The sequence below is a fragment of the Zalophus californianus genome, chromosome 13 (assembly GCF_009762305.2).
Source record: "Zalophus californianus isolate mZalCal1 chromosome 13, mZalCal1.pri.v2, whole genome shotgun sequence".
Classification (NCBI taxonomy): Eukaryota; Metazoa; Chordata; class Mammalia; order Carnivora; family Otariidae; genus Zalophus; species Zalophus californianus.
The window spans coordinates 64,835,437-64,957,332 of record NC_045607.1 but is presented as its reverse complement, the minus strand read 5'-3'; the positions used below and the strand labels follow the sequence as shown (position 1 = coordinate 64,957,332).

Genomic DNA, 121,896 nt, shown 5'->3' with positions numbered 1-121,896 from the left:
CTAACACATAATTTATGTAAAATAAAGTGTATGCATTTTTTGAACAGTTTGATGAGTGACACTTATTCAGCTTTGTAAACACTACCATAACCTAAATATAGAACATTCCATCACACTAAAACATTCCCTGCTCTTCTATCCAGTGACTCCCAAACCCCACTCCTAGGCAACCAATGATGTGCTTTCTATCCCTCTATATTAGATGTCTTTTCTAGAATTTCATAGAAATGGGATCATACAGGTTCTTGTGCTTCGCTTCTTTTCCCAAAATAACCTTATTGAAATTTATCAATGTTGATACATCCATTAGTAGTACTTTCTATTGCTGAGTGCTATTCCATTGTAAGGTAATATCACTATTTACACAATTTATCTGTTGATGGATATTCTGGTTCTAATTTGGCGCCACTGTGAATAAAAACTCCTTGAACATCTTAATAAAATTCTTTAAAAAAACTTAAAAAAAATTTTTGGTACACTTTATGTTTCTTTGGGGGCAAATATCTAGAACTAAAATTGTAGGTATGATACTGTTAACTTTATAAGGAACTATCAAAGGGATTTGTAATACTATCACATTACAATTTTAATTTGCATTCCTTTATGACTAAAGCTTTGGACATCTTTTCTAGTATTTATTGGCTATCTATATATCTTCTTTTCTGAAATGCCTGTTTTAATCTTCTGTTTTGCCCATTTTAACTAGATTGTTTGTATTATTATTGCATTATAATTATTTTCCATTATTAATATTCTTTACATATTGTGGATGCAAGTACTCTGTTAGAGACATTTTCTTCTGTGTTTTTTCCATTTTCATAATAAAATCTTGAAAAGCACTTCAAAAATTCATAAACTTCAACTTACCTTTTTTGCTTTGCTATTCGGTCTCAAAGTAAAATTACATTTTCTTCTGTTTTCTAACAAATTTTATACTGTTAGCTATTTTGTTTATTCAAAATATTTCATTTTGAATCAAGTATTTAATTATGATGTAAACATAAAGGTATATTTAAAATACATGAATATCCAATTATTTTGTCACTGTTTTTGAAAATAGTTATCCTCTCCCATCAAATTACACTGGCACATTTATCAAAAATCCACTGAAAACTTTCAGTTTTAGCTCAGATAAGTAGAGAAAAGGAAAAAGCATTACTCCCATCCATAAAAGAAAATAGCTAGGCAGACTTTAAATTAACAAGTTTTTTGAATGGATCAGATATCTGAGACTGCAAGGTAAAAACTAACCCAGACTCTGGAGAGCTAGGTGGCTGCAGGGAGAAGCAAGGGCCCAAGCAGTTGCTTCACTGAGCCAGAGAATGACAAACGTCATATAAAATGACTCTAATGGAAAAGCTAGACAACATACAAGATTAGATAGGTTATTTCGCAGAGAGATGGAAAGTTTAATAAAATTTAAATGCTAAAAATAAAAAACACAGTCTCATAAATGGCTCTTCAGGATACTTGATACTGCTGAGAAAATAATCAGTGACATTAAAAATATGTGTGTGTGTATGCTTAAATATATATATTCTTTCATTTTATGTATTTTAATGTCCACAAGCTTAGTATTTACAAGTGTTTACAAGTTTATAGTCTTAAAAACATCTTTAAATGAAAATCTCCCTACCTGCTTAACTGACTGTACAATCATGTACTGTTTTATTTAAATTCAATTTAATTAACAAATCTGTATTATTAGTCTCAGAGGAAGAACTTAGTAATTCAACAGTTGCATACAACACCCAGTGCACAGTACTTCAAGTGCCCTCCTTAATGCCCATCATCCAGTTGCCCCATCCCCCCACCCACCTCCCTTCCAGCAACTCTGTTTGTTCCCTATATAGGGTTAAGAGTTTTTTATGGTTTGCCTCCCTCTTTGTTTTATTTTATTTTTCCTTCCCTTCCTCTATGTTCATCTTTTTCATTTCTTAAATTCCCCAAGGGAAATCATACAGTATTTGTCTTTCTCTGATTTATTTTGCTTAGTATAACATTCTCTGGTTCCATCCACATTGTTGCAAATGGCAAGATTTCATTCTTTTTGATGGCTGAGTAATATTCCATTGGGTATGTATGTGTATGTGTGTCTGTGTGTGTACACCATATCTTTATCCCTTCATCTGTTGATAGACATCTAGGCTCTTTCCATATTTTGGCATATGTTTTAAATGTATTGGTGACCCTGAGATACTATAAGAGTACATACAAAACATTGTTTGGCTTCTTTGAAAAGAAACTGTTTAGTAACAATAGCCTTTCCTATATACACATATCAGAAAGCAGCATGAGAAATGAAATGTAGTATGGGATTCTGACTTTTCAACTATTTCCTGTAACAGGTTTATTTGTTATTAATCTACATATGGTAAAATGTAGCTGGTGTCAGAACAGTTACTGAGCAAGGGGTAGATAATTCTATTATAATGATGTTGAGTTCCAGTACACATATAAATACCTGGTAAGTGGCATGCATGTATACAAACTCACATAGATAAAAAATAGAGAACTCAGAAAATATTCACATACATTCAGTGCTGTTCAGTTTATGCAATTTATTTCTTATTCTTTTAAACCACCTTATTTTAGTGAATGTCTACATTATCAGTATTGTTATGTTTGTTTTCATAATGCATATGAAACAACAGTCTTATGGAACAACTTCTAAGCAGGTGCTATTACTTACCTTTCTAAAATTGATAGATTCTCCCCCTGTAACACATTCTGAGAAAGATTAAAGTTTGATAACTTGTTGAAAACTTTCATACATTTACAATTCAATTATCAGATATTTAATGAAATATTATTTTTTTGGTAAAATATTTCCTACATATGTTGAAATGCTGAATTTCTTCCACTGATATTTACCTGACTGATGAGGAGGAGTTGTGGATAAAAACTATGGTCATTCAGGATATTGTCAGGGGTTTCTCCTGTGTCAGGTTTCTGATATATGCTGAGTTCAGATATCCACAGAAATCATATTCATAGGCTTTATTAGTTGAGGGTTGGTGAGTATATGTTAGTATAAAGTATACCCAAGCCTGTAGAAACTCAGTAGAGAAGAAGTTTATTTCCTTGCTGCAAAAAGGCGGTGTGCATGAAGGAGAAAACTCCATTCCAGTCACTCTTTACCCTGTTTCCTTGCATCTTGTATTCTCTCATCTTCAGTGCATGAGCCCCATGGTTTCACTGGGAGTAATCTCCACTCCATTCTGATAAGGGACAGGAGAAAAACTGAGCATTTAAGGAATGTATTAAATGAGACTGGTCATTGACCCCCACATCCTACTAGCCAGAGGTTATTAATATGACCCCATTCAGATGATACTGGTTGAGAAATTTGGACTAGGTGTGGCATAAGGGAAAAGAGTAAATGGTTATTGGTGAACAATTAATAGTCATTATATGGCATATGGGGATTACTTCTGTGTAAATCAAATTGAGGGCTGATTTGTAATAGAATTCCCCACATCCATTACTTCATTTTTCGTCTGTGTTGAAATACTCTGAGTTCTCTAACCTTTATGTATTTTCTGTTGTACTGAGAAAGCTGGCTTTTGGCTAAAGGTTATCAAACACTTATTACATTCTCAATTTTCTCATTGTATCATTTCTCTGATGATGAGTACATTTTGATAACTGACACAAAGTTTTCACATTTTTATTACATTCCCAGACCTTTTCTGCAGTGTGAGTTTTCTGAAGATTGAGTACAGAGTATTTCTCACATTATCTTTGTAACTTCTTTGCTGGGTGAGTTCTCTGATCCATAATGAGGACTGCACTCTGGATGCAAGACTGCCCACATAAAATATATTCCAAGAATTTCTCTCCTAAGTTCTCTGATGTTTGTGAAAGTATGTATCTTGCAGAGGAACTTGCAGTTGTTTATTCTATCCATAGGGTTCTCTTTCTCTTTTATATTGTGAGATTTGATTTCTGGCTCAAAGTTTTTCCATATTCTTTACATTCATATATTTAACTCCCTGTGTGAGCTTTCTGATGTTCTCTAAGGCTTGATTTCTGGCTGAAAGTTTTCCCACATTTATCACATTTATAGGGTTTCTCCCCTGTGTGAGTTCTCTGATGTACTCTGAGGTTTGACTTCTGGCTGAAAGCTTCTCCACAGTGATTACAATTATAGGGTTTCTCTCCTGTGTGAGTTCTCTGATGTTTTCTTAAGACTGACTTTTCACTGAAAGCTTTTCCACATTCATTACATTCATAGGGTTTCTCCCCTGTGTGAGTTCTCTGATGTCCTCTGAGATTTGATTTCTGCCTGAAAGTTTTTCCACACTCATCACATTTATAGGGTTTCTCCCCAGTGTGAGTTCTATGATGCACTCTGAGGTTTGACTTCTGGCTAAAAGCTTCCCCACAATGATTACATTTATAGGGTTTCTCCCCTGTGTGAATTCTATGATGTCCTCTAAGTTGTGATTTCTGACCAAAAGCTTTCCCACACTGATTGCATTTATAGGGCTTCTCCCCTGTGTGAGTTCTATGATGTTTTCTTAGACCCGACTTCAGTTTGAAAGCTTTCCCACATTCATCACATTTATATGGTCTTTCCCCTGTGTGAGTCCTCCGGTGATTTCTTAGGCCTGACATGTGGCTGAAAGATTTTCCACATTCATTACATTCAAAGGGTTTCTCCCCTGTGTGAGTTCTCTGATGTACTATGAGGATTGACTTATAGTTGAAAGATTTCCCACATTCATTACATTCATAGGGTTTCTCCCCTGTGTGAGTTCTCTGATGTATTCTTAGACCTGACTTTGCACTGAAAGCCTTCTCACAACCATCACATTTATAGGGTTTCTCTCCTGTGTGAGTTCTCTGATGTTTTCTTAGGCGTGACTTCTCACTGAAAGCTTTCCCACATGCATGACATTTGTAGGTTTTCTCCCCTGTGTGACTTTCCAGAGGCTGAATCAGGAATGAATTCATAGTACAGGATTTTCCACATTCATTACATTCAAAGGGTTTCACTGTTATGTGAGTTCTCTGATGTATGTTGAAAGCTGACTGGCAACCTGAGGTCTCTGTACATATGTCATAATCAGAGGATTTGTCTGTTGTGTGAGTTCTCTGATGCACTGGGAGGGCTGGATTATGGCTGAAATTCTTTCCATATTCCAAGGGTTTCACTCCTATATGAATTTTCTGATGTTCTCTAGTGTGTGATTTTTGGCTGAAAGGTTTCCCTTCTGTGTCAAATCTTTGAGTGATCCTACTGAAATTATTTTCAGTACATTGATATTCATTAAATTCATAATGACTCTTTTCCTCTGGATTTCCTCTGGACTCTTTTCCTCTGCTATGAGAGACTATAAGAGTTGATTTATCACATTGTTTTCCCCCAAATTTACTGAATTTATAAGATTTCACTTTTGGGTGGGTACTCCCAGATGTAATGAGGGCAGTCTTTTCAAGGAAAGCTTTTCCACATTCATTGTACTCAGAAGCTTGCTGCAAAGTCTGAACTGCCTGATGCTGAATGACTTTCTCTTTATGACTGAATGATTTCACATTTTTACTATAGACAAATGATTTCTCTCCACTATTAGTTCTGCCCTCCTTAATACTGAGGAGCCATTTCTCACATACAGTAAGCTCATGAGCCTTCTTTCTTGAATACTGACAGTGTGGAGTCAATGAGCTAAGATGCAGGTAAGTAGGCTCTGTAGTGTCAAATTTATAGGGCATTGTTCTTGCAGGTAAAATGTTTATGTCCAGATTACATGGTTTTTCTAAAATCTCTTCTGCTGTAGTCAATGATTTGTTGGTGAATAAAACTTGCCACAAATATTTGCCTTGGTTTTCTAGGCTCTTCTCTGAGAGTTGATTAGGTTGGGAGTCTTCTAAAAATGAGAAAATTAAAAATACTTTAAGATACTTAACACACTTCTTATGGAATGGGACTTATAGATATATGCCCTATTATGTATTTGATGTCTCAGTTTCCCAACAATAAAGTAATTCCAAGTTTTTGTAAAAAAAAAAAAAAGGTTTTTGTAGTAGCAAGAGAAGAAACTAGAAAAAGATATACATACGTATTTGGCATCTTAAAGTATAGTTTTCAAAACTGGTTAAAGAAGATATAAAGGAAAGGAACAATTGAGAATGGAGAATATATTCAAGGGAGTTGGATCTTGGGAACAGAAAAGACAGGAAAAAAGTAGTGAATGGGAAGAATTCAACAAAGATTATGGAACTAAGTAGATTAAAAGGCTTTCAAAGGATTTATCTGAGAGAGAATTTGCATTAGGGAAAAATATGAGTCTAGATTCTTAGTCAAATATAGATTAAAATGGCAGCATAATCATTAGACTATATGACTCCAGTTGGAGCTCCATTTTTTCCAGTCTACACAACAACACTAAAATTAATTTATAATGGTACCAACTTCCTCATGGTGAAAGAAAAAAATTCTATTTGCCATTCTTTAATTCTCTCTGTGGTATCATTCACAGAAACATAAGTGTATCAGTAAAAGTAAAAAAAAAATGATGGGGGCTAAAGTAATTTTTCCATCTATACTGGAGCCACTGCTCTATCCTGGTTCTGGTACCTTGGTATTATTGTTCAATAGTGAATATCTCTTGGTCATCAAACCTTAACTTTTCTCTTTTCAACTTGCTCATAATTTTCCCCAAACTAGTCTTGCTTGCCCAATCTTTGATTCTGTTTTTCAACATATCTAGTTTTGTTTTGTTTTTTTTTGACTGTGAAAACCTTAAGGATCATGTTTCAAACTGGCCCTAAAAACTATAAGTATCCTTTATATTTACTCACCATAAGTTTTTTTTTTTAAAGATTTTTGTTTATTTATTTGAGAGAGAGAGAATGAGAGATAGCACGAGAGGGAAGAAGGTCAGAGGGAGAAGCAGACTCCCTGCCGAGCAGGGAGTCCGATGCGGGACTCGATCCCGGGACTCCAGGATCATGACCTGAGCCAAAGGCAGTCGCTTAACCAACTGAGCCACCCAAGCGCCCCTCACCATAAGTTTCTTAAGCATAGGGGCGTGTGGGTGGCTCAGTCATTAAGTGTCTGCCTTTGGCTCAGGTCACGATCTCAGAGTCCTGGGATCAAGCCCTGCATTGGGCTCCCTGCTCCGCGGGAAGCCTGCTTCTCTCTCTCCCACTCCCCCTGCTTCTGTTCCTGCTCTCACTGTGTCTCTCTCTATCAAATAAATAAATAAAATCTTAAAAAAAAAAAGCTTAAAAAAAAAGTTATGCATATCTGTTATTGCCCTGCTACTACCCACACTCCTAGCAAAAACGTCAGGCCTATGCTAAAAATATTTGAAAGCCTTGAATACACTGACCTAGGTGCCAAGAGATGAAAGATTTAAGTGGTTCAGGGCAAATTTCACACTAACTGCATGTTCACTGTGTGTTCTAGCTACCATTCCACCAGTCCATAGTATTTTCTGCTCTAATCTTGCTATCAGTCCCCATTAAATGGTTCTTTTCCAGCAGTAACTTTATACTCACACTCTTTCCCTAAATTGTCCTCCATTCTAGTCTTAGGACTATATAAAATCTAGATGCCCTTCAGGTACAGCAAAGCTATCTTCATTAAACTTAACAGAAAGGCTTCTAATATCTTCTCACAAATTTAAGCAACATTTATTTTAAAATCTGAAAGTAGTACCATTCTGCCTGTATCATTCATTTCAACAAGGGATATATAGAGAGTGCCCATATTTGTGACTCATGATTTTTAAAGTAAATATCATAACCCAAATCAGGAGGCATCTTAAAATTGATGGCAAGCCAACAGTTAAATGGGCAGCATTTTCTCTTTCTTGGCTGTACTTAAAATACTGGTTCATCTTTTAATCAACAGTATCTATATTATATGAAATATATTTTATGTAGGTTTGCTCAGTTTTCCAAAATGAAACCCTCACTGTGATATTCTTTGCATCCTTCTGTAATACATCAGTGGTCCATAAAAAGCAGTGCGCTTCAGAATTACCTAGGGAGCTCTGCACATACAAGGGCTCAGATCGATTGCTGATCTACACCTGAGGATTCAAAAATCCTAAAAATTTGACTTGGGCATTAATTTATGAATAGTGTCTTCTGAATTAATCAATATGAAGTAGTTATCTCCATCTCGTTTTGAAATTAACCCAAAATGTTATTAAAAATACTTACCATATAATACATACCAAAGTAGAAGAATGAAACAAACCATTCTTTTGGGGGGAATCATAATCCAGGTGAGAAAAGGAGCTCATCTCATTCAATAACCGTATCTAGCACACTAACTGTATCTGGCACAGATATTTCACTATCTTTTGACACATCCATCAAATGACTTAAGAGTTTACAGAAGAGATAAAGTATAGGCTAAATATTCCAAGATGAGATTATAGTAGTAGGAACCTGTCCCCAAACTTATAATGAGTAATAGTGCTTTCTTTCCTTTTTCTGGCTGAGGTTAGCTATTTTATTTACTTTTATTTCAAGGACTACCTTTTGCCTTATAATTTATAACATTATAGTTTTTATTACATCTTTTATTTTTTGTTATTGTATATATAATATAAATATTATTTATTTTATTTTTATTACATCTTCCTTGCTTGTTAAAAAAAGTGCACTTGATCCGTGTTTTTCAAAGGTCAACTGGTCAAGGGGTGCTGACCACCCCCCATGGAGTTGGAAATCTGTGTATAACTTCTGACTTCCCAAAAACTTAACTACTAATAGCCTACTGTTGACCAGAGCCTTACAATAAGATAAACAGTTTTGATACACATATTTTGTAATTTACATGTATTATATATACTCTGTTTTTACAATAAAATAAGCTAGAGAAAGGAAAATGTTATTAAAAAAATAAAAGAAAATACACCTACAGTGTATTTTGTTTTGCAAAATGTTTAACACAGCAGGCCTGAGACTGTTACCCTTATTGTATTTATTGAAAAAAATCCATGTATAAGTAGATCTGTGCAGTTCAAACCTGTGCTGTTCAAGGGTCAACTGTATATGAGATTAAAAATTCTGCACTACTTTATCTACAGTCCAAAGGTTCTAATAGACATGTTTTTCAATAAAAACTTTTTCTGGATATTGTATAATTTTGATTTACCTTTTGATAAAATAGGTTTTTGAAAGATATATATATTCATCATTGATTTTAAGGTAGAGGGATTTTAACTTTTCTCATATTGTTTGCAATTTACAGTGTTATTGAACAATAATATCTCTACTTTGTGGAATTTATTGTTATCTAAAATACTTTTACATTATCTCAATGTTTGAAGGCCATTTAAAAGGAGGTTTATTCTTTGTTTTCAGAACAGAGTTTTGAAAGACACTTAAAGGTTTCATTTTATAAAACATGCTATTTATAATGTCTAGACCAGAAGTTGGGAAACTCTCTGTAAAAGGCCAGAGAGTAAATGTTTTGGGCTTTGCTGTTCATGCAGTCTCTGTTGCAATTATAGTTGACCCTTGAACAATGTGGGGATTAGGGGTGCCAACCCCCAACGCAATTGAAAATATGCATTATAATTTCTGAATTACCAAAAACTTAACTATTAAAAGCCTGCTGTTGAATGGAAACTATACTGATAACATAAAGTTGATGAACACATTTTGTATATTAAATGTGTTATATACTGTATTCTCTAAATAAAGTTAGCTACAGAAAAGAAAATCATAAGAAAAATACATTTATAGTACTGTACTTTTATTGAAAAAAATCCACATAGAAGAGAACCTGAGCAGTTAAAGCCTATGTTGTTTGCATAGTTCAAACCAATGTTACTCAACTCTGCCTTGTAGTGTGAATACATAAACAAATAAACATGGCTGTGTGTTCCAATAAATGTTTCTTTACCAAAAAAAGCAGCAGGCAGGATTTGACCTAGGGCTAGTTTTCTGAGCCTTATTCTAGACTCCACTGAGTCTGGTATGAAATCAGAGGGGCATATTAAGGTCTATATCTAATGTATACCTACTTCTCCTTATAACTCTTGCCAGTTTTTGTTTTATGATAATTTTGTTGTGATATTTTGTTGATAATTTATTTGGTACACTAATATTCAAAACTTTTATATGTTCTTTAAAAACTTTTTTAGCTTTATCAAAATGTCTTTTTTTTTAAATCTGTTTTTGCCATGAACTGATTCTTAAGTATTAGGTAAATAAATATTGAGTTTTAAAATGCCTTTGGCTTAACAATTCATGACCATATTTCAAACTTTATATATTACTTTTTAGGCATATCTCTTTGATACAATCTGATAGCATGTTATCTTAATAGGTGAATTTAATTCATTTACATTAGTTGATATGGCAGGTATGTTTACCTTACCATATATTATGTAGTATGTTTGCACAGCTTTTGTGCAAAATGTTTAACACAGCAGGCCTGAGACTGTTACCCTTAGATGGTTGACTTGCAAGATTAGCCCTTGGCTGGCATCTGTGAACTTAGATTTTGAGATGGTTCCCAAGAACCTAGTCTCTAATGAACCTTCCAGGTAGACAAAATTCACTGCTGGGGTCTTGGAAGCTCACACCTGGTTTCCTCTGGACTTTGTCCCTTTTCTCTTTGCTGATTTTGCTTTGTACCAATCATTTCACATTATAGATCTTAGCTATGAGTATGACTATATGCTGAGTAACAAAGAATCAATGAATGTGGTATTTGGTAGTTGTCCTGGGGACTCACTCTTTTTTTTTTTTATTTGAAGTATAGTTGACACATAATATTACTGGGGACTCTATACAACTTTATAAGAAACTTTTCTAGTAAGAGGTCTGTTATCTTTGCTCTATCACATGTATTTAACTTCTAATAATTAGGAAGGCTGCAGTTTGCTCCAGTAGTTATCCTTTCTTATTATGTAATTGCTTAATCATCTATATATTTAGATGACATCTAGTAACTTATTATTATATAATGAAAAATTATGGTTCCTTTCTCTTTTCTAATTTGCCTATTCTCAATTTTAGTAGCTTTATTAATTTTTCTTAGTTTTTATCTTTTTACTGTTAAGAATATGGAATTCATTATTTAACTTTTCAGCCTCAAATGGAATACTTAGTTCCCATCTTTGCAGCAATGTCGGCAATAGCCAAACTGTGGAAAAAGCCGAGATACCCTTCAACAGATGAATGGATAAAGAAGATGTGGTCCATATATACAATGGAATACTACTCAGCCATCAGAAAGGATGAATACCCAACTTTTACATCAACATGGATGGGACTGGAGGAGATTATGCTAAGTGAAATAAGTCAAGCAGAGAAAGTCAATTATCATATGGTTTCACTTATTTGTGGAACATAAGGAACAGCAGGGAGGACATTAGGAGAAGGAAGGGAAAAATGAAGGGGGGGAAATCGGAGGGAGAGATGAACCATGAGAGACCATGGCTTCTGAGAAACAAACGGAGGGTTCTAGAGGGGAGGGGGTGGGGGGATGGGTTAGCCTGGTGATGGGTATTAAAGAGGGCATGTACTGCATGGAGCACTGGGTGTTATACAAAAACAATGAATCATGGGGGCGCCTGGGTGGCTCAGTTGGTTAAGCGACTGCCTTCGGCTCAGGTCATGATCCGGGAGTCCCGGGATCGAGTCCCACATCGGGCTCCCTGCTCAGCACGGAGTCTGCTTCTCCCTCTGACCCTCTTCCCTCTCGTGCTCTCTGTCTCTCATTCTCTCTCTCTCTCAAATAAATAAATAAAATCTTTAAAACAAAACAAAACGAAACAATGAATCATGGATTACGACATCAAAAACTAATGATGTTGTATATAGTATGGTGACTAACATAACACAATAAAATTAAATTAAAACAAAAGATGAGAATATACTCATGCTTACAATCCCTTCCACATTTTATTAGATCTATTATTTTTATAATTTAAAATGTAAAAGCCTCTAAAAGGACAGTGCTGACAAACATTTTAAACTGCTCACTTCCAGCTGATCGCTTTGGTTTTGTTTTTGTTTTTTTTTAGCTGATCACTTTGGATCTAATTTTTTGGATGCCTTCTGCCAGTATTCAATAACTCACCTGGGGAGCTTTTTCTTAGTAATTCTTTCTTTAATAGCCATGGATCTTCTCCTTGTTCCAGTGTGAAGATCAGTTCTGGTTTTGTAAAGCAGTACCCTGTAAATGGGAAATAATTTGGCACTTGAGTTAGCTGCATATGTTTCACTGTTTCTGAATGTAAAGGAAGGTAGTTTCAAAAATGGCACATTCAGGGTGCTCACTACAACTTTTCTGGGAGGAGAGTGATCACAAAAAATATTTTCTAGTGCTTATAAAGGATCAATCTTCTGAAACCCCCAAATCACAAGCCTAAGTGATATTAAATTCCAAAATGCTCAACGTCTGTGTTTTAAAGAAGAGAATTCAGAAGGACTTTCCAAACTGGCCATAATAGACTAAAAGGAACTGATGTACTTCTCCATATCACACATCTAAAAAAGTGTACAAACTATATAAAATGGTTTTTAGACTGGTTGATTCCAGTCATTTCTGTCTGCAGTGCCAGGCACTGCAGACAGGAATACCTGACAATAGGAAATCAAATGAAGTGAGTCCTATGATTATCACATGTTGATACAAAATGAGCATAAACTTTAAAAAATTTTAAAGAGAAAAGAAGAGTTTTGAGCCCAAGTTAGGAAAACTGCCAGGGATACACAATCTTCACAAGCAAGAGAGTGGTCCAGAGAAGGAACATTTAGTGCAGGGTTATATATGTTCTTGACACAAAGAGTTACAAATCATCAAGATGAAGGACATTCCAGAAAATTACAGACTTTATCTTATGTTTTTATTATATGCAAGGCTGTATGACTTTAATCTTATGGGAACCAGGGAGAGATTTTTTGTTTTGTTTTTCTTACCTTTTGTTTGGAATGCTTTTATTTTTTCCTTTTTTTAAATTGAAGCAGATGTACAATGTGTGCTCGGGGCAGAAACAGAGCCAATGCTCTGTTTTGTCGAGTCATTTTAGTCTTAGTAAATGTTAAAGTATAGCTTCTCTGGGAGCCCAGGAACAGGGCCCACAAACATTAAAAGCTGAAAATTTCCCTTATCACACAACTTACTGCCAAGAAGAGTTTAACCCACAGAACAAAAGAAGCAAGAAAGCCTAGCTGACTCAGTAAGTTGAAGTAACATAACTGAATTTTAAGGAAGCCATGACAACTAGAATTGTTAAGGATGAAATACTAGAGAAGAAAAAGCTGTACTGATATGGAGTTTTAGAGATTTGCAGAAGAGTCTCCTAAGTACTAACTTATGCAAGTATGTAAGAAAAATACTCAAGGATGAGGAAAGACCAGTGAAAAAGAAGAGGCTGAAAAAATTATCAAAGCCTACACAGATGTAGGAAGCTTCTGTTGCCACCAGACAGGGTAGAAAAATCTCATACTTCATGGCCAACTGGGAAGAATACCAGAAGGATGTTTATTGCTTAATAGAAGAGTCAAATTAGTCCTAAAGCAAGCTCTGAATCTAACATAACACAGCTTAAAGCAATCCTTGAAATAATCAAATTAAGTCCAAATAACTACATACCAGAAAAGGCCTCAAAAGATTTAAAATAATACAACAAAACTAGTAGCTAACAATATATTATCAGTATTATCAGTGCTCAATAAGATAAATGTACTTTTGATCCCCTTTATCAATTTCATCGTTCCCCTCACCCGCCTCCACTCTGGCAACCACTAGTTTGTTTTCTGCATTTAAGAGTTTGTTATTTTTGTTTGCTCTTTTTTTTTTTTGTCTGTTCATTTGTTTTGTTTCTTAAATCCCAATATGAGTGAAATCATATGGTAATTATCTTTTTCTGATTGACTTATTTCACTTAACATTATACCCTCTAGGTCCATCCATGTAATTGCAAATGGCAAGATCTCATTCGATGAAGAGAAAATCTTAAGTAGCTAGAAAAAGGTGTAATATGTATAGAGGAACAAAGAATGCCTGCTTTTTGTCGGAAATTATATAAGCCACAAGACAATGAAGTGACAATTTTAAAGTACTGGAAGGAAAAAGTCAACCTATACTTCTATATTTAGCAAATATAAGACATTTTCAGACAAACAAAAGCTGAATTTATCACCAACTAACATATATTACAGAAGAAGCTAAAAACATTCTTCAGACAGAAAAAAATGCTATTAGGTGGAAATTTGGATTTATGCATAGAAATACAGAGCACCACAACCTGGAAATATAAATATAAAATATACTTTTCTCATTTTTAGAACTTTTAAAAAAATGGTAAATTATCTTTTAAAATAACAGCAACAATATACTGTAAGGTTTGTAACATATATATTATATATATGTATATGTATGTAAAATAGATGACAACAGCACAAAAGATAGAAGGTAAAAAATGGACAATTACAAAATTCTTATAAATGTAGTAAAAAAAATATTTGAAGGCAGATTGTGTTAAGTTAAAGATGTATGCTGTAAATGTTAAAGTAACCACATAACCACATGAGAGAGGCACAGCTATAAACCATGTACACAGATGTAATGAAATCATTAAAAATATAGTTAATCCAAAGAAAGCAGCAAAAGCAGAAAAATGGGAAAAAACAGACTGCAAAAATAGTACACAGTCATATATAGTTCATTTAATGTTAAACGTAAATTTCAATTAAAAGGCAGAAATTGACAGATTGGATATAAAAGCCAGATCCAAATATATGATGTCTACAGGAAATCCACATTAAAGACACAGGTAAGTTATAAATAAAAAGAACAAAAAAGATGCCAAGCAACCATAATAAATAGAAAGTGACTGTTAATATCAAAATAAAATTCAAAAGAAAGGAATATTATCTGGGATAAAGAGAAATACTGCACAATGATGAAGGGAATAATTCATCAAGAGGACAAAACAATCCTAAATATTTTTTCATCTTATGAAACTACTTCAAAATATATAAAGCATATCCTGTTAAAACTGGAAGAATAACCAAATCCACAATTACAGCTGGGCAGTAACAGCATTTGTCTCAATAACTGATAAAACAAGTAGATGAAAAGTAACTAAGGACAAAGAAAAATTGAACAGTATTATTAACATGACCTAATTCCCATCTATAGAAGACTGGTCCATGGTTAAAAAATATGACCCAACTATATCCTGTCCACAATAAGTTCATTTCATAAATATTGTTTAAACGGTTTTCCCTTATAAAAAGGTAAAGTTTTTCTCTTGTTGCCTTTAAGATCTTTTGTCTTTAGTTTTCTTAAGTTTGAAAGTCATGGGGGGCACCTGGGTGGCTCAGTTAAGCATCTGACTCTTGATTTTAGCTCAGGTCATGAAGTCAGAGTTGTGGGATCAAGTTCCGTGTCGGGATCCACACTCAGAGTGGAGTCTGCTGTTCCTCTCCCTCTGCTTCTCCCCCTGTGCTCCCACTCTCTCTTCTCTCTCTCTCAAATAAAGAAATAAAATCTTAAAAAAAGTCATGGAATTCATGGCATAGATTCCTTTGGTTTTAGTCTGTGTGGAGTTTGCCCAGCTTCTTCAATGTAGGCTTATGCCTTTTGCCAAATTTGGGAAATTTTCAGCCATTATTTCTTTGAATACTTTTCCACCTTTCCTTATGGGACTCCAAAGACAAAAATGTTAAATTTTGTTGCAGATCCATAGTCCCCTGAGATTCTGTTCATTTTTATTATCTATTTTATTTTCTGTAATAACAAATAAGCCATTATTATTGTTCTATATGAAGTTAAATGATTTTTTTCTCTGTCTTCTCCATTCTGCTGCTGTGCATATGCACTGAATTTTTTTAAAAATAAATTTTTTATTTTAGAATGTCTTTAAATTCACGGAAAAACTGCAAGGATAGGAAGGAAAATTCCTAAATATGCTGTACCCAATTTACCCTATTGTTAACATTACTAGAAGTTTTGTCACAACTAATAATATAATGTTGACAATTACTAAATAAAATCCATACTTTGATATTCAGATTTTCCCCTTAATCTCATTTCTCTGTTCCACAATTCCATCCAGGACACAACATTACACTTAGTTATCATGTCTCCTTAGACTCCTCTGGATTATGAGTGACTTGCCTTGGTTTTGATAACCTTGACATTTAGAAGACACTGCAGAAAGTCCTTCAGTGTGGGCTACTTGTCTGATGTGTTTTTGGGATAAAAATAGCAAAGAGACTGCTATCCTTATTCCTTATGCTATCAACATGACATAATTTTCTTTTCATTTAACTTTTAATTTAAATTCTAGTTAGTTAACATACAGTGCAATACTGCTTTCAAAAGTAGAATTCAGTGGTTCATCACTTACATACAACACCCAGCGTTCATCATAACAAGTGCCCAACTTAATACCCATCACCCATTTAGTCCAACCCCCACATATCTCCATCAACCCTCAGTTTGATCTCTATCGTTAAGAGTCTCTTATAGTTTGCTTCCCTCTTTTTACCCCTCCCATATGTTCATCTGTTTTGTTTTTCAAATTCCACATATGAGTGAACTCATATGTTATTTTGCCTTTCTCTGAATGACTTATTTCACTTAGCATAATGCACTCTAGCTCCATCCACAGCACTGCAAATAGCAAGATTTTTTTGTGTGTGGCTGAGTAATATTCCATTGTACATATATACCACATCTTTATCCACTCATCAGGTGATAAACATCTGGACTCTTTCCATAGTTTGGCTACTGTTGATAATGCTGCTATAAACAGCTTGATGCATGTGCCCTAGCAAATCACTATTTTTGTATCCTTTGGGTAAATACATAGTAGTGCAATTGCTGGATGGTAGGAAGTTCTTTTTTATTTATTATTTATTTGGAGTGAGAGAGCGAGAGAGAGAGAGAGAGCACAAGCAGGGGGAGGGGCAGAGGGAGAGAGAGAAGCAGATCCCCTGCTGAGCAGGAACCCTGACATGGGGCTCAATCCCAGGACCCTGGAATCATGACCTGAGCTGAAGGCAGACGCTTAACTCACTGAGCCACCCAGGTGCCCCTAATTTTAACTTTTTGAGGAACCTCCATACTGTTCTCCAGAGTGACTGCACCAGTTTGCATTCCTACCAACAGTCCAAGAGAGTTCCCCTTTCTCTGCATCCTCACCAACACCTGTTGTTTCTAGTGTTAATTTCAGCCATTCTGACTGGTTTGAGGTTGGCATCTCATTCTGGTTTTGATTTGTATTTCCCTGATGGTGAGTGATGTTGAGCATTTTTTCATGTGTCTGTTAGCCATCTGGATGTCTTCTTCGGAAAACTCTATTCATGTCTTCTGCCCATCTGTTAACTAGATTATTTGTTTTTTGGGTGTTGAATTTGATAAGTTCTTTATAGATTTTGGATACCAATCCTTTATCAATATGTTGTTTGCAAATATCTTCTCCCATTCTGTAGGATGCCTTTTAGTGTCTTTGATTGTTTCCTTTGCTGTGCAGAAGCTTTTGATCTTGATGAAATCCCAATAGTTCGTTTTTGCTTTTGTTTCCCTTGCCTCTAGCAACATGTTTAGTAAGAGGTTGCTCCAGCTGAGGTCAAAGTGGTAGCTGCCTGTGTTCTCTAAGATTTTGATGGTTTCCTGTCTCACATTTAGGTCCTTCATCCATCTTGAATTTATTTTTGTGTATGGTGTAAGAAAGTGGTCCAGGTTCATTCTCCATCAATATGACTTATCATTAATAATAACCCGGACGACCTGGCTGAAGTAGTATATGCCAGGGTTCTCCACTGTAAAGTTACCCCTCCCCCCAACCCCATGCATATTGCACTCTTTAGAAGGAAGTCACTAGGGACAGCCTGCTAAAGGGATAGGGAATTCTGCTCCACCTCCTTGAAGGTGGAGTAATTACATAATTTATTAGGAATTCTTCTGCTTGAAGATTTTTCTATTCTCTCTCATTTATTTACTTATTCAATCACTTACTCATATCAGGATGGACTAATGGGTATTTCATACTTTGGGTTATACATTAAGTTACATTAATGCCTAAATTGTGGCAGTTTTGGCTACAGGGAGCTTTTTCAGTTTGGCTCCTCTGTTCCTGATATACCCCCATCATTCAGGTTTTTGAGCATTTCCTTCTGTTCCCTGCACTTACCTTGTATGTTTCATGTCTCATCCTTAGAATCAGCCATTTCTCCAAGGAACTTTGGTTCCTTTATTGGAGAATTGTATTAACTACTAATACATCTATTTCAATTTCCAATTTCTGTATAATTTAGTTTTGGAAGATTATGTGTTTCTATGAATTTGTCCCTTTCATCAATTTGTTGGCATACAATTGCTCATAGTGTTCTCTTATAATTTATTCCTGTAAAATTGGTAGTACTGTCTCCACTTTCATTTCTAATATAATCTGAGTCCCTTCTTTTTTTCTGAATCTAGCTATGGCTTGGGAATTCTGTTGATCTTTTCAAAGATCAATTTTGGTTTCATTGGTTTTCTCTTCTTTCTATTCTTTATCATTTCTATTGTCTCGTTCCATCTGTTAGCTTTCAGTTTGCCCTCTTTTTCTGTAGCTCCTAGTGTAAAGTGAGGTTCTATTCGTGTGGGCTTTTTTTTTCTTTTAAAGATTTTATTTATTTGAGAGAGAGAGAGAGAGCACAAGAGCACGAGCAGGGGAAGGGGCAGAGGGAGAAGCAGACTCCCACTGAGCAGGGAGCCCAATGCAGGGCTAGATCCCAAGATCCCCAGATCATGACCTGAGCTGAAGGCAGATGCTTAACTGACAGCCACCCAGTTGCCCCTCTTTTTTCTTGTTATATATACCTTTTCTTGTTTAAGGTATAAGGTTTATAGCTAAACTTCCCATCTTAGTGTTACTGTTACCACATCCCATAAGTTTTTGTGTGCTGTTTTCATTTTCATTCTGTCAAGGTATTTTCTAATTTCCCTTGTGATTTTTTTCTTTGACTCATTGGTTGTTTAAAAATATGATGTTTATTTTCCATTTATTCATGACATTCATTTTCCTTCTGTTATTGATTCTTTAGTTTCATTAATTGTGATGGGAACAGATACTGCATATGATTTCAATCTTCTAAAAATGTATTAAGACTTGTTTTGGTCTAACCTGGAGAACAAACCATGTGCATATGAAAAATATGTAGTGTTCTGTAGTTGACTGGAGTCTTCTATACCATTGTTAGGTTCAATTGGCTTATGGTGTTTTTCAAGTTCCTTTTTTCTTTGGTTGGTCAACGCATTGTTGGAAGTGGAGTATTATTGCCATATAACTGTGTGTTTCTCCCTTCAATTATGTTCATGTTTGCATTTGGGCTCTGATGTTAGGTGCATATATGTTCACAGACGTTATGCCTTCTTGGTGAACTGACACTTTTAGCAATATATAATGTTCTTTTTCATCTCTTTTAACAGTTTCTTATAGTCTAGATATTAATATAGCCTCACCTCTTCTGGTTATTATTTGCATAGTATATCTTTTTCCATCTTTCATTTTCAATTTGTTTATGTCTTTAGCTCTAAATTGTCTCCTGCAGAGAGCACAGTTTGATCATTTGTAAAAAAAATTCATTCTGCCAATCTTACCTTTTTTTCATTTAAATACTAGTTAACATATAATGTATTAGTTTCAGGGGTAGAATTTAGTGATTCATCAGTTGCATGAAACACCCAGTGCTCACTACATCAAGTGCCCCCCTTTTTTTTAAGATCTTATTTATTTGTCAAAGGGATAGAGATAAGTAGAGAGAGCAAGCACAAGTAGGGGGAGTTGCAGGCAGAGAGAGAAGCAGGATTCCTGCTGAGCAAGGAGCCCGATGCAGGACTCAATCCCAGGACTCTGGGACCAAGACCTGAGCCGAAGGCAGATGCTTAACCAACTGAGCCACCCAGGCATCCCATCAAGTGCCCTTTTTAATGCCCATCACCAATTACCCTATCCCCCCACCTGCAACTCTGTTTGTTCCCTACAGTTAAGAGTCTCTTATAGTTTGCTTGTTTTTATTTTATTTTTCCTTCCCTTCCCCATATGTTCATCTATTTTGTTTCTTAAATTCCACATATGAGTGAAATCATATGGTATTTGTCTTTCTCTAATTGACTTATTTTGCTTAGCATAACACATAATAGTTCCATCCATGTCACTGCAAATGGCAAGATTTCATTGTTTTTGATGGCTGAGTAATATTCCACTACACACACACACAAATACACACACACACACACACACACACATCTTTATCATCTGTCAATGGACATCTGGGCTCTTTCCATATTTTGGCTATTGTGCACATTGCTACAATAAACACTGGAGTGCATGTGCCCCTTTGAATCACTATGTTTGTATCCTTTGGGTAAATACCTAGTACTGCAATTGCTGAGTCATAGGGTAGTTCTATTTTTAACTTTCTGAGGACCCTCCATACTGTTTTCCAGATTGGCTGGACCAGTTTGCATTCCCACCAACAGTGCAAGAGGGTTTCTCTTTCTCCATATCCTCACCAGCACCCACTCTTTCCTGAGTTGTTAATTTTAGCCATTCTGACTGGTGTGAAATGGTATCTCATTGTGGTTTTGAATTGTATTTCTCTGATGATGAGTGATGTTGAGCATTTTTTCATGTGTCTGTTAGCCATTTGCATGTCTTCTTGGAGAAATGTCTATTCGTGTCTTCTTCCCAGTTTTTGACTGGATTTTTAATTTTTTGGGTACTGAGTTTGATAAGTTCTTTATAGATTTTGGATACTAGCCCTTTATCTGATATGTCATTTACAAATATCTTCTCCCATTCCATAGGTTGCCTTTTAGTTTCTTTGTTTTCTTTGTTGTGCAGAAGTTTTTTGTCTTGATGAACTCCCAATAGTTCATTGTTGCTTTTGTTGTCCTTGCCTCTGGAGACATGTCTAGCAAGAACTTGCTGTGGCCGAGGCCAAAGAGGTTGATGCTTCTGCTCTCCTCTAGGATTTTGATGGATTCCTGCTTCACATTTAGGTCTTTCATCTACTTTGAATTTATTTTTGTGTATGGTGTAAGAAAGTGGTCCAGTTTCATTCTTCTGCATGTATTCATCCATTTTCCCCAATAACCATTTGTTGACAGGACTGTCTTTTTCCCATGGGATATTCTTGCCTCCTTTGTTGAACATTAACATTGTTTGACCATGTAGTTGCAGACTCATTTCTGAGTTCGCTGTCTGTTCTACTGATCTATGTGTCTATTTTTTTTTTTTTTTTTGGTCTGCCTATACCATACTGTTTTGATTACTACAGCTTTGTGTAATATAACATGAAATTTGGAATTGTTATACCTCCAATTTTGTTCTGCTTTTTCAACATCACATTGGCTATTTGAGGGCTTTTGTGGTTCCATATAAATTTTAGAATTGTTTCTTCCAGGTCTGTGAAAAATGCTGGTGTTATTTCGATAGGGATTGCATTGAATGTGTATAGGTAGCATAGACATTTTAACAATATTTGGTCTTCCAATCCATGAGCATGGAATGTTTTTCCATTTTTTTGTGTCTTCTTCAATTTCTTTCATAAGGATTCTGTAGTTTTCAGAGTACACTTCTTTATTAATAGGTACCTTATAGTTTTTGGTACATTGTAAATGGGATTGATTCCCTGACTTCCCTTTCTGCTGCTTCATTGTTGGTGTATAGAAATGTAACAGACTTCTGTATGTTGATTTTATAGACTGCGACTTTGCTGAATTCCTATATGAGTTTTAGCAATTTTTTGGTGGAGTCTTTTGGGTTTTTTACATAGAGTATCATGATGTCTGCAAAGAGTGAAAGTTTGACTTCTGTGCTGATCTGAATGCTTTTTATTTCTTTTTGTTGTCTGATTGCTGAGATTAGGACTTCTAGTACTATGTTGAACAAAAGTGGTGAGAGTGGACATCCCAGTTTTGTTCCTGCCCTTAAGGGAAAAGCTCCCAGTTTTTCCCCATTGAGGATGATATTAGTTGAAAGTTTTTTGTATATGGTCTTAATGATGCTGAAGTATGTTCCCTCTATCCTTATTTTGTTAAGAGTTTTTATCAAAAAGGATGCTGTATTTTGTCAAATGCCTTTCTGAACTGAGAGGATCACGTGGTTCTTATCCTTTCTTTTATTAGTGTGGTGTATCATGTTAATTGATTTGTGGATGTTGAACCACCCCTGTAGCCCAGGAATAAATCTCACTTGGTCTTGGTGAATAATCCTATTAATATACTATACTATACCATGTTCATCAGGGATATTGGTCTATAATTCTTTTTAGTGAGGTTTTTGTCTGGTTTTGGGATCAGGGTAATGCTGGCCTCATAGAGTAAGTTTGGAAGTTTTCCCTTCATATCTATTTTTTGGAAAAGTTTCAGAAGAATAGCTGTTAATTCTTCTTTAAATATTTGGTGGAATTCCCTGGGAAGCCATCCAGCTCTGGACAGTTGTTTGTTGGGAGATTTTTGATTACTGCTTTAATTTCCTTGCTGGTTATGTGTCTGTTCAGGTTTTCTATTTCTTCCTGTTTTAGTTTTGGTAGTTTATAGATTTCTAGGAATGCATCCGTTTCTTCCAGATTGCCTAATTTACTGGCATATAATTGCTCATAATATTCTCTTATAATCATATTTCTTTGGTGTTGGTTGTGATCTCTCCTCTTTCATTCATGATTTTATCTATTTGGGTCTCTCTCTTTTCTTTTTGATAAATCTGGCTAGGGGTTTATCAATTTCTGTTAATTCTTTCAAAGAATCAGCTCCTTGTGTCACTGATCTGTCCTACTGTTGTTTTTTTTTAAATTTCTGTATCATTGATTTCTGCTCTAATCTTTATTATTTCCCTTCTCCTGCTGGATTTAGGCTTTATTTGCTATTTTTCCAGCACATTTAGATGGAAGGTTAGGTCATGTATTTGAGATTTTTCTTGCTTCTTGAGCAAGGCCTGTATTGCTATATACTTTCCTCTTCAGACCACCTTTGATACATCCCAAAGAGTTTGGACTATTGTGTTTTCATTTTCATTTGCTTCCATGTATTTGTTAATTCTTCTTTAATTTCCTGGTTGACCTATTCATTCTTTAGTAGGATGTTCTTTAACCTCTCTGTATTTATGGTCCTTCCAAGTTTTTTATTGTGGTCGACCTCAAGTTTCATAGCACAGTGGTCAAAAAATGTGCATGGTATGCTCTCAATCTTTGTACCAGTTGAATCCTGATTTGGGACCCAGTATGTGATCTATTCTGGAGAATGTTCCATGTTCACTGGAAAAGAATGTGTATTCTGTTGCTTTAGGATGAAATGCTCTGAATATATCTGTTAAGTCCATCTGGTCCAGTGTGTCAAAGCCCTTGTTTCGTTGTTGATCTTCTGCTTAGACTATCTGTCCCTGGCTATGAGTGGGGTTTTAAGGTCCCCTAGTATTATTGCATTATTCTCAATGAATTTCTTTAAGTTTGTTATTAATTGATCTATATGTTTGGCTGTTCCCATGTTAGGGGCATAAATATTTACAATTGTTAGATATTCTTGTTCGATAGACCCCTTTATTATGATATAGTGTCCTTCATCTCTTATTATAGTCTTTGGTTTAAAATCTAGTTTGTCTGATATAAAGATGGCTACTCCAGCGTTGTTTCCATGTTCATTAGCATAATAAATGATTCTCCACCCCCTCACTTTCAATCTGGAGGTGCCTTTCCATCTAAAATAAGTCTCTTATAGACAGCATATTGATGGGTCTTTTTAAAAATCCATTCTGATAGCCTGTGTCTTGATTGGAGCATTCAGCCTATTTACATTCAGAGAAATTATTGAAAGAGATTAATTTAGTGCCATTGTATTACCTGTGAAGTCGCTGTTCCTGTAGATTGTCTCTTTCTAGTCTTTGTTACTTTTGGTCTCTCTTTCTGCTTAAAGGGTCCCCTTTAATATATCTTGCAGTGCTGGTTTAGTATTGATGAACTCCTTTAGTTTTTGTTTGTCTTGGAAATTCTTTCTCTCTCCTTCTAGTCTTAATGACAGACTTGCTGGATAAAGTATTCTTGGCTGCATATTTTCCCCATTTATCTGCTCTAAATTTTATTATTTCCTTCCTTCTGGGCTCAAGTCTTGTTTTTCTAGTTCACAGAGACATAAAGTTGTTTATTTGATGTTTTTTATTTTCTCATGTAGGCATTATTGCTATAAACTTCCCTCTTAGTACTGCCCTTGCTGCATCTTATAACTTTTAGCATGTTGTGTTTTTGCTTTTGCTTGATTCAAGATAGTTTTTACATTACTTTTTCATTTCTTCTTGAACCAATATTTATTCAACTCTGTGTTTAGTTTCCACATCTTTTTAATTTTCCTATTTTCTTGCTGTTGATTTACAGTTCAGAATGAATTCAGTCTTCCAAAATTTGTTAAGATTTGTTTTTTTACCTAATGTGATTATACTGGAGAATAATGTGTGTGCTTGAGAATTATGTTTGCCTCTGATGGATGGAAGGTTCTATATATGTCTGTTATATCCAATTAGTCTATAATGTTGTTCAAACCAGCTGTTTATTAATTTTTATGTCTAGATTTTCTTTCCATTATTTTAAGTGGAGTACTGAAGTTACCTACTTTTTATTGCTGTTAGCTTCTCTGTTGAGATCTATTTAGGTATAGCTTGGAGATATTCCAAGTTCAGCTCCAGGTCATCACAATAAAATGAATACTGTATTAGAGCAAGTCAAATGAATTTTTTGGTTTCACAATGCATTTGCTATGCTTACATTATACAGTAGTCTATTAAGTGTGCAATAGCATTATGCTAAAGAAACAATGTACATACATATAAAAGAACATTGCAGCTACAAAATTCTAACCATCATCTGAGCTTTCAGAAAGTTGTAATCACAACAGTTTATAGCAAATATTATAATAATGAAAAGTTTTAAAAATGTTAATTCCTGTACAGTTAATATACAGGGTTATATTAATTTCAGGAGTACAATATAATGTTTCACCAATCTGTCCATTGCTCAATGTTCATCAAGACAAGTGTACTCTATTCCCCTTCACCTATTTCACCTATAGCCCCACCCACCACCCCTCTCCTAACCATTAGTTTGTTCTCTATAGTTGAGAGTCTGTTTTTTTGTTTCTCTTATTTTGTTGTTCATTTATTTTTTCTTCAATTCCACATATTAGTGATATCTGTATTTGTCCTTTTCTTTTCCTTTTTTTTAAGATTTTATTTATTTATTTGACAGAGAGAGACACAGCGAGAGAGGGAACACAAGTGGGGGAGTGGGAGAGGTAGAAGCAGGCTTCCCGCAGAGCAGGGAGCCCAATGCAGGGCTTGATCCCAGGACCCTGGGATCATGACCTGAGCTGAAGGCAGATGCTTAACGACTGAGCCACCCAGATGCCCTGTATTTGTCCTTTTCTTACTTATTTCTCTTATTAGCATCATATTCCAGTTCCATCTGTGTGTTGCAAATGGCAGGATTTCATTCTTTTTTATAGCCAAGTAATATTCCACTGTATGTATATACCACAACCTCTTCTATTTATGGACACTTGGAGTGCATGTATCCTTTGAATTAGTGTTTTTGTATTTGGTGGGTAAATACCCAGTAGTTTGATTACTGGATCATAGGGTGGTTCTATTTTTAACTTTGTAAGAAACCTCCATACTGTTTTCCACAGTGGCTGTACCAGTTTGCATTCCCACCCATGGTGCACGAGCATTTCTTTTTCTCCATATCCTTGCCAACGCTTGTTGTATCTTGTGTTTTGTATTTTAGCCATTCTGACATCTCATTGTGTTTTTGATTTGCATTTCCCTGATGATCAGTCATGTTGAGCATCTTTTCATGTGTCTGTGTGCTATCTGGATGTCTTCTTTGGAGAAATGTCTGTTCATGTCTTCAGCCCACTTTTAATTGGATTATTTGTTTTTTGGGGTGTTGAGTTTTGTAAAGTTCTTTATAGATTTTGGAGACTAACCCTTTATCAGATCTATCATTTGCAAATACCTTCTCCCATTCAGTAGGTTGCCTTTTAGTTTTGTTGACTGTTTCCTTTGCTGTGCAGAACTTTTTATTTTGATGTAGTCCCAATAGTTTATTTCTGCTTTTATTTTCCTTGTCTCAGGAGACCCATCTGGAAAGATGTTGCTATGGCCGATGTCAAAGAAATTACTGCCTATGTTCTCTTCCAGGATTTTTATGGTTTCAGGTCTCACATTTAGGTCCTTAATCCATCTTGAGTATTATTGTGTATGGTGAAAGAAAGTGGTCCAGTTTCATTCTTTTGCACATGGCCGTCTAGTTTTCTCAGCACCATTTGTTGAAGAGACTGTCTTTTTCCCACTGCATGTTCTTGCCTTCATTGAACATTAATTGACCATGTAGTTGTGGGTTCATTTCTGGGCTCAATGTTCTCTTCTATTGATCTATGTGTCTATTTTTGTGCCTGTACCATACTGTTTTGATTACTACAGCATCATATAATATAACTTGAAATCTGGAATTGGGATATCTCCAGTTTTGTTCTACTTTTTCAAAACTGCTTTGGCTATTTGGGGTCTTTTGTGGTTCCACACAAACTTTAGGATAATTCTAGTTCTGTGAAAAATGCTTGGTGTTTTGGTAGGGATAACATTAAATCTGTAGATTGTTTTGGGTAGTATGTATATTTTATTTTTTTTTGTATGTATATTTTAACAGTATTTTTTTTTCAATCCATGTGCATGGAGTATCTTTGCATTTGTGTCGTCTTCAATTTCCTTCATAAATGTTTTATAGTTTTCATAGTACAGGTCTTTTCATGTCCATGGTTAAGTTTATGCCTAGGTATTTTATTCTTTTTGGTGCAATTGTAAATGGGACTGTTTTCTTGATTTCTCTTTCTGCTACTTCATTATTAGGGTATAGAAATATTAATTTAGTATCCTGCCAACTTGCCATATTCATTTATCAGTTTTAGTAGTTGTTTGGTTGGAGTGTTTTGGGTTTTCGATATATAGAGCCAGGTAATCTGCAAATAGTGAAAGTTTTACTTCTTCCTTACCAATTTGGATGCCTCTTATTCCTTTTCCTTGCTTGATGCTGTGGCTAAGAGTTCAGCAGTATGTTGAATAAAAGCAGTGAGAGTGGACATTCTTGTCTTGTTCCTAACCTTGGGAGAAAAGCTCTTGGTTTTTCCCCATCGAGAATGTTAGCTGTGGGTGTTTCATATATGGCCTTTATTATTTTGAGGTATGTTCCCTCTAAATCTACTTTGTTAAGAGTTTTTATCACGAATGGATGTTGTACTTTGTCAAACGCTTTTTCTGCATCTATTGAAATGATCCTATAGTTTTTGTCCTTTCTCTTATTGATGTGATGTATCACGTTGATTTGTGAATACTGAACCACCCTTGAAACCCAGGAATAAATCCCACTTGATTGTGGTGGATGATTTTTTTTAATGTATTATTTGATTTGGCTTGCTAATATTTTGTTGAGGTTTTTTTGAATCTATATCCTTCAGATCTTAATTTCTCTTTTTTTTGTGGAGTCTTTATCTGGTTTTGGTATCAGGGCAAATGCTGGCCCTTGGAATGAATTTGGAAGTTTTTCTTCCACTTCTACTTTTTTGGGGGGCTATAGTTTGAAAAGAATAGGTATTAACTCTTATTTAAATGTTTGGTAGAATTCACCTGTGAAGCCATCTGGTCCTGGACTTTTGTTTTTTCAGAATTGATTACTGATTCAATTTCATTGCTTGATAATAGGTCTGCCCAAATTTTGTGTTTCTTCCTGCTTAAGTTTTGGGAGGTTATGTTTCTAGGAATTTATCCATTTCTTCTAGGTTGTGCAATTTGTTGGCATATAATTTTCCTAATCTCTATAATCCTTTGTATTTCTGTGGTGTTGGTTGTATTTCTCCTCTTTCATGTCTGATTTTGTTTATTTCAGTTCTCTCTCTTTTGAGGAGTCTGTCTAAAAGGCTTATCAATTTTGTTAATCTTTTCAAAGAACCAGCTCTGGGTTTTATTGATCTGTTCTACTGTTTTTTTAGTTTCTATTAAGTTTATTTCTGTGTTAATATTTATGATTTCCTTCCTTTTATGGTTTGGGGTTTCGTTTGTTCTTTTTCTAGCTCCTTTAGATGTAAGGGTAGTTTTTTGAGATTTTCCTTGCTTCCTGAGGTGGGCCTGTATTGTTATAAACTTACCTCTCAGAACCACTTTTGGTGCATCCTGAAGATTTTGGACCATTGTATTTTCATTTTCATTTGTCTCCATGTATTTTCTTGTTTTCCTCCTTGATTTCTTGGTTGACACACTCATTGTTTAGTAGCATGTCACTTAACTTCCATGTATCTTTGCTCTTTCCAGATTCTTCTGTTTGATTTTCATAGCATTATGATCAGAAAAGATGCATGGTATGACTTCAGTCTTTTTTAATTTGTTGAGACTTGTTTTACATCCTAGTATGTGATCTATTCTGGAGAATGTTTCATGTGCGCTTGAAAAGAATGTGTATTCTGCTGTTTTAGGGTGGAATGTCCTGAATATATCTGTAAGATCTATCTGGCTAATGTGTCATTCAAAGCCACTTGTTGATTTTCTGTTTGATCTAGCCATTGATGTAACTGGGGTGTTAAAGTCCCCTAATATTGTTGTATTACTACACCAATTATTTTCTTTATGTTTATTATTATGTGCTTTATGTATTTGGGTGCTTCTGTGTTGGATTCATAAATATTGTTATATCTTCTAATTGGGTTGTTCCCTTTATAATTACATAATGTCCTTTGTGTCCTGTTATAGTCTGTTTTAAAATCTTATTTGTCAGGACACCTGGGTGGCTCAGTCGGTTAAGCGTCTGCCTTCGGCTCAAGTCATGATCCCAGGGTCCTGGGATTAAATCCCGCATTGGGCTCCTTGCTCAGCAGGGAGCCTGCTTCCCCCTCTGCCTGCTGCTCCCCCTGTGTGTTCTCTCTGACAAGTAAATAAAATCTTAAAAAAGAAATCTCTTTTGTCACTGGTTACCAGAATGGATGTGGGTGAAGGGATGGGTTAAATAGGTGATGGGGTTTAGGGAGTGCACTTGTTGTGATGAGCACCAGGTGTTGTATGGAAGTGCTAAATCACTATATTGTACACCTGAAACTAATATTCTGTATATTAACTGGAATTTAAATAAAAGCTAAAAAAAATAGAGTAGTATATATTGACTATCCATGTATTAAATAAATAAATCTATTTGTCCAAATAAGCATTGCTACCTCAGTTTTCTTTTCATATGTTTGCATGATAAATACTTCTCCATCCCTTCACTTTCCATCTACATGTGTCTTTAGTTTTCTTTTTTAAAGATTTTATTTGACAGAGAGAGAGAGTGTGTGAGGACAATGCAGCATGAATGCACAAGCAGTGGGAGTGGCAGGCAGAGGGAGAGGGAGAAGCAAGCTACCTGCAGGGAGCCCAATGCGGGGCTCAACCCCAGGACCCTGGGATCATGACCTGAGACAAAGGTAGCCACCCAGGTGCCCCGTCTTTAGTTCTGAAATAAGTCTCTTGTAGGCAGCGTATAGATGGGTTTTGCTTTTTTCTGCCTTCTGTCAACCTATATCTTTGATTGGAGCATTTAGTCCATTTACATTCAGTGTAATTATTGAGAGGTATGTATTTATTGCCATTTTGTTGCTTCTTTTATGGTTGTTTTTGTTCTCTGTTCCTTCCTTCTCTTGCTCTCTTCTCTCACTGCTTGTCAGCTTTCTTTAGTGCTATATTGGGATTCCTTGCTCTTTATTTTTTGCATATTTGTTACTGATTTCTGCTTTGTGGTTACCATTCAGTTCATATATAACATCCTTTGTATATAGCAGTCTATATTAAGTTGATGTTTACTTATGTTTGAACCCATTCTTTACCACCCCCCCCATATTTTTTTAAATATTAAAGTCTCTCTACTTGTTGTGGGCAGGGTCTAGTTCCTGTATATGGTGTCATGCATTACCTCCTTTTATTTTGTGAGTCCCCTGACTAATGTTTTTAGGTACACTTATTTTTATGGCTCTTGTACTTAATTTTCTTACTCCTACTTATGGTCTTTTTTCTTTTTAAAAATTTTATTTATTCATTTGAGACACAGAGATACAGAGAGAGGGAGCATGAACAGGGAGAGAGGCAGAGGGAGAGGGAGAGGCAGAAGCAGACTCCCTGCTGAACCAGGAGCCCGATGCGGGGCTTGATCCCAGGACCCCAGGATCATGACCTGAGCCGAAGGCAGATGCTTAACCATCTGAGCCACCCAGGTGCCCCTGTGGTCTTCCCCCCCCCCCCCACTCAAAGAGTCTCCTTTAACATTTCTTGCAGCACTGGTTATTCATCATGAATTCTTTCAACTTTCATTTGTTTTAGAAAGTCTCTATTTCTTTGTCTATTCTGAATGATAGCCTTACTGATAGAGTATTCTTGGCTGCAGGTTTTTTCTTTTCAGCCCTTTGAATATATCATGCCAGTCCCTGTGGCCTATAAAATTTCTGCTGAAAACCCAGCTAATAACCTTATGGGGTTTCCCTTGTATGTAACTGTTTTCTTTACTCTTACTGCTTTTAAAATTCTCTCCTTACCACTACTTTTTGCCACTTTAATTACTGTATATCTTGGTGTGCACCTCCTTGGGTTGCTTTTGTTCAAGGCTCTCAGTGTCTCTGAGACCTGGATTTCTGTTTCCTTCCCAGATTTGGGAAGTTTTTAGCTATTATTTCTTCAAAATTTCTGCCTCCTTTTCTCTCTTCTTCTTCTGGGATCCATATAATGGGAGTGTTAGTATGCTTAAAGGTGTTGCTAAGTTCCCTAAATCTATTTTCATTTCGTGTTAGTTTTTTCTCTTACCTGTTCAGCTTTATTGCTTTCCTCCAGGTTGCTGATCCATTCTTCTGCCTCCTCTAATCTACTATTCATTCCATCTAGTGATTTTTAATTTCATTTATTGAGTTCATTGATTGGTTCTTTTGTATATTTTCTATCTCTTTGTTAAGGTAGCCCTTAGGTTCTCCATTCTTTTATCAAATCTTTTGAGTAATTTTATGAACATTAATTTCTCTAGCAGGCATACTAATTATCTTCATTTTGCTTATGTCTCTTGCTGTGATTTTGTCCTATTCTCTCATTTAGGACATATGCCTCTGTGTCCTCATTTTGCCTAACTTTCTGTGTCTGTTTCTATGTGTTAGGAAAGTCAGCTGCATTTCCTGCCCTTACAAGTAGTTGCCTTATGAAGAAGAGATTCCGTAGTGCCCCGCAGTGAAGTGTCCCCTGGTCACCAGAACTCCAGAGGTGTCTCCTATGTGTCTTCCTTGTGCTTTCTTTTGTGGCTGAGGCACTTTTTCCTTCAGTACAGTTGTCTTCAAAGTCTCTCTACTTGTTGTGGGCAGGGTTTAGTTCCTGTGATGATAGTGGTCACTTTGGGGCTGCCTTGGGCTTGATGAGTCAGACCAGGTATTTGCCAGATGCAGTAGCACTGAAGTGCAGGGCACTTTCCCTGTTTTGTCCCCTGAAAAGTTTTCCTTGGTGGGTGGGACCTGCAGTCAGACCAGGTGTCTGCCCCCAGCCCCCTGCTGGGGCCATTGTCTGACTGCAGTATGTGGTTATCGTTCTCTCTCCCTGTTGCTGTCCGTTGTTGTGGCTGCTTGCACTCTGCCAGCCTTGTCACAGTGCTTTGGATGGGCTCTAGCCAAGTATATTGGAGGGGGTGGATCCACGGAAGCACAGAGGGTGAAGGCTGAAGGTGGGATGCACAGTGTTAACAAAAGGTTTGGGAGGGTCCTCTGTGGGAAGAGAGCTGGTGCTGAGGCCTCGCTGGAGGTGGCAAGTCCACAGGGGAACGGGAGTAGGGTGGGCACTGTTAGCAAGTTAGGTAGCGCATACTGCCACTGTGCTGGTTCCTACATGTTGCTATGCTGAGGGGTCGGGGAGGGAAATGGTGCTTGCCAACTCCTTTATTCCTGGAGAAGTCTGAATGATCCCTGACCCACCAGCATACGATCTAAGATTAGCAAACAAATCTCCATCCGATATTCCCTAGGCCATTTTCAAACCTCTACTCCTATGCTATATCACTGCAGGGCTGTTGGGGGGAGGGGACTCAGTTTCCTCTCATCCCCTGCTCTCCCAGAGGTTAGGCCATTGATTTTTAATGTTTCAGGTGTTAAGTCCCACTGATTGTAAGAACTCAGGAAATCTGGCCCCTCTGGTTTTCAAAGCCAAATGTTACAGGGATATATTTTTCCTGTATGGCCTCCCCAGTGTGAGAGTCTGTTTCTCTCCATACCCTTGGAGAGAGGCATCCTTCTCTTCCTATAGGCAGTCCCATGGGCCATTTAGCTCCAGACTGTATCTTTGGCCTTCTTCACTCTTCAATATGGCCTCTTCTCCACCTTTAGTTGTGGAGTTTCTTCTGCCAGTCTTCAGCTTGTTTTCTGGCTTATTTACACTGATGTGAGCATTATCTCATAACCATGGGCTGCGGTGAGCTTAGGGTGTTGGGATTAATGTAGAGTATGAAATCATCCATAATACGTGGCTTGCTAAAATGTAACATGGAGGCCACTGGGGGCGATGGAAGGTTTCAGAGAAGGGCATAGGCCTCTGGAATGCTGAGGCCTGCGCAACCACTCTGCCGTAGGAATGCTGCGGGGAGTTGCTTTCCCCAAAGCTTTCTTAGTGCGAACAGCTGCCCTGTGATCTAAGAGATGTATGCATTGTCTCCTAAAGCTATGTTTAGCAGAACTCGTAGAACAAGTGATCAGCACATTGTATCTTTATTATAATCAGATTCTTCTACTTTCTGTAAGACCCCTTGCCACACATCACTTGCTTGAGAAACAGAGTAATGAAGATTTATGGTTATCCTGAAGTACGAGTAAAGGTGAGAAGAAAGAAGAGCAAAGGGTCTTCGTCTCTGAGTGTTGACCCCCTTGCCTTCTCCTCTCTTTCACAGCAAAGTCTGGAGTAACCTCTCATCCATCACTGGCCATTCCCGGCATTAGGGTCCCCCTAACTATGCCATCTTCCTGGGAAGTCCTAATGAAAACGTTTGAAATATTTTGAGAATTACCAAAATGTGATACAGAAAGTGAGCAAATGCTGTTGAAAAAATGGCACCAACAGACTTGCTCAGTGCAGATTTGCCACCAGTCTTCAATTTAGGCAAGAAGTAATATCTGTAAAGTGCAATAAAGCAAAGCACAATAAAATGAGGTATACCTGTATATGCATATGTGTGTGCATATATACACACATACTCTGATGTTAGGTGTGTATATGATTGTTATATCTTCCTGTAGAATTGATCCTTTTATCATTGTATAATGACCTTTGTTTCCATACAGTTTTTTACTTTATGTCTATTTTGTTGATTTTAAGTATAGCCACTGTGCTTTCTTTTGGTTACTATTTACATTAAATATCTTTCTCCATCCATTCTCTTTCAGTCTATATGTGTCTTATTTTTTTCAAAGATTTTCTTTATTTGACAGAGAGAGAGTGAGACAGCGAGAGAGCTAGAGAGAGCATATGCACACAAGCAGAGAGAGCACATCTCCTACAAAAGTAGGAGAGGGAGAAGCAGGACTCAATCCCAGGACCCCGGGCTCATGACCTAAGCCAAAGGCAGACGCTTTATTGACTGAGCCACCCAGGCACCTGGTCTCTATGTGTCTTTAAATCTAAAATGAGGGGCGCCTGGGTGGCTCAGTCGTTAAGCCTCTGCCTTGGGCTCAGGTCATGATCCCAGGGTCCTGGGATCGAGCCCCGCATCGGGCTCCCTGCTCCGTGGGAAGCCTGCTCCTCTCCCTCCCACCCCCCTGCTTGTGTTCTTTCTCTCACTCTGTCAAATAAATAAAATCTTTAAAATAAATAAATAAATAAATAAATAATAAAAATCTAAAATGAGTTGCTTGTAGACAACGTATCTCTAGATCCCGTTTTTTAATTCATTCAGGTATCCTATGCCTTTTAATCTGCTTACATTTATTTTTGGAAGGTGAGGACGTATGCCATGCTATTAATCATTTTCTATTTTGCAGCTTTTTGTCTTTTTCTTCTTGTCTTAACATCAATTATTTAAAGATTTTTTATGTTATTTTGCTTTGATTCTATCTTTGGTGTATCTATTAGTGTTTTGTTTGAAGTTACCTTGACTATTGCAAAAATGTCTTATAGTTATAACCATCTATTTTAATAACAGCTTAATAACATAAAAATTCTGTAGTTTTACTCTTTTCCTATTTCATATTCTTGTAGTCAGAGTTCTTTTTATATTATGTATCTATTAACAAATTTTTATATTAGTAAAAAGTAATTTACATACCACTATTACAGTGTTACATTATTCTATATTGCCTATTTATTTTTATTAATGAGATTTATGCTGTCATATGCTTTTGTATTTTCATTTTGATTTGAAGAACTCCTCTGGTTAAGCATTTCTTGTAAGGCAGGTCTAGTGGTAACAAACTCCCTTGGTTTTTGTGTGGGAAAGACTTTACCTCTTCTCCATTTGTAAAGAATAATTTTGTCAGGTATAGTATTCTTTTGGAAGGCTTTTTCTTTTAGTGTTTTGAATATTATCATCCCAGTGTCTCCTATCCTGCAAGGTTCCTGCTGAGAAATCTAATAGTCTAATGTGGGTTACCTTCTATTTGATGAGTCACTTTTCGCTTGCTGTTTTCAAAAATCTGTGACTTTTGATAATTTGATAATAATGTGCCTTGGTGTGCTCTTATTTAAGCTGATCTTATTTAAGTCCTTGGAGATTCGTGAATCTGGATGTCCATTTCCCTCCCTAGATTTGAGAACTTTTTAGCCATGATTTCTTTAAATAAACTTTATGCTCTTTTCTCTTTTCCTGAGACTCTGAAAATGTGTACTGATTCTTTTGGTGGTGTCCCATAACTCTTGAAGGTGTTCTTCATTCTTTTTCATTGCTTTTTCTCCTCTGACTAATTTCAAATGACCTACCTTCAGATTTACAGATTATTTCTTCTTGATGAAATCTGCTGTTGACTCTATTAAATTCATTGTGTTGTTCAACCCCAGAATTTGCTTTTCTTTTAGTATTTTTAGGATTTCTATCTCTTTGTTGAACTTATTTTGTTCATGAAATGTTTTCCAGGTTTCACTGAGCTTTCTGTGTTCTTTTGTAGCTTACTGATCTTCCTTAAAACAATTATTCTTAGTTCCTTGACAGACAATTTGTAGATCTGCATATCTTTGCGGTCAGTTACTGTAAATTTATTCTTTTCTTTTGGTAGTGTCATGTTTTCTTTTCTTTTTTTTTTCCTGTTCCTTGTAGTTTTGTGCTGATGTCCTTTGTAGGAGCATTCACTTCTTTTAAACTTTACAGACTGGATTCAGTAAAGCCCTTTACCTAAGGGTGGGCATGAGGGGGCTAGTTGGGTCCAGTGTGGCAGTCCCAACCCTGTAGGGGCAACATGGTGTGGACTTCAGGCAGCTCCAACAGCTGAAGTCAGCATTGGGGGTTGCTGGCAGTGAAGGCTGCAGGTGTCTACAGCAGCAGCAAAGGCTGCTGGGGTCCTTGGTGGCAAAGGCTGCTGGACTTTCCCTGGTCTCCTCTGCCCCAGAGATGGATGTCATGGCCAAGAGGTTCTCTTTTGGTGCCAGGGTGCAGGCACACAGAATGACAGCACCAAAGTCCAGGACTCAAGCATGTTCATGGTGTTGCCAGGGTGCCATGGCTCCAGCCCCAAAGGGAACATAGTAGTGTCTCCTGCTCCAGAGGGTCATAGTACCATGGCCTCCAGGCAGCTCTATCAGCTAGGGTAACCATAGGCAAAGACTATAGGTGTCCTCATTAGAGAAAGTTGCAAGATGTCTTGTGACAGTGAGCACTGTTAGGGTCCTTGGTAACAAAGGCTGCAGGGGTCCTTCTACTCTTCTTTTCTCCCAACAAAGGAATGCAGCTGAGGGAATTCCTCTTGGCACTTTTTTCTATGATTACATTCTCATGACTTATTTATTTTATAAATGGAAGTTTGTACCCTTTAACTCCCATCACATATTGCAAGTTTCCATACCTCCTGCTACTAGCAACCACCAATCTGTTCTCTGTATCTATGAGCTTGGTTTTTGTTTGTTTTTAGATTCCACATATGAGTGAGATCATATGCTGTTTGGCTTTGTCTGAATTATTTTACTTAGCATAACGCCCTCAAGGTCATGTCACAATGGCAAAATTTCATTCCTTTTTAGGGCTGAATAATACTCCATGGTAAACAAGTAAATAAATACAAATAAACATAAATGTAAATACATTTTTTTAATCCATTCACCTGTCAATGGACACTTGGGTTATCTCCATTATCTTGGCTATTGTAAAGCTACAGTGAACATGGGGGTGAATATATCTCTTTGAATTAGTATTTTCATTTTCTTCAGATAAATACTCAGAAATGGAACTGCTGGATCATATGGTAGTTCTATTTTTAATTTTAATACTGTTTTCCATAGTGATTGTACCAATTTCCATTCCCATCAATAGTGTAGAAGGATTTTCTTTTCTTCACTTCCTCACCAACATTGTTATTTCCTGTTCTTTTGATAATAGCCATTCTAACAAGTGTGAGGTGATATCTCATTGTAGTTTTGATTTAAATTTCCTCAATGATTAACAGATGTTGAGCACCTTTTGATGTACTTGTTGGCCATCCAAATGTCCTCTTTGGAAAAATATCTATTCAGATGTTCTGCCCATATTTTAAAAGAACTGTGTGGTTTTTGCTGTTGAGTTATAGTTCTTTATAGATATATGGTTTTTCAAGTATTTTCTCCCGTTCAGTAGGTTGCTTTTTTTTTTCATTTTGTCGATGGTTTCTTTGTTCTCCAGAAGCTTATGTTTTATGTAGTCCTACTTGATTTTTGCTTTTGTTGCTTGTGCTTTTGATGTAGAATCCAAAAAAAAAAAAAAAATCATCACCAAGATCAATGTCAAAGAGCTTGCTGCCTTTGTTTTCTTCTAGGAGTTTTATGGTTTCAGGTCTTACACTGACATTTTTAATGCATTATGAGTTAATTTTTGTGTATGGTATAAGATAATGGTTGTTTCATTCTTTTGCACATGGCTGTCCAGTTTTCCTGACACCTATTTAAGAGACTGTCCTTTCTCTATTGGATTCTTGGCTCCTCTGTCATAAGTTAATTGACCATATATGCATGGGTTTATTTCTGGGCTATTTCATTGATCTGTGTGTCTGTTTTTATGCCAATACCATATTATTGTTATTACCACAGCTTGGTAATATAGTTTGAAATCAGGGGGTGCGATGCCTCCAGCTTTGTTCTTTCTCAAGATTGCTTTGGCCATTTGGGGTCTTTTGTGGTTCCATACCAATTTTAGAATTGTTTCTTCTAGTTACTTGATAGTGACTGCACTGAATCTACAGACTACTTTGGGTAGTATGGGCTATTTAACAATATTAATTCTTCCACTCCATGAGCACAGAATACCTTTCCATTTATTTCTCTTCAATTTTTTCATCAATGTCTTTTTGTTGTCAGTGTACAGTGTGTTTTTCACCTCCTTGGTTAAATTTATTCCTAGGTAGTTTATTTATTTATTTTTTATTGTAACTGGGATTTTTTTTTTCTTCTGATAATTTGTGTAGAGAAACACAACAGATTTCTACATAGTGATTTTTATATTCTGCAGCTTTACTGAATTGATGTACTAGTTTTTTCCATAGAGTTTTTAGGCTTTTCTATGTATAGTTTCATGTCATCTGCAAATAGTGACAGTTTTACTTCTTCCTTACCAATTTGGATGCTTTTTATTTCTTCTTCTTCTAGCCTAATTGTTGTAGCTAGGACTTCCAATAGGATGTTAAGTAAAAATGGTGAGAGTGGGCATCCTTATTCCTAATCTTAGAGGAAAAACTTTTAGCTTTTTACCATTCAGTATGATGTTAGCTGTGGACTTGTCATATGTGGCCTTCATTATGTTTAGATACATTCCCTCTGTACCCATTTTGTTGAGAACTTTTATTATAAGTGGATGTTGAATTTTGTCAGATGCTTTTTCTGCATATTAATATAATCATATGATTTTTATCCTTTATTTTGTTAATGTGGTGTATTTACTGATTGATTTGCAGATGTTGAACCATCCCCATCCTTGCATCTCTGGAATAAACTCCACTTGATCGTGCTATGTGATTTTTCACTGTATTGTTGAGTTCAGTTTACTAACATTTTGTTGAGGACTTTGCAGATGAAAATCAAGGATATTGGCCTCTAATTTTCCTTCTTGTGGTGTTCTTGTCTGGTTTTGGTATTAGAGTAATGCTGGTCTCATAAAATGAGTTTGTAAGTGTTCCCCCCACTCTTCACATTGTTTAATTGGATTTTTTTTAACACTGAATTTTATGAGTTTATAATGAGTTCTTTGTCATAACGCAACATATTTTAAGAAAAAAAGAAGAAGATAACAGGAGAGGAAGAAAAGGGGAGTATGTCAGAGGGGGAGACAAACCATGAGAGATGATGGACTCTGAAAAACAAACTGAGGGTTCTAGAGGGGATGGGTTAGCCTGGTGATGGGTATTGAGGAGGGCACGTTCTGCATGGAGCACTGGGTGTTATGAACAAACAATGAATCATGGAACACTGCACCAAAAAACTAATGATGTAATATATGGTGATTAACATAACAACAAAAAATTAAAAAAAAATAATGAGTTCTTTGTCAAATGTATGATTTGCACATTTTCATACTAATCTGTGACTTCTCATCCTCTGTATAAGGTTTTTTGCTGAGTCTACATTTTTAATTTTGATGAAGTCCAATTTATCAGTTTTGTTGTTATATCTAAGAATGCTTCATCAAGTTTTTGGTCCAAAGGTTTTCTCCAAATTTTAATTTAAATTTATGGAGCATTTTGAGTGAATTTTTGTATAGTGAAGTTTGAGTTTTTCTTTTTCTTTCTTTCTTTCTCTTTTCTTTTTTTTTTTTTGCCTTGTGGATATCCATTTGCTCTGTACCATTATCTTTCTTCCACTGAATTGTCTTTTCCTTTGTCAAAAATCAGTTGGCTGTATTTTCAAGGGACAATTTCTGTGTTCTTTAAAAATCAGGTAGTGATGCTTCCCACATTATACTTCTTGTTGAACGTTGTTTTATCTGTTCTAGTTACTTTGGCTTTGCATATAAATTTGGAATAATGCTGTTTTTTTTTTTTTTTAATCTTGCTTGGTCTAACATTTACATTTAATGTATCAGTTACCAATTTTGTAAGAGTTAATATCCTTACTGTGTTGCAATCCAGAAACAAACTCTACAGGCTTATTGAGAACTTTGATTTTTTTAATCAGGGTTTTGTAGTTTTCAGCATAAAAGTCCTGTTCGAGTTTTGTTCAATGAAACCTTAGTATTTCATTATTTTGAGTGATGGTAAATGGCATTGTATTTTACTTTGTTTTCTTATCAATTGCTAGTTTATAGAATATTTTTATATGTTCTTTTATGCAGGGACCTTGATGAACTTTCTTGGGAGTGGTGAGAGCAGACATATTTGCCTTGTTTCCAATCTTAGAGAGAAAGCATCCAGTCTTTTACCAGATGATATTATTTAGCAGGAAGTCTTTTACAGACATTCTTCATCAGCTGGAGGAAGCTCTCCTCTATTTCTAGTTTTCAGAGAGTACTTCTTATGAATGGATGTTGAATTTTGTCAAAAACATTTTTTGTATGTACTGCTGTAATTCTGTGCTTCCTCTTTACCCATTAATGTGGTAGACAACACTGACTGATTTTTGAACAGTGAATCAGCCTCGCATACTTGGAATAAACCTTACTTGGTCATATCACATAATCCTTTTTATTTATTGCTAAATTCCATTTGCTAATATTTTAAAAGTAGTTTTATATCTCTGTTCATGAGAGAAACTGTCCTGTAGTTTTGTACTGTCTTTGTCTTAGTATTCACATCAGGATAATGCTGACCTCATAAAATTAGTTTGAAATTATTCTCTCCTTTTCTATTTTCTGGAAGAGACTGTGTGGAAATTGTGTTTAATTTTCTTTAAATGTTTGGTAGAATTCTCTAGCAAAAACATCCTGTTCTGGAGATTTTTTTTCTGTGTGTTTAAATTACAAAATCAATTTCTTTATTGGTTATAGGACTATTTAAATTATCATTGTTGGGTTCATTGTGGTATTTTTGCTTTCCTACCAATTAGTCCATTTTATCTAACTTGTCAGATTTAGGTGTATAGAATTCTCTACAATATTCTCTAATATCATTTTGGTGTCTGTGAGTGCTGTGTTTTTTATATCCTTGTTTTATTTGTCATATTGATCATTTGTCTTCTTTTCTCTCATTCACTGTTACTAGAGGTTTGTCAGTTTTATTGTTCTTTTCATCCAGCCTCTTCTATCACTGGTTTTTCTTTATTGTTTTTGTTTCCAATTTCACTGATTTCCACTGAGTTTTCCTTCTGCTGAAGCTGAGTTTCTTGTGCTCTTTTATACTTTCTTAATGTGAGATTATATACACTACTGATTTGAGACATTTTCTCTTTTCTAATGTAAACATTTAGTGCTACAAATTTCTCTCAGCACTCCTTTAGCTTGTACAAATTGTGTATCAAGTCACTAAAACAAATCCTTAATTTGTATCTTCTAGTGTATCTCCTTCTTTGATAGATTACAGTATGTGATCTTAAAGAAATATAATTAAAACATAACTATTTACTTAATACTCACTATTTGGTAGACAACTATGCAATTCTCCAACTATTTAATTGCACAGGCTTTAATTTTCCTAAGATAGTATGAACACTCAGCCAAGTACTCGACTAAGTACTAGAAAAGTAATTATGAACAAAAACAGAATGTCTACTTTCAGGAAGCTCAGCATTCTTGGGGCAAATTAAAATTAAATTACAGAAACAAATGTAGCTCTGCAAATTTGATAAGCATCAGGAAGCAAAAACATACAATATAATATTTCTAACAGTAGTACTTGACTTCAGGGAGCTCAATAAAACCTTTCCACAAAAAAATGTGTGCTATTTGTTCAAGCTGGGTGGGGAGGGGTTCACTGGATTATTTACTATTTTTATAAAAGTTTTCAAACTCAAAGAAAAAGAAATGTTAAAATGAGGCTTGAGGAAATCTTTAAAGCAAGTGTAGGAATAACTGAAATAAGGAAATATGAGCATTCCAAACAGAGAAAAGAACAAGTACCAAGATTCTTGTAAGAAAAGAAGACAGCACCAGGTCCTAAAAACAGATAGTAAGGCTGCAACAAAAAAAGCAAGAGGGCACATGGTACAAGATGTGGCAGAGAATCAGAATATATTTTCTTGAAGCCATATTCTGAAGTTTTTAAGCAATCAATAGCCAGTGAGTGTTCTAAGTAAAATAGTAATACAATCACATCTATTTTTAAGAAATATAAATTTGGGGCACTATAATATTTTCAGATGCATTAGCTTTTACCCAACAATCTCATCTCTAAGAATTTATCTTAAAGCTATACCTGCACAGGTACAAAATAATATATGCACAAGATTATTCATTACAGCATTGCCAGTAATAACAGTAAAATATAAAAACCCAAATGTTCATCATTGACTAGTTAATAAACTTGGGTTGCATCTACCCACAAGTGAAGACCATGCATCCATAATATAGATAAGAGCTAACACACAGGTAATGAGTAATCAGCATAATGTCAAAAAGAGAGAAGCAGAATAGTGTGTACAGAAAGCTCTCTTTTGAGTAAGAAAGGAAGAGAATCAGGAATTATGTAATTACTTATATTTGCAAAAAGGAAACACTGGAAGAAAAATCAGAAAGCAATAAAAGTAGGACAGGAGGGAAATGAATGGAGGGGACAAGAATGGAAATGAGACTTTGAATATACCTTTTAATACAGTTTGGGTGTCTGAACTATATAAATATTTTCTGTATTTAAAAAATCACACTAAATTTAAAGGCAATTCTTAAGTGTGAAAATTTCTGAGGCTGATGGTTCCAGATAAGGTTAGACATACTTCACTCTGTCCCTCCCCTTAAATCCATCTAAAATCCTAGACATCATATATAAAGCAAACATATGAAGACAGTACTACTTTGGACAGTAGAACAAAGGAAAGAGATTGGCTAATGATCTCAGAACTCAAGAAAGAACACCCGGTTTCCTGAGTTTTATATTACCTAACACATTTAAATTCAATACTGGATAAAACCAACACAGACAATCCAATCTGTGCAAGCCAATGTGCACAGAAAAAAAAAATCTCAGTAAAGACTGCTTTCTCTAGACAAGTAAAAGGTAAAAGGAAAGGGGCAATCTAGAGAGAAAATTTTAGACAACTGCTTTACTTCAGCTGTATCCATGAAAAAAAATTGATGTCTGCCTCTATCAGTAAAGACTGACCTCTGCCACCATTCTGCAGTAACAAAGTACCCCTCTACCTTTTCAGTGGGGTGATGTCAGAGGAGAACTAGTAGAGAGTCAAGACTTCACCACTGATGAGCAGGAAAAACTGGCCCCAATCCCTAACTCATGGTGTTGACAGAAGCTAAGTGGAAAGCCTGGACTCCAAACCTCACCCAGCAGTCTTCTCTCTCTAGCTGCCATGATGTCACAGGAAGTGTACTAAAACTGAAGGCTAAAAAGATCCAGAATCTCATAATGCCTAAAATGTCCAGGATACAATTAAAATAATAACAATAGCAATCTTTGAGATTTTATATATATATATATACACACACACACATATATATATGTATACACACACATATATATATATTGGAGGTTTTTTTTTTTTAAGATTTTATTTACTTATTTGACAGAGAGAAATACAGCGAGAGAGGGTACACAAGCAGGGGGAATGGGAGAGAGAGAAGCAGGCTTCCCGCTGAGCAGGGAGCCCAATGAGGGGCTCGATCCCAGGACCCCGGGATCATGACCTGAGCCGAAGGCAGACGCCCAACCGACTGAGCCACCCAGGCACCCCATGAGGTTATTATAGCACATGAATAAGTTAATGACAGCATTAGGAGAAGGGATGGCAAGGGCCACAGGAATACTCTAAGATATGTGCACTATATGTTAAGTGGTATGGTTATGGAGTTGTAGAATGGACATAGATTACTTAAAAATATATAATGTCAATAGCAAGCAACCACAAAAAGATTTTAAAAGTATAAATAATACATCAAGAGAAGGAATAAAATGGATTCAAATAAAATGTTCTTGGAAGGAAAGAAGGCAAAAAGAAAAAAGGAATTGGTGGGGAAACCAAAGAACAAATTCAATGAATAGAAAGTTATAAAAATTTAATCTAACTACATCAATTAGTCACCAAACTATTTGGTGTAAAAACACCAAATAAAAGAGATTGTTAGATACGATTAAAAAACAGGTAGAGGGAACTCTACGCTGACTATAAGAAACACACTTTATATGCAAAGACTCAGAAAGGTTAAAAAGTAAGAGATGTAGAAAAATATACCATGCTAATACTTACCAAAGAAAGAAAATTGAACTGTATTAACTTCAGAGAAAGTACACTTCAAAACATGGAAGATTACCAAACATCACACACATTACCAGGACATTACCTACTGATAAAGGGGTCTACTCTCTAAAAGGACATAACAATTCTAAGTATTTATTCACCTAAAAACAGAGCTTGAAAATGTTTATGAGGCAAAAAACTGATAAAACCGAGAAAAGAAATAGACAAAACTCACTGTTAGATTTGGAGCCTTAAATTCCACTCTCTCAGCATTGATAGATCAGGAAGGCAGATAGTTACTAAGGATATAGATGACTTGAACATCACTAGCAACCAACTTGGATCTATTCACATATATTAAAGCTATTCCAACAACAGAAGTATACACATTTGCTTGAAGTATACATGAAACATTCACCAAAATAGAACACATTCTAGGTCAAAAACCATATTTTAACAAATTTAAATGTGTAGACATTTAAAAAAATATGTACTCATATTACAGAAGTAGATAAGAAATCAAGTACAGTAAGATAGCCAGAGTATTCCCAAATATTTGGAAATTAACCAACATACTTCCAAAAAATGCATCAAATAAATCACAAGAGAAATTCTGAAAATATTTTAAATGAAAATAAATTTGTGTAATGCAGTTAAGCAATACACAAAGAACACTTTATAGCATTAAGTGCATGTAATAGAAAAGAAGAAAGATCTTAAATTAGTAACCTAAGATTTCTTTCTTTTTTTTTTTGGATCAGGTTCCTTTTTTCTTTTCATTTTTTCTCCCTCTCTTTTTGGAATAAGGCTTATAGTTTTTCTCACTGTCTGCCTAGGTATTTTTGTTGGTGTTATTGTTCCATTTACTTTTCTCTTTTTTAGAACCAGGATTTTTTTTTTTTTTACTCTCTTTTCCTTTTTTTTTTTTCAGGTGTTTTTCAACAAACAAATCAAAGCACATCTAGATGAAGGTCCAAACACTCCCCACTGCAAGCAGAAGGAACACTGCAGGGCAAGTGAGAAAGAACAGCCAAAATACAACAGCAGAGTGCACACAGCATACACCAGGAAACACTTCCTGAAGTGCCAGGCCCTAGACAGTGTATGATCTCTTCTTAATATAGCATTACTCTGAGGTGCAGGAAACATAACACACTTTCATAACACGTACAAGATAAAACTTAGCCAAAATGACAAGATGGAGGAATTCTCCTCAAAAGAAAGGTCAGGAAGACATCACAGCCAGAAACTTGCTCAAAGCAGATATAAGCAATATATCTGAACAAGTATTTAGATCAACAGTCATAAGACTACTAGCTGGACTTGAAAAAAGCATAGAAGACACCAGAGAAACCCTGACTGCAGAGATAAAAGACCTAAAAACTAGCCAAGCAGAAATAAAAGATGCTATAACTGAGATGCAAAACAGACTGGATAAAATCACTACAAGGACTGACGTAGCAGAGGAGGAAATAGGTGATAAAGAAGATAAAATTATGGAAATAATGAAGCGGAAAAGAAGAGGGAAAGAAAACTATTAGATCATGAAGGAAGACAGAGAATTAAGAGATTCCATAAAGTGAAATAATATCTGTATTGCAGGAGTCCCAGAGGAAGAAAGCGGGGAAAAAGAGGCAGATGGTTTATTTGAACAAATTATAGCTGAGAAGTTCCCTAATCTGGGGAAGGAAGGAGGCATTCAAATCCAAGAGGTACAGGGAACCCCCCTCAAAATCAACAAAAACAGGTCAACACTACAACATATCATAGTGAAATTTGGAAAATACAAAGATAAAGAGAGACTTCTGAAAGATGCTCAGGAGAAAAAGTCCTTAACCTACAAGGGTAGACACAAAGGCTGGCAGCAGACCAATCCACAGAGACCTGGCAGGCCAGAAAGTAGTAGAATGATATATCCAACGTGCTAAATGGGAACAATATGCAGCCAAGAATATATCCAGTAAGGCTGTCATTATAGAATAGAAGGAGAGATAAAGTTTCCAGGACAAACAAAAACTAAAGGAGTTCAACACTAAACCAGCCCTGTAAGAAATATTAAAGGGGACACTTTGAGCAGAAAAAGAGACCAAAAGTAACAAAGACTAGAAAGGAACAGAAACAATCTACAGGAACAGTGACTTTACAGGTACTGCAATGGCACTAAATTCATCTCTTTCAATAATTTCTCTGAATGTAAATGGGCCGAAAACGCCAATCAAAAGACAAAGGGTACCAGAATGGATTAAAAAAAAAAAAAAAAAAGACCCATCGATATGCTGTCTACAAGAGACTCACTTTGGACCCAAAGACACCTGCACATTGAAAGTGAGGGGGTGGAGAATCATTTATCATGCTAATGGACATGGAAACAATGCTGGAGTAGCCATCCTCATATCAGACAAACTAGAGATTTTAAACCAAAGACTGTAATAAGAGATGAAGAAGGACACTATATTATAATAAAGGGGTCTATCGAACAAGAATATCTAACAGTTGTAAATATCTATGCCCCTAACATAGGAACAGCCAAACATATAGATCAATTAATAACAAACTTAAAGAAACTCATTGATAATAATGCAGTAACTAGGGGACCTTAACACCCCACTCAAAGCTAGGGACAGATCATCTAAGCAGAAGATCAACAAGGAAACAGGGGCTTTGAATGACACACTGGACCAGATGGACTTAACAGATATATTCAGAGCATTTCATCCTAAAGCAACAGAAACACATTCTTTTCCAGTGAACATGGAACATTTTCTAGAATAGATCACATACTGGGTCACAAATCAGGATTCAAGTGGTACAAAAAGATTGAGAGCATAACATGCACATTTTTGGACCACACTGCTATAAAACTTGAGGTCAACCACAAGAAAAAACTTGGAAGGACCATAAATACATGGAGATTAAAGAACATTCTACTAAAGAATGAATGGGTCAATCAGGAAATTGAAGGAGTATTAAAAAAATACATGGAAGGAAATGAAAATGAAAATACACAGTCCAAATCCATTGGGATGCAGCAAAGGTGGTCCAAAGAGGGAAGTATATAGCAATACAGGCCTTACTCAAGAAGCAAGAAAAGTCTCAAATACACGATCTAACCTTACACCTAAAGATGCTGGAAAAATAACAGCAAATAAAGCCTAAATCCAGCAGGAGAAGGGAAATAATAAAGACCAGAGCAGAAATCAATGATACAGAAATAAGAAAAAAAAAAAGTAGAACAAATCAATGAAACAAGGAGCTGGTCCTTTGAAAGAATTAACAAAAACTGATAAACCCCTAGCCAGACTTACCAAAAAGAAGAGAGAGAGACCCAAAAGGATAAAATCATGAATGAAAAAGGAGAGATCACAACCAACAACAATGAAATATTGTAAGAGAATATTATGAGCAATTATATGCCAACAAATTAGGTAATCTGGAAGAAATGGATACATTCCTAGAAACATATAAACTATCAAAACTGAAACAGGAAGGAATAGAAAACCTGAACAGACACATAACCATGAAGGAAACTGAAGCAGTAATAAAAAAAGAATCTCAACAAACAAATGTCCAGAGCCGAATGGCTACCCAGGGAAATTCTACAAACATTTAAAGAAGAATACCTATTCTTTTGAAGCTGTTCCAAAAAATAGCAATGGAAGGAAAAGGTCCAAACAACCTCTATGAGGACAGCATTACATTGATCCCAAAACCAGACAAAGACCCACTAAAAAGAAGAATTACAGACTGATATCCCTGGTGAATGCAAAAATTCTCCACAAGATACTAGCTAATCAGAACTAACAGTACATTAAAAGGATTATTCACCATGACCAGGTGGGATTTATTCCTGGGCTACAAGGGTGGCTCAACATCTGCAAATCAATGTAATATACCACATTAATAAAAGAAAGGATAAGAACCATATGATCCTCTCAATAGATGCAGAAAAAGACATTTGACAAAATACTGCATCCTTTCTTGATAAAAACTCTCAACAAAGTAGGGATAGAAGGAACATATGTCAACATCATAAAGGCCATTATACACAATGGGAAAAAAACTAAGAGCTTTTCTCCTAAGGTCAGGAACACGAAAGGGATGTCCACCATTGCCACTGTTGTTCAACATAGTACTGGAAGTCCTAGCCTCAGCAATCAGACAGCAAAAAGAAATAAAGGCATCCAAATCTACAAAGAAGTCAAATTTTCATTCTTCACAGATGACATGACACTATGTAGAAAAGCCAAAAGACTCCACCAAAAAACTGCTAGAACTGAGAGGAATTCAACAAAGTTGCAGAATATAAAATCAATGTACATAAGTCTGTTGTATTTCTGTAGAAAGAGAAATCAAGAAATTGATCCCATTTACAACTGCATCAAAAATCATAAGATACCTAGGAATAAACCTAACCAGAGAGATAAAAGATCTGTACTCTGAAAACTATAGAATACTTATGACAGAAATTGAGGAAGACACAAAGAAATGGAAAAACATTCCATGCTCATGGACTGGAAGACCAAATGTTAAGATGTCTATGCTACCCAAAGCAATCTACACAGTCAATGCAATCCCTATCAAAAGAATACCAGCATTTTTCATAAAGCTAAAACAAACAATTCTGAAACTTATATGGAACCACAAAAGACCTCAGATAGCCTAAGCAATGTTGATAAAGCAGAACAAAACAGGAGGCATCACAATTCCAGACTTCAAGCTATATTATAAATCTGTGATCATCAAGACAGTATGGTACTGACAGAAAAACAGACACACAGATCAATGGAACAGAAGAGAGAACCCAGAAATGACCTTCAACTCTATGGTCAACTAATCTTTTACAGAGCAGGAAGGAATATCCAATGGAAAAAAAGACAGGCTCTTCAACAAATGGTGTTGGGAAAACTGGACAGCAACATGCAGAAGAATGAAACTGGACCACTTTCTTAACCATACACACAAATAAATTCAAAATGAATGAAAGACCCAAATGTGAGATAGGAATCCATCAAAATCCTAGACGAGAACACAGGCAGCAACCTCTTTGACCTCAGCACCAGACGCTGCTTGCTAGACACATCTACAGAAAAAGGGAAACAAAAGCAAAAATGAACTATTGGAACTTCATCAATATAAAAAGCTTCCGCACAGCAAAGAAAACAGTCGACAAAACTAAAAGGCAACCTACAGAATGGGAGAAGATATCTGCAAAGGTCTTATGAGATACAGGGCTAGTATCCAAAACCTACAAAGAACTTATCAAACTCAACACCCAAAAACCAAAATATCCCATCAAGAAATGTGCAGAGGATATGAACAGACATTTCTCCAAAGAAGACATATAAATGGTAACAGACACATGAAAAAATGCTCAACATCACTTGGCATCAGGGTAATACAAATCAAAACCACAATGAGATACCTCCTCACATTGGTCAGAATGGCTAAAAATAACAACTCAGGAAACAACAGATGTTGGTGAGGATGCAGAGAAAAGGGAACCCTCTTACACTGTTGGTGGAAATGCAAACTGGTGCAGCCAATCTGGAAAACAGTATGAAGGTTCCTCAAACAGTTAAAAACAGAGCTATCCTATGACCCAGAAATTGCATTACTAGGTATTTATCATAAAAATACAAAAATAGTGATTCAAAGGGGCACATGCACCCTAATGTTTATAGCAGCAATGTCCACAATAGTCAAAATATGAAAGAGCCCAGATATCCACCAACTGATGAATAGATAAAGAAGATGTGGCATATATATACAATGGAATATTACTTAGCCATCAAAAAGAAATCTTGCCATTTGCCATGATATGGATGCACCAGAGTGCATTTTGCTAAGTGAAATAAGTCAGTCAGAGAAAGACAAATACTATATGATTTCACTCACATGCGGAATTTAAGAAACAAAACAGACGAACATTAAGGGAAGGACGGGAAAAATAAAGTAAGACAAAAACAGAGGGAGACAAACCATAAGAGACTCTTAACTCTAGGGAACAAACAGGGTTTCTAGAGGGGGGTGGGTGTGGGGGTAACTGGGTAATGGGCATTAAGGAGGGCACTTGATATAATGAGCACTGGTTGTCATATGAACTGATGAATCACTAAATTCTACCCCTGAAACTAAACTAAAATAAACTAAGATAAAGTAAAATGAAATAAAATAATATTTTTACAATAAAAAAATTAAGGCTAGAGCAGAAATAAATGTCATGGAGAAGATAATAGAAAAATCAGCAAAACTAACATTTGGTATTTTGAAAAAATAAAGTGAACAAACACTTTGGCTAGACTAAAAAAGAAACAACTCAAGTAAAATAAAAAATGAAAAGAGGAGATATTATAATAGATTCCTTAGAAATAAAAAGGATCCAAAAAAAATAAAAAGGATCATGAAGGATTAATATGAACTATGTAAACAAACTGATCAATGTAGAAGAAATGGATAAATTCCTAGAAATCTACAGCCTATTACCCTGAATCAAGATGAAAGAAAAAGCCTAAACAGACCTATGACAAATAAGGAGATTGAATCATTAATCAAAAATCTGACAGAGAAAAGCCCAGGGTCCAGAAGGCTAAGCGGCAGAATTCTACCAGACATTTAAATATCAATCCTTCTTCAAGTCTTTCAAACAATGGAACAAAGAACATTTCCAAACTCATTTTATGAGGTCACCATTGCCTTGATTCTAAAATCAGAGGATGACATCACAAGAAAAGAAAACTATAAGCTAATATCCCTGATGAACATAGATTAAAAAATTCTCAAAAGATTAGCAAACTGAATTTAACAGCACATTTAAAAGGATCATTATATGAATAAGTAGGATTTATCCCTGGATGCAAGGTTCTTTACATGCAAATCAATCTGTGATACACCACATAAAGAAATGAAAGAAATAAAAACACGTGGTCATATCAAAAGACAGAGAAAATCATTTCACAAAGCTCAACATTCATTCATAATTAAAATTCTCAACAAAAGAGATCTAGAAGTACACTTCCTCAATACAATAAAGGCATATATGAAAAGCCCACAGTAAACATCATAATCAATGGGGGAATACTGAAGGCTCTAAGATCCAGACAAGGCAATGATATCCATTCTCACCAATTCTATTCAACACAGTATTGGAAATCCTACCTAGTACAATTAGACAAGAAAAAGAAATAAAATGCATCTAAACCTGAAGGGAAGAAGTAAAATTATGTTTGCAGATCACACGATTCTCTTATGTAGAAAACCCTAGACAAAAAAAAAAAATCTGTTAAAACTAATAAATTTAGTAAAGTTGGAGGATATCAAATCAACATGGTTTCTATATACTAACAATGAATTATCTGAAAAGAAAATTTAAAACCACTTAGAAATAATAAACTTAACCAAGGAGCTGAAAGACTTGTATACTAAATATTATAAAACATTGACAAAAAATTAAAGAAGATACAGATGAATGGAAAGACATTCCATGTTCATGGATTGAGGAATTAATAGTTTAAAATGTCCACACTACCCAAAGTGATCTACAGATTCAATGCAATTCCTATCCAAATACCAATGGTATTCTTTACAGAAGTAGAAAAAAAAAATCCTAAAATTCATATGTAACCACAAAGACCCTGGATAGCCAAAGCAATCTTGAGAAAGAACAATGCCAGAGGCATCACACTTCTGGACTTCAAAATATATTACAAAAAGCTATAGTAATGAAAACAGTATGGTATTGGCATAAAAACAGGCATATAGACCAATGGATTAGTACAGAGGCCCAGAAATATATCATACATCTATAGTTAACTGGACTTAAACAATGGTGCCAAGAATACACAATGGAAATAGAACAGTTTCTTCAATAAATGGTATTGGGAAAATTGCATATCCATATACAGAAAAATGAAATTGGACTGTTACCTCAAACTACACACAAAAATAAACTTAAAATGTATTGAAGACTTAAACATAAGATCTGAAAATCATAAAACTCCTAGAAGAAAACATAAGAGACAAAGCTGATTAACATCAGTGTTGGCAATGGTCTATTAGATATGATACCAAAAGCACAAGCAATGAAAGAAAATTAGACAACTGAGACTACATCAAACTAAAAAGCCTCTAGAGAGCAAAGGAACAAAAGAGTGCAAAGGCAACCTATGGGAGAAAATATTCAAAAATTATAATAAGGAGTAAATACCCAAAATATATAAAGAAGTCACACAGCTCAATAGCAGAAAAGCAAATAATCAGATTAAAATAATGGGCAAAGGATCTGACATATCTCAAAAGAAGCCATACAAATAAACAAGTATATGAAAGTGTGCTCCACATCACTAAACATTAGGGAAATGCAAATCAAAACCAATAAGATATCACCTCACACCTGTTAGAAAATGAGGTATCACTTCACACTGTTAGAAAATGGTGATTATCAAAAAGACAGAAGATAACACATGCTGGATGTGGAGAAAACATAACCCTTGGGCACTATTGGTGGGGATGTAAACTGGGGCAGCCATTATGGAAGACAATATGGTGGTTCCTCAAAAAAGCTAAAAATAGAACTATCCCGGGGAGCCTGGCTGGTTCAGTCAGAGAGCATGTGACTTGATTTTGGGGTTGTAAATTCAAGTCCCACGCTGGGTGTAGAGATTACTTAAAAATAAAATCATAAAACAAAAATCGAACTACCCTATAATTCAGCAATTCCGTTTCTGGGTGTATGTCCAAAGGAAATGAAATCCAGGATCTCAAAGAGATATCTGCACTCCCATGTTCTTTGCCACTTTATTCACAATAGCCAAGACACAATCTGTCTGTTGATGGATAAATGATTAAAGTTGTGTACACACACACACACACACACACAGGAACATTACTCAGCCAAAAAAGGGGAAGAAAATCCTGACATCTGCATCTGCCCCAACATGAATAAACCTTGATGGCATTATGCTAAATGAAATAAACAAGATAAAGAAAGGCAAATATTGATCTCAGTGGATCTAAAACAGTCAAACTCATAGAAAAAAAATAGAATGGTGCTTGCCAGGGGCCGGGGAGATGGGGAACGGGTAGATGTTGGTCAAGGGGTACAAAGTTCAGTTATGCGAGTGAGCTCCGGAGCTAGGGAGAGAAAAGATGTCGGAGGAGTAGGGGACTCTATTCCAACTGGTCCCTGGAACTGAGCTGGATATCTACCAGACCAGTCTCAGCACCCACGAAATCAGTCTGAAATGTAAGAAGATCTGGATCTCTACAAACAGAATATCGCAGTGGTTGGTTTCGAGGTACAAAGCAGGGAGCCGTGATTCTGCGGGCAGATATCAGAGGATTAATGGCAGCGGGAGGGAGCTTGGCCCTGGGGATCCTACACCGCCGGTGAGCGACAGCCTCATGCGCTGGGGACGGGGCACAGACTCGCAGACTGGTAGCGGCAGGGAAAGAACTTTAGGGCAGCCCCCCAGGAGGGAAACCCGCAGCGGGGGGTTGCACGTGTGAACTAGGAGTGGCTGGCGGTTTTATAAGCACAGAGGGCAGAGACGTGGCAGGACTGGGAGCGCTGCGGAGGGGCACACAACCCAGGACACTGCAGTTTATGCTTCACAGACAGAAACGGAGATAGTGTGGCCTGGAGAGCCCACTGAAGAACAGACTGCCATCTCTCTGCTCTGAGGCAGAGGGTTGGAAACGGTCTCTTCTGCTCTGACTCTCGGAAGAGACCTGGAAAGCCACCAGAGAACAAAAACCCAAAAAGCTGGTTCCCAATGAGCTCATTCCCCGCCACAGGGGGGCAGGGCAACTTTGCCCAAACAGGGTTGCCTGAGTAACAGTGCGGCAGGCCCCTCCCCCAGAAGACAGGCTGGGAAAACAAGAGGCCAGCAACCATAAGGTCCTAGAAAACAGGTGCATCTTGCTTGAGTTCTGGTCAATAATTTGGACTCTATACATTCCCTCAACCACCTATCAACAGAATGACTAGGAGGAGGAACCCCCCAAATAGAAAAGACTCAGAGATTATGATTTATGCAGCAGATTTACAAATGGATGCAGATATAACCAAGATGTCGGAGATGGAATTCAGGCCAGCAATTGTGAAGACAATAGTTAGAATGGAGAAATCAATTAATGGCAACATAGAGTCTCTAAGGGCAGAAATGAAAGCTGAATTGGCAGAACTTAAAAATGCTATCAATGAGATCCAATCTAATCTAGATAATCTAACAGCTAGGGTAAGTGAGGCAGAAGAACGAATAAGTGACCTGGAAGACAATTTAGTAAATAAAAAGGGAAAAGAGGAGGACAGGGAAAAACAACTCAGAATCCATGAAAAGAGAATCAGAGAAATAAGTGACACCATGAAGCATTCCAATGTCAGAATAATTGGAATCCCGGAGGGAGTGGAGAGAGAAGACTAGAAGATAGAAGATTTGGACAAATCGTAGCTGAGAACCTCCCTAATCTGGGGAATAAAACAAACATTCACGTCCTACAGGCAGAGAGGACCCCTCCCAAGATCAAGGAAAACAGGCCAACACCCTGGAATATAATATTAAAACTCACAAATCTTAGAACCAAGGAAACCATCTTCAGGGCAGTGAGGTGGAAGAGATTCCTTACGTACAGAGGGAGGAACATCAGAATAATGTCAGACCTGTCCACAGAGACCTGGCAAGCCAGAAAGCCCTGGCAAGACATATTCAGGGTACTAAACAGGAAAAACATGCAGCCAAGAACACTTTATCCAGCAAGGCTATCATTTAGAATGGATGGAGAGATGCAGAGCTTCCAAGACCGGCAGAAACTGAAAGAATATGTGACCACTAAGCCAGCCCTGCAAGAAATATTAAGGGGGGTTCTATAAAAGGAGAAAGACCCCAAGAGTGATATACAACAGAAATTTACAGGGACAATCTATAAAAACGTCTTCACAGGCAACATGATGACAATTAATTCATATCTTTCAATAATCACTCTCAATGTGAATGGCCTAAATGCTCCCATAAAACAGCACAGGGTTGCAGATTGGATAAAAAGACAGGACCCATCCACATGCTGCCTACAAGAGACTCATTTTGAACCTAAAGATACATCCAGACTGAAAGTGAAGGGATGGAGATCCATCTTCCATGCCAGCGGACCTCAAAAGAAAGCTGGGGTAGCAATTCTTATATCAGACAAATTAGATTTTAAACTAAAGTTTGTAGTTAGAGACACAGAAGGACACTATATCATTCTTAAAGGGTCTATCCAACAAGAAGATCTAACAATTGTAAATATCTATGCTCCCAGCATGGGAGCAGCCATCTACATAAGCCAACTGTTAACCAAAATAAAGAGTCATATTGATAACAATATGTTAATTGTAGGAGACCTCAATACTCCACTCTCAGCAACGGACAGATCATCTAAGCAGAAAATCAACAAGTAAACAAGAGCTCTGAGTGATACACTGGACCAGACGGACCTCATAGATATATACAGAACATTCCACCCTAAAACAACAGAATACTCAGTCTTCTCGAGCACACATGGAACTTTCTCCAGAATATTCCACATACTAGGTCACAAATCAGGTCTCAACCGATACCAAAAGATTGAGATTATTCCCTAAATATTCTCAGGCCACACTGCTTTAAAACTGGAACTCAATAACAAGACAAAATTTGGCAGAAATTCAAACACTTGGAAGCTAAAGACCACTCTGCTCAAGAATGTTTGGGTCAACCAGGAAATCAAAGAACTTAAACAATTCATGGAAATTAATGAGAATGAAAACACATTGGTCCAAAACCTATGGGATACTGCAAAGGCGGTCCTAAGGGGGAAATACATAGCCATCCAAGCCTCACTCAAAAAAACAGAAAAATCTCTAATTCACCAACTAACTCTACACCTTAAAGAACTAGAGAAAAAGAAACAAACAGTGCTAAGCCACGCATTAGAAGAGAAATAATTAAGATTAGAGCAGAGATCAATGAATTAGAAATCAGAAACACAGTAGATCAGATCAATGAAACTAGAAGCTGGTTCTTTGAAAGAATTAATAAGATCGATAAACCACTGGCCAGACTTATCCAAAAGAAAAGAGAAAGGACCCAAATTAATAAAATTATCAATGAAAGAGGAGAGATCACGACTAACACCAAGGAAACAGAAACAATTATTAGAAATTATTATCAACAACTATATGCCACTAAACCGAGCAATCTTGATGAAATGGATGCCTCCCTGGAAACCTATAAGCTGCCAAGACTGAAACAGGAAGAAATTGACAACCTGAATAGGCCAATAACCAGTAACGAGACTGAAGCAGTGATCAAAAACCTCCCAAAAAACAAGAGTCCAGGGCCTGATGGATTCCCCGGGGAATTCTACCAAACATTCAAAGAAGAAATAATACCTATTCTACCGAAGCTGTTTCAAAAAATAGAAACAGAAGGAAAACTTCCAAACTCATTCTATGAGGCCAGCATTACCTTAATCCCCAAACCAGGCAAAGACCCCATCAGAAAGGAGAATTTCAGACCAATATCCCTGATGAAGATGGATTCCAAAATCCTCAACAAAATCCTAGCTAATAGGATCCAACAATACATTATAAGGATCATCCACCATGACCAAGTGGGATTTATCCTCGGGATGCAAGTGTGGTTCAACATTCACAAATCAATCAATGTGATAGAACACATTAATAGGAGGAGGGAGAAGAACCATATGGTCCTCTCGATGCAGAAAAAGCATTTGACAAAAGACAGCATCCTTTCCTGATTAAAACTCTTCAGAGTATAGGGATAGAGGGAACATTCCTCAAGTTCATAAAATCCATCTATGAAACACCCCCAACGAATATCATCCTCAATGGGGAAAAGCTGAGAGCCTTTTCTTCAAGATCAGGAACATGTCAAGGATGCCCACTCTCGCCACTATTGTTCAACATAGTACTAGAAGTCCTAGCAACAGCAATCAGACAACAAAAAGAAATAAAAGTATTCAAATTGGCAAAGAAGAAGTCAAACTCTTTTCGCAGATGACATGATACTTTATGTGGAAAACACAAAAGACTCCACCCCCAAATTACTAGACCTCATACAGCAATTCAGTAATGTGGCAGGATACAAAATCAATGCACAGAAATCAGTTGCTTTCTTATATATTAACAACGCAACGGTAGAAAGAGAAATTAGAGAAAACGATCCCATTTACAATAGCACCAAAAACCACAAGATACCTTGGAATAAACCTACCCAAAGAGGTAAAGGATCTATACTCTAGGAACTACAACACACTCATGAAAGAAATTGAAGACACAAAAAGATGGAAAAATATTCCATGCTCATGGATCGGAAGAATAAACATTGTTAAAATGTCTATGCTGCCCAGAGCAATTTATACCTTCAATGTCATCCCGATCAAAATTCCAATGACATTTTTCAAAGCGCTGGAACAAACAATCCTAAAAATGTATGGAACCAGAAAAGACTCCGAATCACCAAGGAAATGCTGAAAAAGAAAAACAAAGCTGGGACATCATGTTGCCCGATTTCAAGCTATATTACAAAGCTGTGATCACCAAGACAGTATGGTACTGGCACAAAAACAGACATATAGACCAATGGAACAGAATAGAGAACCCAGATATGGACCTTCAACTCTATGGTCAAATAATGTTTGACAAAGTAGGAAAAAATATGCAATGGAAAAAAGTCTCTTCAATAAATGGTGCTGGGAAAATTGAACAGCCACATGCAGAAGAATGAAACTCGACCATTCTCTAACACCATACACAACGATAAAGTCAAAATGGATTAAAGACCTCAATGTTAGACAGGAATCCATCAAAATCCTAGAGGAGAACATAGGCAGTAACCTCTTTGACATCGGTCACAGCAACTTCTTTCAAGATACATCTCCAAAAGCTAGTGAAACAAAAGCAAAAATGAACTTTTGGGACTTCATCAAGATAAAAAGCTTCTGCGTAGCAAAGGAAACAGTCAATAAAACAAAGAGGCAACCCACAGAATGGAAGAAGATATTTGCAAATGACACTACAGATAAAGGGCTGGTATCCAAAATCTATAAAGAACTTCTCAAACTCAACACCCAAAAAACAATCAAGTCAAAAAGTGGGCATAAGATATGAAAAGACACTTCCCTGAAGAAGACATACAAATGGCTAACAGACATATGAAAAAATGTTCATCGTCATTAGCCATCAGGGAAATTCAAATCAAAACCACACTGAGATACCACCTTACACCAGTTACAATGGCAAAAATGGACAGGGAAAAAAACAACAAATGTTGGAGGGGTTGTGGAGAAAGGGGAACCCTCTTACATTGTTGGTGGGAATGCAAGTGGGTACAGCCACTTTGGAAAACAGTGTGGATGTACCTCAAAAATTTAAAAATAGAGCTACCCTATGACCCAGCAATTGCACTACTGGGTATTTACCCCAAAGACACAGATGTAGTAAAAAGAAGGGCCATATGCACCCCAATGTTCATAGCAGCAATGTCTGCAATAGCCAAACTGTGGAAAGAGCCAAGATGCCCTTCAACAGATGAATGGAAAAAGAAGATGTGGTCCATATATACAATGGAATACTACTCAGCCATCAGAAAGGATGAATACCCAACTTTCGCATCAACATGGATGGGACTGGAGGAGATTATGCTAAGTGAAGTAAGTCAAGCAGAGAAAGTCAATGATCATCTGGTTTCACTTCTCTGTGGAACATGGGGAACAGCATGGAGGACGTTAGGAGAAGGAAGGGAAAAATGAAGCGGGGGGACATCAGAGAGAGAGAGAGATGAACCATGAGAGACTATGGACTCTGAGAAACAAACAGGGTTTGTGGTGGGGAGGGGGATTGGTTAGCCCAGTGATGGGTTTTAAGGAGGGCACGTACTGCACGGAGCACCGGGTGTTACATGTAAACAATGGATCATGGATCAACACATCAAAAACTAATGATGTATTGTATGGTGACTAAGATAACATAATAAACTTAAAAAAAAAGTTCAGTTATGCAAGAGGAATAAGTTATGAAGATCTAACATACAGCAATCTGAGTAGAGTTAATAATACTATATTGTTTACTAGAAATTTGCCAAGAGGCAAATTTTAAGTGTTCTCACCACAAAGAAAACAAAGGTAACTAGGCCAGGTCATGGATATGTTAATTAGCTTGATTGTGGCAAGTGCCTCACCATGTGTACATATATCAAAATATCAAGTTGTACAGCTACAATATATAATTTTAATTTGTCATTATATATCAGTAAAGATGGAATAAATGCACAAAAGCCATAAAGAGACACTTTTCCAAGGATACACAGATGGCACAGGAGCATTAGAAATATTTAACATCATTAGCCATTAAGGAAATGCAAATTAAGACCATGATGAGCTACCACTATATACCCATTACAACCAGTATTACAAATACTAGGAAAAATAGGGAGTAAGTGGATTTCTCATACACTGCTGGTGCAAATGGAAAATGGTGCAGCCATTTGGAAAAACAGTTTGGCAGTTTCTTAAAGAGTGAAACGTATACTTACCATACAACCCCAATCATACTCCTAGGCATTTATCCCAGAGAATAATAATTTACGTTCATACAAAAACTTTGACATGAATGTTCATAGCAGCTTTATTTATAATAGCCCCTAATTAGAAACAACCAAAATGTCTTTCAACAGGTGAATGGCTAAATAAATGTTATATTCACACAGCGGAATACTAGGTAAAACAAAGAGTGGATTAGTGGTTGGCAGAGATTAGGGATAGAGTGGGAGAGGGGATGGGTACGATTATAAAGAGGTAGCATGAAAGAAATCTTTGGGGCGATAAGACAGTTCTATATCTTAATTGTTGTGGTGATTAGAGAGATCTCCACATGAGATAAAGTGGTGTAGAGCTATTCATACACACTGTACCAATGTCTATTTACTGGCATTGATATATTACAGTTATGCAAGATATAAGCATTGGGGGAAACTTTTGAAGAATAAAACTGCGTCAATTACCATCATTAAAAAGTTTCTTCCAAAGTATACGTAAAATAATAATAATTGGAAAACATTTTCTTCTTAAAAGGGCAAGACAAAGATAGAGGAAAAAAGCTTGCAAAATATATATTAGACAAAGGTCCGAACTTCTGAGAAGATGGAAAACCCGAAAAAACTAAACTAAAAAAATGGAGCTGAAAATGTGATCACTCCATTAAAGGAGGTTATTACTGGTAAAAAAAAAAAAAAAAAGCCCATGAAAAGAGGTTCCAAATTGTTAATCATCAGGGAAATACAAATTAAAACACCATAAGATATAACTAGGTCCTAACTAGAATGGTTAAAAATAATAAGACTTATCAACCCAAATGTTGGTAACCAGAGAGCAATGAGAACCCTCAGACATTGCGCACAGGCATGAAAAATAGTAGAGCCAACTTAGAAACATTTGGCAGTTTCTTATCAAGTTACATATAAACTTACCAGAAGACCCAGCAAACCCACTCCTAGATATTTACACAAGGGAAATGAAAACATGTTGATACAAAGACTTGTATAAATGTTCATAGCAGTTTTATTCATAATAGCCCCAAACTGGAAGAAAGCCCATGGATCTATCAACTGAAAGGATGAGACACACACATCCATGAGTCTCAAAAGCATTTATGCTAAGTGAAAGAAGCCAGACAAAAGAGAGTATATACTTTATGGTTCTGTTTATACAAAATTTGAGAAAAGGCAAAGTGCTTGCATTACAAAGCATATCAGTGAAATAGAGAGTTAGGGATGGAGGTAGGGGACTCACCACAAAGGGGTACAAGAATCTTTTAGGGGTGACGGAAACATTCCAAATTACGAGTTTGATGATGAAAATCTACTACATAATTTTTCAAAACTCACTGACTTATATACTGAAAAGTCCTGAGTTTTATTTTCTGTTAAACACACCTCAACAAAAGTGATTAACATTTTAAAAAGAAAACAGAAAAACCAGAATATGCAGTCAAGACAGTCATACGGTAAGGTCTGCTCACCCACTGAGACGAGGTGGCTATAGTTCTCCAGCATCACATCTCTGTACAGAGTCCTCTGAGCAGAGTCCATCTGCCGCCACTCCTCCTGGGTGAACTCCACAGTCACATCCTTGAATGACACTGATGCCTGCAACAGCACAATTCTGATCAATCTGAGGGCCAGAATCAGGGACATGGAAACAATTTTTGGAAACTAAGTCTTACTATGTTTACCAGTTAGAGTTTAAAAAAAAATGCTATAAAGGATGACTATCATGGCCCTAACTCTGTCTTATACTTTGGGGATAGGCACACAATTAGTTAAAAAAAAAAAAAATTCTCATGCTCTGATTTATTTATATTTATTTTTAATTTATACACATATATTGTCAATATAATGAGAACACTTAGTGCCTTATTTTTTAAGGTAAAGTTATTATAAATAGGATTCCTGTATACATTTCCCATACACCAACAGATTATGCTGAACACTTGGTACAGTATACACATATCAATCTGGAGATCTCTGCTGGGGTAATAGAGAACTAATGAAGAGATACATGTAAGACTAGGGAAGTATTTACACACCACCAGATTCATATTTCAGGAGCAATGCTTTAGAACAGGATTTCTTCAACTTGGCACTACTAACACTGTGGAGCAGATAATGCTATTTTTGTGAAAGACTGTCCTGTGTATTTTAGGATATATATATCAATATCTCTGTCTTCTACTGATTAGATGCCAGCAACATCCCAGTTGTGACAATCAAAAATACCTCCAAATATTGCCAAATGTCTCCTGGGGAGCAAAATCATCTCTAGTTAGGAACCATTGCTCTGTATAAAAGGTGGACAATATCTTAAGCAGCCAGACAAAATACCCAATTTAAGAAATGGCTTATACTAAAGCAAAGATAAACAATGGGAAATTAATCCTTATAGGAAACAAAATCTGCTCATTATTTTCCTGTGTGCCTATATACAGAGATGCTGCATAAGCAACTGGGTAAATATGGATGCCATATGCAGAGATTAGAAGAATTAAGTACAAGTCAGAGGTTGGGTCATTGTGAGGTGGATGTTCTTCGTTTGCACTCAAAATACCTGTAGAAAATATAGATGGAATTATTTATTTCATTGTTGGTTGCATGACTTTGGTACAGACAGAGGTCTAAAATGAAAATAAGGAATTAGGAGATATCAGTCATTAAGATGGTTAACTGAAGTCATCAGAAAAAAAGGGATGGCTCAAAAAGGACAGAGAAACAGGAGAGAAAAGGACCAAGTAGAGAATTCAAGGGAATAGCAAAATTTCAGGCAGGTAGAAAAAGAAAGGCCATGAAGACTGAGAAAGAATTCTGAAATGGTAGAAAGAAAAATTGGAAAGATTAGAGTAGGGGAAATTAAGAGGAAGAAGAATTAAAAGCATGATTCCTCTAGTTCAAGGGAATAGATTGAGCATACACATTTACCTCCCTGCCTTTAAAAACACACTCAGGTAAAATACGAAACCTACTATAAAATATGACAAAAGAGGAATACAGAGAAACATCCCAGCAGAAGGCCCCAAAATTTGAACAAATTCTGGAAGACAGAGGGTAAGATAGTATTAGATAAGCAAAACATGAGAATGTTGGCCACACTTTAATACAAACATAGATGTGGGCAGAAGGAGCAGGGAAGTGATGAAAGTCTAAAAAGACATCCAACCTTAAACTGAACAGGACCTAGAACCAAGTGTGTAATAGAAAGAATGAGTAACACAGTAAATTTCCTATTTGAACACAAGTGACATCATTCAAATGCGAGAGAAAAGTCTGGACACAAAAATGTCACAGGGTAACTAGATGGCCACCTGGGAAAAGACTGGTTCTTGTACCACAGAGCAGGATAAAAATTAAAATGTATTCAAAATCTAACTGTAAAAAACAAAATCAAATTTCAGAAGACTACACAGAACAATTATTTTACATTAGAGTGGGAAATGCCCAATTATGACTGAAAATCCAGGAACATTAATGAAAAAACTCCTAGATTTGACATAAAAATCAAATGCTTTGGGGTGCCTGGGTGGCTCAGTCAGTTAAGTGTCTGTTTTCGGCTCAGGTCGTGATCCCAGCATCTTGGGATCGAGCCTGACTGAGCTCCCTGCTCAGTGGGGAGCCTGCTTTTTCCTCTCCCTCTGCCCCTCCCTGCTGCTCGTGCACACTCACTCTCTCACTCTCTTACACATGCTGTCTCTCTCTCTCAAATAAATAAATAAAATCTTTAAAAAAAATCAAATGCCTTTATGACCAAAAAAAAAAAAAAAAAATCACAAGCCAGGCAAAATTACAAAAACCTTTAGGGAAACTGTGCAATGTATATCACAGAGAAAGGGCTAGAATGTTATAGTGGATACAGTAATTAAAATCAGTACATCAATAGGAAAACAGGTAAGGGATGAACAGTTCAACAAAAAAAGAAATATAGATTAATTACAAACAAAAAAGGATGTTCCACACCTCACTCATGAGAAAAGCTTATAAAACTAAACTGAGATTAATCACATTGGTAAAAATTCAAAATTTGACAGCATGCTCTATTTGCAAGGTTGTAGAAAAGAAACACACACTCTTCAGATTGCTGGCTCTACCTTATATTACATCCAGAGTTTGACCACTTCAAAGCAACCAACACAATTATGATCATAATTTCTTGCTAGGATTATAGAAACAGACTCCAATATTGTTCCTGCTTCTAGTCTAGGGTCTATCTTCAGACAGTCGACAGCGTTATTCTTAAAAACTGTAGTCAAAACTATCCTTTTGTGTCAAACCCCAAATCCTCGAAACCCTCCATATAACCTAAGTGAATGGAGAGAGATACTGTATTCATTAACTGGAAGACTCAATATGATCAAGATGTTAATTCCTCCCAAGTTGATCTCTACATTATAGATTCTATGGATTCAGTGCAATCAAAATCAAAATCTCAGCAGGCTTTTTTGAGACAGGAAGATGTTCAAAACTTTCTATAAAGAAGCAAAGGACCTAGAATATCCAAAACAATCTAAAAAAAGAACAAAGGTGGAAGACTCACATTACCTGATTTCAAGTTACTGTAAAGAGACACTCATCAAGATAGTGTCTGGTATTAGCAAACGGATTAACACCAGTCATCAGAAGTGAACAGAGTCCAGAAACAGACCCTACATGCATTACTAATTGGTTTCCCACGGAGATGCCAATGCAATTAATAGACAAAGTATATTTTTGTCAACAAATGGTGCTGCCAGGTGGGTAGGTAAAGGTAGAGAGCCCAAATATGACAAGTATATGTCCCTCAATTCCCAATAGAGACCACTGCCTGCACAGAATATTAAGACCCTCAAACCCTGAAATTCTAGGTTTCAGACTGGGCCAACTAGAACATATTTTGTCCTTTTCAGATTAGCAGCCTTTATGCTAAAATAAACCTTAAAAGCTGATCAAAAAAGGAATTACTGTTATAACATATAAAGACTTTGAAATCCTAAGATAATGCTATTAACAAATTCATGAAAATACATTTAAAAATGTAAATAAAATGAACAATTTTCTATGAAAATGTAATATCAAAAGTTATAGTAAGAAAAATATAGGGGTGCCTGGGTGGCTCAGTCAATTAAGAATCCGAGTCTTGATTTTTGGCTCAGGTTATGATCTTAGTGTCATGGGATCAAGCTCTGCATCAAGCTCTGTGCTCTGCAGGTACTCTGCTTGAGATTCTCTCTCTCCCTCTCCATTTGCCCCTCCCCCCATGCTTTCTTTCTCTCTCTGTCAAATAAATAAATCTGAAAATAAAAGAAAAAAATACAAATCCAATATAGGCTTATGACTAATAAGTTAACAACCAGACTCTTCACGCTAAAGTCTTCTATATGTAAATTTCACAAAAATCCTCATGTAATACAATTTTCTCATCTAAATTGCTAGAAAAGGAGCAGAAAAGTTCTCCATTTACTTTCATAAAACTATGACCATGATACCATACTTGGACAGAGAAACAAGAAAGTATAGTCTAATCCAACTTCTGGATACAGAAATATAAACCCTGAATACAGTATTAGCAAAAGGCCTGAAGAAAATCTGTAAGAAGCAACTTACCACACTTATTAGCAACTAGGGTGTATACAGGAATTCAAGTTAATATTAGAAAATATGTCACACTGTTTACAGTATTCACAGATGAAAGGATGAAAGGAAATAAGCTCTAGTTTTATTCTCTTGTGTATGGACACAAGAGACAATCAATAATTCAATGCACCTTCATGACTAACATGAAATCTTAGCAACCTGGTACATGGAGGGAACCTAACCCTACTCTAAGAAAGGTTACCTACCAAAAGCTGAAAGAAAACATCACAGCTGATAGTCAAACTGTATATTTTTGCTCAAGACTGATGTTTCTAATTGTTCTTTTCCATGTAATCCATGGATCCTTCTAAACCTCATAAATCCATTACAATACTAAGTGGGGAAAAAATGAAGAGCTCACCTGAGGAGTATTCATTTTCCGTGACTCTTGGGAGAGTGTAGAGAACTGTGGTTGAGCTGAGGGGACAGAAAGAAGACAGGGGTCACGAGATCTGGCCTATCTTACAGCTCCTACACTCACCTCCCCAAATCTCAGCACCCCAGTGTTGGATCATCCACCCTCCTCATAGGCATGGGACCCTCTGGACCTTGAAAAGGAATGAGAAGGAGCATTTACAGGCAGCACCACCTGTCTGGTGTGACTCTGAAATGATCATGGGCTTAAATCTGCAGTTTTTTACAGAGCGAACATAAAATTTTCTTGACTGATTTAACAATAATGCATGTGTCCTTGTGACTAACACAAAGCAACAGATTAGTTGAATTAGAGTACGCCAAAGGATGAGACACTATTCTTTCGGTAAAATTACCTTAGCAGACAAACGCTCAGCAATCATCATTTACATATTTTTCTCAGTAATATTATTTACTCCCCCCCCCAGTATAGAAATCCATGGGAAACCTAGTAAAAGAGATGGGATGCTTCAAGACAGGAATTTTTAATTGTTTTAGCGGTGACGTATTTTTCAAAAGGCTCCTTTGATAAGATGCTTTTGGTGACTTACCTGGAAGAGAGGAGGCTCCACTCTTTTCCTCCTAACTCTCTCACAAACTGGGTTTTACCAAACAAGTCATTGAACCTTTCTGGTTCACTGAAGCTTTCGAAAGAGAAGTAGATGACCTTGGAAAACACTTCCCTTCTCAGCATTCTGGAATCCTGTGAGGTCAGGATAATGTCACTAGTGTCACATGTGGGGATGGAGAGGTGGGACAGCACTGCAACATCTATAGAGTGGGGGCCACTTAGGAGGAGTGGGGACAGAATTTCCTCCCTCTGCTTGGTTATCCCCTACCACAAACCTTGCTGTCACAAGCTCTCCAAGAAGTGGCCTTTCCTGAGCAGCCTGCCCCTGGACCACCCCAGCTCACTTCACTCTTCTCAAGGCTGGCCCCAACCCGCGTCACACAGTGTGGTTTATCACTAAGTCTAGCTTATTCTGGGTAAGGGGATCAGGAACTGCTTCTGCCCGCAAATCTAGGATCTGCTCCTTTCTGGGCCCTTCTGTCTCTTCTCTAAAGCTCTGGAGAGAGGTCTAAGGTCAGAGGGGTGCTCTCTTCCAGGTAAGACTCCTATTCACAGAGGTCCCCTGCTTCCTACCTCACAGGGGTTTACTTTGTTTCAAGGCAATTGGGACATGGACCTAAAAATTCATTTTAGGGGCAAAACCAAGAGTCTTGGAATTTATTATAATATCACACTTAAAAGACAGCCTGACAACACAGAAGGGACCTGAAGACACACTAAAAATACCAGAGTAAATTTGATATACGGTCGGATTCCATCTACATTGACCTTCCCTTATATCCTTGGGGATTTGGGGACAGGCCACTTTGCTAAGTGCTGTGAACGCTGCAATGCTGGTTTCAGGCAGGGGTGATATTTAGACAATGCCTGAGACTGGAAGCAAAGCACACTTGCCCTTGAATCCAAACTCCCTCACTGCTAGCTTGTGACCTGGGCACATCATTCCACCAACCTGAACCTGGGTTGTTTTTCAATTTTTGTTTATTTTTTATTTGTTTTAAGTGGTTGTAAGGTTATGTTAAACCATCGAATGAAAACAACAGTGTCTTCTAACTATAAGAGCAGTTGTCATTTACGCAGGGCATAATGCCCGGCACTTGCCTAAATACTTTACAAGTGATGACCTAGATCTAAGTTTCAAAACAACCCCATGGAACAGTCATATTAATATAATTTTGAGATGAGAAACCCGACTCTTACCCAGGTTCCTTCTATCGCCTCTGCTGGAATTTACCCGGGCCTTTTCTGGCTCCCGAGCTCAGGCTCACGGTCACCATCAGCGTTTTAAACGCACTTTGCCTCCCGCCGCCACTAAGTCGGGCTGCAGGAGTGTCCAACCACACTGTCCCTACACACCCAGGACCGCACCGAGCCGCTACTCAAGTCCAAGCTCAGCCTCACCTGCGCGCCCGGCGCCAGAGAGCCGGGGTTCTCCTCCTACCTCCCCCCACACCCCCACCGGCCTTCTGTCGGTCGAGGGCTGGCCGGGGCGCCTACCAGGGTATCCCAAAGACTTCCTGCTCCCGTCCTTACACACAAGCGCGCCCCTCCCATAGAGAGCTCCCCTGCACTCTCACCCCAGGTGCGCATCCTTTACTTTCGAGTAGAGTAGACCCGAGGGCTCTCAAACAGCTTCCCTGCAGTCCAGAAAAGACGAATGAGGAGGCGGAGCTACGGCTGCCCTTGCGCAAAAGGAGCCCCGAATTCCTTTCCCAGAGTGCCACGCGGCGAAGCTCAGAATACAGGACTACATTTCCCGTAGACCTCCGCGGCCACTTTTCATGTCGCTCTTTTGGCGTTTCCGTGTTTTAGAGAGCTAGAGGCTGCTGGTTTTTGTTTTGTTTTTTGTTTTTAAGATGTTTTATTTATTTATTTGACACAGAGAGAGAGACAGAGACAGAGACAGACAGAGAGCAAGCACCAGCAGGGGGAATGGCAGGCAGCGGAGAAGCAGGCTCTCTGCTGGGCAAGGAGCCCCATGAGGAACTCAATCCCAGGACCTCGGGATTATGACCTGAGCCAAAGGCAGCACCTTAACCGACTGAGCCACCCAGGTGCCCTAGAGGCTGCTGTTCTTAAAACTCTCCCGCCCAGGTTCTCTCCGGGCCGGAAGAGATTAAGGGTGAAATTTGAACTCTCCTGCAAAATGCAAAGGGTGCTCCTCTATTGGCTCTCTATTGAAATAGCATTTCCCCTCTTAGGTTATTTGGAGACAATGGGAAAGCTTGAATACGGATCGGATATTGAAAATACTAAAATTACGGTTACTTAGGTGAAGTGTGAAAAAAACTGAAGTTATGCAGGAAAAATGATTTTGTAAAAAAAAAAAAAGGCATGACGACTGAGGTATTTAGGATTGAAATGATAAAGCTATAAAATTATAATCATAATTTTTCAACCTGAGATTTCCACCCTGTCCCTTTACAGCCACCGGACCCACCGACCCCTGAGCTCTGACCTGGTGCCCTTGGAGCCCAGTGTGGAGCTTCTACTGGGGGTCAAGACAGGTGCTGTAGGTGTGGATGTATATGGGATGTTTCTTGATGAATTATCTTTTTCAATAAATTTTTATGTTAGTTATCTTGGATTTCCATGTGCATACCAACAAGTTTGCTTGTTTTTTGCTGACATTTATAATTCTTTGTCATTCTCTAAGGAATTACAAATAAAAGCACAAAATGGGTCAAACTATATTAAATCAATCATAATTGACTTTAACATAAAGATCACTAATGGAGGAAAAGTAGTCATTACATATGTTCATTTAAGAAACATTTATTGAAAACCTGCTGTGCAAGAGATATTTTAGATGCTGGGTTAGAAATATCAGATAAAAGATCAAATTCCCTATCCCCATGGACTTTATGATCAGAGTCGTTTTGTGGACCTCTTAGGATCCCCTCAAGAAGCAGGTGTCAATTGTCAAGAAACAAAAGGACCCTGAAGAGAGTCTAATAAATAGGGCTCTAAAAACATGGGTAGGGTTGGTAAATCATCTTATAACTCATGATGATAAGGAGGCATTATCACCACCAGGCTCACAGTGAATATAGGTAATGTTACCAGAACCTGGCAGAAAAAGCTACCCTTATGAGAGCAGTGGCCTTAGGAAGAGAAACATAATGGCCATTAATTACATGGCTCCGCACAAAGAGCCAAAGGAATAAATACCCAAACCTCACTTGTACTCTTCCCTCTAATGTCCTATCCTCAGTTAAGTGTTTATAAACCTCATTTAATACCTGTTCTTAGAATTCCATCCACATATATCTCCTCCAGACCTTTTTTGTCATCAAATTTCCAGTCTTATTCTTGTCTATCCCCCTACTATTCAACAACTCATTGAACTATTGGACATGAATCAACACAAAACTCAAGACATGTCTCTTCTTCACAAAGTGAACAATTAAATAAAACTCCTCAAAACTCTGCCCACTGGGAGGATTTCTTTTCCACACATTTCAGAACCACCCCTAAGTGAGACTGCAATTGCAGCATCCATAACTTCCCATGATGACACTATACACTGAAGATGCGAGTTGAAGGAGATTCGACTGGCTTCCTTGGAGACTTTTGGAGAATGATTAATTGTATATACTGATGACTAAGTGTGAGGGATTTTGTCAAAGGGACCCAGTCTGCCCTTCAGTCAAAGCCTCCTGTCTTTAAAGTAGGATATACCAAGGACTGGAAAGAGGATCTGAAGCCCTGTTATAATGACGTGTTAATTTTCTGCCCATGAGACCCAGAATTTCATATATAGATATACATCTTAAGAAGTATTGTAGGAGGGTATCCATCTACTTCATTTTGATGGACTTCACGATCAAAGAGCCACCACTGCAGATCCCTTCAGGTCACTAAAAAAGATGAGTGCACATGAGAATGACTCAGAGAATTTTAAAAAAATATTTGTCAGGATCCCATTAGAGAAACACAAACATATCTCAAATATAGAGTAGGATGGGTTCCAGACTACCACAATAAAGTGAATATTGCACTAAAATGAATCAAATGAAATTTTTTGGTTTCCCAATGCATATAATAGTTATACTTATACTATATTGTTGTTTACTAAGTGTGCAATAGCATCATGTGTTAAAAACAATGTCATGTCTTAGTTAAAAGTACTTTATTGATAAAAGATTTGTCCTCTGAGCTTTTAGCAACTCATAATCACTGATCACAGATCACCATAACAAATATAATAATAAACTTTGAAATATTGTGAAAATTACCAAAAGGTGACCCAGAAACATGAAATGAGCAGGTGATGTCAGAAAAACGGTGTCAATAGACTTGCTTGATTGTGCTTTTGCACTTTTTACAACTTGAAACCTTCAATTTGTAAACTGATTTATGACAAATTAAAACCTTCAATTTGTAAAGAAAAAACCACCACAATATCTGCAAAGCAAAATAAAATGAAGTGCAATACCTACTGGGTATTTACTACAAAGATACAAAGGTAGGGATCCGAAGGGGTACGTGCACCCCAATGTTTATAGCAGCAATGTCCACAATAGCCAAACTGTGGAAAGAGCCAAGATGTCCATTGACAGATGAGTGGATAAAGAAGATGTGGTATATATACACAATGGGATATTATGCAGCCATCAAAAGGAATGAGATCTTGCCATTTGCAATGACGTGGTTGGAACTGGAGGGTGTTATGCTGAGTGAAATAAGTCAATCAGAGAAAGACATGTATCATATGACCTCACTGATATGAGGAATTCTTAATCTCAGGAAACAAACTGAGGGTTGCTCGAGTGGTGGGGGGTGGGCGGGATGGGGTGGCTGGATGATAGACATTGGGGAGGGTATGTGCTATAGTGAGCACTGTGAATTGTGCAAGACTGTTGAATCACAGATCTGTACCTCTGAAACAAATAATACAATATATGTTAAGGAAAAAAAAGCAGGAGGGGAAGAATGAAGGGGAGTAAATCGGAGGGGGAGATGAACCATGAGAGATGATGGACTCTGAAAAACAAACTGAGGGTTCTAGAGGGGAGGGGGTGGGGGGATGGGTTAGCCTGGTGATGGGTATTAAAGAGGGCACGTTCTGCGTGGAGCACTGGGTGTTATACACAAACAATGAATCATGGAAGACTACATCAGAAACTAATGATGTAATGTATGGTGATTAACATAACAATAAAAAATTTTAAGAAAAAAAATGAAGTGCAATACAATGAGTTATGTCTATATATATTTCATTGGTATAAAATGCACCATGGGCTGCTCCTGAGCCCACAGTGAGTATACTTGTATTGATAAATTTGGCCCTGTCCAAACATAATTCATCCTTCTTGGCCTAATATTCTAAGGATCCACCCACATATATGCTATCTAGTTTCAGCTTGTACTATTGAGCAAGATCTTGAGTTGTGTGTGTGTGTGTGTGTGTGTGTGTGTGTGTGTTTTAATTTCTGGATTAGCCTTGCAATTTCCCTTCTGAGCATAGCTGGTTTTTTATTCCCATTATGGGCCTTGAGTCAGCAAGGGAGGCTGTATAGGGAAAGCCTGAAGACAGTGTGCATTCTTTTTGAGTGATAAATTGTATTAGGATCATCCCTTAGGATTTAGAGAGAAATAGAGGACAGCCACCGTCAGAAGTAAGTTAACCCTCACTTCTTTTTCTCAGCTCCTCCCAAGCAGTGGTTTTTAGTATACCTTAAAAGTCTTACAGTTGCAGAGAGTGTGCCAATTACAATGAAACCTGAACTGCCTTGTAAGCCTCAAAAGCCTAATATACCTTTAATGCCTAGTTGTACACCAACGGCAAAGTGTGCAGAACAGAAAATAGCTATTCTGACCAACTGCTAGTAGATGTTTGACCATATCCTTCTTTTCTGATAATTATTTTATAGAATATTTAGGACGTATTGTCTCTCTTGAAGGTATTCTTGTATTCAAACCTATCTGAATGAGTACTTGAATAAATTCCATCTATTGAGAGCCCAAATATATTAGATCATTTTTAAAAGTTTTCAGACACCTCCATCTGGGAACTCTCCCCCTTGATTTCTGTAACTATAGATTTGTTTTGTCTTCTCTAGAGTTTCAAGCAAAAGGAATCACATAGTGATACTCTTTTGTGGTGGCTTTTTTTAAAAATTCAGGGTAATAATTTAGAAATTCATCTTACAGTTGAATTCTAGCAATGCAGAAACAGAGACACACAGGGAGACACAACTGCTTATGAGATCAAGGGGTACTCAAGGTGCCCAAATGTTCAGGCTATATCTGAATCCAAGGACATGTACTCCTTCCAGTTTTCTGGTTCCTAGACTTTCCCAATAAATGTCTCACATCTCATCTAAAATACTTTCTCAAATTGTGGGTCCAATAGTTATCATGATTTTTTGAAGAAATAGTGGCCCCAAACTCCCCAAATTTGTTAAAAATATTAATTTACAACTTTCTTCATTGGCGCTGCCTGCAGTGGTGGCAGCCATCTGTTACTGGGCATCATGGCTACCCTCAGAACTCTGGTGAAGCCCAAGATAGTTAAAAAGAGAACCAAGAAGTTCATCTGGCACCAGTCAGACCGCTATGTCAAAATTAAGCACAACTGGCGGAAACCCAGAGGCATTGACAATAGGGTGCACAGAAGATTCAAGGGCCAGAACTTGATGTCCAACATTGGTTACAGGAGCAACAAGAAAACAGCACATGTTGCCCAGTGGCTTCCAGAAGTTCCTAGTCCACAACGTCAAGGAGCTTGAAGTGCTGCTGATGTGCAACAAATCTTACTGTGCAGAGATTGCTCACAATGTTTCCTCCAAGAACCACAAAGTTATTGTGGAAAGAGCAGCCCAGCTGGCAATCACAGTCACCAATCCCAACGCCAGGTTGCACAGCGAAGAAAATGAATAGACAGCTTGTTGTGCACGTCATATTTGTGTTAATAAAACCATAAAACTAGCATAAAAATATTAATTCACACATCTAAGAAGCTTAATGAAACACAAGTAGGATAAATTCGAAGAGATTTATACCTAGACACATTATAGTTGAAGTGTTAAAAGCCACACGCAAAGAGAAAATCTTAAAAGAAGCAAGAGAAAAACAATTTTTAAAAAAGATTTTATTTATTTATTTGAGAAAGAGAGCATGAGCAGGGGGAGGTGCAGAGGGAGAAGGAGAAGCATGCTCCCCACTGAGTGGGGAGCCAGATACGGTCTCAATCCCAGGACCCTGAAATCATGATCTGAGCTGAAGGCAGATGCGTAACTGACTGAGCAACCCAGACACCCTGAGAAAAATAATTTAATATGTACAAGAGAGCATCAATATAAATAATGTCTAACTTGCCATCAGAGAAAATGGACCCTAAAAGGCAATGGAACAATATATTCAAAATGCTGAAAGAAAAAATGGCTAATGAAGAATTTTTTTTCCAGTGAAACTATCTACCAGTTATAAAGGTAAAATAAGGAAATTCCAAAATTTAAAAAGACTGAGAGGACTCTTTGATATCAGAACTGATTTATCACAAATACTAAAGAAAATTCTTTGGAATCTGGAAAGGAATGACAATGGTAGCTCAAATTAACTGGAGAAAATATAGAGTGTAGAAGTAATAAATATCCATGTTAAAAATAAAATAATCTAAATACATTTTCATGTTTCTTCTGTTAATTTTTTTAAAAAACATAACTTTGTGTAAAGAAATAATTATAACACTGTAACATTGATTTTGTAATATACAGATGTAATATATATGAAAATAATAGCACAAGAGGGGAAAAGAATGGAGTTATGTTAGAGAAAACATTTTCTGTTTCATGGGAATCAAGTTAACATTAATTTGAAGTAAACTGTGGTGAGTTAAGATGCATATTGGAATTTCTAGAGCAGACACTAGGAAAATAGTTTACAAATATAGTAAAAAATAATCAAAAAAGGAATTAAAATGATATACTAAAAGATTTATTTAACACAAAAGAAGTTAGTAGAGGAAGAACAGAGGAACAAAGAAGGCTAAAGACAGAAAACAAAATAGCAAAATGGCAACTGTAACTCTGTACCTGTTAATAACTGCATTAAATATGCATGGGCCAAAAAACCTAATTAGAAATCAGAGAATGGCAAAATATATAATAAAGCAAGACCAAATGTAACAATCTACAGAGGACACACCTTGGATTCAAAGACAAATAGGTTGAAATCAGAAGAATGCAAAGAGGAGAGGAGGGAAGATGACAGAAGAGTAGGAGACCCTCATTTCATCTGGTCCCTTGAATTCAGCTAGATATCTATCAAATCATCCTGAACACCTGCAAATTCAACCTTAGATCGTTTTTTTTTTAAAGATATAGACCCATTTCTACCTCTACATCTATTCACACACACTTTTACTAAAGTTGAATAATGTGGTATATGCTCTTCTGTGTGCATTTTCTTTCTTTCTTTTAAAAATTAACATATAATGTATTATTTGCTTTAGGGGTACAGGTTCAACCCTAGATCTAAAAAAAGAATTGCTGCAATTCTACAAATAGAAAAGCAAACACTTTGTGCAAGTTGGCATGGAAAGCCTTCAGGGAACAAGAGCCACATAGAGCAACCCGAAGCAGCTTACACTGAGTCCGGGCCCCTGGCGAGGGGTGGTGCAACTCCACCCAGGCAAAGACACCTGAGAATCCGTGCAACAGGCCCTTCCCCCAAAAGACTGGCAGGAATGTCAGGCTAATACCAAATTTATGGAACACATAGAACTGAAAAACTCCTGCACTAGGGGAAAATAGTATATAGAATATGATCAACGTTTTTTCTCATGATTCTTTAGTCTTTCATTTAATTTTTTTCTTTTTTTTCTTCCTTTTCAACTAGTTTCTTATTTTTATCAACTCCTTATTTAGAGTCTTTTTTGTATTTTCTTTTTTACATTTATATTTTATAGATATATTATTCATTTTTGGCTTCCTTTCACTATATTCAAATTTATTTTTGTATATCTATAAGTTTTTCTTTCTTTACAATTTTGGGATTTAGTGTCCTCTAACAAACAGACCAAAATACACCCAGGACCAAGTCGATCACACTGTTTTGTCCACCTGGGAGATTATATTCTCTCCCCCCACCCCTTTTTCCTTTTCTTTTTTGGTTTCTGATTTCTTCAGATTATTCTAGTGTGTATTTTGCTGGGGTCGTGGTTGATATTTTTGATTTTGTTCTCTCATTCATTTATTCTTCTCTAGACAAAGTTACTAGAAGGAGAAATTCACAAAAAAGAAAGACCAATAGGTAATACTTTCTGCCATAGATTTAATCAATATGCATATAAGTAAAATGTCAGGGATAGATTTCAGAATAATGATTATAAAGATACTAGCTGGGCTTGAAAAAAGCATAAAAGACACTAGAGAATGCCTTAGTGTAGAAATGAAATCTAATCAGGCCAAAATTAAAAATGCTCTGAGATGCAGTCTATATTGGATGATCTAACAGCTAGGGTAAATGAGGCAGAAGAGAGAATAATGACACAGAAGACAAGTTGATGGAAAGGAAGGAAGCTGAGGAAAAGAGAAAAACAACGGACATGAGGGGAAGCTTGAGAAATCAACAATACCATAAAGTGAAACAATATTGGAATAACTGGAGTCCCAGAGGAAAAAGAAAGAGAGAGGGACAGAAGGTATATTTGAGCAAATCATAGCTGATAACTTCTCTAATCTGGAGAAGGACACAGGCATTTAAGTCCAGGAGGCCCAGAGAACCCCCCTCAAAAAATAAAAGAAAAAATAGGTCAACACCTGACATATAGTAGTGAAACTTGCAGATTTCAGAGATAAAGAGAAAATTCTGAAAGAGATCCTTAACCTACAAGGGTAGGAACATTAGGGTAGCAGCAGACCTATCCACAGACACCTGGCAGGCCAGAAGGGCTGGCATTCAGGGTACTAAATGAGAAAAACATGCAGCCAACAATACTTTATCCAGCAGGGCTATCACTCAGAACAGAAGGAGAGATAAAGAGCTTCCAAGACAAACAGAAACTAAAAGAATTTGTGATAACCAAACTAGCCCTGCAAGAAATATTAAGGGGATACTGTAAGCGAAGGGAGACCCCAAGAGTAACAGACCAGAAAAACACAGAGACAATATACAGAAACAGGGACTGTACAGACAATACAATGACACTAAATTCATATCTTTCAATAGATATGCTGGGAGGGAGGAGCAAGATGGCAGAGGAGTAGGAGACCTGGATTTCGTCTGGTCCCAGGAATTCAGCTGGATAGGGATCAAACCATTCTGAACACCCATGAACTCAACAGGAGATCGAAAAAAAGAATACCAACAACTCTCTGAACAGAAAAGCAACCACTTTCTGGAAGGTAGGACGTGCAGAGAAGTGAATCTGAGGCAATATTCGGAGGATAGACAGTGGTGGAGGGGGCCTCTGTCAGCCACTTCTGGCAAGTGATAGAACCGCGGAGCACAAAATCAGAAGCTTTAGAAGTCGGCTCCACTGAGGGACGTCGCTCCAGTGGCTAAGCCGGGGGGTGGAACCCTCGTGGGACAGTGTGGTCTCAGGACCCTCGGGGTCACAGGAAGACTGGGGGTGCCTGAGTGCAGCAGAGCTCCTGGATATCAGAGTGGGGAAGCCGGCTGCAGAGATGGAGCCTAGGAGAGGGCTCTCAGCTCGGGGTGGCCATAAACAGTGATCTGGGGCACAGTCAGGCCACTGCTCCTTCAGCAGGGACCCAGCAGAGCTGGGGAGACTCCCCTTCCTCCCCTGGGGGGAGCGTCATGGGAGCGCACTGCAGGGATCTGCTGGGTTTGGAGACTCCACACGGGGTCAGGTGCCCGAGATAGAAATGCTCAGTCACAGGCCAGGTGAGCACGGAGAGCAGCCGGAGACTGGGGAGACGGGAGTGATTGACTGCTTTTCTCTGGGGGCGCACTGAGGAGTGGGGCCCTGAGTTCTCGGCTCCTCTGGGGCGGAGATTAGGAGGCTGCCATTTTCACTCTCGTCCTCCAAAGCTGTACAGAATGTTTGCAGGGAACAAAAGCTCCTGAGAGCAAACCGGAGCACATTACACAGCCCGGACCAGCAAGGGCAGGGCAATTCCTACTCGGGGGAAGACATTTGGGAACCACGGCAACAGGCCCCACCCCCAGAAGATCAGCAAGAACAGCCAACCAAGACCAAGTTTACTGATCAATGAGAACAGCAGAACTCGAGCGCTAGGGGAATACTGCACATAGAATCCATGGCTTTTTTACAATTATTCTTAGGTCTTTCAAAGTTAATTTTTTTAACTTTTTTTTTGAATTTTTCTTTTTCCCTTTTTCAACCAACATCTTATCAATCCCCTTTTTTTAAAAAAAAATCTTTTTTATTTTTCATTTTTAGAGTCATACTCTATCCCTTCATAGTAGTTACCCTTATTTTTGGTGTAAGTTGTTCTCTTCTTAAAATTTTGGGATACAGTTTCTTCTAACAGATTAAAATATACCCTAAATCTCTAGTGTATGGCTTTGTTCTAGTCTCCTGCCTGATCACATTCTCTCCCCCCCTTTTTTTTAAAATCCTCTTCTTTCTTTTTTCAACCAGCTTCTTATCTTATCAATTCCTTTTATAAAATCTTTTATAATTTTCATCTTTACAGTCATATTCCAACCCTTCATCGTATTAAACCTTATTTTTGTACATAAAGAAGTTTTTCTTTCTTTAAAATTTTGGGAGGCACTTTCTTCTAACAGACCAAAATATGCCCAAAATCTAGTGTGTGGCACTGATCTATGCACCAACCTGATCATATTTGATCATATTCTGTTTTTTTCCTCTTGTTTTGTTTTTGTTTATCTTTTTCTTTTCTTTTTTTCCTTTTCTTTGTTTCCCTTTCCTTTCTGCTGGTTTCAGGTCTTTTCTGATATGTTTAGTGTTTATTTTCTGGGGACGTTGTTACCCTGTTAGCATTTTGTTCTCATTCATCTATTCTCCTCTGGACAAAATGACAAGATGGAAAAAATAACCTCAACAAAAAGAACAAGAGGCAGTACCGACTGTCAGGACCTAATCAACACGGACATTAGTGAGATGTCAGAACTCGAGTTCAGAATCAAGATTTTAAAGATACTAGCTGGGCTTGAAAAAAACATGGAAGTTATTAGAGAAACGCTTTCTGGAGAAATAAAGGAACTAAAATCTAACCAAGTAGAAATCAAAAAGACTATGAATAAGGTGCTATCAAAAACAGAGGCTCTAACTGCTAGGATAAATGAGGGAGAAGAGAGAATTAGTGATATAGAAGACCAAAAGATGGAAAATGAAGAAGCTGAGAAAAAGAGAGAAACAACTAATGGATCACGAGGGCAGAATTCGAGAGATAAGCAATATGATAAGATGAAACAACATTAGAATAATTGGGATCCCAGAAGAAGAAGAAAGAGAGAGAGGGGCAGAAGGTATATTGGAGCAAATTATAGCAGAAAACTTCCCTAATTTGGGGAAGGAAACAGGCATCAAAATCCAGGAGGCACAGAGAACCTCTCTCAAAATCAATAAAAATAGGTCAACACCTTGACATCTAATAGTAAAAGTTACAAGTCTCAGAGACAAAGAGAAAATCCTGAAAGCAGCTCGGGAGAAGAGATCTGAAACCTACAATGGTAGAAAGATTAGATTAACAACAGACATATCCACAGAGACCTGGCAGGCCAGAAAGGACTGGCATGATATCTTCAGAGCACTAAATGAGAAAAATATGCAGCCAAGAATACTATATCCAGCTAGGCTGTCATTGAAAATAGAAGGAGAGATAAAAAGCTTCCAGGACAAACAACAACTAAAGGAATTTGCAAACATGAAACCATCCTACAAGAAATATTGAAAGGGGTCCTCTAAGCAAAGAGAGAGCCTAAAAGTAACATAGACCAGAAAGGAACACAGACAATATACAGTAACAGATACCTTACAGGCAATACAATGGCACTAAATTAATACCTTTCAATACTCACCCTGAATGTAAATGGGCTAAATGCCCCGAATCAAAAGACAGGCTATCAGATTGCATAAAAAAACAAGACCCATCGATATGTTGTCTGCAAGAGACTCATTTTAGACCCAAAGACACCCCCACATTGAAAGTGAGGGGGTGGAAAACGCTTTACTGTGCTAATGGACACCAAAAGAAACCTGGGGTGGCAATCCTTATATCAGGCAATTTAGATTTTAAACCAAAGACTGTAATAAGAGATGAGGAAGGATACTATATCCTACTTAAAGGGTCTATCCAACAAGAAGATCTAACAATTGTAAATATCTATGCCCCTAACATGGGAGCAGCCAGTTATATAAACCAATTAAAAACGAAAGCAAAGAAACACATCGACAACAATACAATAATAGTGGGGGACTTTAACACCCCACTCACTGAAATAGATCCTCTAAGCAAAAGATCGACAAAGAAATAAAGACTTTAAATGACACACTGGATCAAATGGACTTCACAGATATATTCAGAACATTCCATCCCAAAGCAACAGAATACACATTCTTCTCTAGTGCCAATGGAACATTCTCCAGAATAGATCACATCCTAGGTCACAAATCAGGTCTCAACTGGTATCAAAAGATTGGGATCATTCCCTGCATATTTTCAGACCACAGTGCTTTGAAACTAGAACTCAACCACAAGAGGAAAGTCGGAAAGAACTCAAATACATGGAGGCTAAAGAGCATCCTACTAAAGAATGAATGGGTCAACCAGGAAATTAAAGAAGAATTTAACAAATTCATGGAAACAAATGAAAATGAAAGCACAACTGTTCAAAATCTTTGGGATGCAGCAAAGACAGTCCCAAAGGAAAGTATAGAGCAATACAAGCCTTTCTCAAAACACAAGAAAGTTCTCAAATACACAACCTAACCCTACACCTAAAGGGGCTAGAGAAAAAACAGCAAATAAAACCTAAACCAAGCAGGAGAAGAGAAATAAAGATCAGAGCAGAAGTCAATGAAATAGAAACCAAAAGAACAGTAGAACAGATCAACGAAATAGGAGCTGGTTCTTTGAAAGAATTAACAAGATTGAGAAACCCCTGGCCAGACTTCTCAAAAAGAAAAGAGAAATGACCCAAATAAATAAAATCATGAATGAAAGAGGAGAGATCACAACCGACACCAAAGAAATACAAACAATTATAAGAACATATTATGATCAACTCTATGCCAGCAAATTAGATAATCTGGAAGAAATAGATGCATTCCTAGAGATGTACCAACTACCAAAACTGAACCAGGAAGAAATAGAAAACCTGAACAGACCTATAACCATTAAGGAAATTGAAGCAGTAATCAAAAATCTCCCAAAAAACAAGAAGCCAGGGCCAGATGGCTTCCCAGGGGAATTCTACCAAACATCTCAAGAAGAATTAATACCTATTCATCTGAAACTGTTCCAAAATATAGAAATGGAAGGAAAACTTCCAAACTCGTTTTATGAGGCCACCCTTACCTTGAACTCAAAACCAAAGACACCAATGAAAAGGAGAATTACAGACCAATATCTTTGATGAACATGGACACAAAAAATCTCACCAATATACTAGACAATAGGATCCAACAGTACATTAAAAGGATTATTCACCTCGACCAAGGGCTGCAAGGTTGGTTCAACAAATCAATCAATGTGATACAATACATTAATAAAAGAAAGAACAAGAACCATATGATCTTCTCAATAGATGCGAAAAAAGCATTTGACAAAGTACAGCATCCCTTCTTGATCAAAACTCTTCAGAGTATAGGCATAGAGGGTACATACCTCAATATCATAAAAGCCATCTGTGAAAAACCCACAGTGAATATCATTCTCAATGTGGAAGAACTGAGAGCTTTCCCCCTAAGGTCAGGAACACGGCAGGGATGTCCACTATCACCACTGCTATTCAAAATAGTATTAGAAGTCCTAGCTTCAGCAATCAGACAACAAAAAGAAATAAAAGGTATCCAATCGGCAAAGAAGTCAAACTCTCACTCTTTGCAGATAACATGATACTTTATGTGGAAAACCCAAAAGCCTCTCTACCCCAAAACTGCTAGAACTCATACAGGAATTCAGTAAAATGGCAGGATATAAAATCAATGCACAGAAATCAGTGGCATTCCTATACACCAACAACAACACAGAAGAAAGAGAAATTAAGGAGTCGATTCCTTTTACAATTGCACCCAAAACCATAAGATACCTAGGAATAAATCTAACCAAAGAGGCAAAGAATCTGTACTCAGAAAACTATAAAATACTCAGGAAAGAAATTGAGGGAGACACAAAGAAATGGAAAAACGTTCCATGCTTATGGATTGGAAGAACAAATATTGTGAAGATGTCAATGCTACCTAGAGCAGTCTACACATTCAATGCAATCCCTATCAAAATACCATCCACTTTTTTCAAAGAAATGGAACAAATAAGCCTAAAATTTGTATGGAACCAGAAAAGACCCAGAAGCCAGAGGAATGTTGAAAAAGAAAAGCAAAGCTGGTGGCATCACAATTCTGGACTTCAAGCTCTATTACAAAGCTGTCATCATCAAGACAGTATGGTACTGGCACAAAAACAGAAACATAGATCAATGGAACAGATTCAAGAGCCCAGAAGTGGACCCTCAACTCTATGGTCAACTCATCTTCGTCAAAGCAGGAAAGAATGTGCAGTGGAAAGACAGTCTCTTCAACAAATGGTGTTGGGCAAATTGGACAACCACATGCAGAAGAATGAAACTGGACCATTTCCTTACACCACACAAAAAAATAGACTCCAAATGGTTGAAAGACCTCAATGTGAGACAGGAGTCCATCAAAATCCTAAAGGAGAACATAGGCAGCAACCTCTTTGACCTCAACCGCAGCAACTTCTTCCTAGAAACATCATCAAAGGCAAGGGAAGCAAGGGCAAAAATGAACTATTGGGACTTCATCAAGATAAAAAGCTTTTGCACAGCAAAAGAAGCAGTCAACAAAACAGAATGGGAGAAAATATTTGCAAATGACATATCAGATAAAGGGCTAGTATCCAAAATCTATAAAGAACCTATCAAACTCAACCCCCAAAGAACAAATAATCCAATCAAGAAATGGCCAAAAGACATGAACAGACATTTTTCCAAAGAAGACATCCAAATGGCCAACAGACGCATGAAAAATTCCTCAACATCGCTCGGCATCAGGGAAATCCAAATGAAAACTTCAATGAGATACCACCTCACACCAGTCAGAATGGCTAAAATTAACAAGTCAGGAAATGACGGATGTTGGTGGGGATGCGGAGAAAGGGGCACTCTCCTGCACTGTTTTTGGGAATGGAAGCTGGTGCAGCCACTCTGGAAAACAGTATGGAGGTTCCTCAAACAGTTGAAAATAGAGCTACCATATGATCCAGCAATTGCACTACCGGGTATTTACCCCAAAGATACAAATGTAGGGATCCGAAGGGGTACGTGCACCCCAATGTTTATAGCAGCAATGTCCACAATAGCCAAACTGTGGAAAGAGCCAAGATGTCCATCGACAGATGAATGGATAAAGAAGAAGTGGTGTTTATATACACACACACACACACACACACACACACACACACACACACACACACACAATGGAATATTATGCAACCATCAAAAGGAATGAAATCTTGCCATTTGCAATGACGTGGATGGAACTGGAGGGTGTTATGCTGAGTGAAATAAGTCAATCAGAGAAAGACATGTATCATATGACCTCACTGTTATGAGGAATTCTCAATCTCAGGAAACAAACTGAGGGTTGCTCGAGTGGTGGGGGTTGGGAGGGATGGGGTGGCTGGGTGATAGACATTGGGGAGGGTATGTGCTATGGTGAGCACTGTGAATTGTACAAGACTGATGAATCACGGATCTGTACTTCTGAAACAAATAATGCGATATATGTTAAGAAAAAAAAAGAAGAAGATAGCAGGAGGGGAAGAATGAAGGGGAGTAAGTCAGAGGGGGAGACGATCCATTAGAGACGATGGACTCTGAAAAACAAACTGAGGGTTCTAGAGGGGAGGGGGGGTGGGGGGATGGGTTAGCCTGGTGATGGGTATTAAAGAGGGCACATTCTGCATGGAGCACTGGGTGTTAAGCACAAACAAGGAATCATGGAACACTACATCAAAAACTAATGATGTAATGTATGGTGATTAACATAACAATAAAAAAATTATAAAAAAAAAATAACTTGACTGGGGCGCCTAAGTGGCTCAGTCAGTGAAGTGTCTTCCAAGGTTCTGGGATCAAGCCAGTTGTGGAGCTCCCTGTTTGGCAGGGAGTCTGCTTATCCCTCTCCTTTGCCCCTCCCCCTCTGCTCATGCTCTCTCTCTCACCCTCTCTCTCTCTCAAATAAATAAATAAAGTCTTAAAAAAGTGACCATATGTGTAAGAATTTATTTCTGGACTCTTAATTCTATTCTCTATGTGTCCTTATGCCAGTACCACAGTGTTGTAATTCCTGGAGCTTTATAGTAAGTTTTAAATTAGAAGGGGTAAGTACTCCAACTTTTTATCTTCTTTTTCAAGATCATTTTGGCTATCTGGGGTCCTTTGAGATTCCATATGAACTTTAGGATGTGTTTTTCCATTTCCGCAAAAAAAAAAAGTGCTGCTGGGATTTTGATAGTTTGCATTGAATCTGTCATTTTTGGTAGTATTGTCATCTTAATAATATTAGATTTTCCAGTCTGTGAACACATGTCTTTCCACTTATTTTTGTCTTTTTAAATTTCTTTCAGCAATGTTTTGCAGTTTTCAGTGTACAAGTCTTTTGCCTCCTTGGTTAAATTTATTCCTAAGTGTTTTATCTATTTTCTGATGCTGTGCAAATGGAATAGTTTTTTTAGGTTTTTTTTTTTAATTTTTCATTGTTTTAGTGTATATAAGTGCAACTGATTTTTGGATCTTAATTTGGATCCTGAAACTTTCCCGAATTGATTTATTAGCAACTTTCCTGAATTAGTTGCATTTGTGTGTGCATGTGTAATGTTTGGGGTTTTCTACATATAAGATCATATAATCTGCAAAGATGATTTTACGTCTTCCAATACAACCTGGATGCCTTTTAAAAATTCTTTTCCTTCCCTAATTGCTCTGTAATAGAAGTTCCAATACTATATTGAAAAAAATGGTGAAAGGAGCCACCTTTGTCTTGTTCCTGATCCTGGGGGAAATTTTTTAAATCTTTAACCATTGAGAATATTATTTGTGGGTTTTTCATTTATGCCTTTTATCATGTTGAAGAAGATGCCTATGATTCCTATTGCATTGAATGTTTTTATCATGAAACTTCATTGAATTTTTTCAAATGCCTTTTCTGCATTATATGAGATGATCATATGTTCCCCCCTCATTCTATAAATTTTTTAAAGATTTTATTTATTTATTTGAGAGAGAGAGAGAGCACAGCAGGGGAAGGGGCAGAGGGAGAAGGAGAAGCAGCCTCCCCGCTGAGCAGGGAGCCCCATGGGGGACTTGATCCTAGGACTCCATCCCAAGAACCCTAGGATCATGACCTGAGTCAAAGGCAGACACTTAACGGCCTGAGCCACACAGGTACCCCCCCATTCTATTAATGTGCTGTATTACATTGATCAACTTTTATGTATTGAATCATCCATGTAATCCAGGAATAAAACTCACTTGGTCATGGTGTATAGATTTTTTTATTATGTATTTTTTTAATTATGTTATGTTAATCACCATACATTACATCATTAGTTTTTGATGTAGTGTTCCATGATTCATTGTTTGCGTATAACACCCAGTGCTCCATACAATATGTGCCCTCTTTAATACCCACCACCAGGCTAACCTATCCCCCACCCCCCTTCCCTCTAGAACCCTCAGCTTGTTTCTCAGAGTCCATAATCTTTTTAATATGGTGTTGGGTTGGGTTTGCTAGTATTTGTTGTGGATTTTTGCATCTATATTCATAGGGAATATTGGTTTGTTGTTTATTTTTTCTTATAGTATCTTTATCTGGCTTTTGTATCAGGACAAATTGGCCACATAGGATGGAGTTAGGAAGTGTTCCCTCTTCTTCAAATTTTTAGGAAGAATTTAAGAAGGACTAATGTTAATTCTTTAAAAAATTTTTTTTAACCAGTGAAGGTATCTGGTCCTGGGCTTTTTCATTGTTGGTAGAATTTGATGACTTATTCAATCTCCTTACTAGTTACAGGTATATTTAGATTTTCTATCTTTTCATGAATCAGTTTTGGTAGATTTTGTATTTCTAGGAATTTGTCTACTTTTTTCTAAGTTTGTGGGTGTAGAATTGTTCATTGTTCCCTCAGTCATTCTAGCTTAAGTTCTGTCAATTTTGTTGATCTTTTCAAAGAACAACAACTGGTTTTGTTGATTATCTCTATTGTTTTCCTATTCTCTATTTTATCTATCTCTGTTTTAATATTTATTATTTCCTTCCTTCTTCTAGCTTTGGGTTTCATTTGTTTCGCCCCCCTTTTTTTTTTTTTGGTGTTGTTCCTTCACATGCAATGTTAACTTATTGATTTGAGATCTGTATTCCTTTTCTGATGTATGCATTTACAACTATAACTTTTTAAAAATTCCAGTATAGTTAACATACTTCAGGAATACAACATCGTGATTCAACAATTCTATACATTACTCAGTGCTCACTGAGATGATTGTAGTCTTAATCCTCTTCATCTCTTTCACTCATCACTCCACCTTCCTCCCCTCTGCTAACCATCACTTTGTTCTCTATAGTTAAGAGTTCAGCTTTTTCGGTTTTTTTTTTCATTATTGCTGATTTGTTTTGTTTCTGAAATTCTGCATATGGGAGTGAAATCATGTGGTATTTGTTTTTTTCTGACTGGCTTATTGTGCTTAGCATTATATTCTCTAACTCCAACCATGTTGTTGCAAATGGCAAAATTTTATTCTTTTTATGGCTGAGTAATATTCATTATATATATATATATTTCACATCTTCTTTATCTATTCATCTATCAGTGGAAAGTTGGGCTGCCTCCATACTTTGGCTATTGTAAATAATGCTGCACTAAACATAGCATTGTATATATCTTTTCAAATTAGTATTTTTGTATTCTTTGGGTAAATACCCACAATGTGATTACTGGATCGTAGAGTAGTTCTATTTTTAATTTTTTGAGGACCTCCATACTGTTTTCACAGTGGCTGCATCAGTTGCAATTCCCACCAACAGTGTATGAGGGTTCTGTTTTCTCCATATCCACACCAACATTTGATGTTTCTTCTGTTGTTGATTTTAGCCATTCTGACAGGTGTGAGGTAGTATCTCACTGTAGTTTTGATTTGCATTTCCCTGATAATGAGTGATATTGAGTGTCTTTTCATGTGTCTGTTGGTCATCTGGATGTCTTCTTCGGAAAAATGTCTGTTATGTATTCTGCCCATTTTAAAATAAGATTATTTTGAGGGGTGTTGAGTTGTATAAGTTCTTTATATATTTTGGATACTAAGCCTTTATCAGATATGTCATTTGCAAATATCTCCTCCCACTTAATAGGTTGTCTTTTAGTTTTGTTGACTGTTTTCTTTGCTGTGCAGAAGGGTTTTATTTTGATGTAGTCCCAACAGTTTATTTTTGCTTTTATTTCCTTTGCCTTGGGAGACATATGTAAAAAAATGTTGTTATGGCAGAGTCAGAGAAAATACTGCCTGTGTTCTCTTCTAGAATTTTTATGGTTTCAGGTCTCACATTTAGATACTTAATGCATTTTGAGTTTATTTTTGTGTATGATGTAAGAAAGTGATACATTTTCATTTTTTCTGCATGTAACTGTCCAGTTTTTTCAACACCATTTGTTGAAGAGACTCTTTTTTCCATTGCATAGTCTTATCTCCTTTGTCAAAGATTAATTGACCATATAGTTGTGTCTTTATTTCTGAGCTCTTTATTTTGTTCTATGGATCTATGTGTTTATTTTTATGCCAGTACATTTTTGTGTTTTGATTACTATAGCTTTGTAGTATAACTTGAAATCTGGGATTGTGATATCTCCAATTTTCTTCTTTTTCAAGAGTTCTTTGGCTATTCAGAGTCTTTTCTGATTTCATACAGATTTTAGGATTATTTGTTCTGGTTCTGTGAAAAATGTTGCTGTATTTTGATAGGGATTGCATTAAGTCCATAGATTGTATTGAGTAGTATGGCATTGTAACATTTCCCCTTCGAAACCATGAGCATGGACTATCTTTCCATTTGTTTGTGTTATCTTTAGTTTCCTTCATCAGTGTTTTATAGTTTTCAGAATACAGGGTTGTTTGTTTGTTTGTTTGTTTTTGCTTTTTTTGTTACAGGTTTTATTTAAATTCTAGTTAGTTAACATATAGTTTAATATTAGAGTCAGGAGTAGAATTTAGTGTTTCATCATTTACATATAATACCCAATGTTCATCACAACAAGAGTCCTCCTTAATACCCATTATCCGTTTAGCCTATCCACCAGCCCATCTTCCTTCCAACAACCCTCAGCTTGTTTTCTATTGTTAAGAGTCTCTTTTATGATTTTTCCTCCCTCTCTTTTTTTTTCTTCCCCTATGTTCATCTGTTTTGTTTCTTAAATTCCACACGAGTGAAATCATATGGTATTTGTCTTTCTCTGACTGACTTATTTTGCTTAACATAATACACTCTAGCTCTATCCATGTCATTGAAAATAGCAAGATTTCATTCTTTTGGATGGCTGAGTAATATTCCATTGTATATGCATACCACAACTTCTTTGTTTGTTCAGCATTGATGTATGTACATTTGGGCTCTTTCCATAATTTGGCTATTGTTGATAATGCTGTTATAAGTATCAGGGTGCATGTGTCCCTTTGAATCAATATTTTTGTATCCTTTGGATAAATACCTGGTAGTGAAATTGCTGGGTCATATGGTAGTTCTATTTTTTAACTTTTTGAGGAACTTCCATACTATTTTCCAGAGTGGCTGCACCAGTTTGCATTCCCACCAATAGTGTAAGAGGGTTCCTCTTTCCCCACATCTTCCTCACACCTGTTATTTCCTGTGTTGTTAATTTTAGTTATTCTAACAGGTGAAATGAAAATGAAAACATGACAGTCCAAAACCTGTGGGACACAGCAAAAGTGCTCATAAGAGGGAAGTATATAGCAATGCAGACCTACCTAAAGAAGCAAGAAAAATCTCAAATACACAACCAAACCTTACACCTAAAGGAGCTAGAAAAATACCCCAACAAATGAAAGCTAAAACCAGTAGAAGAAGGTAAACAATAAAGACTAGAGGAGAAATAAATGATATATAAACAAACAAACAAAAAACAGTAGAAGAGATCAATGAAAACTAGAAGCTGGTTCTCTGAAAGAATTAATAAAATTGATAAACCCCTGGCCAGACTTATCAAAAAGAAAAGAGAAAGGACCCAAATAAATAAAATCATGAATGAGAGAGGAGAGATCACAGCCAACACCACAGAAATACAAATAATCATGAGAATGTCATGAAAAATTATATGCCAACAAACTGGACAATCTGTAAGAAATGGATAAATGCCTAGAAGCATAGAAACTATCAAAACTTCAACAGGAAGAAATAGAAAATTTGAAGAGATCCATAATCAGTAAAGAAATTGAATCAGTAGACAAAAATCTCCCAACAAAAGTCTGGAGCCAGATGACTTCACAGGGGAATTCTACCAGACATTTAAAGAAGAGTTAATACCCGTTCTTCTTAAACTACTTCAAAAAATAGAAATGGAAGAAAAACTTCCAAACTCATTCTATAAGACCAGCATTACCTTGATCCCCAAACCAGGCAAAGACCTTACTAAAAAGGAGAATTACAGGCCAATATCCTTGACTAATATGGATGCAAAAATTCTCAGCAAAATACTAGCAAACCTCGGCCACAGCAACTTCTTGTTAGACATGTCATCAAAGGCAAGGGAACAAAAGCAAAAATGAACTATTGGGACTTCATCAAGATAAAAAGTTTTTGCACAGTAAAGGAAATAGTCAACAAAACTAAAAGGTAACCTATGGAATGGGAGAAGATATTTGCAAATGACATGTCAGATATAGGGATGATATCCAAGATGTATAAAGAACTTCTCAAACTCAACACCCAAAAAACAAATAATCCAGTCAAGAAATAGGCAGAAGACATGAACAAACACTTCTCCAAAGAAGACATAGAAATGACCAACAGACATATGAAAAAATGCTCAACATCACTCAGGATCAGAAAAATACGAATCAAAAGCACAATGAGATATCACCTCACACCAGTCAGAATGGCTAAAATTAACAAGTCAGGAAATGACAGAGTTGGTAAGGATGTGGAGAAAGGGGAACCCTCCTACACTATTGGTTGGGAATGCAAGCTGGTGCAGCCACTTGAAAAACGGTATGGAGGTTCATCAAAAAGTTGAAAATAGAGCTACCCCACAATGCAGCAATTGCACTACTGGGTATTTACCCCAAAGATACAAATGTAGTGATCTGAAGGGGCACCTGCACCCCAATGTTTATAGCAGCAATGTCCACAATAGCCAAACCATGGAAAGGGCCCAGATGTCCATCAACAGATGAATGGATAAAGATGTGGTGTATATATATATATATATACAATGGAATATTACACAGCCATCCAAAAAAAGAAATCTTGCCATTTACAATGACATGGATGGAACTAGAGGATATTATGCTAAGTGAAATTAAGTGAATCAGAGAAAGACAATTATCATATAATTTCACTGTTATGTGGAATTTAAGAAACAAGGCAGAAGATCATAGGGGAAGAGAGGAAAAAGTGAAACAAGACAAAACCAGAGAGGGAGACAAACCATAAGAGACGCTTAATCATAGAAAACAAACAGTGTTGCTGGAGGGGAAGGGGGTGGAAGGATGGGGTAACTGGGTGATGGACATTGGGGAGGGTATGTGTTATATTGAGCACTGGGTATTATATAATACTGATGAATTGCAGACCTGTACTCCTGAAACAAATAATACATTATATGTTAATTAATTGAATTTAAAAAAATGCTGCAATGTCTTGGGGGGGAAGAATATAAAAAAGGAAGGGGTGGTATATATATACAATGGAATATTACTCAGTCATTAGAAAGAATGAAATCTTGCCATTTGCAATAATATGGATTGAACTACAGGGTATTATGCTAAGTGAAATAAGTCAGAGAAAGATAAATACCATAAGATTTCATTCACATGTGGAATTTAAGGAACAAAACAAATGAACATAGGGGAAGGGAGGGAAAAATAAAATAAGACAAAAACAGGGAGGGAAACAAACCATAGAAGACTCTGAACTATAGGAGACAAACTGAGGGTGGCTGAAGGGGAGGTGAGTGGAGGGATGGGGTAACAAGATGATGGGCATTAAGGAGGTCACTTGATGTAGTGAGCACTGGGTGTTATATGTTACTGATGAATCACTAAATTCTACCTCTGAAACTAATAATATGCTATATGTTAATTAAATTGAATTTAAATAAAAAATTTAAAAATACTAGCAAATAGAATCCAACAGATCTTTCAACTTCTGGGTTAAGTTTATTCCCAAGTATTTTATTCTTTTGGTGCAAGTGTAAATGGGAAATATTTTTTAAAATTTCTGTTTCTATCTCACTATTGGTGTAGAGAAATGCAAAAGATTTCTGTACATTGATATTGTGTCCTGCAACCATACTGATAACCGAATTTATCAATTCTAGTTGTTTTTCTGGTGAGGTCTTCAGGGTTTCTATATATGGTCACATGTCATCTGCAAATAGTGAAATTTTACTTCTTTACCATTTTGGATGACTTTTATTTCTTTTTCTTGTCTGGATGCCATGGCTAGGGCTTTCAGTACTATGTCGAATTAAAGTGATGAGAGTGGACATCCTTGTCTTGTTCCTGACCTCAGGGGAAAAGCTATCAGTTTTTCCCCATTGAGTGATATTAGTTTTGGGCTTTTCATATATGGCCTTTATTATATTGAGATATGTTTCCTCTAAACCTGCTTTGTTGAGGGTTTTTATCATGAATGGATGTTGTACTTTCTCAAATACCTTTTCTACATCTATTGGAAATGATCATATTTTTTTTATCCTCTTGTTGATGTGATATCATTTTGATTGATTTGTGAATATTGAACCACACTTGCATCCTGGGAATAAATCCCACTTGCTCACAGTGAATGATTTTTTAAAATGTATTGTTGGATTTGGTTTGTTAGTATTTTGTTGGGGATTTTTGCATCTATGTTCCTCAGAGATATTAGCCTTTAGTACTCTCTTTTTTGTGTGTGTGTGGTGTCTTTATCTCATTCTGGTATCAAAGGTAATGATGGCTTCATAGAATGGATGCTTTCCTTCCACTTTTATTTTTTTGGAATAGTTTGAGAAGCTTGAAATTGAGAAGTTGAGAAGTTTTGAAATAGTTCTTCAAATGTGTTTTAGAATTCACCTGTGAAGTCATCTGATTCTGGACTACTGTTTGTTAGTTTTCTGATTACTGAGTAAGTTTCACTGCTGATAATTGGTCTGTTAATATTTTCTATTTCTTCCTGCTTCAGTTTTGGGACATTATACATTTCTAGGAATTAGTCCATTTCTTCTAGGTTGTTCAATTTGTTGGCATAGAAATTTTCTTAAAATTCTCTTATAATCCTTTGTATTTCTGTGGTGATTGTTACTTCTTTTATTTCTGATTTTGTTTATTTGAGTCCTTTCTATCTCTTTTTCTTTCTCTTTATCTCTTTTTGGATGAGTCTGGCTAAAGGTTTATCAATTTTGTCGATCTTTTCTAAGAACCAGCTCCCGATTTCATTATTCTGTTCTAGTGTTTGTTTGTTTTTAGTTTCTATTTCATATTTCTGATTTAATCTTTATTATTGCTTTCCTTCTTTTGGTTTTTGGTTTTGTTTGTTCTTTTTCTAGCTCCCTTAGGTTTAAGGTTAGGTTGTTTGCAATTTTTCTTGCTTATGGAGGTAGGCCTGTACTGTAAAAATGTCCCTCTTAGAACTGCTTTTGCTGCATCCCAGAGGTTTTTGACTGTTGTGTTTTCATTTGCATTTGTCTCCATGTATTTTTTTTCCCTTGATTTCTTTCTGACCCATTCACTGTTTAGTAGCATGTTATTCAATCTCCCTGTATTTATACTCTTTCCAGGTTTTGTTCTTGCAGTTGATTTCTAGTTTTATAGCATTATTGTTAAAAAGATGCATGGTATAAGTTTGATATTTTTGAATGTGCAGGCTTGTTTTGTGGACTAATATGCAATCTATTCTTGAGAATGTTCCACGTGCACTTGAAAAGAATCTGTATTCTACTGTTTGAGGGTGGAATGTTCTGAATATATCTATTAGATCAATCTGGTCTAATGTATCATTCAATGCTACTATTTCCTTTTTTATTTTCTATTTGGTTGATCTATCCTTTGATGTAAGTGTGGTGTTAATGTCCTCTACTATTGTTGTGTTACATCAGTTACTTCCTTTATGTTTTTTTTTTTTTTACATTGGTTCTATATATTTTGAGAAACACTTAAGTACACAAAGGAAGCATACAATGTTAAGGAGATGGCGTGAACAATATTGGTGGCTTGTCTAATGGAAAATCCAATGTCCTTTCAGGAAACTGAAGATACTCAAAAGTTGTTCCCCAATTTCTATTAACAACCCTCTAAAAATGAACATTTTCATTTGATACAAATATACAAATTTAAAATAAGTGTGTGGTTCAGAATGGCCTACTATTGTCAGATTGCTTATATGCCAGAACATATACAGTCAATAAAAAAATACCAGAGAGGTGGGAACAAAAGGCTCTCTGGATCTGAACAGCAAAAATGAATTTCACTTCAATAGGTAGTGATTCGTGGAGAAAGTGACATCCCTGGGAACCAGTAGCACTAAACGATGGCAGGTCACAAATCTGGTGATGGGGCATAAGATGTATAGTAAGGCCCATTTTCCCTGGCATCATATTCAAGGACAAAAGGAGGAAAGTCAGTCTGTTCTGGTGATACAACAAAGTCAGTCTCTTCTGGTGATATGGCAGAGAATAGCTGGTGGAGGCTGTCCACATAGTGGATTTTGTCCTTCAGTCCTGAGACAGAAAAGGTGGTAAAATTCTTTGAATTTATCCAGCTTGGAGTTTGTTCACCTTGTAGAATCATATCTTTCAGTAAATTTGGGGAAAATTTTACCATTATTTCTTAAAATAATCTTGCTGCCCATTTCTGTCTCTTTTTCTGGGATTACTGTATTTTATATGATTGTTTATTTGATGGTGTCTCACAAGTCCCTTAGTCTCAACACACTTTTTTTCATTCTTTTTTCTTTCTGTCAACAATTTCAACCATCCTACCTTCCATATCATGGATTCTTTCTTCTGTCTGCTCAAATTTGCTGTTGAATCCTCTAATGAATTTTTCATTTCAGTTATTACTTTACAGCTCCAGAATTTCTGTTTATAATTTCTCATTGTTGATTCTCATTTGTTCTTCCATAATTTCCCTGATTTCTTTTAGTTTTTTGTCCATGCTTTCCTTTAGCTCTTTGGGAATATTTAAGACAGTTGTTTTAAAGTTTTTGTCTAGTAAGTCCAATGTCTAGGCATCCCAGGGACAGTTTCTATCAATTTATTTTGTTCCTTTGAAGGGGCTTCCCTGACTCTTTGCATGCACTGTAATTGTTTTGTCAAAAATTGTTTATTTGACTATTATAACATGGTAACTCTGGAATTCAGATTTTCACCTTTTCTCAGGGTTTGGTGTTTATTTTTTGATTGTTGAAGACTGTAGCACTCCATTTTTTGAGACTTTTTTTTTTTTTGCAAAAACTGTTCTTTCCTGTGTGTGATCACTGAAGTCTCTATTCCTTTAGCTCAGGTTTAGCTAATTTTTTAAAAAATATTTTATTTATTTATTTATTTATTTATTTATTTATTTATTTTAGAGAGAGAAGGATAGAGGGAGGGAGAGAGCAGAGGGAGGGGCAAAGGGAGAGAATCTTCAAGCAGACTCCCTACCAAGTGTGGAGCCCTATGTGGGGCTTGATCCCACAATCCATGAGATCACGACCTGAACTGAAACCAAGAGTTGGATGCTCACCAAACTGAGCCACACAGGTGCATCTGTTTACATAATGTTTTAATGAAGATTTCCTTGAATACCATGAACTGCCCTAGGCTTGGCAAATTGGCTTTAAGTTAGAGCAGTCCTTCAACCCTTAGCTAAGTTTGCTCTGAACCTAGGGATCAACCTAAGGTGAAAGCTTAAAGTTTTCATAGGTCTTTCTTGGCATGCATGTGGTTTTCTAAATTACTTTGTATACATGCCTGCTTCTGAATGTCCTAATTTCTCAAATAGCTCACTTTAGCTTCTCTAGACCTTAAATGGCCTGTTATATATTTCCACTTGTAATCTCTTGCCCCAGACATCTGTGGGTCTTGTAGTTATTAACAGCAGTGCCTACCAATTATCTGCCCAAGTTTCAAGTTATATGAAATAGACAAGTGCCTTGTATCTGCCCGGTTAAAACAAGTATGCACAATAACTTGCAAGTAAGGTCTGCTTTGCTCCCTGGTTCAAGGAAAGGAACTGGACACTGGGCTGCTGCTGCTGCTTCAACACCTAAACCACCATCATGCCCCAAAGGGGTTAGGGAAAGGATGAGTAGAAATGTCACAAAGCTTTCCTATTAGTTTGAAGATGATTTTTCTGTTCAGATGTTTGCTTGATTGCTATAAACTTTTGACTATTTGGGGGGTTGTCTGGGTGGCACAGTCGGTTGAATGTCTGACTTGGTTTTGGCTCAGGTAGTGATCTCAGGGTCATGAGACTGAGCCTGTGTTGGGCTGTGTGCTCAGTGTGGAGTCTGCTAAAATTTCTCTCTCCCTCTCCCTCTGCCTTTCCCCTCTGCATGCTCACTCGCTCTCTAAAATAAATAAATAAATCTAAAAAAAATTCTAAAAAATACCAAAACAAAACCAAAAACCTTTGACTATTTTCTGCAGTTATGACAAAGTTGGTTCAGACAGTCTCTGCTTGTTTTTTGTTTTTTTGTTTTTTTTTTCAGTAGTTCTGTGGGGAAACAAGAGCTTGGAGTTTCCTATTCCACAATTGTGCTTAAGTATCTGAGTAAAGAGATTTTTAATTTAATGTAAAAGTTTTTAGATAATCAGATTTTAGTTTTGTTCACATTATTTTCAATTTCTAGTTTTATTGAACTGAGATATTTCTACTTTGTGGAATTTATTGAAAATTTTTTTGGTTCCAATGTACTTTTATATTTTCTGAATGTATCACCAGCATTGGTTTTTTCTTTATTTTTAGAGTACACAGTTTGAAAGACATATCTAGATACTTATTAGATTCACTTTTTAAATAGCCTATATATATATTTTAGAGTAGATTTTCTTAAATTTGTCACTATTAACATTTAGGACCAGATGACTCTTGGTTGGTGTGTGCGTATGAGGTAATGGAGGTTGTCCTGTGCATTGTAGGATATTTAGCAGCATCCCTAGCTTCTGCATGAAATAGTAGTAGTATCATCCCTCAGTTGTGACAACCAAAAATGTCTCCAGACATTGCTAAATGTCTTGTGGTGGGCAAAATCACCCTCTGTTGAAGCCACTGTTCTAGAGTATGGAATAACAAACTTTTTTTTTTTTTTTTTTGTAGAAGACCAGATAATAAATATTTTAGACTTTGTAGGCAATATGGTCCTATCACTAGACAACTATACCTTTGTAGTGTAAAGGCAGTGGTTAACAATACATAAAAGAACTGAAGTGGCTGAGTTCCAAAAATCTTAATTTATAAAAACAGGTGTCAGGTTGGATTTGGCTCAAGGGCTATAATTTGCCAAACTTTGTTCTAGAACTTCAGTTGTTCTCTACTATATTTGGTATAAAACCAGAGAGTATATTAAGGTTTATTATATATAATTTGTTTCCCTTTCTCCTTATATCTCTTACAATTTTTGTTTTATGGATCCTGATAATGTATTTGATACACAATCCCCTCAAAATGGTCTTTTAAAAACATCATTTGAGTGCTCTTTTGATTTTTTTTAAAGATCTTATTTATTTATCTGAGAGAGAGAGAGAATGAGAGAGAGAACACGAGCAGGGTAAGGGGCAGAGGGAGAAGCAGTCTCCCTGCTCAGCAAGGAGCCTGACAGGGGGCTCAATCCCAGGATCCCAGGATCATGACCTGAGCTGAAGGCCAATTCTTAACCAACTGAGCTACCCAGGTACTGATCTTTTTCTGATTTAATATTATTTTGCCTGAATTTACCCTGCAGCAGCTAGGTAAACCTGAATTATCTGTATTTTTATTGGCTTACAAATTTATTATTTTTCATTTCAAAGTTTCTACATTATTTTGGGGGTATATCTATTTTTTTTTACAACCTAAAAGCATTTAATAGGTAACTTTAACTTCTTTAACTTCTTGATGTAGCAGATATATTTGTTTTACTTTATGTTGAGTTATGCCATAAAAAAAGTAAAAAAAAAATTTAGTAATAGTTCTGTTTTTATTGTTCCATTGATTTTTCTTTTACTAATTAGGAATGTTGTCTTTTTGCTTTACTAGGTACATTTGTAATTACAAACTTGTGTATTTTATCTTTATTTACTTAGTATTGAATAATTCCATATTACTGAACCAATGATAAAATTAATGTTTTTTTCTTTCTAACCACCCTTTAATCCCCAATTTTACTGCCTTTTAAAATATTTCTATTTTTATCATTTTACCATTAAATACAACCTATAACTTGATTTGTCAGTTGTAAATGATATAGTGGGCTCCCAGCTTTTAAAGATCAGAAAATCAATATATTTACATTGCATTGGTTATGTTACACTTTCACCTTCCATATTATATTGGATCTATTCTTTGTAAATTTCCAAAGATAAAGGTCTTTAAAAATTCCCATCTGTAAATCACTTTGGATTTAATATCTCCTGGATACCTTCTGCTAGTACTCAATAACTCACCTGAGTGGCTCCTATTTAGAGATTTTTCCTCTAATAATCATGGATTTTCTCTTTCCTCCAATTTGAAGATCACATCTGGTTCTCTAACACAATACTCTATAAGCAGAAAATAATTAGGATTTGGATGAGCTGCATGGGCTTCAGTAATTCTGAATGTAAAGGAAGGTACAGCTTCAGGAGCTGCATATTGATGGTGTTCATCTGAGCTGCTCATTTTTGAGGAGGTGACAAAAGAATGAATCTCCTTAAATCCCTGAATCTCAGGACCAAATAATATCAAATTTTAAAAATGGCCCAGGTGTGTTGGGTTTTATAAAAGGGACCACATAGAGACTTCCACTTCACTTCACATGTCAAAAAAAGTAGAAAACCATACAAAATTGGACAACGTGAGTGCAAGACAGGAACTCTTAGGAAACTCTTAGGAAAAAGGAAACAAGTTGTGAACCCTCTTTTCACCAGAGTTTGGAAAATTTCTATGCCACAGCATAGTAAAGGGAAACCAAAAAAAGTCTGGCAGCCTCAGTAGGTTGAGACAGTGTTAGGAGTTTAGAATGCTGAGGAAATTAGAATTTGCTAGACAGGGTGCCTGATGGCTCCGTCGGTTAAGTGACTGCCTTTGGCTCAGGTCATGATCCTGGAGTTCCAGAACTGAGTCCCCCATTGGGCTTCCTGCTCACTGGGGAGGCTGCTTCTCCCTCTGACCCTCTCCCCCTCATGCTCTCTCTCTCTCTCGAATAAATAAATAAAATCTTTAAAAAAAAAATTTGCCAGACAAAATACTGGAGAGGAGAGAGCGGTACTGAGAGCCATGAGATCTGCAGAAAGGTCTTTGTAAGTCTTTGGCTGAATATGGACTTGTGAATGCATGTCAGAAAACTACTCAACGTTGGGGAAAGAACTGCTGCTGGGAAGGAGTAGAGTGGAAAGTCACCAAAGTATACACAGAAAAGGGAAGTTTGTTATCCCACCAGCCAGAGTAGAAAGATCTCTAAATTCACAGAGGATTCAGTATAATAACGTGAAAGATTCTACATTGGTACAGGAGCAAAATTAGCTCTAAACTAGATACTCTAGGTGCTCTAGGTGTTCTGAATACAACAAAACAAAGCTTAAAAGCAGAACTTGAAAAGATAAAACTAATTTCAAATAACTTAATTTTACTCCAAAGCCCCAGAATATTTTAAAATACCAAAATATATAGCACCCAACAATGTAAAATCCACAACTAGCATCCAATAAAAAATTACGAAGTATGCAAAGAAGAAGGCACATATGATCTTTTTAACCAGGAGAAAATCTAGTCAATAGAAATAGAACAGGATATGACACATATGATAAATGTAGCAATCATGAACAAACAGGACTGCATTCTGAGGCAGTGACATGGCCAGGTCTCCTCACTCACTGGGATGAAGTTGCTGTAGTTCTCTAGGATTACATGTCTGTACAGGGTTCTCTGAGCAGGGCCCAGGTGCTTCCACTCCTCCCCAGTGAACTCCACAGTCACATCCTCAAATGACAGTGCTGCCTGTAACAGCACATTTCTGATCAATCCTATGTGTTTAGAAACTGGTGACATGGAAAATACCTTTGAAAACTAATATAATGTTTACTGTTGAGAGTTTAAAACAAAATATTATAAAATAATGAATAAAATATAAAATGTTATTAAAGCCCTAACTCTGTCTTATACTCTGGGGTATCATACAATTAGTACAAATATTATTCTCATGCCTTAATTCATTTGTATATATTTCTAAAATACATAAAGATGCTAAGAGTTAATATACTACTGATAAAACTTGGTATCTTTTTAAAGATAAAGTCATTATAAATAGGCTTCCTGTAATCATTTCCTGTATACCTGTGACTCATCATGAGCACCCTGTAGGATACACACACCCTCACTCCAAGTCCTCTGCTGGAGTAATGGGGAATCAATAAAGAGATACATTTAAGGAGGTAGTACTCAGAATTTCACAAGCACATATTTATATTCATTTGCATTTCAAAAGCACATATTTATATTCAAATGATTCCCAACAGAGGTACCAAGGCAATTCAATGGAGAAACTATATACTTCTCAACAAATGGCGCTGTAACTTTCAAACATATATAAGGAAAAAGAAAGTGAAATGCTTGTGATCATATTAGCCAAATATTTCTTATATAAGACAAAAAAGTATAAGTCATTGTTATGGACTGAATTGTGTCCCCTACGTATGTCGAAGCCCTAACCCTCAATGTGACTCTATTTGGAACTAGGGACTATAAGAAGGTAATTAAGGGGGGGTGCATGGGTGGCTCAGATAGTTAAGTGTCTGCCTTCGGCTCAGGTCATGATCCCAGGGTCCTGGGATTGAGCCCCACATCGGGCTCCTGGCTCAGCGGGGAGTCTGCTTCTACCTCTCCCTCTGCCTCTCCCCCTGCTCATGCTCCCTCTCTCTCTCTGTATCTCTGTCTCAAATGAATAAATAAAATCTTAAAAAAAAGGAAGGTAATTAAGGTTAAATGAGGTAATAAAGGTGGGGTCCTGATCTGATAGAACTGGTGGCCTTATAAGAACAGGAAGAGGCACCAGAGAACTCTCTTTCTTTCTGTGTGTACACAGAGGAAAGGCCACGTGAGGACACAGTGAGAAGGTGGCCCTCTCTAAGCCAGGAAGAGAAGTCACACCAGAAACCAACATTGATCATATCTTGTCCTTGGACTTCTGTTGTTTAACCTACCTGGTCTGTGGTATTTTGTTATGGCAGCCCGAGTAGACTAATATACTCATAAAAGAAAAATAGTTTAAAGACTACAAAAACTGATAAATATAAAACTTCTGCTCTTTTTTTCTTTAAGATTTTATTTAAATTCCAGTTAGTTAATATAGTGTAATATTAGTTTCAGGTGTACAAATTAGTGGTTCAACACTTACATACAACACCTGGTGCTCATCACCAGCACTGCACTCCTTAATCTCCATCACGTATTTCATCCATAACCCCACCCACGTCCCCTCTGGTAACCATCAGTTTGTTTTCTATAGTTAAGAGCCTGTTTCTTGGGGTGCCTGGGTGGCTAGGTCATTAAGCATCTGCCTTTGGCTCAGGTCGTGGTTCCAGGATCCTGGGACCGAGCCCCGCATCGGGCTCTCTGCTCGGCAGGAAGCCTGCTTCTCCCTCTCCCACTCCCTCTGCTTGTGTTCCCTCTCTCGCTGTGTCTCTCTCTGTCAAATAAATAAATAAAAATTTAAAAAAAAGAGTCTGTTTCTTGGTTTCCCTCTGTTTCTTTTTTCCCTATGGTCTTTTTTTAAAAATTTTTTATTGTTATGTTAATCACCATACATTACATCATTAGTTTTTGATGTAGGGTTCCATGATTCATTGTTTGTGCATAACACCCAGTGCTCCACGCAGAACATGCCCTCTTTAATACCCATCACCAGGCTAACCCATCTCCCCACCCCCTCCCCTCTAGAACCCTCAGTTTGTTTTTCAGAGTCCATCGTCTTTCATGGTTCGTCTCCCCCTCCGACTTACTCCCCTTCATTCTTCCCCTCCTGCTATCTTCTTCTTCTTTTTTTTTTCTTAACATATATTGCATTATTTGTTTCAGAAGTACAGACCTGTGATTCAACAGTCTTGCACAATTCACAGCGCTCACCATAGCACATACCCTCCCCAACGTCTATCACCCAGCCACCCCGTCCCTCCCACCCCCCGACCACTTCAGCAACACTCAGTTTGTTTCCTGAGATTAAGAATTCCTCATATCAGTGAGGTCATATGATACATGTCTTTCTCTGATTGACTTATTTCACTCAGCATAACACCCTCCAGTTCCATCCACGTCGTTGCAAATGGCAAGATCTCATTCCTTTTGATGGCTGCATAATATCTCATTGTGTATATATACCACATCTTCTTTATCCATTCATCTGTCAATGGACATCTTGGCTCTTTCCACAGTTTGGCTATTGTGGACATTGCTGCTATAAACGTTGGGGTGCAGGTGCCCCTCCGGATCACTACATTTGTATCTTTGGGGTAAATACCCAGCAGTGCAATTGCTGGATCATATGGTAGCTCTATTTTCAAATGTTTGAGGAACCTCCATACTGTTTTCCAGAGTGGTTGCACCAGCTTGCATTCCTACCAACAGTGTAGGAGGGTTCCCCTTTCTCCGCATCCCCGCCAAGATCTGTCATTTCCTGACTTGTTAATTTTAGCCATTCTGACTGGTGTGAGGTGGTATCTCATTGAGGTTTTGATTTGGATTTCCCTGATGCCAAGCGATGTTGAGCACTTTTTCATGTGTCTGTTGACCATTTGGATATCTTCTTTGGAAAAATGTCTGTTCATGTCTTCTGCCCATTTCTTGATTGGATTATTTGTTCTTTGGGTGTTGAGTTTGATAAGTTCTTTATAGATTTTGGATAATAGCCCCTTATCTGATATGTTGTTTGCAAATATTTTCTCCCATTCTGTTGGTTGTCTTTTGGTTTTGTGGACTGTTTCTTCTGCTGTGCAAAAGCTTTTTATCTTGATGAGATCCCTATAGTTCATTTTTGCCCTTGCTTCCCTTGCCTTTGGCGATGTTTCTAGGAAGAAATTGCGGCGGCTGAGGTTGAAGAGGTTGCTGCTTGTGTTCTCCTTTAGGATTTTGATGGACTCCTGTCTCACATTGAGGTCTTTCAGCCATTGGGAGTCTATTTTTGTGTGTGGTGTAAGGAAATGGTTCAGTTTCATTCTTCTGCATGTGGCTGTCCAATTTTCCCAACACGATTTGTTGAAGAGACTGTCTTTTTTCCATCGGACATTCTTTCCTGCTTTGTCAAAGATGAGTTGACCATAGAGTTGAGGGTCCATTTCTGGGGTCTCTATTCTGTTCCATTGATCTATGTGTCTGTTTTTGTGCCACTACCATACTGTCTTGATGATGACAGCTTTGTAATAGAGCTGGAAGTCCGGAATTGTGATGCCGTCAGCTTTGCTTTTCTTTTTCAATATTCCTCTGGCTAATTTGGGGTCTCTTCTGGTTCCATACAAATTTTAGGATTATTTGTTCCATTTCTTTGAAAAAAGTGGATGGTATTTTGATGGGGATTGCATTGAATGTGTAGAGTGCTCTAGGTAGCATTGACATCTTCACAATGTTTGTTCTTCCAATCCATGAGCATGGAACGTTTTTCCATTTCTTTGTGTCTCCCTCAATTTCTTTCATGAGTATTTTATAGTTTTCTGAGTACAGATCCTTTGCCTCTTTGGTTAAATTTTTTCCTAGGTATCTTATGGTTTGGGGTGCAATTGTGAATGGGATCGACTCCTTGATTTGTCTCTCTTCTGTCTTGTTGGTGGTGTATAGGAATGCCACTGATTTCTGTGCATTGATTTTATATCCTGCTACTTTACTGAATTCCTGTATGAGTTCTAGCAGTTTTGGGGTGGAGTCTTTTGGGTTTTCCACATACAGTATCATATCATCTGCAAAGAGTGAGAGTTCGACTTCCTCTTTGCCGATTTGGATGCCTTTGATTTCTTTTTGTTGTCTGATTACTGTGGCTAGGACTTCTAATACTATTTTGAAAAGCAGGGGTGATAGTGGACATCCCTGCCGCGTTCCTGACCTTAGGGGAAAAGCTCTCAGTTTTTCCCCATTGAGAATGATATTCGCTGTAGGTTTTTCATAGATGGCTTTTATGATATTGAGGTATGTACCTTCTATCCCTATACTCTGAAGAGTTTTGATCAAGAAAGGATGCTGTACTTTGTCAAATGCTTTTTCTGCATCTATTGAGAGGATCATATGATTCTTGTTCTTTCTGTTAATGTATTGTATCACGTTGATTGATTTGTGGATGTTGAACCAACCTTGAAACCCAGGGATAAATCTCACTTGGTCATGGGGAATAATCCTTTGAATGTACTGTTGGATCCTATTGGCTAGTATTTTGGTGAGAATTTTTGCATCCATGTTCATCAAGGATATTGGTCTGTAATTCTTTTTGATGGGGTCTTTGTCTGGTTTTGGGATCAAGGTAATGGTGGCCTCATAAAATGAGTTTGGAAGTTTTCCTTCCATTTCTATTTTTTGGAACAGTTTCAGGAGAATAGGTATTAATTCTTCTTTAAATGTCTGATAGAATTTCCCTGGGAAGCCATCTGGCCCTGGGCTTTTGTTTCCTGGGAGATTTTTGATGACTGCTTCCATTTCCTTAGTGGTTATAGGTCTGTTCAGGTTTTCTATTTCTTCCTGGTTCAATTTTGGTAGTTTATACATCTCTAGGAATGCATCCATTTCTTCTAGGTTATCTAATTTGCTGGCATAGAGTTGCTCATAATATGTTCTTATAATTGCTTGTATTTCTTTGGTGTTGGTTGTGATCTCTCCTCTTTCATTCATGATTTTGTTGATTTGGGTCATTTCTCTTTTCTTTTGATAAGTCTGGCCAGGGCTTTATCAATCTTCTTAATTCTTTCAAAGAACCAGCTCCTAGTTTTGTTGATCTGTTCTTCTGTTCTTTTGGTTTCTACTTCATTGATTTGTGCTCTGATCTTTATTATTTCTCTTCTCCTGCTGGGTTTAGGCTTTATTTGCTGTTTTTTCTCTAGCTCCTTTAGGTGTAGGGTTAGGTTGTGTAATTGAGACCTTTCTTTTTTCTTGAGAAAGGCTTGTATTGCTATATACTTTCCTCTCAGGACTGCCTTTGCTGTATCCCAAAGATTTTGGACAGTTGTGTTTTCATTTTCATTGGTTTCCATGAATTTTTTTAATTCTTCTTTAATTTCCTGGTTGACCCATTCATTCTTTAGTAGGATGCTCTTTAGCCTCCATGTATTTGAGTTATTTCCAGCTTTCCTCTTGTGATTGAGTTCTAGTTTCAAAGCATTGTGGTCTGAAAATATGCAGGGAATAATCCCAATCTTTTGGTACTGGTTGAGACCTGATTTGTGACTTAGGATGTGATCAATTCTGGAGAATGTTCCATGGGCACTAGAGAAGAATGTGTATTCCATTGCTTTGGGATGGAATGTTCTGAATATGTCTGTGAAGTCCATTTGGTCCAGTGTTTCATTTAAAGTCTTTATTTCCTTGTTGATCTTTTGCTTAGATGATCTGTCCATTTCAGTCAGGGGGGTGTTAAAGTCCCCCACTATTATTGTATTGTTGTCAATGTGTTTCTTTGCTTTTGTTATTAATTGCCTTATATAATTGGCTGCTCCCATGTTAGGGGCATAGATATTTACAATTGTTAGATCTTCTTGTTGGATAGACCCTTTAAATAGGATATAGTGTCCTTCTTCATCTCTTATTACAGTCTTTGTTTTAAAATCTAATTTGTCTGATATAAGGATTGCCACCCCAGCTTTCTTTTGGTGTCCATTAGCATGGTAAATGGTTTTCCACCCCCTCACTTTCAATGTGGGGGTGTCTTTGGGTCTAAAATGAGTCTCTTGCAGACAGCATATCGATGGGTCTTGTTTTTTAATCCAATCTGATAGCCTGTGTCTTTTGATTGGGGCATTTAGCCCATTTACATTCAGGGTAACTATTGAAAGATATTAATTTAGTGCCATTGTATTGCCTGTAAGGTGACTGTTACTGTGTATTGTCTGTGTTCCTTTCTGGTCTATGCTGCTTTTAGGCTCTGTCTTTGCTTAGAGGATCCCTTTCAATATTCCTTGTAGGGATGGTTTCGTGTTTGCAAATTCCTCTAGTTTTTGTTTGTCCTGGAAGCTTTTTATCTCTCCTTCTATTTTCAGTGACAGCCTAGCTGGATATAGTATTCTTTTTTTTTTTTTAAAGATTTTATTTATTCATTTGAGACAAACAGATACAGAGAGAGAGAGAGCATGAGCAGGGAGAGAGGCAGAGGGACAGGGAGAAGCAGACTCCCCGCTGAGCAGGGAGCCTGATGCGGGGCTCGATCCCAGGACGCTGGGATCATGACCTGAGCCGAAGGCAGTGGCTTAACCGACTGAGCCACCCAGGCGCCCCTGGATATAGTATTCTTGGCTGCATATTTTTCTCCTTTAGTTCTCTGAAGATATCATGCCAGTCCTTTCTGGCCTGCCAGGTCTCTGTGGATAGGTCTGTTGCCAATCTAATGTTTCTACCATTGTAGGTTACATATCTCTTCTCCCGAGCTGCTTTCAGGATTTTCTCTTTGTCTCTGAGACTCGTAAGTTTTACTATTAGATGTTTGGGGTTGACCTATTTTTATTGATTTTGAGAGGGGTTCTCTGTGCCTCCTGGATTTTGATGCCTGTTTCCTTCCCCAAATTAGGGAAGTTTTCTGCTATAATTTGCTCCAATATACCTTCTGCCCCTCTCTCTCTTTCTTCTTCTTCTGGGATCCCAATTATTCTAATGTTGTTTCATCTTATCGTATCGCTTATCTCTCGAATTCTGCCCTCGTGATCCTGTAGTTGTTTCTCTCTCTTTTTCTCAGCCTCTTTATTTTCCATCATTTGGTCTTCTATATTGCTGATTCTCTTCTGCCTCATTTATCCTAGCAGTTAGTGCCCCCATTTTTTATTGCACCTCATTAATAGCCTTTTTGATTTCGACTTGGTTAGATTTTAATTCTTGTAGTTCTTCAGAAAACCTTTCTCTAATAACTTGCACGCTTTTTCAAGCCCAGCTAGTATCTTTGAAGTCATGATTCTGAACTCTAGGTCTGACATCGTACTAATGTCCGTATTGAGTAGGTCCCTGATAGATGGTACTACCTCTTGTTCTTTTTGCTGAGGTGATTTTTTTCATCTTGTCATTTTGTCCAGAGGAGAAGAGATGAATGAGAGAACACAATGCTAACAGGTTAACAATGTCCCCAGCAAATATACTGTATACAAATCAGAAAAGACCTGAAACCAGGGGAAAAGAAAGGAAAAGAAAGAAAAAAGAAAAAGATAAAAACAAACAAAAACAGAACAAAACAAAAAAAACAGAATATGATCAAATATGATCAGGCTAGTGGATAGATCAGTGCCACACACTAGATTTTGGGCATATTTTGGTCTATTAGAAGAAAGTGCCTCCTAAAATTTTAAAGGACGAAAGACTTATATATGTACAAAATAAGGGTTGATACAATGAAGGGATGGAAGATGACTGTAAAGATGAAAATTATGAAAGGTTTTATAAAAGGAATTGATAAGATAAGAAGTTGTTTGAAAAAAAAGAAGATTTAAAAAAAAGAAAAGAAAAAAAAAGGGAGAGAGTGTGATCAGGCAGGAGACTAGAACAAAGCCATAGACTAGTGATTTAGGGTATATTTTGATCTGTTAGAAGAAACTGTATCTCAAAATTTTAAAGAGAGAACAACTTATATATATATGCCAAAAATAAGGGTAACTACTATGAAGGGATAAAATATGACTCTAAAAATGAAAAATAAAAAATGGTTTTTTTTAAAAAGGAATTGATAAGATGTTGGTTGAAAAAGGGAAAAAGAAAAATTCAAACAAAAAAACAGTTAAAAAAATTAACTTTGAAAAACTAATGAATCATGGTAAAAAAGCCATGAATTCTATGTGCAGTATTCCCCTAGCGCTGGAGTTCTCCCGTTCTCCTTGATCGGTAAACTTGGTCTTGGCTTGCTGGCTGTTCGTGCTGATCTTCTGGGGGAGGGGCCTGTTGCCGTGGTTCCCAAATGTCTTTGCCGGAGGTGGAATTGCCCTGCCCTTGTCGGTCTGGGCTAAGCAATCTGCTCGGGTGTGCTCTCAGGAGCTTTTGTTCCCTGTAAGCTCCTGGCACAGCTTTGGAGGACCAGAGTGAAAACGGTGGCCTCCCAATCTCTGCCCAGAGGAGCTGAGAACTCAGGCCCTGCTCCTCAGTGCACCCCCAGAGAAAAGCAATCACTCCTGTCTCCCCGGTCTCCGGCCGCACTCCGTGCTCACCCGGCCTGTGACTGAGCATTTCTATCTTTGGCACCTGACCCCGTGTGGAGTCTCCAAACCCAGCAGATCCCTGCAGTGCGCTCCCACAACGCTCCTCCCAGGGGAGGAAGGGGAGTCTCCCCAGCTCTGCTGCTTGTTGGGTCCCTGCTGGAGGAGCAGTGGCCCTACAGGGCCGCGGATCACAGTTTATGGCAACCCCGAGCTGAGAACCCGTGCCTCGGCTCCGTCTCTGCAGCCGGCTTCCCTGCTCCGATACCTGGGAGCTCTGCTGCACTCAGGCACCCCCGGCCTTTCTGTGACCCCGAGGGTCCTGAGACCACACTGTCCCGCGAGGGTTCCACCCCCAGCTTAGCCACTGGAGCGACGTCCCTCAGCGGAGCTGACTTCTAAAAGTTCTGATTTTGTGCTCCCCGGCTCTGTCACTTGCCAGAAGCAGCGGATGGAGGCCCCCTCCTCTGCTGTCTATCCTCCCGAATATCGCCTCGGATTCACTGCTCCGCATGTCCTACCTTCCAGTAAGTGGTCATTTCTCTGTTCAGAGAGTTGTTGCTACACTCTTCTTCGATCTCCTGTTGAGTTCGTAGGTGTTCAGAATGGTTTGATCCCTATTCAACTGAATTTCTGAGACCAGACGAAATCCAGGTCTCCTACTCCTCCGCCATCTTGCTCCACCCCTCTTTATCTCTCCCTATGGTCTTTTGTTTCTTAAATTCCACATATAAGGCAAATCATATGGTATTTGTCTTTCACTGACAGAATTATTTCACTTAGCATAATACTCTCTAGCTCCATCCATGTCATTACAAATGGAAATATTTCATTCTTTTTTATGGCAGAGTAATATTCGTGTGTGTGTGTGTGTGTGTGTGTGTGTGTGTGTGTGTGTGTGTGTGTGTACCACAGCTTCTTTATCCATTCCTCTATTGATGGACATTTAGGTTGTTTCCGTAATTTGGTTATTGTTGATAATGCTGCTATAAACATCAGGGTGCATGTATCCCTTTGATGTGGTATTTTTGTATTCTTTGGGGAAATACCTAGTAGTGCAATTGTTGGATCTCAGGGTAGTTCTATTTTTAACTTTTTGAGGAACATCCATACTGTTTTCCAGAGTGGTTACATCAGTTTGCATTCCCACCAACAGTGCAGGAGGATTCCCCTTTCACCACATCTTTGCCAACACCTGTTGTTCCTGTGTTCTTGATTTTAGTCATTCTGGCAGGTGTGAGGGGATATCTCATTTTAGTTTTGATTTGTATTTCCTAGATGATGAATATTGTTGAACATATTTTCATGTGTCTGTTGACCATCTGGATGTCTTCTTTGGAAAAATGTGTATTCATGTCTTTCTGCCCATTTCTTAATTGGATTATTTGTTTTGTGGGCATTGAGTTGTATAAGTTCTTTATGTATTTTGGATGGTAATCTTTATCAGATATGTCATTTGCAAATATTTTCTCCTATTCTGTAGGTTGTCTTTTAGTTTTGTCGATTGTTTCCCTTGTGCAGAATATTTTTATTTTGATGAAGTCTCAGTAGTTTATTTTTGCTTTTGTTTCCCTTGCCTCATGAGACATAACTAGAAAGATGTTGCTACAGCTAATGTCAAAGAGATTACTGCCTGTGGTCTCCTCTAGGATTTTAAGTTTCCTGTCTCACATTTAGGTCTTTAATAATTTTGAATTTATTTTTATGTATGGTGTAAGAAAGTGGTCCAGTTTCATTTTTTTGCATGTTGCTGTCCAGTATTCCCAACACCATTTGTTGAAGAGACTGCCTTTTTCCCATTAGATATTCTTTCCTGCTTTGTCAAAGATTAGTTGACCATATAGTTGTTGGGTCCATTTCTGGGTTCTCTATTCTGTTCCATTGATTTATGTGTGTCTATTTTTGTGTCAGTACCATACTGTCTTGATGACAACAGCTTTGTAATATAGCTTGACATCCAGAATCATGATGCCTCCAGCTTTGCTTTTCATTTTCAGGATTGCTTTGGCTATTCAAGGTCTTTTGTAATTCCACACAAATTTTGTTCTAGCTCTGTGAAAAATGCTGGTGGTGCTTTGATAGGTATTGCATTTTGCTTTTCTTTTTCAGGATTGCTTTGGCTAGTCAAGGTCTTTTATAGTTCCATACAAATTTTAGGATTGTTTGTTCTAGCTCTGTGAAAAATGCTGGTGGCATTTTGATAGGGATTGCATTAAATGTATAGATTTCTTTGGATAGTATAGACATGTTTGTTCTTCTTCCAATCCATGATTGTGGAATTTTTTCCCATTTCTGTGTGTCCTCTTCAATTTCTTTCATAAGTGTTCTGTAGTTTTCAGAGTACAGATCTTTTACCTCTTTGGTTTAGTTTATTCCTAGATGTCTTATTGGTTTTGGTGCAGTTGTAAATGGGATTGATTCCTTGATTTCTTTTTTGGTTGCTTCATTATTGGTGTATAGAAATGCAACAGATTTCTGTACATTGATTTCATATCCTGCCACTTTGCTGAGTTCATATATGAGTTCTAGCAATTTTTTGTGGAGTCTTTCAGGTTTTCTACATAGAGTATTATGTCATCTGCAAATAGTGAAAGTTTTACTTCTTCCTTGCCAGTTTGGATGCCTTTTATTTCTTTGTGTTGTCTGATTGCTGAGACTAAGACTTGCAGTACTATGTTAAATAACAGTGGTGAGAGTGGACATCTTTGTCTTGTTCCTGACACAGAGGAAAAGCTCTCATTTTCCCCATTGGGGATGATATTAGTTGTGGGTCTTTAGTATGGGGCTTTTATGATGTTGAGGTATGTTCCATCTATCCCTATTTTGTTGAGGGTTTTTAATCAAGAATGGATGCTGTATTTTCTCAAGTGTTTTTTCTGCATCTACTGAGAGGATCATATGGTTCTTATTCTTTCTTTTATTGATGTGCTGTACCATGTTGATGGATTTGTGAATATTGAACTACCCCTGCAGCCCAGGAATAAATCCCATTTGATCATGGGGAATAATTCTTTTAATGTACTATTAGATTCAGTTTCCTAGTATCTTGTTGAGAATTTCTGCATCCATATTCATCAGCAATAGTGGGCAGTAATTCTCCTTTTTAGTAGGGTCTCTGTCTGGCTTTGGGATCAACTTAATGCTGCCTTGTGGAATGAGTTTGGAAGTTTTCCTTCATTTATATATTTTTTGGAATAGTTTAAGAAGACTAGGTATTAACTCTTCTTTAAGTGTCTGGTAGAATTCTGCTGTGAAGCCATCTGGCCCTGGACTTTTGTCTGTTGGCAGATTTTTGATTACTGATCCAATTTCTTTGCTGGTTATGGGTCTGTTTAGCTTCTCTTTTTCTTCCTGTTTCAGTTTTGGTAGTTTGTATGTTTCTAGGAATTTGTCCATTTCTTCCAGATTGCCCAGTTTGGTGGCATTTAATTTTTCATAATATTCTCTATAGTTGTTTATATTTCTGTGGTGTTGGTTGTGATCACTCCTCTTTCATTCATGATTTTATCTATTTGGGCCCTTTCTCTTTTCTTTTTGATAAGTCTGGCTAGAGGGTTATTAATTTTATTAATTCTTTCCAAGAACCAGCTCTTAGTTTTGTTAATCTGTTCTACTTGTTTTTTTTTATTTGTTTCTATATCATTGTATTTCTGACCTAATCTTTATTATTTCCCTTCTTCTGCTGGATTTAGACTTTATTTGCTGCTCCTTTTCTTGCTCCTTTAGGTGTAAGGTTAGGTTGTGTATTTGAGATTTTTCTTGTTTCTTGAGGTAGGCCTGTATTACAATATACTTCTCTCTTAGGACTGCCTTTGCTGCGTCTCAAAGTTTGGGCTGTCTAGCTTTCATTTTCATTTGCTTCCATATATTTTTAAAATTCTTCTTTAATTTCCTGGTTAACCCATTCATTCTTTAGTAGGAACATTCTTTAACCTCCATGTATTTGAGGTCTTTCCAAATTTTTTTCTTGTAGTTGATTTCAAGTTTCATAGCATTGTGGTCTGAAAATATGCATGGTAAGATATCAGTCTTTTTGTACTTGATGATGGCTGATTTGTGACCCTTTATAGGATATTCTGGAGAATGTTCCATATACACTGGAGAAGAATGTATATTCTGCTGCTTTAGGATAAAATGTTCTAAATATATCTCTTAAGTCCATCTGGTCCAATGTGTCATTTAAAGCCATTTCTCCTTGTTGCTTTTGGCCTAGATGATCTATCTATTGCTGTAAGTGGGGTGTTACAGTCCCAGGACTACTGTTATTGTATTATTATCAATGAGATTCTTTATGTTTGTTATAAATTGAATTATATATTGGGTGTTCCCAAGTTGGGGGCATAAGTATTTGCAACTGTTAGATCATTTTGATGGGTAGATGACTTCTCTATGATATAATGCCCTTCTTCATCTCTTGTTACAGTCTTTGGTTTAAAATCTAGTTTGTCTGATATAAGTATGGCTACTCCAGCTTTCTTTTATTGTCCATTAACATGATAGATGGTTCTCCATCTCCTCACTTTCTGTCTGTGAATGTCTGTAGGTCTAAAATGAGTGTCTTGTAGGCAGCATATAGATGGGTCTCATTTTTTGTCCATTCTGATACCCTATGTCTTTTGACTGGAACATTTAGTTCATTTACATTCAAAGTGATTATTGAAAGATATGAATTTAATGCCATTGTCTCACCTATAAGTTGGTGTTTCTGGTGATGTTCTCTGTTCCTTTCTAGTCTTTGTTGCTTTTGGTAATTTTTCCCCCATACAGAGTCCCCTTTAATATTGCTTGCAGGGCTGTTTTAGTGGTCACAAACTGCTTTGGTTTTTGTTTGTCTGGCAAACTCTTTATCTCTCCTTCTATTCTGAATGACAGCCTTGCTGGATAAAGTATTCTTGGTGGCATATTTTTTCCATTCAGCATGTTGAATATATGCTGCTACTTCTTTCTGGCCTGCCAAATTTTCTGGAAAGATCTGTTGTGAAACTGATCCATCTTCTCGTTTTGTTTTTTGTTGTTAGTTTTTTTTTTTTTTTGGGTTCCTTTAGGTGTAAGGTTAGTTTATTTGAGATTTTTCTAGCTTCTTAAGGTAAAAACCTCAGCTCTTTGAAAAATACTGTTAAGAATATGAAAAAAACATAAGCTGAGGGAAAATATCTACAAATCATTTATCTTAGGAAAAATTTTTATAAAATATATAACTCTTCAAATCAGTAAGAAACAACTTTTTTTTTCCATGTAAAAAATAACTTTTTAAAGGGAGGAAAAGATCAAACACGTACTTCCTCAAAAAGGAACAGATGAAGGGCACCCGGGTGGCTCATTCGGTTAATGGTCTGATTCTTGATTTCAGCTTAGTTCATGATCTTGGGGTCATGGGATCGAGCCCCATGACAGACTCTGTGCTCACCACAGACTATGCTTCTCCCTCTCCCTCTTCTCCTCTCCCGACTCTTTCTCTCTCTCAAATAAATAAAGAAAATCTTAAAAAAAAAAAAGGAACAGATGATATACAAGAACGTAATCATTATTAGACATTAGGAAAATCAAATTAAAACTAAAATGAAATACCATTACAAACTCATATAATGGCTCAACTAAAAAACCTGTCATCACTAAATGCTGGTGAAGATGAAGAGCAACTAGAACCCTCACACACTGCTAATAGAAATGAAAACTGGTACAGCCACTTTAAAAAAGTTTAACAGTTTCTTATTATGTTAAACATACACTTATTATGAGACTGAGCAATCCCATTCATTCTTTGGTATTAGCCCAAGAGGATGGAGATGTATGTTCACACATAGAAATCTGTATATAAATATTTATGGCTGGAAATAATCCAAATATGTTATCGCCTGGTGAACAGATAAATAAACTGTAGAATAGCCATACAAAAGATCACTACTCTTCAAAAAAAATAAATGAACTGAAACATGGACCTGAGACCGAATGAATGGCACTGTCTTTGATTTGCAAAATTTGTCAAATAGGTGCCCCTGGACATTTCACTGACAAATTCAAATCCAATTTCTCTAAAGTTTTAAATGAGTCGGAAGTAGATGAGCATGGAAACTCTTCATGAACCATCACTGTGAAATTCCATGAGGTAAGGATAACATCACTAGTGTCACATGGGGTGATGGACATGGTGACAGCAGCATCTGTAATGCATGGGGCCATTTAGGGAAGGTGGATACAGAATTTCTTCCCTTTTCCTGGTTAAGGGTGTCCCCAGACCTCACCCTCATGAGCGGTCCAATGAAGTGGTCTTTCCTGAGCCAACTACCCCCAGGCCACCCCAGCTTGCCTTGCTCTTCTTTAAGGCTAGCCCAAAGTCCCCACTGTCACACAGTATTGTGGCTTCTGAATGTGGTGGCATCACCGAGTCTGGCTCATTCTTGATGGGAGGATCAAGAACTTCTTCTGGCTGTGCAGACCTTTGTGGGTTCTGTCTCTGCTCTGAAACTCTGGAGAGGGATCTAAGGTAAAGGGGTCCTCTCTTCCAGGGAAGATATTCCTATCTAGAGTCCCCTTGCTTTCTGCTTCATAAGAGCTGCTTTGCTCTAAAATGAATTTCCCAGGAACTGGGACCTGGGCCCCGGGGAACTAATTTTAAAGCCACAAAGCTGACCCTCTTGGAATTCACTATAATCTCAGATTGAAAATATAGCCTGCCAGTGTATCAGGGGGCTAGGAGGCTCTGTTTGACTCAAGGGATCTAAGGAGACCCCAGAAATCCCAGAATACACTTGACACATGGTAGATTTTATCTACATTCACTTCCCATTATATCCTTGGTGATTTGGAGACAGGTCACTCTTTTAAGTGCTCTGAAGGCTGCAGTGCTGGTTTTAAGCAGGTGTGGTATTCATACAAAGGCTGAGGTTGGAAGTAAAGCACACCTGCCCTTGAATCCAAACTCCCTCACTGCTAGCTTGTGACTTGGGCACATCACTCCACCAACCAGAGCTTCAGTTGTTATTTTTAATGCAAATGGTTATTCCATCATAGCATGGTTAGAATGGTTGTGAGGTTTACATAAGTCATCCAATAAAAGGAACAAAGTGTCTTCTAAATATAACAACAGTTGTCAGTTTCTTAGGGCTTAATACCTTGAACTAGTCTATTTGATTTACAACTTAGACTTATCTAACCAGTTTCAAAACAACACCATGAAGCAAACATTATTAATATCCTCATTGTCCATTGAGAAACCTCTTACCCAGGTTCCTTTTCTAGCCCCTGCTTGCAGATGATGGCTGGAATTTACCAGGGTTTTTCTGGCTTCAGAACTTGGGCTCCACAACAGACCTACCCCTGCTGCTTTCTGGCATGCTCACAGTCTGCAATATAAATAAGCTTTCCCTTCCTGCCACCAACAGGGGTTTTTCTCCAGTTGTGCTGCAGGTGGATCCAGGCACAAGGTCCCCATGCTTTCTGGCCTGCACTGAGCACCTGCTTCTGACATGGGCTTTGCCCTACTTGAACCTGGGAGCCTGACTCTGGGGGTTGAGCCTGGGAGGTCCAAAACTTCCTGCTCCTGCCCTCTGGGTCACAAGCCCACTCCTCTCAGAAGTTCGCAGGCAGACTCGTCTTGCTGGATGAGCCAGCGAGATTCAAGATCACATTTGCCACAAGCCTCCACACCTTGAAGTTACTTTGCAGTTTCTTCCTTATTAGATGGTTGGAAGATGTCCTCCATAGTCTCTCCCGTCCAGGTTCCCTCAGTCCCCAGGTGCTAGGGGTTAAATTTGAACTTTACAGAGAAATACAAGGTGTGGTCCTCCATCAAACCCCAATGAGAAAAGCGACTATTGCCAAGGATGTTGGGAACAATTTGGGAAATTTGAATGTGGACTGACAATTAGGAATATTAATGTACATTACAATTGTTAAGTGGATTATATCAGAAAATGTACTGATTTTATAAAGGTATGCATAGTGTCACATTTAGTACTGAATTATCTTTGTTAATTTACTTTAGGAAATTTCAGCAAAAACTAACCAAGCAAATATGACAAAAGGTTAAGGAAGGTTTTTTAAATCAAGGGCATGGCTGGGTGTATATGGATGTTCATTTTACCATTTTCTATTTTCTATGTTTTTCAAATTTTTGTAACACACAAAAAAGGGGGGATTCTCTCTCCATCAGTGTGCCTTTTTTTTTTTGAAGTTCAGTTGTTGTTGTTTGTTTGTTTCAAAGCTGTCCAGAGAAGTCAAGATACAAGTATCTCTTGGGAATAAGGTTGTGAAATGTAAATAAGACACTTGAATATGGAGCACAACAGTACTATAAAGTACCTGTGACCAACAGATTTTGTCCCAGGAAAGGAAGAAAAAAAAGTAAGTTTCAAAAATACATAATATACAAAAGTACACACAAAGCAAAATAAGAAAATGGTTATCAAGCTAATCACAGAACTCCGAGATGATCCTGCTTAAACCTTACAATAAGTATCTTGTTGATTTTGTTTTTTAACCAAATTAGGTACATCTAAGCATAGTATTACATGAACATCTTTTTGCTGAATTTACATATACTGAGCATGTATCTGGTCACCATTATTTCACAATACCAATGATTTCTTCTATGACAGTGATTTTTTAAAATTGGATCCTACTCATAAGGGGAAATAAGGAATAGAGTCTTCAACAAGTTAGTGAAATCTGTATAAACACACGCGTGAAGCTTTACTCTTCCTAGGAAACACTCGTCCCCACCCCACCCAATACCACTTATGACCCGGCCCCTGCCAGCGCCTTTCTCAGCTTCCTCCTAGTCCAGTGAAGCGACTGTGGACTTGGAGGCCCTGGGCCAGCAGAGGGGTGACCAGCTGCAGGTGGTGACCAGCTCGCTCAGCTCCTCCCCAGGCCCACTGCAGCCGCTCTCCCGGTGCATCCTGCAGCCTCTCTTCCTGCGGTCCCTGGAGTTTGGGGTGTCTGCCGAAGTTCTGAGTGTTGGTGCATCCTTCCGCCTTGCTCCCCCGAATCCAGGGGCATCCTTCCGCCTAGCTCTTCCCCAATGCCTAGGCGGCGCGGGTCTGGGCGTGTCCTCCCGCCTCAATAGATGGGGTCTGGGGACGTTCTTCTCCTGCCGCCACGTCCCAGGCCAACGTGAATGGAGTCTGGGTTTACTCCAGTTGGGAAAGGTATATTCTACGTTGGATGGTTCCCAAGGGTCATGGATATGTCCCCTTAATCAAACTGAGTTTTTTATCTTTGCGAAAATGGACCCTGATCGGTGTCCTGTGGGCTCTTTCGGGGAAGGTAAAAAAAAAAAAAAAAAAGTTATTTTCCATAAACGATGTAATTGGTTTATTAATAATCAAATACCCTCCTTTTTCATTAAATGCAGCTTTCTGGGGGCTCTTGGCTCAGTTGGTTAAGCCTGTGCCTTTGGCTCAAGTCATGATCTCAGGGTTCTGGGATTGGGGGTGGGGGCAGCTCAGCAGGGAGTTTGCTTGTCCCTTTCCCTCTGCCCTATCCCCAGCTCTCTCTCTCAAATAAATAAATAAAATCTTTAAAATAAATAATTATTTTTTTCAACTAGCATCTTCTTTCATGAAGACAGAAGCATTTTTTTAAATTTAAATTCAATCAGCCAACATATAGTAAGTAGTACATCATTAGTTTCAGATGTAGTGTTCAATAATTTATCAGTTGTGTATAACAAATAAATAAATGCAGCTTTCTGTATAAAAATACTTGAACTTGTAAATGCAAAAGCTAAACGTGACAGTATAAGAAATGGTCAACCCAACTACATTTATTTGTTTTGTAGTGTGCTTTGCAACTTGATATTTTATTGCCCTTATGCTCTGCAATGAACAAGATTGTTATTTTTTAAACACTTGAGTTACATCTGTTTATCTTTTGAATGAATGTAAATATATATAAATGTTTCTTTAAAAATGTAAATACATGCTCAATTTGACCAAAATACAGCAGTGAGGATACTGAAAGCTAGCTTCCTCCTCTCTAACTCATCTTCCAAATAAAACCTGATGCTTAACTCTAGATTTTATGCTAAAACTAACAATGCATTTCTCAAAAATGTGGTTACTGCTTATTTACAACTTGTTTTTACACTATCTCCTGATCCAGTTATCTGGTCAGGCTTTGTAGAACTAAATCATTCTTTTTTTGCATTGTAAGGGGCATATCGTGTTTATTTAATCAATCTCTTTGTGATTGATGTTCAGTTTGTCTCCAATTTTCACTATTATAGATAATACATAGCAAACATCATCATCTTTTGCATATATATGTGATTATTTCTTTGCCACAAATGCCTAAGTGGTAGATTGCCCAGTTAAAATGTGTACATGTTAAATATTTGATAAATGCAAGTAGTCTTCAGAAAGTCTATACCAGCTTACCTGTTTCGTCACATCTATTTTAACACCAGATACCATGCATTTTTGAAAACTGATTATTAATGTCTTTAAGGAAGGAAAGTGGATGAGACACATTCATTCAACAAACATTTATTGAAAACCTATGGAGTGACAGACTTCATTCTAGATGCTGGGATAATAAGCAATAAAAATTTCCACTCCTGTGCAGTTTATGATCAGGGTTGCTGTGGTCAATTAAGAAACAATGGAATACTTAAGAAGATCTAATAAAAAAAAAACCTGGGCAGTGTTGGTGAGTCCAGTCATCTGTGACTAGTGACCGTAGGGAGACATTATCACCACAAGAACTGCCATGGAGGCAGGAGGTATTACTACAACCTGGGAGAAAAGACTACACCAGAGGGAGCTGTGGCCTTATGAAGAGGAACATTATAATGGCCAACTCATGGCTCAGCATAACAAGCCAAAGGTATAAACACCCAAACTTCATTTGCTTTCCATCCTCTCATCTCTTATCCCTAATGTGCATTTACATCCCTGTTCTCTGTGTCATTCTTAGAAGTGCATCCACATAGTCTCCTCCAGAACTCCTTGTTAATTTTCCAGTTATATTTTTTCCTAGCCCTGGAATACCAGTCAACTCACTGAGCCATTGGTCTTGAATCAGTATGACTTTTTTTTTTTTAAAGGTTTTACATAGGGGCGCCTAGGTGGCTCAGTTGGTTGAGTGTCCGCCTTCGGCTCAGATCATGATCCTATCGAGCCCCACATCAGGCTCCTTGCTCAGCAGGAAGCCCGCTTCTCCCTCTCCCTCTCTCTCTGCCTGCTGCTACTTCTGCTTGTGCTCTCTCTCTGTCTCAAATAGATTTTTAAAAAATCTTAAAATAAAAGATTTTATTTATTTATTTGTCAGAGAGAGAGAGCACAAGCAGGGGGAGTGGCAGGCAGCGGGAGAAGAAGGCTTCCTGCTGAGCAGGGAGCCCAATGCAGGACTCGATTCCAGGACCCTAAGATCATGACCTGAGCCAAAGGCTGACGTCCAAATGACTGAGCCACCCAGGTGTCCCTGAATCAGTATGACTCAACAGGTCTCCTTCTGTGTTTGCTTTGGCAGCACATACACTAAAATTGGAATAATACACAAGAAGATTAGCACTGCCCCATGCAAGCATGACACAAAAATTCATGAAACATTCCATATGTAAAACAAAAACAAAAACAACACGTGTCTCCTTCCATACAAAGTGGACAACCAAATATACCTCTCAAAACTCTGCCCATAAGGAGAATTTTTCTGTGCCAGAGGCTTTCAGGGTGACCCATGAATGGGGCTCTAATACAGCAGCCATTCACTTCCAGATGATGTTACCACACCTTGCAGACATATTTATAACCCAAGGAGGGTGCTTTTCCCTCCTCTGGAAATGTCGAATGTTTATAGTGGACTTCCCATAGGGCCCTAAGATTCGTGGAGGGTCATGTGTTGAGGTAGTAGGAATATGTACCATGTGAGTGTGAACCACTTGCTTGTACAGTTTGCTTGTACCTCTGGTCTTACATCACCATTCCATTTAACAAAGGAATATCCTGGCCCACATCCAATATTTTGATTCAGTGAAATAAATTATCATGTTCATGATAGATATTTTGGGTCACGTAGTCACTTGCTATCCCATGTTTGGGAGGTTTAGTCTCTATGGGGACCCAGTAGCAAATCAGAAGCTGCTTTTCAAATGGAGGATAGCTATCATGAAGTTAAGGCATACCTTACTCCAAAACCCTGGCATCTTGTTGGCTCAATTGGTTGAGTGTCTGCCCTCAGCTCAGGTCACGATCTCATGTGTCCTGGGACTGAGTCCCACGTTGGGCTCCCTGGTCTGTGGGGAGTCTGCTCCTCCCTCTCTCCCTCTCTGCTCTTTCTCTCTCTCTCAAATAAATAAATAAACTCTTAAAAAAAATGAGCTGGGAAGTGTTCCCTCCACTTTTGTTTTCTGGAAGAGTTTGTGGAATTGGTGCTATTTCATCTTTTCCCTCCCAGCTCTGAGAATACATATACATTGTAAAATAACCATCACAAATCAAGTTAATTAAGATATCCATCACCTCACATAGTTATCATTTTCCCTTTTTTTCTTCCTTTTCCTTTCCTTTCTTTCTTCTTTCTTTCTTTCTTTTTCTTTCTTTGGCAAGAACACTTAAAATTTACTCTCATACCAAATTTTAAGTACACAGTATACTATTGTTAGCTATAGGCACATTGCTGTACATTAGATCTCCAGAACTCATTCATCTTGAATAACTGAAACTATGCACCCATTAATGTCTGCAGGTTATATAGTTAGAATTCCTCTTTTATTCCTGATGTTGGTAAATTGCTTCTTCCCTTTATATTTGTCAATCTTGCTAGAAGTTTATCAATTTTATTTATCTTTTCAAAAAACCAAAACTTTTAGTTTGATTTTCTCTTTTGTTTTTGTGGTTTTAATTGTATTGACTCCTGCTCTTATTGTTATCATTCTCTTTCTTCTTCTGGCTTTCTGTTTATTTTGCCCCTCTTTTTCTGTTTTCTTGTGGTGGAAGCTTAGATTGTGGATTTGAGATTTTTCTTTTCTAATATAAACTTTTACTTATTCTGACAATATATTATCAGAGATCTAAAAATAATAAGAAAAATCATATCCATATTAAAAGTGTTCAGGATTTCATTAGCCAACAATTTGACAGTTATGTCAAAGGTGACTGAAAAATAGGTTAAAAAAAGACCTAAATTCATGTGGATAAGTCAATTTGTGTTTTAAGATTCTACATTATTTGTTGAAGAAAGGGATTTTAAAGGTTATGAGAAAGGTGACTAAATTTTTTTTATTTATTTTTTAAATTTTATTATGTTATGTTAGTCACCATACAATACATCATTAGTTTTTGATGTGGTGATCCACAATCCATTGTTTTCTTATAACACCCAGTGCTCCATGCAGTACGTGCCCTCCTTAATGCCCATCACCGGGCTAACCAATCCCCCCTCCCCTCTCCCCTCTAAAACCCTGTTTGTTTCTCAGAGTCCATAGTCTCTCATGGCTCATCTCTCCCTCCAATTCCGCCCCCTTCATTTTTCCCTTCCTTCTCCTAATGTCCTCCAGCTATTCCTTATGTTCCACAAATAAGTGAAACCATATGATAATTGACTTTCTCTGCTTGACTTATTTCACTTAGCAAAATCTCCTCCAGTCCCATCCATGTTGATGTAAAAGCTGGGTATTCATCCTTTCTGATGGCTGAGTAATATTCCATTGTATATATGGACCACATCTTCTTTATCCATTCATCTGTTGAAGGGCATCTCGGCTCTTTCCACAGGTTGGCTATTGCGGACCTTGCTGCTATGAACATTGGGGTGCATATGGCCCTTCTTTTCACTACATATGTGTCTTTGGGGTAAATACACAGTAGTGCAATTGCTGGGTCATAGGGTAGCTCTATTTTTAAATTTTTGAGTAACCTCCACACTGTTTTCCAAAGTGGCTGTACCAACTTGCATTCCCACCAACAGTGTAAGAGGGTTCCCCTTTCTCCACAACTTCTCCAACATTTGTTGTTTCTTTCCTTGTCCATTTTTGCCATTCTAACTGGTGTAAGGTGGTATCTCAATGTGGTTTTGATTTGAATTTCCCTGATGGCTAATGATGATGAACATTTTTTCATGTGTCTGTTAGCCATTTGTATGTCTTCTTCAGAGAAGTGTCTTTTCATGTCTTCTGCCCACTTTTTGACTTGATTATTTGTTTTTTGGTTGTTGAGTTTGAGAAGTTCTTTTTTTTTTAATTTTTTATTGTTATGTTAATCACCATATATTACATCATTAGTTTTTGGTGCAGTGTTCCATGATTCATTGTTTGTTCATAACACCCAGTGCTCCATGCAGAATGTGCCCTCCTCAATACCCATCACCAGGCTAACCCATCCCCCTACCCCACTCCCCTCTAGAACCCTCAGTTTGTTTTTCAGAGTCCATCATCTCTCATGGTTCGTCTCCCCCTCTGACATACTCCCCTTTTCTTCCTCTCCTGTTATCTTCTTCTTTTTCTTTTTTCTTAAAATATGTTGCGTTATTTGTTTCAGAAGTACAGAACTGTGATTCAACAGTCTTGCACAATTCACAGCGCTCACCGTAGCACATACCCTCCCCAATGTCTATCACCCAGCCACCCCATCCCTCCCACCCCCAACCACTCCAGTAACACTCAGTTTCTTTCCTGAGATTAAGAATTCCTCATATCAGTGAGGTCATGTGATACATGTCTTTCTCTGATTGACTTATTTCACTCAGCATAACACCCTCCAGTTCCATCCACGTCATTGCAAATGGCAAGATCTCATTCCTTTTGATGGCTGCATAATATTCCATTGTGTATATATATCACATCTTCTTTATCCATTCATCTGTCGATGGGCATCTTGGCTCTTTCCACAGTTTGGCTATGGTGGACATTGCTGCTATAAACATTGGGGTGCACGTACCCCTTCGGGTCCCTACATTTGTATCTTTGTGGTAAATACCCAGTAGTGCAATTGCTGGATCGAACGGTAGCTCTAATTTCAACTGTTTCAGGAACCTCCATACTGTTTTCCAGAGGGGTTGCACCAGCTTGCATTCCCAACAACAGTGTAGGAGGGTTCCCCTTTCTCCATATCCCCACCAACATCTGTCGTTCCCTGACTTGTTAATTTTAGCCATTCTGACTGGTGTGAGGTGGTATCTCATTGAGGTTTTGATTTGGATTTCCCTGATGCCGAGCGATGTTGAACACTTTTTCATGTGCCTGTTGGCCATTTGGATGTCTTCCTTGGAGAAATGTCTGTTCATGTCTTCTGCCCATTTCTTGATTGGATTATTTGTTCTTTGGGTGTTGAGTTTGATAAGTTCTTTATAGATTTTGGATACTAGCCCTT

The 121,896-nt window shown here is 37.3% G+C and overlaps 1 protein-coding gene, 1 non-coding gene and 1 pseudogene across 2 annotated transcripts; 2 read left to right on the top strand and 1 right to left on the bottom strand.

Moving 5' to 3' along the window:
• Positions 1 to 2,547: 2,547 nt before the first annotated feature.
• Positions 2,548 to 67,354, bottom strand: ZNF782 (zinc finger protein 782). The gene is made up of 5 exons (XM_027616625.1): positions 67,250 to 67,354; positions 65,049 to 65,104; positions 60,550 to 60,676; positions 12,062 to 12,157; positions 2,548 to 5,873 (listed from the first exon to the last, which is right to left on the bottom strand). Exons 1-5 carry the CDS (start codon positions 67,260 to 67,262, stop codon positions 3,988 to 3,990), a joined length of 2,178 nt encoding a protein of 725 aa, XP_027472426.1. The 5' UTR covers positions 67,263 to 67,354; the 3' UTR covers positions 2,548 to 3,987.
• A 4,797-nt stretch (positions 67,355 to 72,151) lies between these two features.
• On the top strand, positions 72,152 to 72,557 carry LOC113934980 (annotated as a pseudogene).
• Positions 72,558 to 118,044: 45,487 nt separating this feature from the next.
• Positions 118,045 to 118,151, top strand: LOC113935179. The gene has a single exon (XR_003523936.1). It is a non-coding gene; the product is annotated as a U6 spliceosomal RNA (small nuclear RNA).
• Positions 118,152 to 121,896: the final 3,745 nt, after the last annotated feature.

Excerpts from the sequence above, each read along its gene's own strand:
- ZNF782 (XM_027616625.1), bottom strand. Across the intron at positions 12,158-60,549 it reads TAGCCACCTCGTCTCAGTGG|GGTACTGCTTTACAAAACCA; the intron begins GTGAGCAGACCT and ends TCCCATTTACAG. Across the intron at positions 5,874-12,061 it reads ACTAAGAAAAAGCTCCCCAG|AAGACTCCCAACCTAATCAA; the intron begins GTGAGTTATTGA and ends TCTCATTTTTAG.